Genomic DNA, 144,179 nt, shown 5'->3' on the forward strand with positions numbered 1-144,179 from the left:
ACTGAAATATGACGCGAGAATTATTTTACCTTAGGATCAGCGATTTTATAATTTAACTGAAACTAAATTGTCTTCTATATATATATATATATATATATATATATATATATATATATATATATATATATATATATATATATATATATATATATATATATATATATATATATATATATATATATATATATATATATATATATATGTATATAGAATCGATTGCTTCAACAAATATTCCATGAGATGCTCAAATGACTCACGTGTCTTCCCCACTAGTTAGTGTCATGTTGCCCTCAGGCTAAACTCCAGATCTACAGATATAATCTACGGTACGGCGTTCAAACTAATGTAATATGAAGTAGACGACGACATTTATACCTTTGCTGTGTATTTACTTCTCTACCTACAAGTATACGAATATTTAATAATAAATAATTAAAATCAGATAATTTAAACTTGAAAATAAAAACTCGGTGAAACGAAAGAATTTACAAGTCAATAAAATGGTGCAAATTCCTTGCTTGAGGAATTTATGACAGTTTTTATGCGTCAACGAAACTCGGGACTAACGTTACAGGCAAAAGTGACTTTTGAAATATATGCTTCTGTGTGCTGTAGTTAGCTTAGCTTCAGCTACCTAACATAACGACAACTATACATAACTCAACTACCATACAGCTTCACAGAGCACAGTCTGACTTAACTCTCGAGAAGAGTGAGACCGTAAATTTATTAATATCACCTGAGAGAGCGAGAACGAGACTTTCTGAGAGAAATTTGTACCAAAACCCTGACGTCATCTTCTGACGCAGGATCAAGAGTTTATACCACCACATAGACTGGGTTGTTATCCAACGAGCAAAATCCATGAGCCATATATTCTTCACTGCTTATATATTTTACTTTCTGCTTGTTTTGCTCTTGATGTATATTTATATATATATATATATATAAATTATTCCGGACCATTTGATGATACTTAAAATAATATTCAAATTATTATAACTATTTATGTAAAAGTCATTTTTAAATATTTTATTTTTTTTAAACTTACCTTTCTTTAAGTTACATCTTGATTTTTTATTATAAATATTTTGTTAATTATTGAAATTCTTTTTCAGGATCTGAAAAATTAAATACTTAAGATTATTTAAATACTGAAAATTCTCAAGTCAAGTCAAAAAAAAAAAAAAAAAAAAAAAAAAAAAACAGGTTGGATCTTTCAAAGTGATAAACAGATGCTAAAAAGGAGCCAAGAAAGTGCTGCCACCTAGGAACTTAATGCTGTTGATAGAAGAGAAAACTGCATTGGTTTATTAGCATCATAAAATGAAGATTTAAATGCACATATATATGCTCTGAATCTGGTGATGTGAATTGGGCTCCGAGAACTCAAATGTACGCCACAGGAAAATCAACAGATACTTTGATGCAAACGTCTCTGCTCACATAAATGGATCGTTGTAACAGGTGTTTTTAGCTAACAAAGAGGGGGTTTTCACAGGTGGCCCTCGACTCACTGAGCGCTTCACTTTATATTACTCTCATCTGTTGTATATATAAAGTATTAAATATTAATGTAAACAAGCTAATATGTAAGTATATGGAATTAAATTTAAAGCAATTAACACAAGTAATAATAACTCTATATTTTATATAAATAATCTTTAGGTTATTCACATGAAAATTTTTAAAATAAAAAAGAAACAAAGAAAGAGAATTGAATTCTCTTAGGATCATTAGCGTGAACCATCAAGCATGGAATTCCCGACCACGAAAAACCGTCCGGTTGACTATGAGCCTACTCAACCGATCTCAGCATTCGGTTTACCCGCAATCTCCAACCACTGGTTTTCCCAATCTTCGTGTTAAATTGCATTAGCATTTCAAGCTTTAGTACTGGTAATATCAGTTGCTAAATATTATTTTATATAAATAATTATAATTAACAATAAAATAATAGTATATACAATTTGCCAGAGAGACAATTAAAAAGTAAAATATGCCTTGACATCTGATAAATGACTAAATTTATTGGGTCTCGTCGGATACCAGTCAATCGGATTGACTGACCAGGGACCAGTCGAAAATAATTTCAACACAATACTATTTAATAAGAATGACGTATTGGTTGATATATACTATATACGTGGATATTTTTGATTCATTACATAGGTATGAACCCATGCATCGTTATATCGAGTATATAATATGTAAATGTATGTGAGGATACATTTAGACTGGAAACATTGTAAATGTTTGAGTATTATTGACGTGCAATTGAAGCAAGGAAAGGCAATTAGTAACAGCAATGATTAATTAATCAAGTACATTTCCATGTCCCATCACGTCCATGTGTCCATTCACCACCTATTTCTCATATGTATATATTTACCCTGTCGGGCGTTAAATATTGCTGGACTGCTCAACGTTTTATACATATATTTTAATTATTATTTCAATATATTTGTGTTATTAATAATTTATATATCCATTTTCAGGTTTAATATTTTATAAATGAAATAATTAATAGTTACAAGGTACAAGGGATATTTGTATACTGATAAAAATATAGAGACTGACAAATAGGTGGAAAGGTTTCATTTGGACTCTGCTCGTTTTGATAATAAATTTAGGTCCATTCTGCAACTCATCTTAAATAATGTTTTAAATAAATAGATTTACACATTTATATTATACAATTTCAAGAGTGAGTTTATAAAGACATATTATACATACATAAAGACATATATAGGTGAAGAACACCGTACCGTTTATCCACTGGCAGATCCCGCTATTTCATGGGAATCGAGAGGGGATGAGAAACGTTGTTGTCGCGGACTACTCGACCCATATAACCGATACCAACAGAACAGTGAACGAACCACGCGTGGCTGATGCGACATACATATACTTGCAAATATATATAAACACACAAGAGAGAAAGACAAGAGTAATCTCTCCACTTACTACTATCTGTTGGCAAACGGGAGTAGCACGTGCGCGGATAAATGTATCTTGTACTCTTATCCATGGGCATGGCTATACTAGCCGGTGGTTGGTGGTAGGTGATACGTGGTAAGTGCTAAGTGCCAAGTGGTAGGTGTTTTTAATTTAATTCAACCGCGACAATATATCATCCAATTACAACTAAAGACAGCTGTCGAGCTGTCGAGCTGTCTCTCCTGCTTCTCACAAAAGTGTAAAGTGACAATACATCTCTATCCCTACTTTACTTTCAATTCTTTGTCTCCCTCTTTTATTATTTTATTTCTCTGATGATCGCTACTAACTATACAATTATAATAATAAACACGACGTACTCGCTTACACACTAATTCTCTCTTTTTCCAGGTTTGGTGGTATGGTATCAATGATGATTCGCTAACCAGTATCGGTACCGTCTACCACAACTAAACAGCCATGAGGAGGCCATTAATTTAATGTCTCACGGCCATTCACCTAGAATTATTATTATACTACACACCACCATCACCGATCAAGGTATATATATATATATATATATATATATATATATATATATATATATATATATATATATATATATACATATTACTACTATTATTAGTATTGATATTCTTACTGCTGTTGTTGTTATTATCATTATTATATTCATTCATAAATTGTTATCTTACAAGCAAAATGTATAAATGTAAACTAAACGGTCGATAGAAAAATAACGTGCGATCGTGGGCGAGTCATTGTTTTGCGCTTATGTATATTATTAGGTAGCATAAATCCACATGTATATATATATATATATATATATATATATATATATATATATATATATATATATATATATATATATATATATATATATATATATATATATATATATATATATCGTTATGCATGCAGTTTTATCCAAGTGTGGGTTACTGATGTTTAATACACTAATAATATATGTATATAGATGTACCACCAAGTAAATGCGAGTAGCTCGAGTGATCCGAAACGTCACGTGCTCTCTTATGTTTACACTGAGCCAAGTGGTGTTACTGACCTGGGTCAAGGTTATCCCAATGCCTGTCGTAATCTTTGATTTAGATAACATGCTCTTTACAGTTATTGTAACTAAACTCTTGCGTATTAATATTATTAATACACGTATTATATATTTACAGACACGTCAATATCATCATCATAATCATAATCATCATCATCCGAGAGTTATTGTTATTATTAATTAATACACTCAACCTGGACAGTCATTGACCACAAATTCCAATTAGTGTTAATCAATTAACATTTCAAAATTAAATACAAGTATTATTGGGGATTGATCTAATTAACTGGCGAAGATAATTAAGGTAGAGCATTTAATTAGCAGTATCAATACCCGATACCATTTGATTGAGAATTTATGATTTAATAATGGATTATTTATTACAGATAACAGTGTCTAGTAGGAGAATTAATTAATCAAAGGGATATTGTCATATGTAGCAGATCTTTATAATTTTCTTCCGGTAATACTGAGTTAAGTATAATAAATCTGACCGGTACCAGAAAACCAGTACCAGTAGCGGCATATTACACCATTCCTGTTTGTATATATATAATACAAATACTATCGAATCGACAGTACGATACCACCACGACGACGACTACTACTACTACGACGACGACGACGACGACGACGACGACGACGACGACGACGACGACGACGACGACGACGACGACGACAAGTGTACTCCACTTTCATTCATTCAGTAATTCTAAAAATAAGCTGCTGCCGATTCACAACGCATGAATGACAATCGAGTTGTAGGGAATGGAAGGACGTAGTGCGGATACGGGGAATTGAATTCTTCGTCCTCTATACTATATACTTGATATATATATATATATGTGTATACATCTCTTCTATCTCTCTTATTGCTCTAGCTTTCTCCTTTCGTCGTTGGTTGACCCTGAAATTTTGCGAAAATCGATTAACATAGACTTCACTACTGTTACTGTTACTGTTACATAAATGTGTGTTACACAGAAGAGAATTCATCAGCTAAACACGTTCTTAATCTCTGGTTCGAGAGATATCAACCAACAACCCGGTAATTTTGGAGCTTTGATTTTAAAATATGTTAATTAAGCTGTGATAAGTGTAATACATACATAGGTGAGTATATATTTAGTTTAATTTTGGATATCCAGGAGAATGAGAAAATGTGTTAGTTTAAGCTTGAGAAAACGTAGATATCAATCTGATCGGATTCCCCTGGTATAAACATGCCGGTTTAACGTGACTATGACAGCAGGGGCGGATCATCCGATAAAAAACATTTCCCGGATAGGATGTACCATGCTACGCTTACAATATCAGCTTCTACTTTGGTCCTTCTATCTTTATATAATCGATACACACATACACAATCTCCTATACTTTTATTTATTGTGTATAATAAGCTATAAAATATGTTACTGCTTAATACATATTTTTAGTTGTTCTCTAATGTATATATACATCCTTATATACCGATATATATATATATATATATATATATATATATATATATATATATATATATATATATATATATATATAAAATACATAAATCCAATAACTTTACTCTTTCTCTTTTACTTTACAATATATTTTAGTTGTTACTCGTGAAAGAATTTTTAATAAACGCATATTTTAACCTTTATTAGACGGGTAGAAAAAATTTGCATAATAAAAGACATACCAAGTCACAAATTTAAAAAGAAATATTGATAGTCGTTGAAAAATTTTACATTTTCATTTTAAATTATTATTCTTTCATTTAAAGTATTGCTATAAAATTATTTGCTCCGTTTTCGAATAACTAGATTTATTGAAACGCCAAATATTTCCGTAAACCAAGAATGGATAACTACTTTAACATCATAAATTTTTTTTTTGCATCAATATTGAGCTTAAAAATATCGGAGCCCTTATTTTTTTATTGGTAATATTTATCTCACGGTAGATAACAGTCCTGAAAAGAAATTAATAGAAGGATAAGTCTAATTGATTGCTGTAACTGGAAGGACATTGAAAAAGCCCCAACTTTATAAGTGTCTATAATCTAATATAATAATAATAATAATAATAATAATAATAATAATAATTGGACCACTCCGCACAACAAGGCGGTTAGTGATCACAGCAGGCCAAAGTCATTTCCCTTAAGAGACGGAGAGAACCAAGTAAAACAGCCTTCTGCATCCTAACTGCCAAGAACTCAGCTTTTGATGAGCAAGCTGGAACTTTGGCAAGTGAGGATACAAAAGACTGCTTCATCCCTCCTAGGACGCCAACAATCAGGACGACAAGCTTGACACGGTAACCTGGGTAAAGTTTACCAATTTCAAACAGGAGATCCTGATATATTTGTCTTTTGTGCTCTTCTTTGGCTGAGATGTTGTATTCAGCCGGGGCCGAGAACTCAATGACATAAATGTCATGAGTGGCCTTGTCGAAGAGCACAATATCAGGTTTGTTGTGATCTATCCGCCGGGTTTTATTATTATTATTATTATTATTATTATTATTATTATTATTATTATTATTATTATTATTATTATTATTATTATTATTATTATTATTATTATTATTATTATTATTATTATTATTATTATTATTATTATTATTATTATTATTATTATTATTATTATTATTAAGACATCAAATAAAATATAAATGTAGACATATAGTCGAGGATATACACTTGACACGAGGAGTTTCTTTTATTATCAAGATCATCGTATCCCTTGTGACAAACAAGTAAAATAATAACAATAAAATAAAATAAAACAGTATCACATACAACTGGATTTCATAGAATAATAGAGACGCAAAGCGAATGACCTGTTGCTGAGACAATAAACCATTCAACGATCAATAGCTTTATTTTTTAATTTTATTAGATTACATCCTCGTACTCTGCCGCAAACCAATAAAATACTAATTTTCCATTTACTTCTTCAACTATTCGCTTAAATAACTTAAAAACTCATCGATTTAATTACTTTTATAAATATAACTAGATATGTAGTCCATATAACACTGAAGTTGACAGACATAAATTTTTTTAAAATTTTATAGCAATTAAATTATCAAAAAACAATTTAATTAAAAAGTTTCACATGTGAAAATTAATAAAAATTACAAGTGAAAATTTTTAAAAGCATTTTTTTATTGTAATTGGTTTGTTAAAAAAATTTTTTAAATTGACAGCTGACCGCTAACTTCAGTATTATGTGGTCCATATGTAAAATTTCTAAACACTAGAATTCAAATTTGCGCGCGCCTTACTATAGCGTTTACATATATTTTCATGCTCATGATATATTCGACCAATCACGTTACGAATAGTTTGATGCCACATACATTTCATCTCAATTTTATATAAAAGGATATAATTTCTTTTAAATTATTTAAAAGCATTTACATTGGAGCTTTGCGCTCAACACTCTGCATAGAAGAGCAAGTTGAAAATCACTGGCGTATTTTATCAAATCCAGCTGCAGCGATATTATTCATATTTAGAGATATAATTCACATACTCCAAACAACTTTATTAATAATATAAACAAATATTTCAACTCCGAATAATATATATATATATCTATTTCTATACAGTTAGAGTTATAAAAAAAAAAATAATTGATAAAATAAAATTTAATTTTAGAAAATAAATAATTAAGTGAATAATTAGTGAATACGGTTAAATAGTGAGGTTGTTTTGATCTGATGACCAGTGATTCTTATGATAATTAAAAAATACAAATATATATTTTAATTTATAGGATAACATGGAATAAACATGCTGGAATGAAGTCTGGCAACTCTGTACAGAGTTGAAGTTGCGGGGTTGAATTTCAAACGTTTGCAGCAGCGATACGAGGGGCTTACAGAGAACCAGCAGCAGCAGCAGCAGCAGCAGCAGCAGCAGCAGCAGCAGCAGCAGCAGCAGCAGCAGCAGCAGCAGCAGCAGCAACAGCAACAGCAACAGCAGCAGCAGCAGCAGCAGCAGCAGCAGCAGCAGCAACAGCAACAGCAACAGCAGCAGCAGCAGCAGCAGCAGCAGCAGCAGCAGCAGCAGCAGCAGCAGCAGCAGTAGACCTCTCTACACATACAATATTTAGTTGTATAAAGTAAAACCGTGTACAGCTTAGTAGAGGGGACCAATACCAACTCAAACACGAATACTGCTACAAATAGCAAGCAAAGGCTTCTGTTGGTATAGTATCGGTGCTGGCTGATATACAACCACACATTTATATTACTTGAGCTTATATTATTCTTGCTCACTTGCTTACTAACAATAATTATATCTGTATGTCGTAAGTGTTCGCCGTAGCTGCTTGGTTCTATACTTATACATCAGTGGTATTATATCGCATCGGTATATGTATATATATATTTATTATAACGGTGCGTTGTAAAACGCTGACGGTATTTATACGTATATGTGTATGTAGATAGAGAACAGAGAGGAGACGACGGCCATGCTGCCATGCGGGTTTATGGACGCCTGGTAGGCGGACAAACAGAGTGGAAAAGTGACGGCCCCTTCCTTTACTTATATTACTTGCCAGGTTGGGTTCAAGTTCCGTCACCGGTTCGACGATTTTACCGTCGCACGAATATCCATAACATAACCAGCAGCAAGAGCCTAAAAATATTCAACTCCATTCAAATACAACACAGTAGTTTTTTTTATTTTTATATATTATATCCGTATTTATATACGTAGGCTTTAAAAGATATGATACATAATTAACTAGGGCTGACCTGTGGTCTTTAACCCTTAGTTATCTACTATCTATTATCTCTATCAATTTATCCTTAAATATTTCAATGGATACTCATAAAATCCATAGAGTACGACCTGGGTGTGTATAAATGCTTATACCTGAGAATTATTATAAAAGAAACGAGCACGTTTATAGTTGTACGTTAAACAGAAATACCAAAAATACCGAGTAAGTCGAGGGCTCGGATTTAAATTTAAAACCACTTAAAATAATTACTGGGAAAAAAAAAAAAGTCACATTTTTTTTTTCTATTTTATTCTTTCTGCTGGAGATGGAGAGTTATTTAAAAATTTACTAATTGCTTAAGTAATAAAATAAAATAAAATTAGTAATTATTGTCATAGATATATTTATTATTATTATTATTATTATTATTACGTATTTGTATTCTATAAACGTAAAGTTAAAGTTGTAGTTTATAGTTGGGTGTAGAGCATGACTCGCTCAGCACTTTCCATCATATTAGTATGCCTGGCTCAAGTTAACCGATGAAGGATAGAGTAGATGCTTCGATGTTGGTGTCTTGGTGCAAATACGGTGGATGTATTAGTCGCATCGGAGTCCTGGGCTAGTGTGTGTAGCTGTCAGTCCAAGAAATAAGAGGAGAGAGCCACTAGACAAGGACAGGATGTAAGATAGAGGAGATAAGAAAGACTATATATACAGTACACGTGAAGCAGTACGTCCGGGTGAGCGAGTGAGTACATTGTAGGTCGATTTTATATGCATATGTATATATCCATATAATGTGTTTGCAGAGATAAAGGACTGGGACTGGGGCTTGGTTGAATGTGTGTGTGTGTGTGTGTGTGTGTGTGTGTGTGTGTGTGTGTGTGTGTGTGTGTGTGTGTGTGTGTGTGTGTGTGTGTGTGTGTGTGTGTATCTAGTGCTTGGTGCGCTTGGTGGGATTATCGCCGTACTGCCGGTAACATATACAGCATAGCACTAACACTAAAAACCGAGGACGAGCCGCCCCTGGCTCCACATCCCACGGACTACGGACTACCGACAACTGCCTAGCCGATGAAACTGGATGTACCGATGTACCGATGTGCCAATGTAATGCCAACTACTTTCCACACTTGTAAACTTTGTCTATATATATAATATGCGTGCGCATAAATTCACTATCTGTGTCTTTTCTTAATAGATCTACATACACTATTTTATTCTGGATGTGTATGTATGTATAATTTTTGTTTATATGTTGTAGCTAGACTACACCAGGTGAAGAAAAATAAGAAGTAGTAGTAGTAGTAGTAGTAGTAGTAGTAATGCCATGTGAATCAGAAGGGAAAGGATTGTCAAGCATTGCGATGTTGTACCACCTAACGTCTCATCCAGATTCGATACTCTACTCTATTTGTGTCATCCTTGCTATCCTTATATCTACGTCTCAAATGATAACATACGTCAAGATAAATGTATATACAGATATATATGTAGAGTAGTTTAAGCTGGAGAGCAGATTTAGATGATGTAGAAATAGGATCTGGTGTTGGGTATAGCATTATATATACCATTGGTGAGCTGGTGAGCTGGTGAGCTGGCAGTACAGGGTAAGCTGGATATATGTATAAATTTAATTTACGAGTTAGTATTGGTGGACATTTCCACGTAATCATTTGATAGTATTTGAAATTTAACAGGACAGCGCTGAGCGATAGGAGCAGAAGCAACCCTTGTTGTGCTGATGGAGATTGTATTCGGTTTAGTTGGAGTACCCAGCAGCTTAATGTTCAACAGAACATAATGTTGAATTCCCTGCTAGTCCCAGAATACAGACTGCTGCTGGCGACTGAGAACTACCAGCGAATGAGGCTACAAACGAAAGCTCTCTCACGTGTTATTCTATCTACTGTTTGTCTCTCTTTCAACATACATGCTGGCTGACTATACATTTCTATGTATTCATCAACATCATCATCATCATCGGCGTCGTCGTCGGCGGTGTCATGATCGTATAAATACAAAAGCAGTAACGTGCATTCGCGCGAACATCCTTTGCGATTAAATTTAATGTCGATGATACTGGTACTGGTATTGGTGGGACATGTATATGATATGATCCATTGTTGGTGTAGAAGGATCAAGTCTCGACACAGCGTAACGAGTAACGACCATCATATATATCAGAGTTTAGTTTGTTGAGTTAGCAGAGTGAGTTGAAGCGAGTACTGTTGGGTACGGGATACGGCACTGGCGCGTACCTCCCAGGCAGCCTCAACATCGATTTCTAGTCGCTTACCCAGCAACACGATCGAGCGAGAGAACAGAAACAGAACAGAACAGAACATCAAATATAATACTACCTCTATATTCTACGACGACGACGACGGCGACGACGACGACAGTGATGATGATCAAGCCTTGTCGTGGCAACATAATTTTACTTCTGGTAGATATAGATATTCTATTTTATTTTATTATAATTTTATGCTTGACAAATATAAAATCTGATTTATATTTTTCATAGGATCTATATAAAAAGTATTATTGATTAAAAAAAAAAAAAAAAAAAAAAAAAAGCGTATACTCGTGTATACTCAAACAGGGTTTGAGTGAAAAATTTTCAATTGGACCCGAAGGCTTCTTCAACAAGGGTGCAAAACATTAAAAACAGTTTTTTTTAAGACCATAGTGGTATAAGCAGCAGTACAGAAGCAACGCAGCTACGCCAGTAGAAGTAGAATGTATGGAAGTAGTAGGGATTGTTGGAGGAGAGTTGAGTCGGACTTTGCTGGCGTGGCTTCCAAGGGGAGCTGGGGAACCAGAGACGAGGGACAGTTGGCGTGGAAGGTCGGTTGCGCGAGCAACGTGATACACTGATACAATCAGAAATGTATGTGCATGTACACACATGCATACTGTGTAGATGTAGAGTGTAGACTGGCTCTTGGCTCAGTTGGCTCTCGGGGAATTATTTAAAATGATGATGATGATGATGATGATGCAGGAACAGTGGGGAGACCCAGTTGGTAGCGATGGCGCTGCCCTCGTTCGGGCGTTGGTATTACTATAGTTAACGCACGAGCAAAAACTAAAAGCAAATCGACTTTACTGGTGGTTTATACTCGTAGCCTTCGTAGGCACTGTACCCGTACTCGTACCCGTACCCGTACCCGTACCGAGCAGTTAAGCGATTCGATACCTACGTACACTGGTATAGTATACAAGTATACGAACAACCAACCAACCCGATACGAGCATTGAGAATTTAGAGTTACATTATCCAAGTTGAAACTCTCTCTTCGTAGCTCGTAGCTCCTCATTGGAACTTTGTCTGAGCTACTCCAACTCAAAAATCCAACGCTGACGATCTCTATACTGTGTGGTGTTATACTGTTCTCGATCTCGATTTGAATAAATCGTCATTAAATACAGTACATAATAGTATATAATAGTACATCCTCAGCTCAGCTCTAACCGCACCAAATACAAAACGTGGGAGCGTGTGAGTAGAGTGAGTGTGTGAATATTATCATCATTGGCGTATGCGCGTGTCTTCAAACGACACCCTACCGTACGTGACCGTCTCCTGATTATTACTGTATGTACCAACTTTAGTGTCCGAGTCTGAGCCTCTACTGAGCCCGAAAGAATAAGAAATAATAAAAAAAAGAAAACAGAAAATAAAAACTATACATTGACGCACCAAAATGCATCGTGGCTCCAACTCTAGCAACTACTGGTGAGCAATCGGTACCTACTTGAATATTTTTATAAAAATAACAACACTCTGTTATACTCTTTATTTTATTTATTATTATTAAATTAAAATTATAAATACTGTTTGTAAGTTTTGGAGCAAATATTTATTTATTTATTATAATAATTTAAATATTTTTTGCTCACTCACTGACAACTTGTAGCCTCGTTGACTTGGTCATTATCCACACACACGCATACACCTCGTTGTTGTTGTTATTGTCATCGTCGTCATCGTCATGGTCGTTGTTGCTGTTCTGTGTGGTGTGTGGTGATGACGGGAATGTGAGAAACAGTATACTTTAAATTACAAATAAATAAATAAATCTAGTTATCAGTTTAATTTTATTATTGATTATAACACTGGATGTTATTATTTATATTTATTTAGTAATTTATAATTTTTATGATTTATTATTTTTTTTTTTTTTATTTTTCAAAAAAGTAACCACCAGCCGTGGGAATGCTGCTGACATACGTTCAAGTGAAGCGTAAATGGAACGAGTGACATCGCACTGAGAGACAAGGATAACAACGACGGCGACGGCGACTTGTATTACGTCTACCAGTGGAGAAAAGTATACTGGCTCTTGTGGTGATAAGCACTGACTTTAAAAACCTCACCTTGTGTTTATTTTTTTATTTATTTTATTTTATTTTATTTTTATTTCTCTTTCTCTCTTTTTTTTTTTTTTTTTTTTTTTTTGGTATTCGGTTGCTTTAAAAACTCCGATACGAGTCATCGTTGGTAGAATATCTGGGAGCGCTGGTTCTCAGAGTTACAAAAAAGATAATTGTCTGAAGCCGGTGGAAGAGCGGACAGTACTGCTGCAGAGACGAGTATCTGCATTTAATAATTTTTAAATTTTCCCGGACGTACGGCCGAACGATTGTCGTTTACAGTTGAGGTCGGTGGCTGTTGCGACGAGTGACACAGTCAAAAATTTAACATACGTATAAACACATATATAAAGATAAAAAAAAAAAAAGAGAGAGAAAATAGTCTTGCGTGTGTAGAATAGCGACGCGCTGAGAACATTTAAAAGAGAGAGGGAGAAAATACACCGAGGAGGCGGTATTTACTTCTCCGTAAAGTGGTGCCCCCTATTGGCTGAGCATTTCCCTTCCACCAACAAGAAACAAGGACGGCGAGGGGACTGAGTGTGGGGTTTGATCGCACGATTTTCTCCCACTACCAGAACATAAAATTTCGCAAGCACTGAGTATCGCGCCCTATGAAGTCGTAGTGAGATTATATTTGAGTCCGTAGTGAACGGTACAGCACCGGACTTACGACTACTCGTAGGTTCTTTAAAAAGTTTTAATTATTTAAAAGAAAAACTGTGACTGGATTTTTATTTTTTTTTTTTTCTTGATTATTTTTTTTTTCCAACTAAAATTACCGTGAGTCTGACAAAGAAACACTGTCGAGTTTCTGATTGGTCATAGTCGAGGGAATAGTGGGTTTCAACAGTGGAAGAGAAACCAGTCGTGTCGTGAACGGCTTGGTGTTAATATCGTTGGTGTGTTTAAATAATAAAATAAATTTTAACTTGTTAAATAATAAATAACTGTCCCAAATCGTATTATCGTTAACCGCGTGGATAGTACGCATTGTATGTCCATGCTGTTTGGTTGTTCCGTCACCGGCAAATACAAGAATACGAGTTTATGTTGTCAAGTAGTAGTGTGAGTAACAGTAACAGAAGCAGAAGCAGAAGCAAAACCAGCATACAGAGATAGAGAGAATCAAGCTACGAGACAGGGTGAAATAGAATACTATATCTCACCCACGCTGCGGTTTTCACTGGCAAATTAAGAGAGGGGAGATTTTATATATTTTATTTTAGTTAAAAACCACCAGAGTAACAAGGACCGAAAAGTTAAAAGATAAAAAGAGATAGCAGACAGATTGTATTCTACATACTGCTCTGTCGGAGACGTTCCTGTCGCCCTCTATACGTCTAATCACAAATTACAGTTTTCACAATGGCTTCCGTAAGAGATACGGCGACTTTCTTTCTCGAGGGTACAGCAAGCCAATTCGAACACGTTATTAAATTGTATCCCCAGGCATTGAGACTCAAGGCCGATAGGAAAAACAAGAAACCCGAGGAACTTATCAAATTGGACAATTGGTAAGCTGCTATTATTATTATTATTATTATTAATAATAATAATAATAATAATAATAATAATAATAATAATAATAATACAGTAACGTCACCATAATTATTTATACTACTTATACTTGTATCTCTATATTTCTATACATTATATTATCTATTATCTACATAGTATATTTGTTCTTTTTGTATATTTTTATTACACACATGGTTTTTCAAGTCCTCTATATAAACTAAGTTGATTAATTTTATGAATATATTGAGGATATCCACCAGCTAAAAGCCAATATTATTTAGCTGTTTTCAGTATACAGAACATACGTGTAAAAGTACTACCAGCAGAAGTATACAATATATAAGCAGTAGCAGCAGTGACGGGTTTAGCTTTTACAATACACAGTACACACCACGGGACAATGAACCCGTACCATGCCTACTCGTCAGTTTGCCAGCACGTAGCACACTGTACCCGTGTATTTGAGCGCACAACTTCCAATCTCAATCTGTTTCCCCTCGTTTATCCGATACTACCCCCCGCAATTCGCCGACACATCTATTCTCTATTAACAGACACTCATATACCTTATAGACATTGACAATTAGGCAGTCTTTAAATATCCACACACTCACACAAGTTAACAACGTTATCATTAATAATTGTTTTCCTTTTCTCATGATCGTCATCGTTACCACGAGTTTTATCCAATATACACAATTGTCATGTGCTCTGGTTCCTTTCTTTTTATTAATACATACATCTTAACCTTTTGTCTTTCTTTATCGCTTTTTTTTTTTTTTCCCCTTCCCTCTCCAATTGGAGTAAAAAATTTAATAAATCACTTTGTCGCTATAAAAAATTTATGTCAGCTTGACATTTAATAGAAGAGCTAAAAATAATTTTAAATTCTCTGTCTAAAAAAATTTAATCAATTAAATTATTTATTCAAAAGATAACTCATTTAAAGGTTTAATTACTAATTGATCTAATTAACTTGAACTTAATAAAATTCAATTTTATGTAATTATTGATTTTTACAGTGACAATAATAACCCACTAGACTTTTATATAATGTCGTTTATTAATAACTTGAAATTCAATGACAAATGTTATTCGACAATTGCTAATAAAAGTACAAACTTTTTTTACTTTTTAATATTATTTTTAACAGAGTTCATCAGAAAAAATTAATATCGTAGCGACGGTTATTGATCGTCAGCTTTTTTTTTTTTTTTTTTTTTTTTTTCTTCCCTTTCCTTTTCAATCTCACTCTATTGATTCCGAGTCTATTTAAAATTTATAATTTTTTTTTAAGTAAATAACGATAATGAAAAATATAAAAGTTAATTGTCAATAAAATTCCAAGTAATGAAAAAGTTTTGTTTGTTACTAAGCATTTATTTAATCGATAAGCAATACTATTGAATTTCAATTTCAATTACAGGTATTACTTTTAATTTCTGTAATACAAATTCATTGAATCACATTAATTAATTAAATACTCAATTTACTGTTTAAATATTTATTAAACAGCAGCATTGAGGAAACCCCGATTAAACTTTAAAGTTAAATGTTGCAAAGTTTAATAAGTTTTGGTGTTGGAGTTTAAGTTTAGTGCATAGCTGTTAGTGTCAGACATATGTCACTATAATCACAAAAACCCCATTAAACTTTTTATCTGCCAATCAATCCACTTTTTTTTTGTTTATTTCAAATTATATTTACGCACCTGGCAGCTTACGTAATTACTTGAAAAATTTTTAATTGTGCTCTGATTATTTATTTATTTTTTTTAATTAAAAATGATTCTTGTATTACATTGTATTATTTATTTATGAGTAATGAGTTTTATAGAGAATTATAGAAATAATAAATCAAGTATATAAAGAAGCGTAGAGCGAGTGATTGTGTCAAGGCTGTTTTTGTTGGAGCGCGTTGCGTGCTAAGAGCGCCTCTCAAAATGGACGCAAGCATGCTGACGCAGCATGCTCAAATGTAACTCTTTCCTCATCGTTGTACATCCTATACCAATTACCAAATTTATATTTTATTTTAAAATAACAAATTTAAGCTCTAAAATTTATTTATTTTTTTTCTCAATTGTTTAATTTCAGGTATCAAAATGAACTACCAAAAAAGATAAAATCCCGTGGCAAAGATGCTCATCTTAATCACGAAGAATTAGTTCAGACAATGAAATGGAAACAGACAGTAAGTGTCATGATTAGTTTAAAAAGATGAGAAAAAAAAATTGAGTAATTAATGTATGGTTGTTTTAAAATTTTAGCGAGGCAAGTTTTACCCACAGCTCTCATACTTGGTAAAAGTAAACACTCCCCGAGCAGTGATGGCTGAGACAAAAAAAGCTTTCAAAAAACTTCCAAACTTGGAGCTAGCCATTACAGCACTATCGAATCTTAAAGGAGTCGGGACGACGATGGCGTCAGCACTACTCGCAGCCGCATCACCCGAGCACGCTCCCTTCATGGCTGATGAGTGTCTCATGGCGATACCTGAAATCGAGGGCATTGATTACACGACCAAGGAGTACCTCAATTTTGTTCAACACATCCAGACCACCGTCGAGAGGCTTAACCAACAGAGTAAGTGTCTACTTTTAATTTTAATTGAGGGAATTAAAAATTCAAACATTCTTTCTTTTTTTAATTTTTTATTTTTATTTCAATGTCTCGTTTAATTATTTTAAAACTATTGATTTTTCAACATCAAATAATTGACAAATAAAATTTATTTATAATTATCTGATGTATTAAATCAATAATATTGATTGTTGAGATGAGAAAGAGAAAACTGTAGTCCATCTTAGATAAAATAGAAAATTAAAAAAACAATAAAAATAAAAAATAAAAAGCTGGCGTTTAAAAAAAAAAAAATGGAGGGCCGACCATGACTGTGGATTAATAAAATTACAGCGACGAATGGAAAGACCTGGAGCCCTCATCGAGTAGAATTGGCACTGTGGACTCATTACATAGCATCTGAAATGAAGCCAGAATTGCTTGATGGAATCCCCGGAGTCACGGAAAATGGAAAAACTCACTCATCGAGCAATGGAGACGCGACTGAGCCCTCAGACGACAGCAATCAAGATGCAGCTGTTGTTAATGGGAAAGAACCAGCAACGATTGATCCAGCTGCCATTGACGAAAACAGCACGACCACCTCCTTCACCGAGGACTCTATGGACAAACCAGCGACTCCAATCACTGCTGCTGTCGCCAGTGAAGACACAAACGATTCGTTAACAACAAACGAAAATGAAGATTGCAGCAACACATCAAGGCCAACTGACAGTGAGGATACTGAAGATTCACAGGACGCTCAGGAACCACCCATTAAAAAAATTAAAAAGTGACCTCAAAGCCTTAATTCATCATTAACACAACAACACAACCACCCTATCCATCATAGCCTTGTGTCGGCCAACATGACTCCGATCACGGCGAGACGTTTTTAATCGCGGGAGTTACCACCATCACCACCATCTATTAATAAAATAAAATAATTTAATAAAAACAAAAAAAAAAAAAAAAAAAACAACAACAACAACATATATTATTACAATGATTATTATCACCATCACCTCAGGGTCGCGAAAGTAATATCCAAACAAACTTTCCCAATTTTACATTATTAACAATTAAAAAAAAAAAAAAAAAAAAAAAAAAAAAAAATCACAAAAAAAAAGTTATTCGTTTTCTCATCCTAGCTTTAGGATCTCGTATATAATTACTATTATTAACTATAAAATAAATCTAAAAAAGGCCGATGTTCTTTTGTTTAATAATTGTAATAAAAAATGGCTTGTGCTCCTTCGTGTTTTCATCACGTTTTATTGTAAATTATAAATATCAATTGAGAGATTAACATCACTCCAATCATCATTCGATTTATTACGAAAAACTAATTTTTGTTTTCTCGATATGTATTTTTTTTTTTTTTTTTTTTTTTTTTTTTTTTTACAAAGTTTGTGTTTGAATAAATGTCGCGTGATCGGAGGCTGACTTACACACTGATTACGCGGGTACGATTCAAACATGAACAAAAATAATAACGCGTAATTTTATGTAACAATATAGTTTATTTATGGTATATATATATATATATATATATATATATATATTACTTTCTTTACTATTTTGCTGTTTGTTTAAAATAATTTAATATTTCACTACTTATGTCGTCGATTAAATAATTTGTATCATTTGTAATGAAATAATAATTGACCCAACGTGATCATTTTTATAAACATTTTGACATAATGGAAAAACAATTATTAATTATTTAATTAATCTATTATAATTATAATTACTATTAATTATCGAATCATTACCATAATTTATAGCTGAAATAAAATATGAGTAAAAAACTGCATGAGTGATGCATAAAGCAAACCAAATACCTTGTAAGTACATTAAGGGAAAATAAAAAGAATTAGCTTTTAGTCCACTTGACTAGAAAAATATGAATAATAAATAAAAGCAACAACAACAAGAACAACATTTATTAATAATAATAAAAAATTAAATAAGTGAATAGAGGAGAGAGATAATTGCAGATTAAATACAAAACACACTGCACTGAGATTTTTTTTGTACAGGAATATTGAAATAAACTAGTATTTTTGCATAATAATACAACGTCGAAATAATAGTAATAATAATAATAATAATAATAATAATAATAATAATAATAATAATGATAATGATAATTATGACAACAACCCAATCATTTAATTAAAATGACATGAGTATACATTGAGATCGAGACACAAGAAGCAACAAGCAAATAATAATAATTATTAAAAAAAAAAAAGAAAAAGAAATTTCTTGACTTGTGAGAATGGGGTAAAATGGCTGGGTATCGCGAGTGCGTGAATTTTATGTGTACGTGTATGTATTGTTATTGTATTTTTTGCTTTTGTGTGATTATTACTGGAAAAAAAAAAAAAAAAAAAAAAAAAAAAAAAAGGTATACGAAAGGATAATGTGAAAAATTATTAATCAATAAGCTTTGCCATTACTGATGATAATAAATTTTGTTACTACTCAATTCTTATTATTATTGTTACTATTGCTATTGAAACAGAAAATACACACACTATTCCCGTGTTATATAGATAACATATTGTAATAATAAAATTTTGAATGCTACGAACTACAGCTAAAGTCGACATTTAATGCAGTTTTATTATTAATTATTTAAATAAATAAATATAAAAACTCAAAAGAGTTAATAAAAGTAGACAAAAAATAAGTAAATATTGGATTCTTTTTTATTTCCAATCTATTTTGTATTGTAGTGATAAAATTTTTTTCTCTTTTGAATTGTACAATTAATGAATTTGTGGCCGTTTTTATTATAAAGTAGTTGATATATATATATATATATATATAGTTAATAAAGTGTATTTATTTAGGAATAACTAATCCCGAGACAGTCGATCGTTATTTCGTCGCTCGTGGCTTGTGATTTTTTTTTTTTTTTTTTTTTCTCATTATTAATGAATAATTTTATTAATCAACTAATTTTTGATTATATTACATAGTCGGTATCGATTATTATGATTATGAGAATTTATTATCTGTATGATTTGCGCTGACATTCCATAAATTTAATAGACATCAAGACAAGTCATTAATTTATCCATTTTATTCATCTATTATGTCATTAAATAATTAATTAACACTAGATTATATGAAAGACTCTTATAATTATTATTATTTCGTATAAAAAATATATGTAATAATAATAATAATAATAAAGATAAATTTGTGAATGAATGCGCGGTATTATTTTTAAGTCCATTATCATTATCGACTTATTCGCACGTCATTCATTTAATTAAATTTTATATCTATAGATTAATTTAAAATAAAGATACACTAATGTTTAATTGAATTTGTTTTAGCAAAAAAAAAAAAAAAAATTTAAAAGTGAAAAAAAAAAAAAAAAATTGTATAATTAATTTTAGATCCTCATTTAATTGTTAAGTGTCCATTTTTTTTTGTATAAACAATTTATAAATAAAAACTAGCCAATAAATGAAACATTATTAATTAATACTAATTAAGTAAATCATGTTATTGTCATTACCGATGTTTCATGTTTTAAAAAATCAGCAAGTAAAAATAAAAAAAATAATAAAATATTAAAAAAGCGTAAATTTATTATTAATCATTTTTTTTAACATTTAAATTTTATAAACTCGCGAACGCTACTAATAACAACAGCCTTTTAAAATTATTATCATTAAAAATAGAATAAAAATGTTTAAAAAAAAAAACGTGCGGAGCACTGCCATGGAGCGACTCGCCGACGAAATTTAGATCTATTATATTAATTATTATCGTAATATACATTTTAGAGCACTTATTAAATATAAATTGCATGTAATTGTAAGTCCAGGATTATTGATAAAAAATCGAGCGGAAAAGCTTTTGGATTGGTAGTTTATAAGAATAAAAATAATAATTAAAAAATAAATAAATAAAAGACTTCTCTTATTGTACCTCGTGTAGGACCCTGGAACAATTTATATTATAAAATAAATTAATATATATATAAAAAAAAAAAAAAAAAACAAAACATCCTAGCGCTGGATACGATAGATTTAGATACTTCACTTATGGCCTTAACATGCAGTTAACAAACAACAAACTAAATAATATACCAATTCACTATTGTTTATTAACATTTATAATAAAATAATTGAGTAATTATTTTTTAAGTAGCTTACAGTGAGACGAGGAGGATGAGAAAGCGATCCTAGCTTTTTAATAATATTAAATTAAAAATAAAAAAAAAATTATTTTCGTGCTCTGGTGGTGTCCGGTCCTGATAACTTATTAAACAATGATTCCGAGCACTCTTATATAAATAACGCTATTTATATGTATTTAATAGTACTCGTAAGACAAAGGTAACTGCGATTCAATAAATAAATAAAATAATAAATGATTGTAATTATCGGAGTGAATATATTATGTACTGTAGTGAATGATTATTTAAAAAATAAATAATAATAAAAATAAATCAGATTTATTATTATTTAAATAGATAATAATTTGAATGATGAGAACCTTTGGATATATAATAATTAAAATAAATAGGGAAGAAGGAAATAAATAGCTAGCGGATGATACGGGTGACCTAATAATCTATATAGAGTGACATATAATTTAAGTTGTAGTAATAGTGGGAGGTAGGAGTGTCTAGACCTGCAGACGTATCTCAGACTCATATATATATATATATATTTTATTATAAAGGAATACTTGGTGGTATTCCCCGAGACGTGTTGGGGTGCAGGCGATTGGTTACACTCAATACACACATTTTTATATAAATAAGAGAGTAACAGTACTGACATACATACACATTGAGACAAGCGGATTATTCAACTTCTCTATACTTGTCAAGTTGAGACTCTCTGTATCACATAATATAATATAATATAATTTAATAGCTTTAAAAGACAGAACCAGTCAACAACACCTATATAATAATATATAATAATAATAATAATAATAATAATAATAAAAGTGTTGTGGATAAGAGAAGAAAGAAGAAAGAGGGTGTGATTGGCCCGACAGGTCGTTGTTATGTGTGTGCTCATGCTGATGGTGATACTCTTTGGATTACGTCACAGACAGTAGAAACAACTGGTTGCTGCTGGTGCTGTTGGTGCTGCTGGTACTGGTACTCGGCTGGTACTCGGCTGGTCGTCAAAAGGGTGGGGTGTGGGGGGAATCGAGAATCTTCCAAAGGGGTTTCCCGGGGCTCGCGGGATGGAATACGAGGTTCTCTGATACTCTACTGGATGTAAAACAGAGAAAGAAGAATAGAGGAGCAGAGACCATCACTGAGAATGGTGATCTGTGGTGAAGTGCGGGTGAAATACTGCTGCTGCTGCTGCTGTGTACCAGACGGATGATATATAAAATACAAGGTCACGAGTAAGGCTTTTACTTGTATTTGTAGATATATAGAGTAGTATGTGGTATCTGTAAACATTGAGTGACGTAACACGTGCGACTTTCCTCTACATACCAACAAATACCAGCACGCACACAATCACATGTTGTTACTCTACATTCATATCAACATTATACTTTTACTCTAACCGGGTAGTTTTATATTCACCAATTACCAATATATATATATATATATATATATATATATATATATATATATATATATTGGGGTAATCAGACCATCTACATCCTACTGCCCTTAATTTCTCTGTCAATATTTAGTTAACAAATTATTACTGAAAAAATATTTTATTAAAATTTTAGACAGTTATATTTTTAAAAGCTAAATATCCAGCTCCAAAAAGTGAATGTCACTTTAAAGACTTAATGAGGGTTTTAAAAGCTTCAATCTGCCTTTAAGAAAAATTTTTAAGTACGGAGAAAAAGAATAAATTAAGTTTTTCACAAAATTCAAGGACGTAAATTTTTCAGAGGACTGCCCGAGTCGGCTAATACATTCCATTTACCAAGGTAAAGTCCAAACTTTACTCAAAAGATATCTATAGGTATATAATGGTGTGAGCTGTCTGTAAATATACTTTGTAGTCTTCTCCATTTGAAGGTATATCTTTTAGCTTATACCTGAGTTAGGTGGAACAGTACAATATGCTGTGAAATACCCAAACCAGTCTCAGTCTACTGGATCCTTTGTACAATCGAGGATTTATATCCTGGTTCGGAATACAAATATATTGTACCGATGGTCTTCTCTACTGTTAAAGTAAGTAGCAGGCACCCTGTAATAGGATATAAACTGTAAACGTTCCTCGAGGGTCAAAGTTTCTCTTTGTCCCTTCTTTCATTCTATAACACTGAGCTGTGCTATCGGTGTATATTTATTTTTATATTTATAGTAGGCTTTGGGCCAGAGCGAGAGTTTCTGAGAGCTGTACTTTGAACATTCTCTCCCTATATGTACTATTGCTTCCAAAATCCTTATCCCTATGCTCATTATATAGCCTCAAGCTCACCAAAGTTAGTAGTGGTGCTTTTACTTTTTGCTTTTGTTGCTTTTACTGATGATGATGGTGCACTCGTTTAAAACGTATGGGTATAGCAGCTGGCTTATTCACAGCCGGCATTTTCTACTCTCTATATTATATACAGAATATATATATATATATATATATATATATTAAATAGTAGGGTTGCTGGCTGTGGTGGTTCTCTTTTTCAAAATTTTTTTCTCTTCCTCCCCTGGCATATAACGACACTGCGGGCTTTTAGAGCCAAAGCCAGGGGCGTAACAGGGCGTAGTTATTTTGTGGCGTACGTTCAACTAATACTTCTATCCAGCTTGTTATTTATTTCAACAAATATATATTCGTTAAATGTTTAAATAATTGTGAGCTTTCCTGAGATCATCTTCAATGTTGCTGATGTTGCTCAATTTTTTTTTTTTTTTTTTTTTTTTTTAATTATTTTCTCTAAAACATTTGTCGAGCTTTTAAATAATTTAAAACTATGAACCGATATTGAAATTACTAGGTGTTTATTTTTATAAAAAAATATGTCGCATTGAAAAATTAAATTATTATTGCACCGGGTTGTATAAAAATAAAAAACGAGGTATAAACTGGTATCGGCCGCAGAGCCAGCAAGCTAAACCGACCGGACAATAAGATTGTTATTTCCCTGAATATAAAGTTAAAATAGTTCCTATCAATTTATGTTTGCACAGTCTATACATACACATGTATATTTCTATTATCAGTTTTGCGATAATTTTATCAATATTTTATTTTTAAATTTCATCAGCTCTTTCTTCTTTAATTAAATAATAACCAATAATCTTCTTACTTTACTTTTTAAGTACAACAATAATAAAATTTTATTCGATTGTTTTACAGTATTTAATTATAGCATCCAGTATTTATTGTCAGTGTATAATTGAATCGGTATGACCATGACAATAACAGTTCAATAACATTATTGATATCTATGTACATCACACAGGTTATTGTATTGAGAGGTATTAATATACTAGAAGAGGAAGGTAACGAACGAATAAAGTTAAGTTGTGCTTACAACATATACATATATTGTGAGCTGATGATCGTACTGATATACCCCCACTAATAACATACGAGTGAGTATAAAATACATCAGCAACAGCACCAGCAGTAACGTTGCACGTACCAAATGTATATGTATACAATACGAACCATTGACCACACCAGGGATATCGTCTGTCTCGGGATGAATGAACCGTTACGTCACGCACTTGCACTCTCAATGTCCCCGCGGCGTTTCCTCTTCATCCTCTTTATCCTCCTCTTGAAACCACCGCATCCTCTTCCTCTTCCTCATCCTCATCCTCTCATTCTTTATATTATACTGTCGTTTCTTCTCTTGTTCTCTTGGAAGGATAGTATATCTATAACTATTTTTCTATAAATTCTCTGCTCTGCTTTTAATCAACGCTTGATATCAGCACATTTTGTCCTTCAACTCTGTTCTCTATTATGCCAGGATTTAAGTCTGTATTGTCATGCAGACAGCTACTAGACTCACGCGATTATTTCACTTTCATAAAATATTTTTAAAGTCACGTTAAATATTTTTTTATATTTTTAAATTTTATAATATCCATTTGTTTTTAATCCAGGGTCAAATTAAATTGTTAGGATAATTTTTTATAATTTAATTTCAATTTAAATTAAACTGAAACAGAAAGAAAGAAAAAAAATTAGTAATTAAATAAAGTGAAAATTATTTTTTAAAAAATATTCTGTATTTACAAGATAAATCATTGTGATAAATGATTAATGTTATAAGACTGGCGATAATTTAGATAAAGTGTATATATGCGTATTAAAAAAAAAAAAAAAAAAAAATATTAAACAAACTAAGTCTCGACAATGGTCTCACGGGGCTCTCGGCCAACTTCCTTTAAATTTGGGTATAATTTAGCACGTGGTCCGTCACTATTAACCCGACCATGGAACTCAGGTCGTCGATCTTTCGGCATACTTCGATACAGCCAAATATCCAACAGACTCTTTGATACGCTAATTTTTCGCTCTTTTTTTACAGCTGGAGTAGCTGTACAAGCAGGCGGTGACATTGGTGAGTCTGTTGTTGCCCGAATTACACTTGCACGTCCACTCGTTTCCTCTTTTCCAATTCTAATAACAAAAAAATTTATTATTTAATATTTAATAGTAAAAAATAATAATTGTTATAGAAGAAAAAAAAAAAAAAAAAATACCCGTCTAATTTTCTAGTGGCGGCATCAAGCTCAACTTTATCTTTATCATTCTTGTTTCTAATTTCAAGAAGACAGATAAGAACTTCCATATGCATCTGAGAATTATCAGCATGTGCTTTTACAAATGTCTCAAGCTCTTCCCATAACAAACGATAATGCTCTTCTCGACGAATGGTACTTTTTCCGCCACGTCCGCCTCCAAGATTCGGTAGCGCCAAGCTCTCATGTTTCGATTCCAATTGCAATAAATTGAACATCAATTTCTTGCATTTTATCAGATCGTCTTTCGTCATTTCCTCTTTTATCATCAGCTCTGGAAGTGAATCAATTATTTGTTTTAAATTAAACATCAGCGTACTTGAAATTGACATTGGCCAGTACCGCGTATGACGATCAAATCTCGCTTTCATTTTTGGAACCAATTCATCTTCTTGATTGGTGTTTGTGCGTTTCAACGGAGCCAACACATTGGCTCGCATCAGAGCACCAAAATCAGTGATACGATAATCAGTGACACGTCCTCCGCAACCCTCACTGATTGACGGTGGATCTTCGAGGACACTGCGCGCAGTCGACAGAGTATGAATAAATATTTCTCCACCGTGAGACGCCAGCAAGTGTGATATTGTTTTGCCGCCGCTTTTGCGAACCATTTCCAGCATAACTGATCTGCCGTTCAATAAAAAGTTTATTAAACACGAAGAGGGACGACTATTTACGTCTACCGGAGTTATTCGGTGCATTGCTGTACAGTTTTGCATCTCTGATGCGCTGCAACCGCGAGGTGTACACCATTTTAATGTCACAGTTTCGTATTCTGATCCTTCTTCGAATCTACGAAATGTTTTTAATAATACCGAATCCTGAGGATTACCTAAAAAAATATTTTTATTTATCTCTCTAATTATTAAACAAATAAATTTATAAAATTTATTATAATTACCATTTAAAATAGAAGAATGAGCATTAACTGAATGAAAAATTTCAACATCGTAATTAGCTGAAGAACTTGCATTCTGCTCCTCTTTCATTGGGATCCCCGTTACTGTTGTACTCGATAAATCATAATGTGACAAAATTAAATGAGATAATTTTGAGTGGAGAGCTGTTGCTTTCATAGAATGAACTTCCATGGTAAGTAGAGGTGACAACTGTCAAAAATTATTTAATTTATTTAAATTATAAATAATTAATTGAGTTTGTCGTTAAAAATAATTACCTCTCTGGGGCTTTGGTTAGTCACTTGAGATTCTATAGTCGTGGGAAATATATTCAATATAACTAAATGACAATGATGTATCGGCATCAAACTGAAATATAAATCAATCAATTAATTAATTATAAATAATTAAAATTATTATAAATTAAATTTAACTTACTGATCAGAACCCATTGCAATTTTATTTTGCTGAGTTAGTTGATTTAAAAAAATATTTTCCAAGCTCTTCATATTGATATCATCTCTCGCGCTGGTTATACATATAATGCGCCCACGATTTAATAATTTATTATCATTTTCATTTAAAGATGTTCTTATGGAGTTCTGAGTTTCCGAGCACTCAGTCAAAGCTTCTATCGCAACTCTTAAACCATGAATAACTGAATAATCAACACCAGGCTGGTGATTTCGCGGTGGTATTCCAATTATCGCCATTCCATTCATTATCTACGTTTAAAAAAATTGAATTAAATCCTTTTATTTATTAGCAATAAAATAAATTCTTACATGAGCTAAATTCTGTTGGGTAGGACTCCAAGTATTGAGAATGTGTGCTGCATGATCGCTCACCACAAATCTCACCTGCAATTCAGTGATTTTTATTAATTTATTAATTTTTATAATAAATAAATTTAATAATTTATATATTATTTCAACATACCAACTTTCCTGAAGGAAATAAATCCCAAATGATTCGACAATACTCCATAGAAGACTCGACACTTGTAGTCCATAGTGATTTACAAATAGGAGCCAAAGGTATATGATTGGGACCACGACTTTTTAAACACTCAAATTCTAGAGGACTGTCTGTTGAAATTCCAAAATATGGAGTATGATCCAATACAAATATTGTTTTGTGATTTGCTGGGAACATTGTTTAATAATTTATTATCTGTAAAATAATAACAAAATTAATATTATTGACAGGCTTAACCTCAAAATAAAAAATAAATAAATATATTACTTACTGATATTTATTACATAAATTAATAATCAAACTGTTATTTTTTAATAAAATTTATAAAAATTTTCAACTGAAGCATTATTTATTAATGCAATAATTGATTTAATATTTAAAATAAACAGCCGGTGTATTTATATATTACTTTAAAAATCATCATGCACACTAAACTTTTTTTAATCAATAATGATAAACAGAAACTTTCAAGCGGTAAGTTAAATATCTGTAATAACACTCAACAGTAACAAAAATTTTTATACGTCAGTACTTGAAGATTTCCGGTCAAATTATTATAAATATTTTCATTAAATAAATTATTTTATTATATTAAAAAAATAATATCTTAACAATTTTTAATTTATTTTACTTTATTATTTTATAGGCTAGAAAATTATAAGAAGTAAAATTATATTGAAAAAGTATTTTAAAAATGAATCGCCATTTTGACTATATTAGTCTCAAATGGACGTACATACAATATAATCATCTCTTTTCGTTCAAGGATCTCTTGTAGCTTAACTCGAAGCAGGTTAGATTTTCTGAATAATTTTCGTAATTATAACTTTATTAATGATTTATTGGATAAATTATATTTATTTAAATTCAAATTACCCATTTAAATAATATTGATTAGTTTTAGTTGGTTATTTTTCATAGGAAACTATTAAAAATTCAATCTAAAAAGTTACCATGATGGAAGCACATGGTTATAATTCATTATATTAATTATTAATTAATTTAATAAATTAATAGTGTTTATTTTCTTGAAAATTTTTTTTATCATTAATAAAAATTATTTTGATTTTTTTAATTGAGTGAAAAGCTTATTAACATGCCGGTTTATTAAATTTTATTTGTTTTAAGTTAAGTGTTAAGATCCAGCGTCACGATGTCGGGTGGCTACGACGTTTTGGGCCTCAAAGAGGATGATATTACTAAGCTTATAGCTGCTGGAGCTCATCTTGGCAGTGAAAATGTCAATTATCAAATGGAGCAGTACATTTACAAGCGCCGTGTTGACAGTAATTACCTTTTTTTTTTTTTTTTTTTTTTTTTTTTTCCTCTTATTTATTTATTTATTTTTATTTTTTTACCATTAATATTTTGTTTATCATCAATCAATCAATAATTGTTACTCTTGATTGATTTTAGGGATCTCTGTGATCAACATGCGTCGCACCTGGGAGAAGATTTGCTTGGCCGCTCGGGCTATTGTCGCAATTGAACACCCAGCGGAGGTATTCGTTATCAGCTCACGTTCTCAGGGTCAGCGTGCTGTGTTGAAATTTGCAGCCCACACCGGGGCAACCCCAATTGCTGGACGTTTCACTCCTGGTGCCTTCACCAATCAGATCCAAGTAATTATCATCCGCCATTGATATTTATCAATCAAAAAAATAATTAATCTGATTTATTTAATAAAAATTATAATTATTTTTCAGGCGGCTTTCCGTGAGCCAAGATTGCTGATTGTTACTGACCCCCAAGCTGACCATCAACCAATCACAGAAGCCAGCTATGTTAACATTCCTGTAATTGCCTTCTGTAACACCGATTCTCCTTTGAGATTCGTTGACATTGCAATCCCTTGCAACAACAAGGGACCCAACAGTATTGGTCTGATGTGGTGGTTGTTGGCCCGTGAAGTTCTTCGTCTTCGTGGATCAATTCCCCGTGACACCAAGTGGGACGTAGTTGTTGATCTTTTTTTCTTCCGAGAACCTGAAGAGGTATACCTTTCTTATACTACTATTTATTTATTTATTTATTTATTTTAAAAAATAATTAATTTGTTTTTATTTTATGATGAAAGATCTTTAACATAATTAAAATATGTTGATATGTTTAATGGCTTAATCTTTTCTGATAAATTTAATTATCGTTAATTTATTATTTTCTGATAATAACTTGTAATAATAATAATAATAATAATAATAATAATAATAATAATAATAATAATAATAATAATTGGGGGGAAAAAAAAAAAAAAAATTGTAATTCAAGGTTGAAAAGGAGGAACAGGCAGCGAAAGAAATCGCTCCACCACCAGTGAAAGAGTTTGTACCAGCTGAGTCAACCACCGACCAAGGTTGGGGAAATGAAGTTGATTCAGTTGCTCCAGCTACAGAAAATTGGGCTGATGATGTCGCTGTAGTTTCTGCTTCCAGCCAAATGGCAGCAGCACCTCCAGCTTCTGGCTTTGTATCATCTGGAGATTGGGCAACTCAGCCCTCAAACGAGTGGTCAGCTTCAGCACCTATTACACAGCCTGAGACCTGGGGTGGCAGTGCTCCTGAGAAATGGGCATAAACAAAGCCTGTGTTGACAAAAATATTTATAAAAAAATAAAACTTTGTATTTCGTATTGTACAATAAATTGTCCGAGTACAATATATTCTCAAAATGTGTTGAAATTTTTTTTTATTAACTAACTACTTTAATTAAAATTAAAGAATAATCGTTAATTGTTATAAATTAATTTTTTCTTTGGCAAAAGTATTGAATCGTCTGTACTGTCGTAAAGTTTTCCATGAACTCGAAACCGATAAATGCAGGTATATTCTGGATTACCCCAATTCGAAAGAATTTGCAGCATAATTAAATTCAATGGAATTTTTGTCCTGTCACTTTTCTGTAAATAATTACATTATAATTACTTTAAATTATTTTTTATATTTAAAATTTGAAACTTACAGTGATTTGAAATATTTGAGACGATGGTCCATTATAATTATATTGAAATGATCCCAGTATTAAATATTTGTCCCGGAACTTGCCCTGCAGCAAATACGTTAAAAAAAATTGTGTAATTTGAATTAAATTTAATTTAAAAAAAAAATACTTACGAGAACGCGAAATTCTTTAGGAGCAGAATTTATAGTTCCAGTCAACGAGGCAGTTACTGGAATGTGCTCAATCGTTATACTGCTCACCAAAGCTGTCCGTGCCAGTTCTATCTCTACATTTCCATGAGATCCTCGAAATGCCCAACATTCTCCCGGTTGTGTCCATGGCTAAATTTTATTATTTAATTTAATTTAATTTAATTTAATTTTATGATAAATTTACGTACCTGAATAATTTTACGCGGTGTAAAGTAATTTGGTTTCCAAATTGGAATACCAAAAATCGAAAACTCAGCAGCATGAGGCTGATAAAAAGACTCGGTGTTTGGTATTGAAATAATTGTACCACCGGCAGCTTCTGATGCAAAGTCTGGCATCAAGTCACCTAAATTTTTGTGATATTTGTTGAAATTCTTCAGTTCTAAATGCTAAAAATCAATCAATTTACCTGAATTCGTAATTAAAATATTTAAATAAAAGAAAATAAGTACCATTCGCTTGATGGTCATCTCAAGACTGAAAGCTTTACTCTTGAGATGAGTCAACTCGTCATGTATCAGAGCTTTGTAAGACTCTGAAGCATCAGAGATTGCCATTAACTCTTCTTTGGGAAAATTTTGTGGTTTTCTGGTGAAAAAATCATTCAAATTTGGAGTATAGACAATACTGTAGGCTACCAACAGTCCAGCTCCAATAGTCATGATAAAAAATGATTCTATAATTGGTTTTATCAGCCTAAAAGATTTCTTGGTGACATAGCCTACATTTTTCAACATCCAAATATCGATATTCATCAGCGTCAATATAATCATTTCAAGTCCTGGAATTTTTTTTTTTTTTTTTTTTAAATTAAAATAGGATAAATAAATAATTTGGTGCGGGAGTATTTACCACGACTTTCGTATTTTGATGCTCTAGAAGCTGATAATACTTTTATTGAATTACTGAACATTTTTTTTTTTTTTTAATTATCAATATTATTATAATTAATTCAGGATTATCAGATCATTATAAAATAATTATTTGTCGATAACAATGTGCTCGACAATTCCGATGTTTACATCAGAAATTGATGATGACATATATATATATATATATATATATATATATATATATATATATATATATATATATAAAATAAAATAAAATAAAATGGAGTTGCGCTGTCGATGAATAAAGTGAATAAAGTGAATAAAGTGACGCAATCCTGAGCATTAAGCCTAAATGTGGAGTATTTATATTACTTAGCTTTATGAATAGTTGTGTATTATTATATCTGTATAGTGGTAATAACTGAATAATTAATCAACTAAGATGTCTTGCTGCGCTTGTCAGGCTAAATTTTCATTATTTTCACGTGAAGTAAGTATCAACCTTCAACTGTCATTAGGTTATATTTACATATATTGTATATTATTATTTATTTTTAATAATGCGATAATTTAATAAAATTTTAGCATGGATGTCCTAGCTGTGGATTTTCTTATTGCACTAAATGCCTCAAGTACAAATATAAACTGCCTGATGACAAAATAAAAAGTGTTTGCGGTCCTTGCTACCACCGATTAGTAGTTACTGCTAAAAATTACTACACCAGTAATGAATCTGATGTCCCGTCAGTTAATTCCAACAATTCTTTACTACCTGTGGATATTGAACAAAAGTATTTCTTTTTTTTTTTTTTTTTTTTTTAATTATAATGGTTTCCAACATTTACGTAATAATATCTATTAACAGATTGAATTCACTGGATAATCCTGAGAAACCACCAATAGTGATGTACAAACAAGGCCGCTGGGATCAGTTCAAAGCTGGTTTAGATCCAGCAGATCAAGCTCTAGTTGACAGATTGTCCAAGTTAAAGGGTATGGATAAACAGCAGCTACCTCCGACCACTGAAGAAATCCAGAGACGTCTTGCTATCTTAAAAGACCAAAATCCAGGCTATAAACCACCGATTAATGTATTTCATACTTGTGGTTATTTTTTTTAATTTTATTAATGTTTTTTTTTTTTTTTTTTTTTTTTTTTTTTTTTAAATTGAAACAGATTTACCAGATGGATACTCGGACAAACGATCAGAAGACTGATGATTTGATTCAACAATACTTTGTTGAGCTGAATTTATCCAAAAGTACTTCGTCAAAGGACATTGAGGAGAGACTGAATAAATTAAAAGACATTGACCCGTCGTTGCCTTCAGCTTCTTCGTCGTACGTCAACGCTCCTGATCCAGACGAGTCGCAAATAGTAAAGAATATGATCAGCAGAGCTATAGCTGAAGCCGCTTTGGAGAAAAAATATGGCGAAACAAGTGAAGAGCAGATGGATTTAGAGATTAATGTGTGTATTTTATATTTTATTAATTAATTATTATATATATATATATATATATATATATATATATATATATATATTGATGATAAATATTATTATTCGCTTTCTATTTAAATAGAGTTCTGAAGAATCCTTAGACCCTGAAGTATCCTGTGTTATGTGCAACAAAACGAGTGAACTGATAAGATGTCGAGGTTGTCATGGAGATTTGTACTGCATGCCATGCTTCAATGAAAACCACGATGAATTTGAATTTAAGGAGCACAAAATAATTAAAACAAACTTTTAATACGTACCTCTCTACACACGGTACTTTATTATTTTTATATCTCTATACTCTCTTACTGATTATGATCGATGCTTTTACACTTATGTAATTAAAATAATCTAAAATCATGTGCTTCAATTCTTCTATTATTATTATTATTATTATTATTATTATTATTATTATTATTATTTATTTTTTTTTTTTTTTCACGCTCAATTTTTAATTGTATTTACCAATAAAACCCTAATAACTTAATAGTAATGAGGGATTGTATTTATATAATAATTAATGAATAAATTAATTTGTTTTTTAAAATAATAGTAATTAATTATAAAAATATATAAAGCAACAGTAATAAAACGTTAGATTTAAATAAAATGTGTCTCTTAAATATTTTACCTTGGGAATAAAAGTAAACAAAATTTGTATCGCAATTCATGTAGGTAGTTTCTGTACTTTTTTTTATCTTGATACATCTTCTGGAGAACGTGATGATATGTGATGATTTATATGCTAATTATTATCATTAAAAGAAAAAAATTAAATAACAGTGGGAGGAAAGAATTAAAAAATACCGGTTGATAACTTTTTTATTTTTATTTTATTTTATTTAATTACCAGTGAATAAAAATAATAGAGAAATATTTATTATCGTTCTTATTTTTTTATTTATTTTGAATAACTGAACGCAATATATATTGATAAACGTATAATAAATTAAATTAAATTAACGTTAATAAAAATTTAATGGCTTTGTATTTTAATTATTCTATTAAAACTTTTAACAGATGGCTTTTTTTATTTTATTTTTTTATTTATAAATATAAATAATTAATATTAAAAATTTTAATCTAATTACAAGTTAAAAATTTAACGTTGTATTTTATTATATTCACTACTACTACTATTATTATTATTATTATTATTATTATTATTATTATTATAATATAAGAGCACAAAGATAATTTATGAAAAATAATTAATTGCAATTAAAAGATAAATATAATCATCACAAGTTACGCTGAAGTAAGGAGAAACAAAATCAGTCTTCTGCTGATTATTTTATCTATTAAGTTAATAAAGTCTGTAAATTAATTCTTTTTAATTGTCAAATAAAATTAAATCATTTTTATTATAATTTTTGATTTTGTATACATTACTTAAAATTTATTTTTACGACAAATATAAATAATAGTAATAATAAAAAAAAAATAATTTTATTGAGCAAGTCGATTTTGCTCTTCGGAAGCTGGTAGTGGGATCGGTTCGATCGAAACGGGCGTTTGTTTTTTAGCTTTTTTTAATTTTTTCGGTGACTTTATTGGGTTCGTTTCATTGGCCTCTTTTTTAGTACTAGCCTCGTTCTCTTTTTTTAATTCTGCAGTATCTTGTGTTGTTTGAATCTCTACTGGCTGGACCTCCATTACGCTATCATCACCAGATTTTTTTTCTTCAGAAGCTGTTTCCATAGGAATACCAGGAGCAGTTGTCTCAGCAGTTGTTAATGCATCATTAACAGATTTATCGGTGTCCTTTGGTTGAGAATCGTCAACAACAGGCTCCATTTTGGTAGGCGATGGCAGAGGAATAGCCCCTTGTTGTTCCTCTTTAACTGGAGTCTCACTCTCCATCGGTTCGACAGAATCTGCAGACTCTGTAGACTCTGGTGGGTTCTGTTCCTCCTGTTGCTTGATTTCGGTTATCTGAAGAGGCACCTTCGACTCCAACAAACTTATCGAGTCTTGGATACTCTTAATCGCATTCTTTCTTGCCTGTCTGACATTTTCTTTTCCCTCAGTCTCAATGTCATCCAATTTGATAAGCTCCCTCGTCAACATTTCATCGAGATAAATGTACTGTTTGTCTTTTCTGGAAGTACCGTTCCACTGTTTAACCTGTTCCGTCAACGAATCAACTTCATTTTGAACCAAAGCAACTTTTTCAAGGGGATCTGTTGGTATCACTTGTTTACGAGGTTTTGGAGATTCCTGACGCTTTGGTTGTTCTTGTTGATGTTTCATATGAACAGGGCTTTGATCCCGTTTTCTGTCGTCGTGTTTGAATGGGGAATGACAAGATTTATTGTTATGGGTGGTGGTCTTTCTTATTGTCGGGTGATCGAATGTGTCTTTAAAGGGATCTTGAAAGTGTTCTTTAAATTGTGAAGGCCAGTCTCTGTTCCTTCCACCAAAGTGTTGATTAAATTGGCTAGATGGCCTTTGATAATTTGATGAATTGAATTCTGGGTGTGACGAATCAAATGCCGGCTGATAAAACCTTGACGGTGATTGTTGTCTGACGTACGGTGTCGCCTTACCTTTTGAAATTACTGGCTCATCGCGACCTTCTACAAAAATTGGAATATGCCTGACATTGCTTTGTGGTTGGTGTTGGTGGTGGTGCTGCTGTTGATGCTGCTGTTGAGGTGGAGACTTACTTTGAGGTGACTGTTGATGAGGATTTGGTATTGTATTCGGATTCTGATTTTGATTAGTGTACTGTGGAGTAATGTCTACCCTGGAAACGAACCGTGGATTATGATTCTGATTCTGAAAATGATTTTGTTTAAAATTATTTTGGTTTGGTTCTTGAAATTGGTCCTCCGGTCGATTTTCCGGAGGCGCAGACATCGATCTCTGTCCTCGGTCGGCCTTCTCAAGATTTTCCATATTGTGACGATGCTGACCAATGTCTACGGTGTTACGCAAACCGTACTGAGGAATTTTATTATTTCCAGTGACTTCCTGGTGCTGTTGATAAATTAAATCTAATTCCCCGTGAGAACTAACACCACTGGCACCGCTGGCTGCACTCGCAGCACTGGATCCACTGGCTTGACTACGGGCGTCCTCGTCTTGATGAACCTGTTGAGAATGACTTCCTGAGCCGCGTCGTCGGTTACGGAGTGTCCCGTGAAAGGGTATTTCGCCCCAAGGTGGTCCAAGCAGATGCTCCGCAAACTCTGGATGACGGGCCGCCAAATCGTCCAAGTGGGATCTTATGTCCCGTCTATTGAAACTGTCGTCGTCGAACGGAAAACCCTTAAATGATCAAATAAATTATTTGTCATTTATAAATATATAAATATATTAAATATTTGCGGTAAGTATTAAGCAATGTAGTGTTATTTTAAATAAAAAAAAAAAAAAAATTGGTTATTTGATAAAAGAAATACCAAAGATATGTTGGTGATGTCGTTTATTTATTTGTATAGTTTGCGTAGGCGACACGCTTCACTGTCGTCACGACCTCGAACGCGTAATTCAGGCAACGTCACGGAAATCACACGCCTATAGTTAGATTATTATTATCTTACAGCATGACTTTCACTCTACTTCATTTTTTATTTGTTTTTCTTGTTATAATATTTTTCCATCATAATCATAATCATAATCATAATTATAATCAGTGTTACCTCGTTCGTTGTGGATCATTTTTTATTTTTTAAGGATAATATTTATATAAAAGTACGAAAATAACAAGTTTAAATAAAAAATACGGGTTTTTGTATCATATCCATTTAAAGAGCTCTAAAGTTGTTCTTCGGGTTCTCCTCATATCTGTGTGGAGGTTTAACTATATATGAATCAGACGGTTGTTACTTATGCTACACGGAAAATATAATATATAATATTTTTTATTTATCTCTTTCTATTACTTTCTATGTATTACATATTGTCATTTTATCTTTTCGATAATAACAAAAAAACTAAACATGTCAGTATATATTTTTTAAAAGAAAATTTTTTTTTCTTTAAAATTTATCAAGGATAAAAAAATACCAATAATTTATTATTTGAATAACATCCGTTATTTAAAATAGCTTGGCAATTACTTAAAGCTATGGAATTCGTCACAGATGTAACGACAATGCCTCTGTATTATTATTATTATTATTATTATTATTATTACAATGATTAGTATCTGAAGAATAAAAAAATGTTAAAATTGAAAACAGCTGCGGTGAGACTGAGACGACAAGTTAATGTTAATCACCTTATATGGAATACTTGCTGACAAACTCGGAAAACAAAGCGATAACCCTAAGAAAGTAAATACAAGTTTATACTTGGCAATTTTTTTTTTTTTTTTTTTTCTTTTAATATTTAATAACACACCACATATACTTTTATTGTGGCAATAAAATATTTTATTTAATTATTCAGAGTTTAAATAAAACTAATTGCGGTAAAAAATAAAATAGGAATTATCGCTTGGAGTAATTCATTAATTTTTTTTTTTTTTTTTTTTTTGATAAATTTGGTAAAAAAATAATCACAAGTATGAATCATCTTCTTGGATTAAATATCTAATCGGAATTAAGAGCACGTACATTGGAGAATTGAGTGACCTTCTGTCAATTATTTTGAGTAAATTATAACAGCAATTAACCGCATGTAGTATCTAGAGCAGAAATTTTGAAAAGATTATTTGATGTAGAGAAGTTGTTAGTGCTCTTATTCGCATAGTTACATAGTTATAAATAATTCGCAAATTCTTTTCGCCAGAAGAGTATAATAATAACACGTGGTGTCTGGCGTGTACGGTGATATTACACTGATTCAGAATTGCATATATTTATATTATACATTATACATATATATAAAATGAATCGACAAGATTGAAGACTGCACAGAAGAATAAGAAGGCAAATATCACGAGCTTAAAGCAAGAGCAGCATTCCTCACCACAATCTCTAACCTTTTATGATCTATCCTTTCGATTTCTCTCTTTTATTATTATTATTATTTTTATTGTTGTATTATTAAATATACTAATCGAATTTTTGTATCATTATTATATTATTATATATTATGTCGGCTGTTGGTAGTTGGTTATGGGTGATGGTGACGTCAAACCAAGTCCCAAAGAACATATGTGTGGGATAAATAATTATAATAATAATAATAATAATAATAATAAATAATTATACGTTGTGTTGCGGGTATAGAGCTACTATATGAGTTATTGCGATTATTCATACGTTTAATTACTCAATTCTTGATATATTATTAATTATTCGTTAGTTTATTTTTATTTATATTTTTTATTAGCGGTTTTAATTATTCCCTGCTCTCAGAGTTTTTTTATTACTATTTTTATCGTTTAATCATTAGTTTAAACAATAATAATAATAATAATAATAATAATAATAATAATAATAATAATAATGTTTTTGTATTTCTAAATATAAAAATGAGGTTTCTATTTAAAATAAAAAATAAAGTTATGAAATAAAACTGTTTTAAACCGGTTTTATTAAATATGATGATAGAACAAATAACAGTTTGAGCGAGTATTCGTGCAAATAGAATAAGTCAATCCGAAAACTGTTGGCTCATCAACTCAAATACTATAAACATTAAGCACAACTAAATTTAATTTAATCGCATATCGATAAATTTAATAGTTTGATACTTGTTGAGTACTTGAAACCATTTTAATTGAATTTTATTGAGTAACAACTATAATATAAAATAATCAAAGGGTCTTTTTGTCTTTTTTTTTTTTTTTTTTCTTTGTTCAAGATTCTGCAAGTATTTGGTTAAGTTTTTCGAGAGCAACATTTCATTTTTATTTTTTATTTAGATTTAAATGGTATAAGACGATGACGACTAAACTTTAATATATATCGTGAATAGAGTATGTATTATTAGAATACAACGGCTCTCAGTAGTTTCTAAGGTTTTACTCAACATGCAAAATTTTTTAAAACAATAATTCGAGCTTTTTTTAAGAAATTTTAATTTAAATGATCAAGGAAGTGAAAATTTTTAATCGTTTTTAAAGATCAATAAATTGGCTAGTAAAATTTCAATTGAAGATCTTTTGGTGGGTAATGCTAATAATGTTATTTGGTGGATATTAAAGCGTCTAGCGGTGGTAGACAACAAACGACCTTTCTTTATACGAAAATTCTGGAATAATCTCGTTTTCTCAACCTTGATAACCAAAGAACGAACCAACGAACTTAGTTGATCGATGAAGGCGCCTGCGCCGAGGTCACAATCTTCGAAACACCGTCGTCGTCGTCGTCGTCGTCGTCGTTGTCGTCGTCGTCGTCAATAACAAGGACGTCCGGTTTATGGTTTGCATCGTATTAAATTAACAAAACAAAATATTTGTAACGAGTCACCAGTACTTTATTTAGGTTCGATTTCCATCTACCGATTTTACTTAATTATTTTTTAAAAATAAAATTCAATTAAATGTTATTTATGCTCCCAAGAGTCCAATAAAATTTTTGTGTACATGTCTGATGTTTGTATAATTGTATGTTGTTTTTTTTTTTTTTTTTCTGTTTTATCTTAAAGAAAGTTTAGTTGTTAAAGATTAAAAATAGTTGTTTACAGAGTAGGCAGGATAGAGGGGATTAAAAACAACACTTACAGGGTCCAGATCTCGGCCAAATTTGGATGCAGTGTCCACGATGACAGGCGAATCCATTTTATTTTTTTTTTTTTAATAAAATTACAGATACTGGAGTTTTTTATCCTCTCTTTTCTGCCGTTATTTATTTTTTAAACTATTAATTTTCTAATTCAACTATTTATTTGATTTGTTAATAGTCTGGGATGAATGCAATAACACACTGGTTTATTTTTAACAAAAATCTCATGAGATGTGATGAGATTGTTTTACCGGCAAGGATGGCTCTTCAATCAGCCTCTGGTACAGCCTGAGCCTCACTCTTCTCTCTTCTCGACTCCAGTGACTACTCTATTTAATTTACCGTTTGTTATTATGCAATCCACCTGATGATATAAATATTTTTTTATAAACTTCACCGCTCTTTTAATTAAAACAACCACTCAATAGTTTAAACAAATCTATACTCTTTATTAATTATTCACCTTTAAGACAATATAATTAATTAATTCAATTAAACTTTGCACAAAGTTTTTTTTTTAATACTAATAGTATGAGTTACGTTTGTATAAGATACTGACAGTTGGTCCAAGACACCAGTATTTTTATAAACTCGCGCGGCGCCAGTGCCTCCGTGAAAGAACTTGGAACTAAAATTCGTTGCGCGGTAGTTTCTGCGCATACGCAGTCAGCCAATACCGCTGAAACCCACACGCGGGAAACCTCTAGAAATTTCCACAAATTTCTGTCACCTTCTGGACACTACTACATTCCGGATAATAATTATTCAAAGTTTACATTTTTTTACATCTTTTGCTTGGTTTTTTTTTCTTTTACAATTTTACATTTTAATAATTCAATCTTTTGTAACAAATAATGATGACTTTTTTTTATTTTTAAGAAACTTTGCCCGAGTATTATCTAGTCACCTTTGGCTAGATCGAATGATTCACCCGTGTAATTTTTCCAATAGCCTAATTGTTTGAGCAATCACGTCGATGAATAATAAATGAATAAATATCAATTATTATTTAAAATAAGTCATGACAGTTTTAATTTGACCATAAATTAATTTTAGATCGATGATTAATTTGGATTTGACAATTTGTAACATTAAAACGGCGCATTGTACTTATACTTGCGGGAATAAGTAGCACAATTGGAATCCATCCAAAATTTATATTAAGTATTCCAAGAGAATATTTTATCAGAGTTAAGGGCACACGTTCATTACTTGACCTTGCTTTTTTTTTTTTTTTTTTTTTTTTTTTTTTTTTAAATAAATAAATTAATTGATTAATAGAATAAAAAGGTGTGACAAGACTCTATTTTTATTATACGGGTGTGTTATTTTCTTATTTTCGAATTCTACTATTTTTGAAACAACTTTCTGTCGAGTTTTAAAAGTGATTTAATTAAAAAGCGGTAATCCTTTTAGAGATAAAATAAAATTATCATATTGATGAATAGAGTTGTAATTTTTAGTAAAAATTGCCAATAAAATATTCAATTTGACAGGAAGGCGTTATTAAATTTATTATTTAAAATATTACTTTCTAAACGAGTGAATTTAATACCTCTGTTTTAATAATAGATTTTAAAAGTAGAAGAGGAATTTAAAATAAAACAACAACTCTGAAAATGAGGTTAAAGTCTGTGACTATTAATTTGAATTTGAATATTTACTTGGTACTTTTTAAAGCTCTATTATTTTGTTATTTTGTAAAATTTAAATTTTTATTAAATAGCTTGGCAGATTTTCGTTCTCATTTACTAGAACTATCGATTCGCCTAACCGATATAATAACATTGCAGTACACAAATACCAAAGAAAAGTAATAATGATGATAATGCATATGTGTATACAATATCTGATCTCGTGTCAAGATTACGTGAGACTGACCTTCGTTAATCTCACTTACGATAAACAAAAAAAATTCACTCTACGTAATAAAATTAACACAATAATTCCTGTTATATAATTTTTATCTGATAACTCAAGCTAATTTTGGTAATTTATATTTTATTTTATTTTTTTTGTTAATTAATTTAGATCCTTCCATCAATTAATTGTTTAATCCATTTATCGAGGATCGAGGACAGAGCGGTCAAATTAATTTAAACTTTTATTAAGATTATCTTTCGAGCAACTATATACTTATTAGTTAAAATTTTTAATTGTAAATTGTACAAATTAAATATAATAGTATAAATAAAAATGGGTTGTTACATTGATTTAAATAGAAAACAGGTTCTCATGATCTGAGCAACCGTGAATGATCGATAATGACGATCGATGATCTACGGAGATCGATAGAACTATCAGGCGCTTATGAGATACCAAGAGTTGTTCTTCACCACTCTCTGTGTGTAATATAATGTAAACGTGTAGACATGCACACACACACACACACACACACACACACACACACACACACACACACACACACACACTATTTAGCTTGATATAAATTAACAAGCTAAACGTTGAACCTGCTTGCCTGCCTGCCAGTTACTTTTCTGTATACATATTTACAAACTTTACTCACACATTTAAGGATAGGTCTGTTATATTTGGTATGACGTCATATTTTTCTACCTATTGCCAAGTTATGTATCTCGATCTGGTGTACAGAGAGTAGAGAGATAGAAAAACTAAACGGACATACAGGTTTCTTTATGTAGTATATGATTGTACATACTTGATATATATGCTATATGTTTAGAGCTTCGTTATTTGTTTATTGTAATATATTCATATAGATGAATACGAAATATGCGTTTAAGATGTTCGATTAGCTGTTGTCCTATTTTTCCGGTTCTTACTTTCTATTTACATTATTATATACATCAATCACATATCACTACTATCATTACTATGTTAACTTATTTATTATTATATATGTCAACAAATTATTATTTAAATTAACGTTGTTTAAATATAAATCCTTAAGTTAATTTTTATAAATAATAATTTGAAGGCAAAGGTGTGTCTTAACAAAGAATCGATTCAATAAATACCTGACCTGATTATTATTCCTTTTTATCGAAAGGTTCTCTATTCTATGATTTACTTAAAATTTATTGAATAATTTTTTATAACTTTCTTGCAACTACAATAACAATTATAATAAATAAATAAATAATTGGTTGATTGATTTCTATATAGTTTAAAGTTATGAATATTTAACGACACGTGCGATTATAATTGAACGGTCGAGTGAATGCCAGTGCTCATACTTTAATGATCAGGTGATTATGATTACAATAAAAAAAAAAAAAAAAAAAAAAAAAAAAAAAAGTTTAAGCAACATTTGTATTTTTTACCCGTCAGCTTAAAACCTTTTAAGAATATATGTTGCTGTTGGAACGTGTGTATAATTAACAATGAATTACTAGTGAGGAGCTGACGAGAGACAACTTGCTGATAATTCTATACGATTGTCCAAGGTGATTAAACAATTTTTACTCCAAATAAAATAAAATAGTTAATAGACTTTTTATTGGATATATATTTCTGGAAATACACATACTATTAAATTATCTAATTATTTATAATGAATTCTGTTGTAGTACACTCAATATATATAATAAATTAATAGCGATTGACGGCCGTGTGATCGTTCAATTCACTAAATCACACCACACCCATTATTTTTAATACATATATTTGTAATGGGAGTGGATTTTTTCCTCTAACTAATTTTTTTTTCCTTAGAAAATCAAAATAAAAAAAAAAAAAAAAAAAAATCTAGTTTTTTCATTTTATTTTTATTGCAAAGAATTCGAAACATTGGTGTCGTAAGGTTCTTGAACTCATGTCATAGTCTCTCTCGGAGTATCTGTGAAGTGAATAAGAAAAAGTGGTGAAGAGACTATAATGGAGAGAAAAAATAATAAAAAATAATAAGAGAGAGTAATAGTAAATGAAGGCATTCCACACAACATGGATATTACTTTTTAGCTTATATTACTATCTTACTGTTTACTCTTTTTATATAAATTTAGTCTCTCTCATCTTTTTATTTTACTCTCTTTTTATTTTTTACAGCACTTGTCAAGAGTCTTTGGTCTGACTGGCGCCAATTATCACTAAAAGAAGGTATATCATGCGCTTTTTACTTTTATTTATTTTTTCCTAGCCCTTTTTCAAACGTATAACGTAACATCTCTTGTCTCATTTCCCCTTAAGTATTAAGTATTGTATCATCCTAACTCCAATATTTTCCTTTTTATTTTATTCTACGCACACACACTATTAGACAAAGAAGAGCCTACTTTTAATAGTTAAGTGATAAATAACTCTAAATTAAAATGTTTGATAACAGTTAAAGAATAAAAGAATCTTATAATCGATGATAAGGTTGAAAAATAATAATTCAAGTTATATATGAAAGTTGAAAAAGAAAAAAATGGCAATTTATACGTGAGAAAGTCAATATCAATAAGTGGGATGAGTAAATACCACACCAGAAATAAAATTGCTTTTCCCTTTCAAAACATACTTTTTTATTTGACTAACTCTACCGTGATATTTTTTTTTTTTTTTTTTTTTTTTTTTTTTTTTTTCACTTTTAAGACGAGTGTCAAAAAAATACTCGATTGCTGAAAGTCTGTCTCTAGGATTAAATTTCAATATGAAAGATATTTATTATTAAAAAGGTGGACTGGATACTTTTATTCATATTATTATTTTTGTCTAGCGAATAAATAGTATTTGAAATAAACGAGCGATATAATTTATAAATGAAATTATTTGCAGTGTGTACTGAAATGAAAGAGGATCAATGGCGGTTATTTTGAGAGTGGATCGGATCTTTTCTCTGCAGAGAGTCTCGGGTTAGTTTGTCGAGAACATTCTGTGTAATTTTTATTCTGGTTGGCCAACCAAACCAAACACATAACATACCTACAACACTCTAAGAACTAATAACTGGGAATTATTCGCACTGAGAGTGAGAGTATATATACTCTATGCTAGTAGATACCTAGAGTTTTTTAAACAACCCCCGCTATCTGTTTGGTTGTTTAAGTGAGCGTCAAATATCTACTCACTTAGTAATAAAATTAGATCATTGTCTTTCTCTTTTTCTCTCGCAGTATCTTACCAGCAACGCTCTCAAATATTTGTTACCAATTAACTCGCATCAATTACACAATATATAATACTCATTTACACTTGTTATTCATCTTTGCGGACTTTGTAACCTACTAACTCAAAACTCAAATACAAAGATATATATTTATTTATTTTATTTTATTTTATTTTTTTTTTTTTTAATCCAATCAAATAAATAATTTAAGATTTATTTGTAACAGTAGCATGTGCTTGATTAAAATCAAATCGAGTATTGTTCATTATCCCTACACATCTTCTTCTTAATATTTGGTATATCCCTTTTCCCTTCTATGTTTCTATGTAGAGTACCCCGATATTGTATTTAACTCGCCCCTCGCATTAGGGATAACTTTAATCTAGTTGGGAGAATAACATGAAATTGCAATATTATATATCGACTCATATCCATCATGCTTTATAATCGACTTTATCACTATTAAAATTTTTCAGAGCCAAAAATAAATTCTTTTTTTATTATGATGGGATAACAATAGTAAGAATAATAATAATAATAATAATAATAATAATAATAATAATAGTACGTGAGAAAGACGGAAATTTAAGTGGAAGTTTGGCGATATAAAAATTTTTATTATGTAATCGATGACGGGGAAAAATAAAGCAATCACAGAGCAAGAGTGGACTATGGTTAAGCAGGAAATAAAATGTTTTTTTTAATAGGATAATATATATATATATATATATATATAAAATCTTTTGGCAGCGACTGAATAATAATAATAATAATAATAATAATAATAATAATAATAATAATAATGATCCGGAAAGATACTATTGTAGATGAGCATTAGATTTTGTTAATGGCTGCCAACAACTTTAAGGAATGTGTCATGTACCGATAATGTTATCTAAATGACTTTTCATCGAACTGGGAAAATCAAATGACAGTTAAGGAGAGACAAGAGCCCTTGAAATAAATTTTTCTCTGATGATTCATCTTTAGTTTTCTCTTTGTCTTTGTTGTCGAAAATTTTCCTCAACTAAATAGTAAATCTATATTACTTATACATATATGTAATAGTTGAACATTCAGAGATAAAATCAATGTCGTTGTTTTTAATTTAAAAATAATTTTTTTAAGTTAATGACACAATCATCTAGGCATTTAATTATTATCAGTGATAAGTAATAAAATAAATAAGGTTCTTGTTTTTTTTGTTATACTCTATTGGTTTTGTGTGCTACAGAATTTTTAATTAATAACTAAAGCATATAAAAGTTATATTATTAATATTTTATTTATCTGAGGAAGAGTAATCGGCTGTTAGAGAATTTTTTGTTTGGTAATTTATTGAGTAAAGACATTTCCTTGGAATTATTTTATCAAAGATCGATATACTCACTATTTTAATTATTTTAATTAATTTATGGCTTATATCTGATCTTTATTGAAACGTTTTAATTTTCAGAATAAATATACATACATGTGAAGCAATAATGTACGGTCTAATTGTTATTATATATATTTTAATCACGTGATTGATACACGTATGCAATAAAATTATTTTTACAGCCAAACGACTGAAAAAAAAATTTATAATTATCATTCTTAGATAATTATTATACAAGACTTGTCATTGAAGGTAAATATATATATATATATATATATAATGTATGTATGTATGTATGCAAATATTTTTATTGCAACAGCGTAATGATAAATAAATAAAAAATTACCCGTGAAAAAGCGTGTCGATCAAATGGATCCCTGGTGTTTCTCGAACTTGGTTCAAAATTTTTGTCTTCATCATCAAAATGCTGTTTCAATTTTTGAAATAATTCGTCTCCAGATTTACCGCGGAGTCTTTCACCGAATTTCGGTCTGTCGCGAAAAAATACGACATGTTATCTACAATATGTGTTTTTTTTTTTTTTTTTTTTTCTTTTTTATCTTACTATTAATACAATAGAAATAATAATAATTATTAATGATTTACTACATCGGCACCCACTCACAACTCACACACAACACCTTTGTACAGCGTTTGTATTTTTCTTATCACTCGGATTTTATTTAGTTTTCGAATTAATAAAAATATTATTTTTAAAGATAGTCATTAATTAAGACTTGCGGTGGTTTAACGTTATTGCGACACTCAATTAAACATTTAAAAATACCAGTCGTTATTTTTAGTATAAAAATGTTTAACGAAATTATTATTGGTGATTAAATATAAAACATTATCATCATTATTATAATATTTAATAAACTCCACAATTTTAATATGCCAATAATATATTTATAAAATAATCACTAATTTTATATTAATAATATTTCACTGTTTACGTGAGCGATAAATTGAATTAATAACTAAAAAAACTCACAGCTCGTGCCAATTTATTACAACAAATGTAACTTTATATAAATAAATTTATTATAAAATGAAATTGAATGATGAAAATTTTGAAGAAACCAATGTTGGTGTGAGTTTTTCTATGATTTTTCTATTCACCAAGATATCCTCTACAAGTAAACAAGTAGATACTCAAGACTCAAGACTTGTTACGATCCAAAATCCAACTCGATCTCTTCATTTACAAGTCTCGGGTAGTTTTAAAGGCCCCTCTTTATTACACGCAAAACCTTACTCTTGTTATTATATATATATATATATATATATATATATATATATATATATATATATATATATTTATAACTCTTAAATGTCACGCATGCGCACAATTTCCACGTGATCTATTGGCTCTTTTTTTTTTTCTCTCCTATTTTTTATTTTTTAAAGGTTATTTTTCGATATACATCACCTATATCTAATGCTAAAAGTGAAACCTTTAATTAATACTATTTAAATTAATTAGTCCGTATGTAGTAAATAAACTTTTATTGTTATTATTATAAAAATTTAACACATGTTTATTTGTTTTTCCAACGCTAATGATTAAAAATAAATTTCTGTATGTATGTATGTATGTATGATAAAAAATATTTTGATTTGTTTTATTTAATTTTTGTTAAGTAATACTTTTATAAACAATATTTATTTATTTTTTTAATTATTCAATAGCAGTCCATTGAAATGGTATCTGTTTGTGCGTAAACTGTTAAAATGTCATCTAGAATGGAATTATAGGAAACGGTGTAGGTATTTAACCAATTGCGTCTTTCATTAATATAAGCATCAATATCTGTGTTGAGAATGTGAGACAAAAATTGTTCTCTTGTAATTTTTGATATACGATCTAGGGCCTCGCGTTTTTCGTTAACACAATCATCGTTCATTTTCAGAGAATTTTTGTACATTATCGCCAATAAACTTGAGTCATTTGAATCAATAATGTCATCGATTATACGTGATAAATCTTTTTCATTATTTTTAGTGCTTGATTCTGAAGATTTTAATAAACAGCTCGAGTTTGATTTACTGTTACACGGATTACTGTACAAACAAGTATTATTTTGAGTTGGTTGATCAAATTTGTATTTCAATAACAAACATTTTAGTTCATTTATTATATCTGCTGCGGATTTTGATACTTGAAAATCACTCTCATCTTCCAATGTCACTAATAATACCTGTAATTAATTATTGGATATATTAATATTTAGTTGATTATATTATAGCTATTAATATGATTAATAATTCTTACTCCAAGACAATTTTCCTTGGCCATATACTGAATAACTTTGTTTAATCGATTTTTTATTTCTTTATCATCGAGTTGGACGATTTTTTTGTGTTCTTTAGAAAATGTGACCGTTGGAAATTCACCATCTAGCATTCCTTGTTCAGTTAATTGAAACTTAATAAAATCATGCCAGTAACTTAAGGCATTTATTTTAACTTCCCAATGGAGATCTAAAATTGCGGCTACCACCATTGTATGATTTATTGTATCGAATACAGTATTTCTGTAATAAAAAAATAAATAATTTAAAAATTAATTTGTCGTTTTACATGCAATGCAATGTAATCCGTTACTTACGGCCACTGTCTATAAACATATAATTCTCTTATTAATATCACGACTTCTTTTCTAACAATAGCTTCACTTTCTTCACTGAATAATTTTATTGATCTTTCCTGAAATAATTGTAACAATTAAAGAGATAAAATAATTTATATAAGTTAATAAAAGTACTTACAATTAAATGTAATGAAGATAATTCTTTGTTCCATAGATTATTTATTCGTACAGCAATAGCTATGAATTTAAGAGCAGATGCTCGCACATAACTCTCTCCATCCTTCATTGCGATGTCGGTAACCAATGATAGAAGTTTATTTGTAAGAATAAGTTCTTGAAATGCTGGATATGCTGTTATTAAATAATACTGATTAGTAAGTAATTTAATTAATTTAAATTTAAAGATAAAAAAAAAAAAAATTTAACTTACTGGTCTCTGAAATATTGGCAATAACCATTAATACTTCCAAAACACTATCACGAACTTCCCAATTGCTGTCGTGTAATCTTTTATATAAAGTAGGCCCGATATTGTTCATGTGGCTCTCACTGTTGACCAACAATGCCAAATTTGGGGGCATAAAATTTTCTATTGCCAATTTACATATTTTTAATGCTCGTACACAAAGCTAAATCAATATTTGTACTACATCAATGTAAATATTGTAAATTGATAAATTAAAAATAAATAATTATTATTAAGTCTTACATTAGCTGAAATTCCTGAGTGATTTAAAACTTCTTGAGCTAAAGATAAAACACAAATGGTTTCAACGCAATCAGACCATTTGAATTGAAATTTTTCTGTCATAACCGCAACTCCATGTAACAAAGTTGATAATAAAATAGGAGTATCGACAATGGGATCTCCATCGAGTATCGACTTTCTTACAACATTTTTCAGGTTATTTGGAGGCTTCATACATTGAATTTGATTGTAACCATTACTATACTGAGCTTGGTGGCAGTTGTCATTGTTTTGACGTAATGCAGACAGCAAAATAGGACTGGTATCATGTGAATTTTTATTTGACATATATGGTATTTCGCCTCTACAATCACCACCATTATCTTGGATTTCATTGCTGTCGGTTTCGGATGTTACATAATTTTTTAATACATGACACATACTTTGAAATGGTATCACTGCAGTATCCTACGAAAAAAAAAAAAAAATTATTTATTATATTAATGGTATTTTATATATATGAAAAAAAAATATAAAATACTTACTCTGTCCATTAAATCGACAACTTCAAGCACCATCTCAATACAAGATTTACAGATTAATTCCAGCGGTAAATCTTCCTTTAGCATAACATCTCTTGCTTCGTATGCCAATCTCTGGATTGGTTGGCAAGTTATACTAAATACTTTATAAATAAACATTTCAAAAATATCATATTTTTTATAATTTTTTTCAAACATACAAACAATGGAGTAATCTGTAATTCCGATTAAATAATCCGAGTTTAAAATTGGTATTTTATATGAATTTATAAATTAAAATAATTACCATAGATACGACGACTTGATGATCAAATTTATGTTTAGTCTCTGGCGTACGAAAAGCCTGAACAGTTTGTAATTTTTTCCAGTAAATCAATGAAAATTTATTCGTCTTTACTAACTCGGTGATATAATTTTTAGATATAAATAAAGTCTGTAAATAACAATAACCCACATGAAATTTATTCCAAGCCTCTTGACTAACGACTGTTTCATTGTTTTCATTAGTTTTAAATCCAAATTTTAATTTACTAATAAACATCAAAACCCACAGCTTGTGAATATTCGTAAGAAATTTGGTACTGATACAAGCCTCAAGCAGTGCTTTAATCCGAACTTCGAGATTGGCAATGTCATAAAGTAAATTAGGAATGGTATTGTCCAAATTATTGAACAATATATTTTCTAGAATACTCGTTATTAAATTAAGTGTCGTTGACAGAACTCGCGTTTGATCTAAATATAAATCCTCAAGTGCTGTATGTACTTGAATACCATGGGTATCATTAATAAGTGGCTCGGATACTTTTTTAATAATTTCTGTACATAAATCAATATTTTGAGATTCATTTATAAGTAATTGATAAATAAATTTTTGACTTTCTCGAGTCACATACATTGTGTGATTGAATTGAGCAAATTTTATTACGTCTTTCCAGATGCCTGCAAAAATAATAATTTTTTTTTTTTTTTTTTTTATTTTCCAATACTTAGTTACATGATTATAATAATTAAAGAAAAATATATTTACCTGAATCAATAACCCATTTTCTACCACTATTATGACCAATAATGTCAATTAACATTGTAGTATAAGCCATTTTGACAGATGCTGATAAATCATCTCGCCTCAAATTAAATATATCGAGTATTTTATAATAAATATTTAATTCATTAAAATAATCAAAATAGTTTTGATTTTTTCCGATTGCTCCAATCAATTTTATAGTAAATACAGTCACTGGTTGACATGGTTTATTATCAATCCAAATTTGACATGCCTTTTCGATGTAATCTTTTATTATTTGACACTGATCATCGGCTAAAATAACGAGATTATTAATAACAGGTGTTATTCAATTTTTTAAGGTTATATCCATTAAAAGTTGAATAATTCAATGATTTCATAATAAAAATTTATTTACATTTGGTTAGTGAATTGGCAATATGAGTCAATAATAAATCCAAATATGTTGTTGAAGCGACATTATAATTTGGTAGTAAAAATAATTTTAAAACTTCTGACAATTTTTCATTAATACTTGATGTTTCCATTTTTTAATTATACTAAAAAAAAAAAAATAATAATGTGCGCGCGCGCCCGCCCACCATGGAAAATATATATATATATATATATATATATATATATATATATATATATATATATATATAGAAAATACGACGATAAATATTTGTGTTATTTATTAAAATTATTAAAAAAGCTGCAGGTGGCTCTACAGTTCAGTTGAATTGCTGACGACGAGTTGCTCTTTGGCTGATTAGAGAACCAGTTGGATTTTTACTGTCCCAAGGTAATAAGAGTAAGAAAGATTTTAGTATTTAACAACAGATGGTACTGAGTGGAGTGAAACATGTTTGATCTTTTGATACAGAAGGACAGAATGACATTATTATTAGAACGGTTTAAATGATTTAAAATGTTTAAAATTTCTTCAGGCCTAGGTGAGTAAAAAAACAGCTAATTGAAGTAATTAATTTTTATATTATCATTAAATAAGCAATCTTTCATGAACGATTGTATTGATGATGAAGCACTTCAAAAATTCCGAAAAGATCTAAAGGTGTAGAATAAAATTTTTAAATTTAATTAGCTTATTCGCGTTTCCGTGCTGTAGCGTACTGGGGCGGGCTAGGCTTCAAATTAAGTGTCAATAAATTTATTTCCAATGATTGTTATATATGAATCGATTCGTTTTTGCATTCCCTACAAGGTTATTAGGCCGAACAGTCGATTAGTATCTCTATATCTAAAAAATGTTTATGACATTTAGATCTGTAAGAAAAGTTAATAAAATTTGAAAAATTACGTCGATTTGAATACTTTCCGATCGATACTTTTATCGGGAAAATTTTAACCGTATTCGGGATCTGGTTCTAATAATATTTAGGCCAAATGTCCTCATTTTCGGATTTACTTGACATTATTAATTTAGACTTACTTTTGAAACTGTCTAAATAAGTTGTGTTGAAACTGTCAACAGTTAAAAAAATCATCAAAAATTTATTTAATATACGAAAATTATCTAAAAACAACGCAGAAACTGTTTAAAATTCCCACGTTTACGTTTTTTCGCATTACTGAATGCTTTCGTTCTGATGCTTCAAAATAAATCATAATTAGTGATTATTTTTCAGCCTTGGACCGTTCCTTTTCATTTCATATATTTTTTTTTTTTTTTTTTTTTTTTTTTACATTTAATTTGTTCTTTTCTAAAATAAATTTAAGTTTAATGAACGTTGTTTTGGCGCGATTTTTATAGTTAATCTCTTTGGTTTTTTTTTTTTTTTTTTTAATTTCATGATTTCTATTTGTTTGCTATAAAATAATGGTTAATTCGTTATCATTAAAGTTATTCTATTGTTATTCTTATCCATATTTGTGAGTATTATTAATAACACTATATTTATTTGGACGACATGCGCTATGACCTAAACGAGAACAGTTGCGCGGTGTTAAGGATCGCGCAGTCTTAGGGAAGCAGGCGCACTAGTCCGTTCGGCACAGTACACAGTATTACAGTAAACCAGCCAGACAGTTGCTTGTGGTTATATCCTCTATTTGGTCGCATTTTTTATTTAACAAATATTGTACTTTTTATTTTTATTTTCGTGAAAAAATAACTGACCTTTCTACTATATACTAATAAATGTTAATATTCTGGTTTTTTTTTTTTTTTTTTTTTTTTTTTTTTTTTTTTTTCATTGATTACTAACATTTGAACCTAGCGACTGGTGATAGGAGGAAGGGTAGAATAAAGTTTATTAATTTTTTCGATTTTTATGTTTACTTTAAATTGTTGTCGAATCCTAATGTTTGTACTTAAAATTGAAAATGTTTTCAATACTCATTCAAATATTTTATTTTATTTTGTGGTAAAACAGTTATTCATTCTATCTTGTTTTGTTAAAGACATGTTATATCTTTTATTGTTGAGAACCCAGTAGGTTGTTCACTAGTTATTGTTTTTTTTTTTTTTTTTTTTTTTCCTTAATTTGTGCGAAAATGTGTTGATAGTGATTTAATTTTAAGTACTATTATCTTATACAACTGCCACAATATGAATAAAAAAGTTTTGCAGTGTAAATTTTTATTAATCTATTAATAATGGGTGTTTTAATATAAAACTAATATTATTCTGTTTAAAGCTGATAAATTGAAACTGAAAAACATGTATTGCTGTTTAAATTCATAAACTATTAAAAATAACTGTCAAACATAGACTCTTTGTATAATCGGTCTTAAAAAAATGACACCACTTGGTACTTACACGATAGTGTTTATGGTTAATATTTTTTTTCAGACGATTGTCGAGGGTGAGTGTTTAACAACTATTAATTATTTTATTTACCATTAATTTTAACTATTAATCTCAAGGGTATTCATTTTAATATCCAAATAAAACATAATTTTAAGTATTTCGACAATATGTTTACATAATACTATTAATCTAAGTGCCCAATAAATTACATCATAAATAACAGTTTTAAAATCTCTAAAATATCAATGATGAGAGTCGATGATCTGACACTATTTATAATTATAAACTTTATAAATTTTAAAGTTTTACAAGCTGACCGGTGTACCGATCTGTTACTAACTGAATGGTATATAGCTAATTAAGCGCGTATAATTACAAAGTCATGTAGAATAATGAAATTTATAATGACGGAACAATTGTCTTTGATGCCTTAAATTAATGCTGTCGATAACACTTAATTTTTTTTTTTTTTTTTTGATAGCTTAATTCAAGTTGATTAACCATTCGGTAAAATTCAAAGCTTAAATATTTTGTGTAATTTCAAAATACTTAAACAAATATATGATAATAAGTTGTTTTGTTTATTAATTTTTTGACTTTTAATAAAAATTTAAAACAACATGAATATGCTTCTTAGTAACAAAATTTTTATTAATATAATTGATGCATCAAGTATGGGATTAATATGTCAACAAAAATCTTATATTAATCCTTAGCCTATTATGAATTTTTTTTTTCTTATTATCAGATTAACTAGTGCACTTACCTAACTATAAGGTTTATTTGAATTTTAAAGAATTAAAGAAAAAACAATTGTATCTATTGCCAATATCGTTATTAATCAGAATAAATAAGTATAAATGAATTCTATTAAGAATTAATAATTAAGATACATGCTCATCAAAATTAAAGTCGTTGAGCAGTTAACACTATTTTTGTATTTTAAAGAAATGACTGCTATTGCATAAATGCTCCGTATATCCTGTTGAGGATATATTTACCACAGACGGAAATAATTACCTCGTGTATTCACACGGTAATAATAATAATAATAATAATAATAATAATAATAATAATAATAATAATAATAATAATAGCGATCAAACGTGGAATTTTCACACTATATAACATTAATATGAAGTGAATGAGCGCAAAACATTAAGAGACTAAAGTGGAATAGGGAAAATATTGCGGGTGCAAAAGAGTTGAAGATTATATTAAAGTCTATGTAAACTATGCTTACATACTCTCTATTCTATGTATATATACAGAAAAGAGATCATTCCTGTGGTAACATTATCCAAACAGACATTTTTTTTTATACGCATGTGAATATTATTATTATTCATGATTTTTCATTATATTTTTACTGATTCGATATCATTATTTCGTCATATATCAATGCTTCTTAATAAAAGTAACAAGTTTAATTATTAATTACCAATCATTCTTAAAATAGAAAAAAATGAGGCTCAAAGAAAGAAGTGTTTGTTAGGTGAAAAAAAAAAAAAATATATATATATATATATATATATATATATATATATATATATATATATATATATATATATATATATATATATATATATATATATTGAAACATTTTTAGGTATGTAATTTGTAAAAGTATTGATTCATTTTTGGTTATGACTTGGTTACAATGTTGGAAAGTTATCATCTAAAAGTTGTTGGAAAAATAAAAAAAATATTTGGAAAACGTAATACGGGGTTGGTTGGTATATGTGTATCTTTTATACTAAGGTTATTCTCACGACAAGTTTCAAACTCAAAGCACGAACTCAATTCTTGGAAAGCTAGAGGAGTTAAAGGTACTTCACCTATCCTGGATAACAGAAACTATATAGAGAAGGAGAACTATATCCCACCTGTACTTAGTAACTATATCGTCACTTTCTACAACCAGTACAGCTTAACGTACCGAGTAGGATTAACTCCCTCCGTAGACAACTCGTTATATTGCTACCGACTAATAACTATAACAACACCAAACTCAGACTGATCATAATTATTAGTATAATGATAGACAATATAGTTATTTATAAAATATTTTAAATATTTTTCAACAAAAAATTATCCAATTTCATATCTATTTATATTTTTATATTTAATTCTCAAATGTATTATAATATTATAATATTATAATATTAATTACTTGTCATCATCGACAATGAGTGATACGATACAACTATGCATGGTTAGAGTTTAAAGCTTCAAGTTAGCCAGACACCCCGTGGGTAAAACCGACCTCAATTCAAGTGAATGCAAATTACCAGTGTAGTAGTGATACGTCTACTATAACTATTACTACTACTACTGCTAGTACTTTTACTTCAGTACCAGCAACAGCACACCATTCTATTCTGTTTCATTTTACGCCAATTCGATACATGCATTCCCTCTTGGCCACTACGTGGATTCGTTCAGTAGTCGACTTTTCGCGCGATAATTTTATTAAATATTTGCTCATTTTTTTATTTTTTTATTTTTTTATCCAACTACCTCTCTCTCTCTCTCTCTCTCTCTCTCTCTCTCTCTCTATCTCTATCTGGATAAGCGATCGTTTCTTTATTTTTTTATTTTTTTTTATTTTTCTACTCAATATACAGTTTTGCGCCCTCCATGATAGAATTCAATACAATACTTTGTTCAACCTTTTTTAAGATTTTTCAAGAAATAAATTCTGTAGAGTAAAGTTACATAGTTATCTTTATTTTTTCTCTAATAAATTCAAGTATACGTCTTTTTATAATAGCATTATTATTATTATTATTATTATTATCATCATCATCTGTTCCACTGTTCTACTTTAATGACTTGTTATGCCTAATTAATTTCATTAAATTTTTCAAGAGTTGTTATAATAATAATAATAATAATAATAATAATAATAATCATCTAATGAATTAAACACAAGTGCATAGTGATATATTTTTTTATGCATGACAATGTAATTGTAGTTGATAGAATATTAATTGCACTATATGAAATTTAATAAGCTAAGGTTATCAAAAATAACTTAATGTATGTAAATACATTAAAGTATATTTAAATTTCACCTAATAAGTAAATTTTTTTTTTTTTAATATTTTAATTATTATATAACCAATATTTACGAGTAAAACAAATAAAAATTGTAAGAAATAGAGTGAAAAAGCAATACGATTTCCTGCGGAAGTGTCACCGTGGGAGTAAAGTCGTCGTGTTGCTTCTGTTGTTGATCGTGTCGGTGTTGTCTACCCCACGGTGTCTGCGGTTTTCGTCAAGGTCTTTGTAACCAGTCTAAAAGTTTTCCCTTATATGCCTTTAATGCAACCAGAGGTCTTCTTTTCATTTTTCAATTTTATTAAATTTTTCATTCTACTTATCATTCCATTATCATAGACAATGAAATTTTTTTTTATTATCTAATTAGTAATACTTTTTATTATATATTAATATCTTTTTTATATTGAGAAATTTAATTTTCTGTATTTTTATTTTCGTTTTGAAAATATTTTATAAAGTTATACTGGATATATCATAAAAAAGTTTGATAAAGTGTGACCTGTATCCATTAACTGTTTGCCCCATTGAACGTATATACAGGAAACTTTGTATATGAGTAGTCTACATTCTCATCTTTAACTTTTGAAATTGAAATTTTGTTGATATCAAATATAACATCAGCTAGCAATCTATACGAAAAAACATATATAAATAAAAATTTAGATTAATTATTCTAAATAAAGTTTAACTAAAGCTGTGTTAAATTCTTCAAGTAATGAATAATTTTTAATGTGAATATAAATAAAAAATATTAACCATATAAACATTCTTTATTGACATAACAAAAAATAATTAGTTAACAAGTTTAAGATCATTTTTATAATTTAGGTTCAATAATTATATAGGTCAATTGCTTTTATTCAATTGTGGATGTACATATATATATATATATATATATATATATATATATATATATATATATATATATATATATATATATATATATATATATATATATATATATATATATATATATATATATCTATCTATATATAGAGACAGAATTGAAGTGATGAAGCTCGCAGCATGCTGCAGCGTTCTGTACCTTGGCGCCTCTCGAAATTCACCCGGATAAAAAGAAAAAGAATAAAAGATAAAGTATAGAAAAAATATAAAAAGATAAAATAATAATAATATTAATAATAAATCCGAGGTCATTGCACTGTCCAAACGAATCTCAAAGTAATAGCAAGTATGAATGAATATAATCATCTAAAAGTTCCTCTATTAGCTACTCCTATTTTTACAATATTTATTTTTTAACTTTTATCAAATAAAAAAATAATTTTTTAAATTTCAAATTATATACAAATTTATATTATTGTTGTAAGCAATCAACGCTCTATATTTAATTATTAATAATTATACTTATAGAGCTCAAAAATTTATTCAATTAGCAGTATATTTTCTCAATTTAATCACACTTTTACTGACGACGCACTTTTGTACTGAAATTCTCGTTCTTATTACTATACCTTGAGAAGACAAAATAAGCAAAAACGATAACTACCCGGTCGTTTAGTATTTTCAAGTAGTTTTGAAGAATAAGAAAAGAAAAAAAAAAAAAAAAAAAAAAGAAAAGGAAAAGAGGAAGAAGAATATGTCTCACGACAGGACGGTAAAATAAAACCAGTGAATGATGAGAGTAGAAAATTTTAACTACTAAAACTTGAACGGCTAAATAGTCGAGTTAAGTAACGATGAATTATTATTCCATTTAAAATATTTATTGCTTAATCAATGGCATTGATAAAATTTTATTTTTAAAGAGCTTTAAATTATTATCATTCTTTAGAATATGATTAAATCATTATTATTCTAGAGTAATTATAATATATTATTAATTGCTTTAAATTAAAATATTGTTTTTATTTTTGATGTTATCATTTACGGTTTAACCGGTATTTCTGTTTTTTTTTTTTTTTTTTTTTTTTTTTTTTTATAATTCTAGCTCGTTTTCTCGAAATACTTTTTCCTTGATAAAAAAAGAAAATGCTGTGACGCTCAGTATCAGTGACCCAGTTTAAGAAAAGAATCCCTTAGGGGAAATAAGAAGAATCCTGGGTGATGCTTTTCGAAGTGATCTTTAGACAATTTAATGTCACATGGAATTTATAGTTAACGAGTTTGTGCTTGCTTTATTATTTTTTCTTTTTCTTAATCTTTCAACTATACTTTTTTAACAGTATGCAGTAAAAAATTTTGCCTCATTTTTTATACAAATCGTGTGTATTGATACCGGACGGATAACATTTTTTTTATAGTTTTTAGGTAAACGCTTAATGTATAGTTTACAGATTTTTTACTTAGTAGAGTATAAAAAAATTTACTAATAAATAAACTTTTAACGATTCAAATTAATAATTTTTTTTTTTTTTTTTTTTTTTTTTTTTAAATATAATGTGTTATAGTTAAAGTATGAATTTGGCTAATTTTGCTAGAGTATACATATAAATTATTTACATACAATACACAATAGCTTCGCAATGAGATAAATTTTCAATTAATCTCAAGTTGTAAACATTGGCCGTTAATTAATGAATAAAACTACTCTTACTCACGCGATTTTCTAGCATGAGCTATATTTGTTTATGTATATATAAGGTTAACTTTATTTACGCGAGTGGGCATCGTATAGATAACTATTTTAGCTGTATTTAAAAAAAGATTTATTGTTTTTCTGGAAAAAATGTAGTATTTTGAAATTATATAGGAACGTCTTTAATCTGAGAAAATCCATATTTAATAAATAAACAAGGAGTAGTATATACATATACATATAATGGAATAAAAATTTATATATAATGTGTGGGAAACATTCTCATGAGTAAATTCCATGCTTCTTATATTTGGCTGACGTCACATTTAGTTTCAGTTGGGGTCAGCCCGGTGTTTCCTCATGCGTAATTCCTCCTTCTTAAGATTCCCACCCGTTTTTGAGGAACTAATCCAACGTTAAGACTGACAGATGTATGGGAAAGAATTCAGCACAACCACATAACACGTGAATATTCATTTTTACCTTTAGTTTTCATTTATTATTCTCATTTTACTATAAAAATAAATAAAATAAATTATAAAAGATTTTAGATTTAATTAATAACTAATAATGTTTGATCGGTAAATAAATCGGAGTATACTTATAACGTTCAATTTAAAGTGGTGGGAATTTAGATTGATAAGAATAGAAGATAACAGACCGGGCATTGGAAATGAAAGTTAAAAAAAAACAGAAAAACTGTATTTGGAAAAGACAACCCGCCATTGAAACCGCATTCGAGTGGAAAGATATTTTAACCACTATGCGCTATGGACTACGGTATGAGTAAGAATCGATCCATTCTCCTGGTTCATACTCAAATTTACTCCCACCAAAGTCTAGTCCTTATTATTCCGTCTCTTATTCGTCTTATTCGTTTTACCGCTGCCGTGCGAAAATTTATATCAATATATATATATATATATATATACTCTCACTAATTTTCTCCCAGATTGTCATGTGTTCCAGCCTCAACCTATTTTCGTATTACTGCTTGAGAGAAATTGGCAAGGCGCCATGTAATGGCCAACGCACTGAGTACAGTAGTAGTATATATAGTATGTACTGCCGTCATAAGTATATTTGGTATTGTGATATTTTCCATCAGCAATACCGTTTAGACGAATTTCTTATTTATTATTTAGTACAACTATTTGTACCATCCCTCCTACTTAATAGCAATATGCCGTCATACCTCAAAATAAAAAGATTACTCTGCATATAATTTTAATTTTAACACTGACCGGCCATATTTATTAAGCTCTAAATTTGCCATGGTGAATCGGCTAGCAATCAATTTTTTATTTAACTAAACTAAATATAACTGGCTAACTTTAAAAATTTTTTAATTAATTAAATTTAGAAACTCTAAATAAAATACATAAATGCCAATGATTGTGTGTTATTATATCAGGTGTATCGCATTTCATATTGAGCGCATTTCATATTGAGTGTATAATATGTAAAGCTCATAGTAACGTAACGTGAATTTGATATAATTAAAAAAAATTTTAATTATTATTCAATTAAAAAAATATCAAATATTTTATTTAATAATAAATGAATAGTAAAGAAATAAATAGATAATTTTGTTTGCATCCCTTTAAAACCAGAAAAAGTTACTAGTGGTGAAGCGTTATTTCCGCGTCGGTAGAGAATGCAAATCAAATGCGGCGTTCTGTGATTTGGCACAGCTCCTAAAATGAGTTTCGCACGCGTTCGAAAGCAAAAGATAGATGAAAGAGATAAAATAATACAGATGGTAAGAATAGATAACATTAACCGTTCTACATGACAGACAGTGTACATATACGTTAGTGGGGTAGATTCTATTGATATGTAATGGTTCATATTATAGATGATAAACATCAAATTTTTCAATAAAATCATTCTTTACTTTTTTTTTTTTTTTTTTTTTTTTTTTTTATCATAATCAGAGTAAATAATTAATAAATTTTTGTTACAATTCAGCTGAATGAGTAATTCCTATTCGAAGATTCTATGAAATATATTAAATAAAGTAAAGCTAACTCAATTAGCTATGAAACCAGTTCACTGAAAGTTTATAATTGGAGAACAGTAAACGTTAAACTGTAAGTAGAAATGGAGTAGACAGCGAAAACCAACTTTGTATGTTCAATAAATTCAATCTAATGTGTAAGCTTATTATTTTGTCAAAATATTTATTATACTAGCATATATTTTTTATTTATTTGTTGACACTCTAAAAATAATTTATTATCTTACAATTAAAAAATAAATTAACTACATATAATAATATCTATAACTATATCCTCTTTAATACACAAAATAAGAGATAAAGTAAAATAAATGCAAGATTATAAGAGAGTTAAACTGAGAAGATAAAGGCTCACTGGTGTCCCTTATTCCGCAATAGGTCTTTCCGTGTATAATGAATGTCGAGTGCTCTCCACTCAAAGGTTAACTTTGTTATCATAATCTTATTAATAATAGTCTCTTTCTTTTTACTCATTAATACTATCACTCTATTGTTAAAATATTATATTATATATATATAGTAATTAATTAATTATCAAGAAAGAAAATAACAATAATGATTATTATAATTTTTTTCGACAATATCATTTAATAATCGACTATCATCGAGTAGGGTAAAAAATTTTTCATAATTATTTAAGTGCACTACTAAGCCGTTTAAGACGCAAAAATTTTTTAAACCATTTATGATCATGTTTTTATATTGATGTTCGGATAGAAAATAGTTTATTTATTTATAACTAGACTAATTTAATTTGTTTTTTTGATCGTACTGAATTATTGTCGCTTTACTTTCTAGTTTGATTTTTTATTGGAGCACATCAACTTCTTGAAATAGAAGACTCTTTAGTTAAAATAGTACTTCTTTGGTATCTCAATAGAGAAAAAAAAAAAAAAAAAATTTTTTTTTCTTCAGATTTTTCCTCTCAGTATCGTCCCTATCAGTACCGTCGTCTTAGTCGTCGCCGAGAACATCGACGACGTGACTTGTATAGTATACTGCGACTTGTCTAAAACGATAGTAAAAAAAATAAAAATTATCAAAAAATAAAAAAGAAAGAAAAGTTTCCTTTAAACTCAATAGAGCTAAACGATGTATATAGTTTATTGCCATTTAGATGTATAGGTTGATTCAACTTTATTAACAAAGAAAATATCTGTATAGTTGTATTAATTATTATCAATATAAAATATAGAAAATATATTACGTACATAGATACACTATATAAGTCTCGAACGATTTGTAATAACTAATAGTATCCCCCATATAGCGACTAACCAAACTTACTTTGGTAATACATGGTTATCTATTGGATAATATTTTAGATCAACACTATAGACTATAACTGTTTTGCCAAATTGCCAAAACAGTTTGAATAACTTAAAAATAAGTGATTGAAACATATAACATGTAACACACTTGTATATGCATTGAAATTTTTCGGTTTTTCATGAGATTAAATATTATTATAACTTACTTATACAATAAAAAGTTTTTTATTGTAAAAAAAACTAAAAAATTATTTCAATAGAAATAGATAAAATTTTCTTATATATGTTTAACAGTTATAAATATTTTATATGCAAAGTTACACGATCTTTAAGACGCATGAGACCGAGAAATCCTACTCGGATGTGCTTGCTCACTTGTAACTGTAAAGAAGCATATTTCAAGCTATCATAAATCTTACCCTTTCTCTATCTCTTTCTCTTTCTCTTTCCCTTTTTCGTAGTAACTTTAGAAGCTACCCTTGAGTAAACGTAAATTCTAGGACGATTCAAAGGAAATAATATCACATTTATTTGGATGCGTGAGATAGATAAATGTATAGCCGGTATCATTTGCTCTAGTACTTTTTTGACCGTAACAGTTAAATTTTCTTGATATAAACAAAATGAAAACTATAAATATATATTCTCAATATTTTAAGACTTTTCTTTTTAGAGAGGCTTATATAAAAGCAAAATTTTAAACAAGAAATGGTATGTGACAATTTCACTTTGCTTTACTATGAGAACTTGTAAATTTTGTACCAGTTTTCTTATAGTCCGGTGTTATTATGCACACTATGGACATATAGTAAAATTCATTGGAAATTTTTTGCAGTGTATATATCTAAACAAGTAAAGAGACAAGCAATAAATGGTGTCGATAAGCAATTGATGAAAAAACGAACACCCGAAGCGTATAGAGCAAAACAAATAATTCGTCAAACTGGATCGGTTTCCAATGTATTTATTTTTTTTTTTTTTTTTTTTTTCCTCAAATTTATCAGATATACGTTTTATTTGTCGATAGTTGTAATATGAAAATGACTGAAAGAGAATTACAGTAATATAAAACTCATAGATCCCTCATACACGGAAGATTTTAAGTATAGTATAATGAATAAAAACCCATGATACATATTGCTATAGATATAGACGAATAATTAATTGCGTTTCCAATTTTAACAGCCATGACCCATGTATTTGCAAATTTTTCTTTCTTCCTTCCTTCCTTCCTTCCTGCCTACTTTTCTTTTTTTAACTTCCCGCTATGAAAATCAATGATTTTCAAAAATTATAAAGTTGTGTATTGATTTTATCCTCATTTTCTAGGAAGCTATTTTGATTATTCTTACGTGGATGCCCTGAAAAAGTGAGTGTTGGAATTGGAGTGTTATTAGATCATTTTGCAGGGTGTAAAAAATTTTTTAGCGCTTAAAAAATTGTATCGAATGCTGCAAACCGCGAATAAAAATTACAGCAAAGAATTTTCTTATATAGTTTAGTAAACATTTTTCTATTGACAATTGTTGTTGTTTTTGAGTGTTTTTTTTTTTTTTTTTTTTTTTTTTTTTTTTTTTAATTGTCATTATTGATTTTTTATTTGAATGGATTTAATTTTGAGTTTTCTATTGATGAGACAAAATGGTACAAAATGTGGTACCATTTCATGTTGGTCACGCTCGCCAAGCAAAGTTTGTCGAAAAAGTAATTAAGGGATGGATCGTCTAGTATTAAACTTAAATATACCCTAAATTGGTCGCCATTGTGAATACCAAATGTAACTTAACTGTTCACTTATTCCTTTCTTATTGAAGATTTTAATGAAAATTGGCATCAATATTTTTATATCAGGTGTATAATAGAAGTAATATTTACAAACGGCTATCCAAATGTTTCTATAATAAAATTATAAGATGTGCTATCTATCCACATATCAATTGTTACCTATCGTTATGTAATAATAATAGTAATGAAAATGTTTGCCTGACTATAACAAGAGTTCAATATATACTTATTGTACAATTTACATGAGCGGTAATTAAAAATACTTTAACAATATTATACTATTTTATTTTTAAATAACTAAAATATATTTCAAAAGATATCGATCAAAACACGGATGCTGGATAAATATTCCGGAAAAATTTTTAAATGGCGATAAAAGAAATAGAAAACGGCAACTAATCTAGCTTTAAATATATGTATATATACATACATGTTATCATACTGTATGATTTTTGGATAATGCATTTAATATATTTATTTAATGTGACATATCGTTATTGCCTATAACCTAGTAAGTGGGTTAATAACAAGAGATTTTGAATTTGGCTGTAAGCCAAATGTTGACACTGGGCTCTATATATAGATTATTTTTTTTTTTTTTTTGATTTTGTTTTGATAACAAAAATTATTAAAAAATTCAAGTATTAATACCTCACTGATGGTTATTAAATTTTTTAAGCCTAAAAATGAATGAATAAATAGTTAATTTATAATACTACATATGCAAAATAATTTTTTAAATGATGACGAAGATTTTTAAATGCATTAATTGATTAAATAAAAAAAATTTTAAATAGATGAATAATTTATGTAGAACAAAAGTAGCTTTGATAAATCAATTTTGTATTAATGTACATATAAATATTAAAGTATGTAACAAAATCAACAAAAACCACTACAACAATACAGAGATAGAGAAACACATGGCAAGTATTATATAGAACATACAACTTAATCTAACTTGCTTGGAGTATAGAATCGTATACGATCAATTTCTGACCAAGTAAACGGAACGAAACAAAGGGAGCAAGAGAACATCACTCTGCTTCAATTCAACCAGTACACAAAGACTTTGTAAATTTAATATAAGCATTAGGGCTTACTATCATTTCAACTAAAATGTATTTTCGTCAAAATAAATAATGTTTGTGCTTTTAAATTATACATTTGATATTCTTTAATTCTATAAATTTATATGATATAATAATAAATCTATATTTTTAAAAAATGTATTATGAATTAAACAAACTTTATGATATATATATATATATATATATATATTTTTTTTTTTTTTTTTTTGTGATGTTTATCTTAGGAATGGAACCATGGAAAAAAAGCGAAAAAAATGGAGAACAAGGATCAGAAATACAATTACCATGTATTTTAAAAAGTCCAAAATGTGGTGGGCTTCACAGTATCAAATGGTACAGAGGTAGCCAGAGAATACTCATATTCAGTGAAAGTGCTGGAATAACACGTGGAAATAATGATATTGCAGCAAGGTAAACATTATATTGATTAAATTGATTTTTTATTTATTGATATTTTAATGACATTTATTGTACTATTGTATTATTGACATAGTTAAATTTTATATATAATTTCATGCTAGTATCTGTAATAATAAATCTTACACACGAGATATATGTAATAATTTTTATTTTATAATTATATTTTTAAAATAATAAATAATTAACTACAATAGATCAACAATGAATTACAATCAAAATGCTACCAAAACATATCTCAAAATATCTGATTTAAAACTAGAAGATGAAGGTTTATACAAATGTGAAGCTACGTATTTAGCTGTTAATAGGGAGTGTAATAATGTACAACATATAACTCTCAATACCACTGGTGAGTAATTTAATTATATTAATAATTAATAGATAAATTGTATAATTTTTTTTTTTTTTCATTGTTTACATTTCTTTCATCATCTTATTTATTGATTTAAAAAGTCATTAAATTTATCTATTTATTTATTAATATTATCGTTTTTCCTTAAACTAAAAAGTTACATTTATTATTATTATTATCATCATCATCAAATAAAACTTTTGATCGTTTAAAATATTAATTTGAATAAATATTTACCAACATATAATTTCCACGGCAAGTGTTATAAAATAAAATAGAAAAATAGAATAAATAAAAGAATAACTTGAAGTATAGTATAAAACCGTAAAGAAGCTTTACTAGCCTGAAACTTGTTTTACCGAACATTGGAAAGTATTTTATATGGCTGAGTTTCTTCTTGAAAATTAATGTTCTTTCTCAGTTTAAAGTTTTTAATACGAAAAGTAACTTGATATTCTTTTTGAAAAATTGTCATATAGGACATTGGAAAATCTAGACGGTGAATTTTTAATACAAAAAAATATGATAAATTTTAATTTCGAATCTTAATTTTTTTTTTTTTTTTTTTCATTTTATTTAAATTATTACAATTTTTAAAAACATAATAATAATAAATGAAATAGATTTATGCAACTGACGTAAAGTTGATGGAAAAATGTTAAAAGTATATACCAATAACATGTATTACTACTACATTATGTATATGTAGCTTAAAAAATAAATCAAGAAATGAATGAATGAATGACGTCTATAATATAATATAGTGGGTGCTCTTATAGCTTTCCAGCTGTGAAGCTGGCAAGAAAGTCGTGCTTATTGAAAAGTTTATTCATATTCAAAAGTTGAATTTATAATTTCAACAAACTCAATCCTCTACTCTTATCCAGCATTTGCTACTAGCTGTTTTTTTTTTTTTTTTTAATAATTTTTTTATTTGCTCTCTCTCTTTTTACCCTATTCTTGATGTTAAATTTATTAAAGTAAAAAATTTAAAAGCTAATAATATAGGATTTTTCATAGATAAATTTAAATTAAATTATTTTTATAATATTTCAGTACGTCCTAAATTTTTACGGATTACAGAAGAAGATGATAATACAAATTTAACTTCAGGGACTATTTTAGGGCCAATTAATGAAGGTACATTAATGACTTTAAATTGTGAAAGTGATCAAGGAAAACCCGTACCAACTGTAGAATGGTATAAGGGCGATAAGAGACTTAAAGGTATATATATATATATATATATATCTATTTATTTTATTTCTTAAAACTTTTAGTCTAAGTTGAAAAGTATTATTCAATATAATGTAAAATCAATGTAAGTAATCGTAAAAAACATTGACAGCAGAAAAAACCTACCTCAGTAGAATAACTAGCATAAAATTGTACTAAATCCATTCCAGCAGACTCTAATTAAAATACTCACAATATTAAGAGACAATATTATAATATACTATAATTTTCTACTGAAAATGAGATACATATACTTGCTACTATTGTTGTTAGTTGTCTCTCATTGTTGAATAAACCGGTAGTAGCTTACACAAAACCGTACGACGATAATTTCATTTTATCACGAGACATTGTTAACAACGAATAATTAGCTTAAACTTTTTAAAGAAACGAATTTTTCAATTTACTATTATAAATTTATAATATAAATTATATAAAATTTTTTTTTTCATTGAAAATATTAAAAGAAAAAAAAAGTTATTATGATTTTAAAAAATGTAAAATTATTATCATTTTAAATATACAAATATCAGGAGTAAAATATTAATAATATGGGCTCTATAAAATTATTGATAGCCATTGGTTCAACAAAGGTCAGAGAAAATGGGGTTGGAATAGGAAGTAGTGTGCTACAGTTGCAAGTTGGCCGCAGCGAATTAGGTGCTACCTTTACTTGCAAAATCAGCAGTTTGGCACTTGCTGAGCCTCTAACTGTCGACATCAAACTTGACGTTCACGGTGAGTACGTGAGAAATCTGACATAGTACTTAAATATGATATGATTTAATTAAAGTATATGACTGATTGAAAAGAAGGAGTCTTGATAAAAAATAAAAAATAAAATTATAGATCGGATAAAAATTTTTATTTTATAAAAAAAATAAATATTAAAGTAAATGATTTTATATATGTATATACATTTGTGTAAAAATATATTATGAATTAAATTAAGTGTCAGTAAATAGATCGGTCAAGGCAAAACTTTTATACTCGTTAAGCGATATAATATGAAATATATGAAACATTTCGTTCGTGGGTGGAATATTTAAGTACTTAGTAAAAATTCTGAAGTAAAATTTGTTGAAGAAGCAAAATAATCCCAGTCTGTTAAACTCGGATTATTTACTGGTAAACATATTTATCCATATAAATATAAATTTTGTTACGATGCTTTAATATTTTTCTTTATTTTTTCAATAAACCATCATATCCAATAATAAATATCTTATTGATAATATGAGTAAATTAAAAAAAAAAGCATACAAAAGTTTTAATGAGGTCTTTAATAAGTAACAAAGTAAATCGATGGAATGGCAGAGCAATCTGTATCTAGTATCTAGTATTGCGTATGCGCTCAATCGTCTATCTCCATCAGGACATTCACCCTTTCCGTTCCGGTCGTCTAATTTATCCCGGGAAATATGAAACAGTTAAAATCCACGTGTCGCAACATTGTGTCACTTTAACAGAATAATAAAATCTTGATAAATTCAAAATATAATTTATATTTATATTTTATTAACAGTAAGACCACTTAAAATGGATGTAAAAGGTGTGGTAGGACACGTAGTGAGTGGTACTAAAATTTTACTAGAATGTAAAGTCAGTGCAGCAAGACCACCAGCAAATGTTACCTGGTACAACGGAACTGATTTTTTAACCAATGATAATGACAGATTCGAAATGTTTGAAACTAAAATAGATGACAATGTAAGTACTTAAATTTATTTAAACACCAAATAATATTTTTTATTATTATTGATTATGTAGAGAAATATCAAGTTTTGTTGACTGTTTCTATTAACCTGATATTATTATTTGTCATGAGTCATGACTTACCACAATTAAACTATACTAACGGTCTCTACTCATTCATCGCTCCCGATAATTAGCTTTGTTTGTCAATTGTCTAATTAAACTACGATTAAGTAAATTGGAAAGCGAAAGTTTACTAGCCAATCAACCAGCTCCCTCATCTCTCTCTCTCTCTCTCTCTCTCTCTCTCTCTCTCTCTCTCTCTGTAACATATTTTTATTTTTCTTAATCTTTTTATTCTATTCTTTCTATTATTTTAATCTATTAGTTACATAAATTTTTATCTCTTTCAATTAGATTTTTTTTTTATTTTTATACATTGAGTATAATATAACTTTCCTATAATCGAAATATTCCAAATTATTACATATTATTATTATTATTAGAGATTCAATGCATATACTTGACCACAACTAGTAATGTTGTATCACAGAAAGAAGATTAAAATATAGTACCACAGGACCAAACACTAGTCTAGTTATTCTATCGATATTGCAGCAAATTTATTCTGTATTTGATTATAATTATTGTGGTTTTATACTGATCATGTGAATACATATTCAATATACTCATAAAGAATCTATGTGTGTTTAATCATTTTGTGTTAATTCAAGTTTATATAGTAAGCTCAATGGTAAATCATGAAATTGATACTTCAATACAGTAAACGTTTATTTTACATACATGTATAATCATTTTATTGATTTAAAATTGGATCATATAAGCTATTGTTTTTTTTTTTTTTTTTTTTTTTTTTTTAATAAAAATAATAATAATCATAACTCATAAAAATTCATCAATTTACTATTCAATTTGATTAATTTAGAGTGATGGTACATCTGAAACAAGCAGTTATCTTGCATTCACAGCATCAGAATACGATAATGGTCAGACATTTAGTTGTTTTGCTGAAAATTCAGTCACAAGAATTGAAGGAATCAAACCAATGAAAGAAGCTACAACAATTGAAGTTTTGTGTAAGTAATAATAATAATAATAATAATAATAATAAAAGTATAAAATTTAAAACACGTATATAAAAAATAAATCTTATAAAGCAATACGCTCGTATTGAGATCAAGATCAAGAAGCAGACGTTGAACGTTTTTCACATGCGAATTATGTCGCATTCGCCAGTATAGTTTTACTATACTACAGTACTACTACTTATTATGCACAAACCCATAGTCTAATATCGACACTGGTTTTGCATATAACTTGCTAAGAAACATCAGAAAATTGACAAAGTTTCTTTGCGTGTTAAGCATATATATTTATATAGATATATAAATATCCAACACCTAAAATTTCAGTACATGTTTTAATAAACTAATTACTATCATATTACTATTATTAACATATAAAGTAGTATATGGGCAAACATATATGTATATGTAGAAATATTTAACTAAAAAATTTATTTAATATATATATATATATATATATATTTTTTTTTTTTTTTTTTTTTTTTTTTTTAAGATGCTCCAATTATTACTATGCGGCCAGCCAACATTACCGTCAACGAGACTGAAGACTTTGTCATAATTTGCAACTACGAAGCCAACCCTGCGGGCTTAACATCCGTCAAGTGGTATGTCTCGTATTTTAAATTCAATATTAAATATACTTCGGAATTTTATTTTATATATTTTTTTCGTATAAAATTTTTATATAGATAAAATAATATTATACAAAAATTTTTTTAATTATTTTATACTATTAAAAAAAAAATAGGTTACAAAATGATCAAGAACTGGAATTAAATGAAGACCACTATGAGGGTGGTGTAACAGAACAGACATCTCTTACGGTTAAAAATGCAAGTGCTTCCGACATGGGCACATACAAATGTGTACTTAGTAATAGCGTTGGAGAGTCAACACCTGAAAATACTGTTGATGTCTCTGTTCTTTGTAAGATATTGATAAATATATATATTTAGTTTTATTATATTGAAAACTTATTATGTATTAATTTATTATACAGATAAACCTATTGTTAAAGTAATAGTAGAACCAGAAGTACCGATAAATGAGGCAGATCGTTTAAATGTATCTCTCACGTGTTATGTAATAAATGGTAATCCAATAAATTTGAACGCGGTAAGATGGTATTTAGATGGAGATTTATTAAAAGAATTACCCGACTGTAATATAAAAAATAATTCAACAATAACATTAAATATGGACGATACTTTAACATTTTGTGACATTGATCCAAGCAAATTATTATTGGAGGCAGTCGGCCGTTCGTTTCATGGAAATTATTCATGTGAGGGTCGAAACGACGCTGGATGGGGTTTAATTTCACCAAGTACTCCAGTAATTGTATACTGTACGGACTTAATTATTATAATGATATTATAAATGATAATAAAAAAAATATTATAAATGATGATAATATTTATAGATAAACCTGGTCCAGCTATGATAAGCTATAAACCAAAACGAGTTATAAAAGGTAGTTCATTGAATATAACTTGTACTGTAACTGATCCTGGTCGACCAGCGGTGACTGGTTACAAGTGGATACGTGGGATGCATCGTCTTGCTGATCAAGAAAAATCAATTCTTACTATTGATTCAGTTAATCTCAGGACCAAAGCCAATTTTACGTGCATCGCATATAATCAAGCTGGAGACGGTGATTCAGCTACCACTTTTATAGACGTTGCCGGTTTGTTTGTATAAAAAAAATTTTTTTTTTTTTTTCTCTTATAAATATAGATATATTATTGTATAAAAAATTAATTATTTATATGTTTTTATATAGCACCACCTGCATTTATAAATCCACTTGCACCATATCATGGTTATGTATACAACGCAGTGAATGTTAGTATCGGATGTCGAGTTGAATGCTCACCCATCTGCAACGTATCGTGGATCAAGAACAACGAGCCAATTAATTTCACAGTAACAGATAGGTATTATGTGACCAATGTATATCATCCAGCTGACCAAAGTACCAGCGATTTTGAGAGTATTCAGTCTAATCTCACCTGGAATTTGGATAAATGGCCAAATAAACAACTTGATCGATTTCAAGACAATGATAATTATACATGTATTAGTAGTGATAATGATGTTGGTCAAGGAGTACACAGTACAACTCATTTTCAAGTTGAATGTAAGATAATTTTTTTTTTTTTTTTTTTCCCCCATTTAAATTTATATTTTTAAACATATATTTCAATTAATTGCAGTTCCGCCAGAAAATATGACAATATCAAAAAAAATAATAGAGGTTATTGTTGATTTTATACCAGATAGTGTTAAATGTGGAGCTGTTGCTCACCCTGAACCAACTTTTCGATGGTACCGTCAAGGATCTACTGAAACAATATCCCAAAGTTCAGTTCTTATTTTTGAAACAAAAGTACCTAAACGTAGTAATGGAACATATTTTTGTGAAGCTACTAATCGACATGGTACTCTTAATATTTCAACATATCTCAATGTCCTTTGTAAGAATAATAATAATAATAATAATAATTACTATTTATTTTTTATTGTATTTTTTTTAATATTATTAATAATAATAAAATAATTTAGATAAGCCAGAGTGCCAAATAAATAAAGAGCGTATTAATGGCGAAGATTATCTGGTGTGTACAGCAGTGGGTAATCCAAAGGAATCAAATTTTAGTTGGTCATTGAAGAGTGACAATGATTCTCTTGGGCAACTTGCTGAGATTCGCCATGGCCAAAGTTATCTTCTATTGGACACTGCGGTTACAAACTTTCGTACTTATATCTGTATTGCCAATAATTCTATAGGATCATCACTTCCGTGTGAACGTGGAGTACCCGGTAAGAAAATAAAATATTTATTATTGTTATTATTATTATTATTATTATTATTATTATTATCATCATTGTTTTTATTTTTATTTTTTTTAAGTTATTTAAGCACGTTTGTTATAGCACTCACAGGACGTGCAAGTAAGTGTTATTAGTTGTAAGATTTATCAATTATTAATTATTGTTAAATTTTAAATATTAATTTTCTTTTTATATACAAAATGTAGTAATAACAATAATAATTATATTATTCAATTAAATAGAAAAAAATTTTTCTGAAATATATGTTGTAGGCAATCTTCCATGGTGGATTCAATTGGAGGGTGATCTTCTAATAATCGTCATTATAATAATCATCACTGTTGTTATTGCCATTGTCGTTTGCTGCGTCATTGTTTATTTGATATGTCGTCGTAAACAAATGCACGCGAAATGTAAGTTATCTATAAATATTATTTTTATAATCATTATATTATGAATCATAAATTGCATGAAAGATAATACAATTTAGGACCAATAGATTTACATTCGCTGTAATAATGCATATATTTATATTTTTTATTCATCAAAAATTTTAAATTTATTTATTAACAAAATCGTTTGAGTTATTTTTTTTTTTTTTTTTTAATCATATAAATTTAATATTATAAATAAAATATTTTGTTTCAAAATTTAAATTATTTATTTTAAATAATTAAAAAAATTTTTTATTTATATACATTTGTTTTTATAAAATTAATTTTAAATTATTATAAAATAAGCATGTTGCTTGACATATTATAATTTTTTATCCATATTATATGCACGCCTACAGACAAAATAGTGAGCAGTTAATTAACGCTTATAATATAAGTATTATCGAAATTTAATTCTATTCATTCCAAATGTTTCATATTTAAACATTGAAGTGATATTATTTATTAATATAAATCATAGATATGTTGTTATTATTATTAGTATATAAATTAAAAAATTGACATAATTCATCATAATACTAATTTAGCTTGGAAAAAAAAAAAAAAAAAAAAACTAACATTTTGATTTATTTCTGTTTTGCTTTGTAATTTGGACATACTAAATGATATACAGACAGTAATCGCATGGTCACATTGGAGGAACGTCAACAGTAAGTATATCAGCTTTTTTGTTTAATTAATTATAATTTTCTCAAACTTTTCTTATTATTGTTTTTGTTATTTTTATTTTCAAATTAATCTTTGCTTTTTTTTTTTTTTTTATCTTTTTTTCTTCATTAAACTCTATATTTTATCTTAAGTTTTTGTATATCTAATAATTATATTAAAGGTATGTGTATCATAAATCATCATAATATTAATGATATGTTTTGGAAGCATGCGTAATAAAAAAGTTTTTTAGGTCTCAAATTAATAAATATATACGTAAATATAATAATTGATTTGCTTGGTTGCACATGTTTGGATGTAATTACTTTTCAAGTGAAATTCATTAAACGCACCCTGTATATGATGTAATTCACTCACATTGATAATCATCATTTATATTAATGATCAGTATATTAACTAATAATATCTCAGTCACTGTACAAAAGTAAGAGTTTTTTTTTTTTTTTTTTTCTTTTTTTTTTTTTTTTTTTTTTTTTTTCTTTCAATTTTCGACTACTATTGTAATTATTATGAAAAAATTGTTTGATTTGTTTTTTAGAATAGTAAATTTCACTATTTTTTTCTTGTAATGTTTCTCTAACATTCTCTGCCAATACTTTTTCAATATTAAAAAATATAAATTGCAAAATTAAAGTCTTAATGGGCATAATCGGGAATAACTGGTGATTGAATTTATTTATTTGTTATTTAGTTTTAATATATTTATTTATTCAATGATTTTTAATAACTATTTTTTTTATATTTAATTGGTATTTATAAAATACTCGTAGTATTATAATTTTTTATTTTTAAAACAACGTATAAAAATAATTGATTTAAATTATCGGTTTAAAATAACAATTAAATTTACTTTTACCCTACAACAGTGTAGAGTTTAGAAAGCATATAAGTGTGCTTTTACGTTGCGTGTTTACAAACACGAGACGCAATAATTACAGAAACTTTGAAGAGGGTTATTATTAGGTAGGTGAGGAAATTACTTTTTGAAGGATGTTGAGGGAGATCAAATCAAAATAAAATTTTATATTTATAATTTGAATTATTTATTTTAAATATCAATTAAATATTTTCGTAATAGTAATTTGTTTAATAATTTGTCAAATGACATAATAATATTTTTTAAATAAAAATAAAATAAATTCGATTGTTAGTCCGGACGGTGGTCCACCGAGCCCAACAGAGTCGATACGTTCACATGGACAATGTCCATCCCTTCACTCAAATCCAGTTCCACGATGGCCTTTAAAACCAGGAGTTTTAGTGCACATTAATCGCACGCATAGCCTCAGTTCAGGATTAAATCCAGTTCCGCTTTCAACTTTAAATCATCATATACACACAATACCACCAACACAACCATCGATAAAAATAACATCAACAGTAGCAGCAGCAGCAGCAGCAGCAGCAGCAGCAACAACAACAACAACAACAACAACAACAACTAAAATAACAACAACAAAAACAGAAACAATTTCTGCAACAACAGCAGAAATAACGTCGTCACCAACCACAAATATAAATACGATGATGATCACTAAAAACTATAAAGTCGATGGATATCGTATGCGAGGAGATGAAATAATAGTCACTAGACGACCGATTAGACCATTTAGACGCGGAAAAACTACGTCTATTACGCAAATGGGTATTCCTATACATAATATTGTTCATGATGAAGGCATGATTGCACGAGCTAATAGATTAAAAGCAATATTTAGTTCACAACTAAAGGAACCTAATTTATTTCCCGGTATATCCAGAGAAAAAACAGGTAAGTCACTTATCATCTCATCATTAAATTGTTTAAAATAAAAATAATTAATAACTTTTATTCGATTACAAAACATTTAAAGTATATTAATCAAATTCAACAAATTGATTTATTGCATGGCTAACACTATACTTATTACAATTTATACTTTGTTTAAGTATTAATAATTATTTTTTCAACTTTTAAATTCAAAAGCCACAAAATTATAAGAATTAAAGTCTCAAGAATTGCCAGAGGCTAAGTAAAGTATAAATAAAAAAATAAACTGAAGAGTGAAATTTAAGTAAAAGATATATATATATATATATATAAAATAGAGTAAATGACAAAAGTCAAAAGACGGAATATACTTAAATGTATGTAAAAGCACGAAAAAGCAAAGCTTCAGGCGTCGTATTAATAATAATAATAATAATAATAATAATAATAGTATCGTTGATATTGATATTGTTGTGTATGCATGGTAATACACAGCAATAGCCGAGACTGCTCGGGTATTTTTATTACTGTCTAACAAGCTTTATGTGTATTTGTGAGATTGCTCGATGTTGTATGTATATTTCCCTCAGCTGTGACTTATAAAAAAATAGTACCTCGGCAACGGATGTCGTACAACACCCCAACGCTTCCTGCATCAAATTGCGACACCTTCGCCAATGGCACTGACTGCGGTGCTGTTGATGTTAACATAAACGCAAATTACAATGTATCTCGTAAGCGCAAAAAGCCGGGAGCAGGTATGTTTATAGTTTATACTATATTATTTAATGGAATGCACGCTATATTATCATATTTTAAATTCATTTATCCAATAAAACATTTTCTTTCAAAATTACTCTATTCTACGACATTTTTTTTTTTTTTCAATTTTTTTACTTTTATGTTATTTATCTATTAATGCAATTTATGACTCAATTTGATTAATATTATTTTTTATAATCTAAAAAATAAAATCATTTAAGACCAATGAAAACGATTTAATCATAACAAGTGAAGAAAAAATATATTTTTTATATTTTATATTGACGTGCAAATAAAATTTATTGTTAAAGATCCTGGTCATCAAGGGAATAAAAATAGTCATATTGATAGTGTTTCCGAAGCATTGCAACCAGAATCGGATGCCAAAACTTTCTATGAAAATCTTCCATTTCACGGAATCCAAACCCCACCAAATAAGGTAATTTATTTTATTTTATTATTTTATTAAATGTTATGTCATTGTAATTAATAACACAACATATTTATATGCAATGTTAGCATGTTTATAAACGATTAAAAATTTTATTTCCCTGATAACTTTAGTAATATATCCATATTTATATTTAAAATTTCGACAATTCGTATTATAATTATTTTCATAATAATTAATAAAATAAAGCTTTAAACGAAAAAAAAAATAATAATATATATATATATATATATATATATATATATATATATATATATAGTTGCTCGCATAATTTTTTAAGTAGCGTAACGAGAGTTTTTAAGTATGTCTGTAACAAGTGAATTTCGCGAAGCGTGATAAATGAGCACCAGATGTTTGAATAATATCGTACGACTATATTTAAACTGTTAGTCTTAGTACCATTAGTAAAGCCAGCGAAAAATATTGCATTTCATAAGGGCTTTAAATTAATTAAAAGCACAAGAAATAATTTTTTTTTTTTAATCATAATTACAATAATATTAAAAAGAAAATCATATTGATGAAATTTTATTCGATAATAATTTACTATTGACTGACTTACACTTCTTAATAATAATTTTTAATAAGACTATAAGAATGGTTAATTATATAATTTTTTAAATAAGAGCAAAAATAAAATAAAAAAAAAATGTGAGTTGATATTTGCGACTTTTTCTCTTTAATACTTTATTCCATCAAAATACTCAATGGCATTAGAATATATATTCATTATACTTTCGAGTGCAGTATAGTTTGTAAAAACTTTGCTAGAGTGTCATATCCTCAGACTGCTTAGACTCGTGAGAACATTTTTATTACTCAACTACTGAGAGTACAAACCTAATCCAATTTTATCTTATCCAATGTTGTTGTTTTTTTTTTTTTTTTTTTTTTTTTCCCAATATCACTAACATAAATTAAAAAAACATTTAATCTCATCTGAATCTAAATTTATAACAATATAAATTGTTTAGTTGGTATAATAGAATAAATTCATCTATAAATTTTTTGAATTTATCGACTCTTTGAGATATTCTAAATCGGTTGTCACGGATATTGAATTAATCTCAGATTCAGAGCATACAAATAGCACATGAATCAAAGAATTGAAAGAATTTTTTTACTATTGATTACAGTAAATGTAACATATATTTTTATTCGTTGATATATTTATGGAATAAGTATGAAAGAAAAATGAATAAAATAAGATTAATATATCTATCATTTAAAGTTTAATCACGCAAAATGATTAAAACTGATAGTTATTAAAACTATACTCGTACGTGCGTCGTGTGTTATGTATTAAATCTATTAAAAAGTCTATTTGATTTAAAAGTTAACCACGTCCAAGTTAATATAAAATCGCTCAATAGTTGAGTAGCTTGGTGTATCGCTGTATCGCGCGGTACCTCAGTAATTTAATCGATAATCAAGTTAAACCAAAGATTTACACTCGTTTGCGATATAAAATTCAGCTTGTGTTACACTTGTAATTATATATTTTTATTTCGTTATTAATAATTGTCTTTGAGTAGTAAATAATTTATATATTCGTAAAATAGTTGAAACATTTTAATTTTTATATGATACATATAATTAGTTGCACGTTATTAGTATATTATAATGATTTAGTAGAATTGAAAAAAATAAAATGAAATCCAATAATTCAACCAAGGTAGGTTGTATGAAAAATAAATATTAAGTATAATAATAATAATAATAATAATAATAATACAATAGTAGTGTCTGGCGTCTTTGGACGCGCAACGCCTTGTGTTTTAGTGTGTGGCTTCTCCTAAGTTTGCTCGAGTTTCGGCTTTGCATGTCACAACGCTAACATCATTGTCACCAACGTGTAGCAATTCAAGTTCATTGAGTCGAGCGACTAGTATCTGTGCTGGTAATAGTACTGGTAGTGCTGCTGGTAGTGCTGGCAGTTCCGGTTACGAATCAACACCAAGTCACTTGGGTCCTCACTACAGTTACCATAATATGCCGAGAAACAACTCTCCAGAGCTCAAATACAACACATTTAAACCAAGACGACGTAAACAACTTAACCATTCACACAAATTTTATTCACTGAGATTATGTCGCAAACATAAAAATAATGATGATGATGATAATAATAATAATAATCATCAACAAAAACAACTTGTAAAATTAGAACAACAACAACAACAACAACAACGTTGTAATTTTCAACTGTACGCTGTACCAATTATAAAATCATGTCCACATAAAAGCCAAAATATTAAGAATAATATTAACAGCATGAGCACCACTGCTGAATCAACAACAAATATTATAACAATACCTAAAAAAGATAGTATATTATTGAAAAAAAAATCTTTTCTCTCTTCTTGTTTATACTCACCTATAAAATCTAATGAGCTATTATCATCTTCATCATCTATGAATTATAAATCAATAATACATAACAGTCAAGTACCTTCAGTACCTACACCAAGACGAAGAAAAACTGATATATCTCAGCATATTTATCAAAATATTCCTCGTCCAATATTCCCAACGGACTCTGCTAAGGTTTGTCGTTTAATTAATTACTCATGGAATTTGGGAAAATTTTAAGTGATATGGCCATTAATCTATATTAATATTAATATATTATTTAATTACTAAATTGATAATAATATTAAGTAAATTATTCAAAGACTGTTTAAAGTTTAATAATAATAAATAATATTATGTATTTATTTACTCAAATAATAATGGCCATCTCAATGAAAATTCCCTTATGCCTCAGTTGTATCTCGTCAAACATCAGATATAAGTTTGTTTACATAGCGACATTAATTAGTAAACGTAAATTTGCTTTGGGAATACGCTTAACCTTAAGCCAGTTACATCAGCTATAAGTTTATTACACAATCCAATTATACTAATATATATAAAATAATAAATATCGTTATAAAGTAATATTTAAAAAAAAAAAAAAAAAATATTACGTTGCTCTTATTGTTAATCGACATCAGTTTTAATGATTAAATATAAAATGAGTAAAAAAAAATTCATTTTTTTATTACATTATTTAGACTTAAAGCTGATTAATGTTAATCACTCAAACACCTACAATCCTAAAGTATTAAATATACATCTGTACGTAGATGAAAAATTAAAAGAAAAGAAAATGAGAGAAGTTTAAAAAATCAAAGAGATAGCAAGAGATATCAAAATCTAACACCAAGAAATGAATAAAAGTGAATAGAAGTGAATAGAATGAGGAAAATATATGGCAAGTTTTAAGCGGATATATTGTATTTTATTTTTCGCTAAGCTGGATCGCGAGACATCTTTATATTCACCGCTTTTGTGCATGTTCATTATTATTAAGTAAGTTTTAATATTAATTTAAATTAGCTTTGATAAATAATAATTGCATTTTATTATTTTTAAAAATTAATTTTTTTCAATTTAATAATAATTTTGTTATTATTCGATAAATGTATTATAAAAGTTTTAAAATAATATATAATTTAGAATTAATCCCAGCTTATTAATAATTTTTGCAGCAGCAAATGAACAAGTATGATTATAGAGATCATTATCAAAAGTATCAACAGCAGAAACAACAAGAAATGCAACAATATAAATATAATCAAAGCAGCAGTAGTTGCAGTAATAGCAGTTATAATAATAATAATCATCAACTAAAATTGCCATTAACAAGGAGTTTATATAATTCTTCGGCAGTTAATCCTTTGCTAGCTTCATTAATTCAAACTAATCTTACTAATAATTTAAATAGTAGTAATATAATAACTAAAAAAACATCATCAGCATTGGGACTATCATCATCAGGATTAACCGTGTCAGCGGGAATAAAACCAAAACCACTTGGTCAAGAAAATAATAAAAAAAATAATTATGGTAATCGTTATAAAAATAATGATAATAATTCAATAAGTGAAAATGATTATATTAATATAAATAGTAACAGTAATAGTTATAGTTATAGCAATAGTAACACAATAAGTGATAATAATCTGTCATTGTCGCTATCGTTATTCCACGATAAAAAAATTGATTTTGATAATTGCGATGGTAATTTTGATAATTATCAAATACAAAATCAACGACAATCATCAATAGGACAACGACGTAGTGATAGAAAAAAACATCGTAAATACGAGCGTGGTAATGATCGTAGAATAAAACACAGATGTTCATCAAATGGCCGTAATAATTTAAGTAATAGATCCTCAACTAATGATATAACATTATCAAGTTTATCAGCGTCTTGTGAAACTAGTTTTGCTCGAATTCAGGAACTCGGTATACCTGAAAATTTTAAAATATCATATTTAAACTCTTTTCAAGGAGATAATAATACTCATGATATAGACTTGCAACAAAATAAAAATAAAAAATTTAAACAAAATTCATCAAATTACTATTCTGATCAAATTATAAAAGATAATAATAAATCAATAAATTTTGAAAGCTCTAAGGAGCAAATAAATATATCAACAACAATAGCGAATACGATGACGACAACAACAACGACGACGACGACGATGACGACGACGATGACGATGACGATGACGACGACGACGACAACGAAAACGCCAACGAAAACGCCAACGATAACAACAACAGCAGCAACATCAACATCAACAACAACAACAACAACACTATTAGATTCCGAAGCAGTAAATTCAACAATCACTGTCAATCAACATACTCAATTTGTTAATAATTTTCGTGATATTGGTCAAGAAATTGATGTTTAAAAGGTATGATTATTTTTCAACAAATCACATCTATTTTTTTTTTTTACTATATTCATTATTATTTATAATTTAAGTATTTACAAAAAAATAAACTCGATGCCTAGGTGTATAGATTAATTTTTATAAAATTTTAATAAAACTCGGTAGTTTTTAATTTTTCTTATATACACTGTATAGGTAAAAGATTTATTTGAAAAGCCGGAAATTCGTACTCACGTGTTGTTGATTTAAGATAAAGTAGAAATAAAAAAAGCCCCGAGGAACGAGTTCCGATATAAGTTGTCTGTTTCTAAAATCCATTCCTAATCCAAGTTATGCGGAACAAAAGCTCGGCCATTGTTTTAATACAATGTAACTTTGTGTGTATGTATTATAAAGATAATATATACCAGAGATTAATTAATTAATTAATATAAATTAAAATCGTTTAATCGATAGTAAAACGAAAATTAGAATAAAAAATTGTAAAATAAAAATAAAAATAAGTGAAAAGTTTAAATCGGTTATATAATTCTATAAAGTGATATATAACTTTGGCATATCCGGTGCAAACTTTAGAGACCATTGACCAATTATTATTAATCGGGTGAAACAGTTCACAGCTCGACAATTGTATATTGCACAAATGTTTGTTGTTCATAGGACACCCAGCGAGCGAAGAGCGATACGTATATTTACTAAAGAATGTTACCGGTTGGAGAATATCTATATTGTGTAGGATCTACGTATAACAGCATCCCAGCAGCAGCAGCAACCGGACGCTGCAGGTACTAAATTTTTCGATCATCACCTTTATGCTACAGAGGTCAATACTTAGACAACAATTTTCATTTTATTACTTTTTTTATTATCGTATATATTTATAATTTGGTGGCCAAGCTGTCTCGCGCTCTTGATTATTAATTTTTTTTTTTATACATATATATATATATATATATATATATATATATATATATATATATATATATAGGTAATAATGTATATTATAGAATTTTACAGTTTTTTATTTATTTAATTATGCACACTGACGTTTACTTTTGTATACGAGTTTTTGATTGCCGACAATTTCTTTTAAATAAAAACTTATCATTTTATATATGGTAAACAATGTTAATATTTTTTTTAAGTTAGGTTGTTATTATTAATTTATTTTATAATAATAATTTAAAAAATTATTAGGTATTTAATATTATCCCAAAATCATAGCACGTAATTATTATCGTTCTAACATTGAAAATTCATTAACAGTATTCGCAATAATAACATTATCATTATCAATGTTTAAGTAAAATATAGAAAACAATATTTTAAATTTGTTAACATTACATCAGTAGACAGATAAAAAATTGATAAAAAAAAACATATGATATTTAACACAATATTTAATTTTAAATGTAATATTAATTGCATTTTTCACAGCCTTTTAAGCCAGAATTCTCTGACTTGGATTACGCAGATGTTGACTATAGATCTTATGGACCTATTAATTACAAGGCTGCCAGTATTGTGCTGTTACAGACTCGAAAACAACCATTGCAACATTATCAGCATCAAAAAGAAAATAAACCACAAATGTACGGAATACAAGATGACAATGAAGAGTTGCTTTAACGATCTACCGATCTAGCAATCTAACGCTCTAACGCTCTGACGTATACATATACGTAATTTATAAATAATGACGCATTATTTTTTTTTTTTTTTTTTTTTTTATCTATACTGAGGCTCGTGTAACAAAACCCTGATATCGATAAATAGAATGCCTAATACTGTCTTTTTCGCAAGTACATCAAGTATAATAACTCGATAATTGACTATAGTATACCACATATAACATTTCAAATTAACGAATAGATATAAAATATAAACGTATTCTGTCCTGTTAAGACTATTACTATAATCCTACTACTACTACTACTACTACTACTACTACTATTATACTACTATTAAATGATAATATTATCACTGCCGCCACTAATACTACATGTTATAACTAATACTGCTATACTATAGTATTCATATGATTTTTAGTCTTCCCATTAATAAGTAATAAAATAATGATAGTCATTAGTAAAATTATTTATTCTTTTATTATTATTATTATTATTATTATTATTATTATTATTATTATTTTAATTTTTAGATAAAAAAAAATTAACAGAAAATAATTTAATGTAACTTATCCATGAATTTTATTATAGATATATATTTCCAAGTAGAAATAACAAAGGATCGTACTCCGTCCGGAAAATAAAAAAATTTTCTAGTTTCAAAAGTAAATTTCATCTGTGTTTTATTTTTATCTTTTATAAATCCAATTGTGTAAATAATATCGTAATAATAATAATAATAATAATAATAATAAAAATTATGATTTTTTTTTTTTTTTTTTAACAAGATGTTTATTGAATCACATTAGCCATCATATATAAATATTCTATGTAATTACTTCATGTCACCGCTTAAGAGGCATATGTTTTGTGATATATGTACATAACCCAATGTATATAAATATAAATATAAATATAAATAAAGTAATATAAAAAATACATAGGAGCATATCATAACCCATTAATTATAATTTTTACCAAAGATTAAAGTTAAAATCAAATCGTTTATTTAAATATTAATTTTAGGTGATTATATTGTATAAAATATATTAACTTTAACACACTCAATATACTCATTAATTTTATTTCTACCCATATGAACAATTTATACCAATTGTTTTTCATAGAGAAACAAGCTCCAGAATGTATAGACCATTGATTAATTAATTATACGAATAAATTAGAAAAAAAAAAAAAAAAAAAAAAAAAAAACTATTAAGCAATTGAAAGTATGTAAATGTACACGTATAATAATATGTTATTGATGTCGGAACATAATAAAAATATTATCACTGAATATTTTTCTATTTGATTTACTAGTATTAGAAAAAATGGACCCTGATTTCTTTACTCATTCAAGAGTACAACTAGCGCTCAATTTAAATTTATAGTATTCCGTTTTAATCAAATCAAATCAAATCAAATCAAATCGAATCGAAGGGGAATAGTAGGATTATTGATGCCGTTTACAGTATGATAACACGTAGACTATTTCCTCTAAGCATGTAGTAGACACAATTTATGTTAATGAATCTATAAATAATGTCGAATTTATATTGATAATATTGTTAAATCGAAATTTACTAAGTGTGAATCAGCAAATATAACATTATTAAATAAATAAAGTGGATGTTACTTAATTTTTAACTAACACAATCGTAATTTTTTAAAATTTCAGGTGGATTAAGTTGATATAAGAGGTAAGAGGAATATCATGTAAGAAAAAATAAAAATCCTCTTCTTAGGATGATAAAACAAAAGGATTTATATGAGTATAGTTTATACGACTTAGTTAATACTAATAAAAAGCTTTTTAAACTTTAGAACAGAAAACGATTAAAATAAAATAATAATAATAATAAAGTATTATTCTTTTTGAATAAATAATTACTAAATTGGATGATTATTCATAGGTATATTATATCTCTGTCGGTAGATAACACATGAATATAAACTTTTTTTTGAGCATCTTGTCTTTTCTTTTCATCTTTTGTTAAAACAGTGATAATAAATCCAAAAAGAAGAGAAACGCATAAACAAATATGAACAGCCAAATCTCCATTAGTTTCCATAAGTTTTCCAGAAATAATAACAAGTATTATACCGTATATATTATTAGCTATATTTAAAATTCCCGTAGCAATTGATTCCGATTCTGGATAAGTATACTCGGCAGACATTTTGTATCCAAGAGCTAAATATCCAGATAAAAAAAATCTGTAAATAATTAAATTACTTTTATCGAATAGATTATATAAATTTGTCTGAATATATTATTTACAATTTAAATTGAATAAAGCTCACCCTAAAAAAGTTGCCGCTAAATATACTGTCCACATAATCTCTATCCACATGGCAATTGCAAATAAGATTTGCCCCAAAAAAAGTTAAAAAATAAATCGTAACTGTTGTTTCTCTAAAATAATAATTAAAAAAGAATAAATTTATTTATTTATTTATTTTTTTTTTTTTTTTCATACATACTTAAATTTATGAGTTTTATCAAGAATAAATCCAAATATAACGGACCGAAACATTCCCATTATAATTATCAATAATCCAAGACGGCAGGGCATCTTCTTCACCATTCTAAAATATATATATATATATATATATATATATATATATATATATATATATATAAAATATTTAATTATAATTACTTTAAAGTGTATAAGAAATATTTGATTTAATAATATTCCAACAGCATTGAAAACACCAACACCCAATCCATACGAATTACATAGTATTAAATAACTTTTATTTGTCATTAATCTTTTTATTGGTTCAATAAAGCCTGATTTATTTTCTGAATTATTAATTTTCTGTAATTTACGTGTTTCACGTGGTGGTAATTTTGGTTCGTCTTGAAAAACTATAAAAATATTATTATTATTATTATTATTAATTAAGTAATATATAAATTTAAATATAAATAAATAAATAACTAACATATAACAACGAGAATAAAATTTGCTGTTGACAGAGCTGCTACTGTCCAAAATAATTTAAGTAAATCTGTTCCAATATCTTCAAATCATTTTTCATGATTTTTAACTAAAATATGTGTTAACCAAAATTCAAAAGCTACTCCTAATTGATTACCAAAAATTCCTAATGACGTAGCAGTTGAAATTTGCCGTGAAGGAAACCATAGTGCAGCTAACCGCCCAGGAACAGTTAGAATAACAACCTTTTTTATTATTTTTTTCCAATTATAGTCTATATATTTATATATCGTATCTATATCTATATAATTATAAATATGTATATTATTACAACAATTCTGAGTAATAGTTAAAAATGATTGACCGATAAATGTTGTTATAAATCCATTTGGAGAAACTGAAAATATTTTTTATCCAAGAACCAATGCATATTAAAGAACTACCTAAAATAGCGGTCCATCTTAATCCTATTATTTCAGCCATATATGATCCTGGTACTACAAATATTACATAATAAAACATATATGTCATTGATGTCATGTCTACAGCTAATGATGATGATACGTTATAATATCTATTTAAATAAATCTAATAAATAATTATTAATAAATTTAAAAAAAAAAAAAAAAAACATATATTATACTTTAAGGGAAAGAAAAAAATTTTATTTGTGAGAAGAAATATTACAATCAAATGAATGTATATAATTATAATGAAAGTTGTTAACATTTAATAAACATTTAATCACTTTCACTTTGTTATCTTGATACAAAAATCTTCTATAGTAATTATAAAATCATCCAGGATTTATTAAAACTGATAACTTAAATAATTGCATGTAAAAATAATATCATATTGCGTTTACTCTAATTTTTTAATTCTACTTTACAATATAGCTGAAATCATTTTTTAATCCTCAAGTAAACATTACAACCACAAATATGAATAAATATTTTAAACTTAATTGCTTCTTAATCTAATATTGTGTTTTTATCATTTATTATTATTATTATTATTATTATTATTATTATTAAAAATAAATTTAAAATATATAAAAGAGATAGTAAGTATATATTTTGACTATAATGATTATATGATAAAATTAGGTGTATCTATAACATTCTTTAATCAATAATCGCCTATAATATTCTGATTACCGTCTTTGGTCTATCATTTAATTTATAATCATGGATTCTAATTATACTCTCGCCACATTTCAATCAAATCTAATTGACGCATTAAACGACATTATTCAACCAAAATTCATTGTTCGATAAATTATTCCATCATATCCTATCGAATTATTAATAATTTTCAAGTTATTGCCATTTAGTTACATATTCAAAATTAATTATTATTTTTAACACTAGTACTAAAATATATTTCTATACGTTTCGTTTTTTTTTTTTTTTTTTTTTTTTTTTAATCTTGTTGTTAATACGGCTGTTTTGTTTTTCTGGAAGCTTTCCAATAAAATTTAATAAACCTAAGTACTGATACGACAAAAAGAAAAAAATTTAATTTTTTAGACAAAAATATAAACAGCATAAATTTAATAGTGTTGTTTAAGAGTTGGAAAAAAAAAAAAAAAAAAAAAAATATACATATTATAGTTGAAATCTTGTAGAAGAATAATGTCTCTTTTATCTAATAATTTTTGTTATTCTTTCTTTATGTTCCCGTTTTCTTCGTATATATATATATATATATATATATATATATATATATATATATATATATATATATATATATATATATATATATATATATATATATATACAAATAGGTAGAACATTTTCAAGTAGACAAATGGCACTAGACTCCCTCTTTGGTAGTCTCTCGATTCGAGCCAGTTGTCATTAATAAATCTAAGTGAGACAATGAGCAGCAGCAGCAGCAGCAGCAGCAGCAGAATAACAGGAACAGCACACTGTTTTGCGACATATATAGACTTATATACTCAGCTCAATCTATAATCTACATTTATCCTAAAAGCCTTGTTATTTTCGATTTAATTAAATATTCAATGTCTACTTTAGAGATATATACTAGACATTTAAATCAAATAATATTAGCTTGATAATTATTAAACTTTTTATAAAATATTTATATTAAATTTAAATAATTTATTATTTTTATTCAAACAGAATAATTAAAAAAATTATCGTCGTAATAATGAAATTAGTGCAACAACTCCTAGTATCATTGATCCACAACAAACTACTGCGAGGGTGTCACGATTATAATTTAAACATGATTCTTTATCTAAGCATCGCCTGAAATAAAAAATTTTTAAAATACATGTTTGTTGTTATAAAAAAATAAAACTCTTGTAAAAAGATAATTAAAAAATTTTTTACCATTTTTCTATAAAAACTACTACTAATCCCGTTATTATTTTATCCAAAAAGGTCACAATAGAATAAATAAGGGCACTATTTTCTGTTTTAATTCCAATAAAATCTGCTGTAATACTTAATGCAGTAACCATTGTTATAGAACTTGCAATTCCAATAAAAATTGCTATTAAATATATTATTATTTCATAATTTCCACCAAATTTTGTAACAGCTGCTCCAATTATTCCAATAAGTGAACCTAATAAATAACAAATCTAAAAAGAAAAAATATTATTTCAATATAAATTAAAATAAATTAATAATAATGATAATTACCTTAGTACCAAATGATTTGTTTATATATTTTAGCGTCAATGCTGATACAAAGGATGCAATGTATGATACTAAAGGTACAGTTGCTAATGCTTGTTTACCACCAACATCTGTTTCTTCAATATAAAGTGGCAAATAAACTGTCGCTAAAGTGATAAATAAACGACTAGCAACGTACAATAAAGCCACTCGTATTAAAACTTTTATGCCAATATTACTTTTTTTCGTTGCAGTTGTACTTGAAATTATTGTTGATGAATTGTTGTTATCATACAAATCATTTTTTGATAATTTTTTATCATTAGTTGGAGAATCAATAATATTATTCCCTTGATTATATTCTAATAAATGAGACTTTAATGATATATGGAATAGTATTGTTGCAGTAACACCGCACGTTGTTACAATTATTACGATATTCTAGAAAAAAAAAAAAAAAAAAAAACAAATTAATAATTTAATTATTTCAATGTATATAAAAATAATATAGATGATTTAACTCGAAATTTAATGTCGTCTTGGTCACTTAATTTTATTATAGAATTTTCATTGGTAGGTAAAACAATCCAGGTGACTATAAAAAGGAAAACAGCCGCAGTTACTTGTGCTGAATAACTGAATTATAGAATAAAATATTTAAATTTTATTATTATTTTGATAATTAATATTAAATAATTATGATAATAAATTTTAGTTTACCGAATAGCTGTTAACTCTGCTCGTACTAATGGTAAATTAGTCAATATAGGTATCATTGATAAATGAGAAATTTGAACCGCTGCCCACCCAGTTTGAAAAATAATAATACTAACAATGTAAAAAATCATTGAAATATTATTATTTTTAATATTTTGTAAAAAATTTCCAAAAATCACTGGAAACGACAATGCAACAAGGATTGATCCAATAATGTGCCAAAATTTTTTTTTATTATATTTATCTACAAGTATTCCAAAAATTGGTGTCATTAATGCATCAACCAATTGACCTAAAACATAAAAAAATTATTAATTATCTACCTATATATATTATTATATTATTATATTATTTACCTAATAGCAATAGAGCACCAGCAGTTAATGGTTCCAACTTTGTTATTCTTTGTAAATATAATAGTGTGTATGAAAACCACATTGCTGCTGCAAGATCATTAAAGACATGTCCTAATGAATATGACAATTTCGTAAAAAATGATATTTTTTTAATAATCAATAGAGGGGAACTTTCTTCACTGACAATATTCTCCATCGATGTTAATATTATCACAGATTTCATTGTTTTTAATAAATAATTTCTTACCAATTTTAATTTTGTTTTAATTTTTATTATTTTAAATAATTTTTTTGTAATAAAAAACATTAAAAAAATCAGAACTTACAATTTATATAAACATATAAATAGGAGTAAAGGCACATGCTATAAAATACACTCAAATTCAAATTATTATTTGTTAATAATCACCGTTTTAATAACTTTAAAAACAAAATTTCTTTCTGTCCTATTAATATTATTCTCCTATGAAATAGCAATATTAATAATAATAATAATAATAATAATAATAATAGTAATAATAGAAAATAATAAAAAAAAAAAAAAAAATTAAACTACTTGATCGTAAATCGCAATAAATTGTCGTCTGTTATCGATGCTGATGCAATGTCTACTGATATACAATATAATACTAAAGAGTGTTCATACTCTGAAAGATTTCTGCTCGGTGTAGTACGTTGTAATCTGAAACCATCTCACCGTTGTTGAATATACTACAGTTACCATACAATAAAAAGAATTCCGAGTAACCACCATAGTCCTCATTAAAGAATCGATATGTTGCTCTGTACTTTTATGGTCTCTTACTATTATTATTATTATTATTATTATTATTATTATTATTATTATTATTATTATTATCATCGTTGACATATAGATATTTATGTCGACTCAAGTTCATTAACCTTCTTGTCTAACATATCATACGTTATTATTATTAAAAACATTTAAATAGTTTCTTTTTATACCAATCTCATCGAAAAAAAAAAAAAAAAAAAAAAAAAAATATATATATATATATATATATATATATATATATATATATATATTTTATTAATAAAAATTTAAACGTTAATATAGACATACAAAAATAACTATAATTTATCAATTATTCGTATAATAATTATATTAAAAGTGTCGCGATGAAAATTCTGTTCCTTCAAATTGTCGTAAATGAATCTATGTTAAAGGATAATAATATTAAAAATATGTCATATAGTGTCAATAAATAATATATAGGTAATAACAATTGATAAATTAAATACCTGTAAATGTAAATTAACTTCAGCTGAGCGACTCAAGTATGGAAAATTTCCACCATTTTTTAAATGTCCTAATTTAGCATTTGGATAACATTTATACATTTCTTCTCTAACAAAAGGTGACAATGCATAATCGTCAAAAACATCAATTAATGTTATAGGTAAATCACCCATTTTATGGGGTTGAACATACGAATTAACACAATTTATTGTTAATCGTGATGCTAATTCTGATTGACTTAAACTCTCTAACTAAAATAGAAATGTAAATACTGATTGATATATCTATATAAATATTCTAAAATCATAGTTATTATTATTATTATTATTATTTATCATACTTACTCGTTCAACCATAAAATCAATAGCTTCAATCATTTCATCATCGATCGATACATTTTCTGTAGAATAATTTCCCATAACCATTTTTTTCAAAATTAAAGATGGAAAAATCCAAAATCTAATAAATACAAAAATATTTATTTGAAACGTTATTATGTGTTGATAAATAAGAAAAAAATAAATAAATAAATAAATAACTTGCAATGAAGCTGAATCGTGATAGTTGAATATTGATGTATCAATAAATGTATTACATAAAATCAAGGAAGCCACTCTTGGACAGTGTGAATTTATTTCGGCAAATTTTTGTGCTAAAAATCCACCTATAGTTTTTTTTTTTTTTTTTTTTTAATACAATAAATAATACTATATTTAGATATAAAATAGATAATTATTAATAAATTAATAAATTAAAAATATACCCAAAGAGGCACCGAAAATGTGAACTTTGTTCAATTCTAAATAATCTAATAGTTTTTTAAATCCACAGCACCAATCATTAATATTCCAGTAGACTGGAGATTCAGCCTAATTGAATAATTAATTTCAATTAATTAATAATCGTAAAATTTATTGGATAAAATTTATTTACCGATATTACACGATAACCCTTTGCTGATAAACTTAAAATTTGTTTAAAAAAAATATCTGCCGTTCCGCTGACAGGTGGTAAACATATTAGTGGTGACTTAATATTTTTCGGACCTGAATCGTATATTCTCCAACCCTAAAATAATATAATTATATTAAATAAATAACTAGATAAAAAAAAATTAAAATGAATTATTTTTACCTTTGTTCCATCACTGTCAACAATTATTTTTTTTAGTGGTATAGAACTCCGAAAACTTTCATATTCATTATGATACGACATAATACTCTGTTTTCATTCACCAAAAATATACTTAATAACTATCAATAAATTTTTATTATTTATTAGTTTTATTAAAATAATAATATTATTATTTAAAAGATGATGATAATAATAAGAAATAATGGAGAATAATATATATAGTTCGGATTAAACAAGTGTCAAAGATGAAGAAAACAGAAAATATATAAACAACATTAAATAATAATAACAATAAGTTATATCTTAGAGTACATGCGTATATATATATATATATATATATATATATATATATATATATATATATATATATATATATATATATATATATATATATATTGGATATCGCTACTTGGACGTTCTAATATTATTACGTATGTCATGTATATACTTCACATAGTAAGTAAGTATTTTACAGTACCAACTGAAAATAAGAAAATAAAAATCCGCACCGACATCGATTTGCTCAGTTGTTGGAATGTTAAGTTTTTAAATTGTTGGTCGTTATTCTTGGGATATTTTAAAATTACTATATTTTCAATTGTTGCTATGTTGTTATTCCCGTTTATATATATATATATATGAGCACCATTTTTAAATTTAAATAAAGTTCAACTTTTATAAATAGATGGCGCTGTAAAACTTTTAACTATAAATTAAATTAAAAATATTATTGTTTGATATTGAAAAATTTATAATAATTTTAAAAAGCGTTGTTTTAGATATTTTAGGGTATTAATATTTTTATTATTGTCTTAAAATCAGTCTTATAAAATAAACTGTTATATTGTTATAACATTATTATGTTCTTAATAGAACTAATACATTAATACATCAGTAAAAATTATGCTTGGTAAACCAAGAGGAACGCGACGTTATAACTCCATTATTATATTATTTTAGTATTTTATTAAAGCTAAAAATGACGATAAATCATATGAATTAATAAATGCTATAGTGATAATTGATTGTAATTACCAAAAATATTACCAGATATTATTATATTTATATAAATGATAAATATATTTTACATTTAAACTAGTTTATTATCTACTAATATGGAGAATAAAAAGAGGGGATGAAAGGAACCAGAACTACCTACTATCACAATGTGTATAAACCCCCACAATTTTTTTATTCTACATATACATGTACATAATAATCCAGACGTATAAACATGGTATAAGTATGATGGTTGAGGTAGTAACAGTGTTAGTGAATTTTGTGTACTTACACTAACGAGTAGTTCTACGAGTAAATATACTGAGAAAAGTGGTGTGGTGGTGTGGATGGGATGTATTATAGGATTTTTAAGTAAGTGAGTGAGTGAGGGTCGTACTGTTCAGTTCTGTTCAGTTTTTACTCTATAATATCACGTGTTTTAACTTTTAACTTGTCGTCAAAAATTTTTTGTATATAACAACAATAAATATATTTAAAAATAAAAAGTGATTTTAACAGTATTATCTTTAAATATAATAAAAATATTAAGTTATTAAAAAGGTTTTTATTTTAACCACATGTTTATTATATTTTACTTGACACTAATTTCCCGCTGTTTACAATAAACGGCAATAAATAAGCTATTAATTAGTATGAACAAATATCATATTATATATGATTATTTTATAAGGACATTTATTTTAACATCATTTCTACTGATTACTCAATTACAAGGTTTGCTTGATTTTTATTATTATTTATATTACATTTATTAATTTAATAAATATTTAATAATTAAAAGTATTGGTGAATCGTTCTGCTATTTTAAATGCAGTTACCTCTTTTGATGTCATGATTATTCTCAGAATGGACCTCAGTGCTATTTTCGGGTGATTCTAAGCCGCCAGAGTAATATAAAGCCCGATGTAATATTATAATGAATATTCCACTACAGATAGTACAGATAGTTATGTTATATTATAATTCTAAAATTTTATTTCATTCGATCTATTTTTATTTTATATAAAAAAAATAATAAAGAGCGATATAAATGTTACCTATTACAATTGTTTATTTTCACGGACGTATAAAAATTGTCGTGTGTAATGTTGATTAATATATAGAGTAGTATGTCATCGCACCAATTTGACCATAATGCGAGTATATAATAATGACCATCAACCACAATAATAAACCCTAATGGATCCTCACACTTGATCTCATATTACGTCCCTAAGATCATACAATAAATTAAATAATATTTTTTTCTTGTTGTTTTTTATTTATTTAAAATAATTACTATTACAACTCCAAAAAAATTATTATTTATGCTATAGTGTTAGTTGATATCTTTTATAATGAAGCCATCGTTCGCTTCAAGTAGTTATTTTTTTTTTTTTTTTTTTTTTTTTTTTTTTTTTTTTATTAAATCTGATGGCACGTGTTCTTATTTTTTTTCAATAATTTTAATTAAAAACTCCAACAGTTTTCTCAAAAATGATATTAAATATAATATTATTGTACACCAGGATTTAGTATCATTTATCATCAATTTCCTGTTATACTTATGTTACATAAATTAAAAATATTATTTACATGTGGTTTTTATCAATTTATATGTATTAAATAGTGTGTTTGTTTGACATTTAATCAATTCACATTGGAAGTTTAATTATCCTATTAACCAATTAGATTGTGTGTCCAGAGAAATAGGCCAATCAATATTCGTGCCGTTTTAGTTTTACTATATTTTTTATTTTTTTTATTTTTTTTTTTTTTTATTTCGTTATTCAATTAGAATTAAGTAATAATTCAATTAAGTATTGAAGAAAAAAATGATAATTTTGATTTTCTTTCTCTCGACTGAATAAAAATTGATCGAATAATTTATAAATAAATAAATAAATAAATAAAATGGTGATTCCTTTACTTTTGAATCAGAGAATGACGTTACTTATAGCAATGCCACCATATGGCGTTTATCCCGGTTTTTGCGGTTTCCGGAGAACCTTCAAACTGTGTGAGTACTGATGCTTATTTTTTTTAAGTCCTCCAACGCCAGTAGAATAATTCCCATGGTTATATTTTTTAAATTTCAACTATCAAAAAAAATTATTATATTTAAATAATAATTTTGTACAATTATATATAAAATTTTTAATATATATTTGAAAAAGTTTGAAAAGAAAATTTCACCTGTATTTAGATGCACTGAGTCGTATTAAACCATGTTTAGTTGTATTATGTACAGCCATACGGAATGAAATGGTAAAGCTTTGCTCTAGTGAACAGAAAATGCGTGTACCTCAATCATATGCTAACCGTCTTATTTCACAATTTTATTATTCAAGCTTATTTATAAATATTTTCATTTTTATCTATATAGATAATAACTTAATAATTATCTGGTTGATTTTAAAATCAATAACTTGATAAAAATAAATCATTTAATTGAAGAAAAAGAAAAAAAATTTTAAATAATAATAATAATAATAATAGTAATAATGACAGTGGAAAAAAAAAAAAAAAAAAAAACAGCAGGAGCTATATAGTAAGTCGTGCATATCATTGTTATATATATGTATATGTATATATTATTATATTTACGGCTACGGCACGTGCGATTATCGTCTCCGGAACCGGAAATACAGTTGGATGCTCTTCCACCTGGGTTTTCATAAGTTTTACTACAGCAGGGGGCATATACTGCACATACTTTCAGAGTGACCGGCAGTAACCGGTCACTCTCCTGTCTACCTGTTTATAATATTATAAATATCAATAGTACAATATAAGACAGTAATATATATTATAAAAACGCAAATTTATATACTGAATTTGAAAATAAATTGAAATAACAATTATTGATTTTAATTATTAAATTTTTATTTTCTCGGGATAAAATTTAAAAACCCGCTGTCAAGTAAATTTACTTGTTTCATTATAAAAGCTGAACGCGTGGCGACAAAGGAACGTGTTCGCATGACTCGCGATCAACTTTACGACGCATACGTGACTTAAGGGCGTGTTAAAAACTAGTCAAGCTAAAACAAAAGAAAATTCCCAACGAGACTCAATGGAAATTAGATTCTATAAAAAGTGTTTTTTTTTTTTTTTTTATTTTTTCCAAAAGAGATAAAGTAAAAAAGTTTATTGCTAATTTTAATAGGATATCAATAAAAATAATCCAGTAATAACAATGACACATGTAGAGTAACACAAGCAAATAGAGATATATTTTCAAATTAAACGATTATTATTATTATTATTATTATTATTATTATTATTATTATTATTATTATTATTATTATTATTCTATATATTCTGATACTAAATTATGAGAATGAAAAATTATATAAAAACGTAAAACAAAATGTTAATGACATTATCCACGCAAAGTAGTACTCGATCAGTAGTAAATCTCAAGTCTGTGACATTTTTGTTGATTTTACATTCACCACATATAATCATGTATTAGATATTTTTATTATTATTTTATATTTCCATTAAAATTAATGACATACTATAAATTGTTATTTGACAGCTAAGTATTTATATAGTCATCAGATTATTTTACATAAAAGCTTGTTTAAAGTTTATATGATAAATGATGAATAATGATAGATAACACTTTATTATTGTTCCATCTATAGATTTTTAATAAAAAATTTTAATATTTTATTGATCGAATTTAAACAATTATTATTTTTGTTTAATTTCAATAATAATAAAAATTAAAAAAAAAAAAAAAATTCTACTGAAAGACATATAGAAACTAAAAACACATGACGAATGTTAAACCAGAAAATAACGCAACTCAATTACTGAATGGATTATAGGGTGAATGTCTTATGGGTCTGGTGCATGATTAAAATTAACTTACCGAACAGATAAAGACATATAGATCACTATCAACATGCAATCACATCAAGTACACTGCAAAATTTGACCTACCATCATCATCATCATCATTATTATTATTATTGTTATTATTTAAATTATTATTTGTATTAGAGTATTCTTCTCATATGTGTGGCAGAAACGCACAGAGTAACAAGAGTAACGTCATTTTCTCATGCCATGTGAATTATTGCCATAACAACAAGGTTCTTGTAATTTAAACTGATTTAAACCCTTAAATCTGCCTCACCTTAAACGGTAAAAACGTAAAACTTGTTAAAGAAAAAAATATTACAAGGTAGAAAAGTAATTACTATACCTATTACCTAAATATCTTTATTATAATTATTATTTAATATTGTATAAAAAGATATATATATATATATATATATATATATATATATATATATATATATATATATATATTTATATGCGCAGTAGAAAGGCGCCGCAGTGTCTACAGGTCGGACGACAGCAGAATCCTATTCCTATATCTATCTGTCTTATATACTTTATAAGTTATATATCTACTCGCTCTCTAAGGTGTCGAGTAATGTTGAATTTATGCATTACCAACCCATTTCTTCTTATGCATCTTCCGACTTTGAATTACTGCTGAATCCTTCTATATATACTATATACTATACTATGGAGTCTTTTACTTTTTACTTAAAATAACAAATAATTCAACTTTTATTATTAATGTAATAAGTAATTTTTTAAATATGTAATCGCTTTATAAAAAATAGCCGGTTTATTTGTTTAGTTGATGGAAAAATAAATAAATTAAAAGAGATGGTTATAAAGTAATTGAGAAATAGGCGGAGGGAAGCCGAGAAGAAAACAAGAAAAGGGAAAGAAAAATTAACATACGACCAACTTAATCAGTGCCAACACCTCGTGCGGAACATTGTTAAATAATTTAGATATATTTAATATAGCTTAGTTTACTTAAAAGAGTAAACAAATAAAATGAATATAAATTTATTAAAATTTTGATGTGTTACAGAAAGCAATCAATTAGTTATAAAATCAATAAGTGTACCGGAATTATTGAGGGAAGGAGAAACGGATTATGTTATATTAGATTGTGATTATGATCTTGAAAATATATCAAGTGATGGATTAGTTGTTAAATGGTATTTTAATGACGATAATGTTGAATACCAGTGGATATATGGACACGAGCCTCAGGCTGATCCAAGTGCTAGTCATATCGATGTTGGATATAAAGCCAGTGATAATCCTTATACTATGTATCGGGCTATGAAATTAAATAATCCAACAATTAATTTAACGGGAGACTACAGGTGTGCGGTATTTACCTATCAAGATGAAGAAATAGCTGACGCTAGTATGATTGTATATTGTAAGTATATTTAACAATACTATTAAATATTAAATAATATTTAAATTTATTTTATATATTTTTTAGCAATAGAAGAAAAATTCGATTTTAAGTATAGAAAAAAAATAATTGATGGTAAAGAAGGAGTCGAATTAACATGTTTTGCTGAGGGATTGTATCCACAACCAACAATGGATATTTTTGTCAAGTAACATACCTATAATCTCACTTTTAATTGTTTATTAATAATTAATAATTAATAATAAATATATCATTTTACAGCGATATTATTGTTAATGAAACAATTAATTCCGATTTAACGATGCGTAATGACAGCAAGTATGACATTATGATGCAAGTTGTTGCTAAAAATGAGGACTTACCAAATGAAGCTCTTGTTAAATGTAGTTTATCGATTCCTAAAGCAAATTACACTATTCCACGTGAATTAATCTACATACCTGGTAAGATACATTTTTTAGATTTACATATAATACCTCCTATTAATAAATAATTAATTTGCTTAATAATTAATAATTAATTTTTTGCTTATCACTTTTAATATATATTAATGCTTATATAACCTGATCTTGATAGACGTGGTATGTGGTGTTTTGTTGTTTAGGAACGCCAACCAGTACGCCTTCTGTAACAACCAATCTACTACGAAAAATGGAGATCCAGGCAATAAACAGCTCTGAACCAGACAATACTGACAATGGTGGTAAGATTATTCCCAATTTTTTTTTTTTTTTTTTTTTTTTTTTAAATTTCTTCTCGTTCTTTCTTTCTTTATTTATTTTTTAATTTTATTGTTTATTATTTATTTAAATCACGATTAAAAAATTATCCTTCTCAAAATTTTTTATATTTATAAAAGTAAAAAAATTATATGAATATAATTCAATGTATACACCACCATTGTTATTTATAAATAACTTTATTTTTTTTATTATTTTTGGGGTGCTATTTACTGTTTAATTTATTCTTGCATGACGCTAAAATGTGTTTCACTAGTCAAGTACATAAAAATGATTAGTTTAATAACAAAGTTAAGTGTTTAATTAATTTAATTAAGTACCTCCAGAAAGAATAAGGTATTAAAAATTTAGGGTCTTTGTAAGTTTCGAGTTTACACATATAATATAATATACAAATAAAAAGATAAATTCGGGAAAATAAGGTACTATCTGCAGTGTCACAACTGTTAAGAAGTTTGCTTCAGAAATAATACACCAGCAATACCCATCAACAAACTAGTAATTTAAGGGGACATATTAACACACGCCCAACTTTAGCTGTTATTTATCAGTAAACTAGAATTCAAATTTGCGCGCGCCTTACTATAGCGTTTACATATATTTTCATGCTCATGATATATTCGACCAATTACGTTACGAATAGTTTGATGCCACATACATTTCATCTCAATTTTATATAAGGATCATGCTAATGCCATTAAATAAGATTGAGTGAGTTTTCTTTCTTTCTCTTTTTCTCTCTTATTTTCTATATAACAGAAATTTAACCCTCAGGTTATATTTGGTTTTGACTTAATAGTTCATACAGTTACTTTATATGATATTCAACGTTAATATCAAGTGTATAAATATAGTGTATATGATGGAGATATGATAGACAGGGTGTTTTTGGTAGTAACTATTACTACTACTACTACTACTACTACTACTACTACTACTACTACTACTACTACTACTACTACTACTACTACTACTACTACTACTACTACTACTACTATTACTACGATTACTACTACTACTGAATTACTGATACTACTGGTAAAATAGCAAACTGCGTGGATGAGAGTAAAGTGACTTTACCAAAATTGTGGTGAAAACTTGTTGGGGTGTAGGGTGCATTATTTCAAGTACTAAAGCAAACTGTAATGCAGTGGTTTTGCTGAGGCTTTCTCGCGGTTTAACTATATTGTTTATTTATTTATTTTTTACTTTTAATATTTCAAATATTAAATATTATCGATAACATAAATATCAAAAATTTACAACCATTTGTGTTATTATTCTTAATTTAATAAAGTTTAATCAAAATTATAGCAGTCAATATTTTTGTTCAATATTGATAAAAAATCTATAGATATAGATATATTATAAACAATATTAGTATTGGTCGAAGAAGAAAAAGATAAAGTAAAAATAAGTTTCTCTTATAGAGTTTTTGGGTTTTCCCTTGGGTAGATGACTCGTGAGTAAATTGCCGTGCCGTATTTTTTCACCCTCTCTTTTGCCTCTTCTGCTTGAACATCAGAGGAAGGATGCCTTGTTTCTTTTTGCGATTTTCTCTTACTATTCTCACTCTACATTTTCCACTTTTTCACTTTTCCTTCCGTTTTCTTCACTCTCATTTTCCTTCATTTTCACAACCATTTTTTATTTTATTATTATTATTATTATTATTATTATTTTTTTTTTTTTCAAAGCACGTTTGCCAATTTCTAACTAATCTTTTTATTTACTTTTAATGCATCTTTTCAGCTAAACTATAAAAACTCAATGAATATAAATTATTTATTTATTTATTTTTTTTTGTTTTTTTTTATTTTAATTCTTATTAACTCGTGTAATAAAGTTAATAATATTTTCGTTTGATATTAATGAATATACAAATTTAATTTAGAATGATGAACAAAAGAAAATGATAAAAAATAATATAAAGTAAGAGTGCTTTGAGGATTAATTTGGGATGAACGTGACTGAATATAATTGCGGTCAAAGCTTTTCAAACGGGAACTCACCTCTTCCCCTTTTAAATTTTACAAATTCTCTTTGTTCCTTCGTTTAGTAGTATAGCTGTCTGATTTGTATTATATATATCATCATATATTATGTAACTATTCTATAACTATAAAGTGGTACGACGTATATTTTTTTGGTAACTTTTATGATAAGTTATCCGTTTAAATTGTTATACCTACATTGGTGATACTAATTGTGTATTTAAACTTGGATTAGTTGTACCAATACTTTATTTAGTGATATTTAATGCTCTTGAAGCTTTCAGCAATTGGATAAATCAACGGTGGAATTCTGTTAGTTTCTATATAGTGGAATGCCTTTTGACTGTATAAACAATGTGCGCATGGATATTTTTATTATAAATTAACATCAAATATTCATTTTATTCTAAATAAAAATATTTAATAAATATAAATGACGATGTATAACTAAATTAATTTTATCAAAACATTGATATTGGGGTAAAAGAAAAAAAAAGCTTAGTTTGTTCTTATACTCATAAATATAAAACAGCCATGATTTATGATTTATTGTTTTCCACCGTTTAAATTTTTATACTACAGACTGTAAAATTTAAAATGACAATTAATTATAAATTATAAAAAATATAATAAAGTTTTAGTTTTATTGATAGCGTATTAGTATAGTATTAACTGTAAATCGATACTATATGATATATATGATACAGTCTCATCACTATCATCATCGTCATAATCATTCTGATATATACTTATGTATACACATAGATACGACGTAAAGCATAGTATAGTAGTTTGACTATTGGCGGCCCCATTAATTAAAACTATATACCGATGTAGTATGTATGCAGAATATACGGGCCGTTAAATTTTATCTGGTGGTTTAGTTACCATTCTATCCGGCAGGCCTGCTCTCTAGATCCTGTTGGCTATTCTGACTATTAGGTGTATCCTCTGACTGTATCAAGCTTCCTACTTTTATATATATATATATATATATATATATATATATATATATATATATATATATATATATATATATATATATACATATACACACACTTACATACATGTAAAAGCTTTATCTCAACGTGACTTTTGTGATGGTTGAATGTATTCGTACATGCTAAATCGTCAGCGAAAACCTAACTACTTTCCGTTCGTGCCTCTCTATACTCTTTATACTCCCTAGATATATTTTTAATTCAGATTTATATTCTTTATTTATATTCTATGCTGTCTAGTTTTATTGACTAATCAACATCTATTTATATATCACCATAAATTAATCCTCTTAATTATTATTTGTTTATTTGTTTCAGGAACAGCTTCAAAACCCTTTTACAGCTTAACTTTCGTATTTATTATTACTATATTGACGAACTTTTGTCATCACTGATGATAAATATCATTATTATCATTATGTAGTTCAAGTGAGTTATTAACTATTTTCATTTAAAATAATTAATTTTGTTTTTGTAAAATATTTATTGCAATACTTGAAAATTTCTCTAATCAAAGTAAAAAATAAAAAATACATATATTTATATATTTATTGGAGAGTGTGTAATATTGATACTACCGAAAAGTATGATCTCTACAATTGTCGTTAATCTTCATTATATTCGACAACATATACCGATTATAACCGGTATGATAATACTTTGCTGTATATATATATATATATATATATATATATATATATATATATATATATATATATATATATAAAAAATATTCAGTATACTGTAAATTGGATAAAAACATCGAGTTATTGTCATTAGATTTATTTGTTGTTATACTTGATTTAATTAATATATAGATATAGGTATTTTTATTTAGTAAATAGCTTACTTTTTTTCAACAACAAATTTTATTTTTATAACAATATATTGTTTTTTGATTCCAGAATAATGGGAATGGATTAATCACAATGATGATTCCTTACTATCGAAATGACAGACTTCAACTGATACTACTGTAATATACTGTTTAGTATAAAAAAAAAAAAAATATATATATATAGAAATAAAAAATTCCAATGACCAAAACATAAAATCAAAAACAAAAATAATTAAAAAATATTTTTGCCAAAGAAATTTTAGCTTGATTGTTATAACTTATCTACTATTAATTGATTATGCTTATATAAATAAATTAACTATCTAATGTAAATATAAATTAATAACAATTGTGAAAAATAACATAAATACTATATTATATATTGAATAAATGTCATAATATTGAAGAATACCGATATTTAGAAATTTTAATTAGTAAAATGTATATAATAATATTTAATAAATTGACAACAAAATTATTTCCTTTGGAAATAAAAAATAACATTGATAAAATTAATATTAAAGAAAAGAATAATCAAATTAATTATTTTTCTTTATTATAACTATAAATAGTGACTTAATACTTATTAATGTAAGCATTGTAAAAAAAATCTGAGAAACATAAATAAAGTAAAAATTTGAGAATTAAAGTCTACTGATATGTATAGAGACTTATTTTTTTAATAACCAATTTAACCAAAAATTAATTAATAATTATAAGGATCTACTAGTTAATAATCGAAGCATCTAAATAAAGAGTAAAAATATTAAAAAGTAGTCTACAAGGTTCGCGCAAGCTCGAAATTATATTTCGCGCACACTCCTAGATTCCCGATTTGTTTGGCCAACTGGCACTACTCTTCCTGATTCCTATTAGTTGTACCAGTAGTAGATGCTCGCGTCTCGTCCTAACAGCACGTACTGTATGACACGTGTTTCAATCCTACTGAAATTTTTAAACTTTTACTTGACTTTATTTATAAATATATTATATGTATATTTTTTTATTTAATCCAATTAACTTAAAAATTTAAAAAGTGTTGTTATTAATGACAGTGATAATAAATTTATTAATCATTCACTAAAATAGTGTTTAATAAAATTTATATAAAATCGGATGTTGAGTTAATTAAAAGGCTGTTTGATGCAATAGTTAAATAAATAATTAAAAAAGTGTTTTATTGTTTAAATTAAAATAAATCATGCATATAATGTAGTTTAATTAATTAATAGATTATGAAATTTTTAAATTTGTTTTTAAAGTGTTTTATAGTTTTTAAATAATAAATAAATAAATAAAAAAAAATTAGTGAGTGGATATGGATAACCAATTATCATTAGATCTTTTTATTATTCTTATTGCTAGTTTTTTTATTAAAAGTAAGTGAAAATTTTACTAAAATTCTATTTTCTTTATGATTGCGTCTGAATTATAATACTTTCAATTGATAACATTAATAGGGTATTTATTATTCCATTTAAAATCTGTTTTAATAATAGCAGTAGCAGTAAATAATAATAGACTAATAGATATAGGTAGTATAGGGAGTATATAAGTAGTAGTATAGGATCAATTTGAATGTTCATCCATTCGAATAAGGTCGGTTATTGGACGCCGGCAGATTTTAGCTTGTGATTGAGTATTTGATCCTATTGACCGTTAGGTGCATAGCTACGGGTACGGGTAACTTAACGACTATCGGGTAATATAGGGAACCAAAGCTACTTTTCCATTCTCATTTTTTTTAAATTATAGTTTATTATTACCAAAATCTCCATAAGTAAAATCTTGACTCTTAAATCTACGGTATTTTTCTAATAGAATATTATAAAAAGAGACCTTATACATTTATACATTTAATCTTTCTCATATTACCCTTTGTTAAATAGATAGGGGAATAGAGTAATCCTGATACCTTTGTCATTTTTTTTTTTTTTTTTTTTTTTTTTGGTCGCTAGTCTTTCACCTCTATCATCAAATCACTGTTCTCATGTTTTAGTGGCTTCACATTTTTTTTTATTTAATCCTTTATATATAAATTTAAAACTTTTTATATAAAATAATAGTAAATACAATTCCAACTATATATAATATTATTCAGTTTTTGAATTGAGTTGAAAAGTTTAAAAAAAAAAAAAAAATACATATTTTAGGGTGTGAAATAATAGCAGTATCTTGATGAATATATGATGTATACAGTCCTTCACCTGTTAGTACATTAATATGTAAAATATCTTTAACTTTGGCTCCTCTAATGAGTAATAAGTTTTATTAAAAGTAGTCGCTAAACAACTTTTAAAAAGGGCTTGAGGAGATTGCAGTAGCGCTTTCACATGCAATGCTACCACTAACTACTAATGTCGACTCTTTTATAATAAAAATATTTATCTATAATTTAATATTTTTTATTTTTTTGTTTTATAACTTTAACCCGTCACTTAGTTTTTTTACAACCCCTTTCGCACTTGAGGCACCGTGTAGAAAACTCACACATCATACGAATACCGCGTGCGATTCACCAACCCATAATTTTTATTCCTTTACAAAAAGGCGCTGCTCTAGTGGTTTTTATTAAAACAAAAATAAAAAAAAGGACCGAGTGAATAAAATAAGAAAAAGTAAATGATAAAAAAAAAAAAAAAAAAAAAAAAAAAAAAAAGCCTAAAAGTTTTTATACCACTCGTTCTAGTATACTTTCACCCTTACTTTAAAACATATGAATGTATGTATATTGAATACCGACGGGCTGCAGTCTACTTGAGATTGTCAAGGGTCGGCAACAACTGGAGACGCGATAAGCTTTTGGTTGTACATGTGTACCTTCAAAGTTCTTTTACTTTTTTACCTTTGATGTCATATATTTCACGTACGTACAAAGAATTTTATAAAATCAAATAAAAGAAGAAGAGAAAAAATTAAAAACTTAAAAATTTATTTAATTGTTAACAATATATTAAATTAATGATTCTTATTTTTTTTTTTTTTTTTTATCTCGTACAATACCGCATTAAATAGTGCTGTTATAATTATTATTATATATAAATACGTATGCAAATTATATTAAAGAAAATGTATGCAATAATGACACGTCAACATGTTATGGGGGTCACGACATCCCTCTAAGTGGAAGAAAAAAAAAAAATATATATATAATAGCTTAATTCCGTATTGATCCAAGCATTCAAGCAGTACTAAAAGTTGCATACTCACAATGACGACGATCATGTAACCAACTGGTACACTGATATACACATTAATCATATTTAATAATACTATTAATACATTTAATTAAAATTTTTTATTTTTCAAACTGGATAGATAATATTAAATGTTAAAGTGGTCTGACTATTATTCAATCCATTCACTTCCCCGTAGATAAATATATACATATATATATATATATATAGGTTTAAAAATATTATTACAGAAGCAGAACCTATAAATATAACGTCAGTTGAAATTCCTCGAGTAGTAAGAGCTGGTAGTGAAGAACCAACAATACTTGATTGCAAATACGATATGGGATCATCAACAAATAATGCACTTGTCGTTAAGTGGTCAGTTAATGATTCACCTTTATACCAATGGATCCACAACTCATTGCCTAAAGGATCTGATGAACTTAGTCATTACGTTGATGCGACTTATAAAGCTAGCAACGATTCAAACGCAATGTACAGAGCAGTTAAACTTGTTAGACCAGGGCATGAACTTTCTGGAAAAATAAGATGTAGCATATCATCTCAAGATGATGAAACTGAAGCTACCAGAGAGATGTTAGTTTATTGTGAGTAACTTTTCATCTATTAATACTTGGATTTTTTCCACAACTTGACTAATAATGAGTAATCAGATACTTTGTATTTCTCTAGTATTTCAGTACTGTGTATTAATGTAAATGTACCAGTAGGCGCTCTTTATAAGTAGTAAAAATCGAATTTAGTCTGACGAGAATATTCATGCACTCTTTCTCTCGCATTCTGTCATTTTTTTATTACACATTATTGTCAATCGATTCTTCTTTATGTCGTTCGACTCTCAATAGAAAAAAAAAAAACCCACTGTTTAAAATACATTACTTTTATTTTTAATCTAAATTATCTAAGGTTTTAGGCAGGATTTATTTTTATACTACTGTAATTGTTTCTTTTTGATAAAATTATTCCAACAAAAAATATCAAATCCGTTTTATTATTAAAAATATTATATATTTATAATTTTCATTATTTATGTTATTGTTTTTTTAGCTCCAGAGAAGGTTTTTAAAATACTAGATCCAACGATAAACGATGATTCCACACAACTAACCACAAGGTGCTTAGCTGAAGACCTTTATCCACTTCCTACGATAAAGCTTTTTCAAGACAAGTAAGCTTTACTGTATTTTTTCTCTCCTTATTCTTCTTCTCATATTTTATTCTTTTATTCTTTTTATTGGTATAATTGAATTTATGTAATTTTTAAAATCAATATAGAATAAGAATAAAAAGTAGCTTTATCATTTTGAATATCTATATTATATTTTTATAGTCAGCCAATAAAAAAACAAAGGCAATATTACAAAAATAAAACTGATGGTCGACATAATGTTGAGGCTAATGCTACTTTGGAGATGGACCAAATTAAATTACCAACAGTATTCAAATGTGAATTATTTATTAAAGAAGCTAATTATACTTCAGTAATAAAATATGTATACAATGGTAAGTAATTAAATATAATAATAAATTTTGAAAAAGTTTATAAAATATTAATTATTATTATTATTATCATAAATATACCGGGAAATAGTATAAAAGAATCGTATAATTAGAGGGCCAAAAATGACCTTGTTATAAGAGTTTTCATGCGTAATTAAATGAAAATATTTATTAAATAGAATGAAAGGTTTAAAAAAAGGGAGTAAATTTTTTAGTATAAAACATTGACAGCAGATTTAATAATTTTTTTATTTCATTTAAACAACTTTTCTCTAAGTTGTCAACCACTCAATGTCGTAAATTTAACCCCATCTGGGCATCCGGAGGTTGAAAACAGAGAATGTCCCAGGTGAAAATAGCCAGGAAAGTAATAAATCTTCGTTGCTGACTAAAAAGGCAGACGGTCGTCATCTGGACAGTATTTTCCCGCTATTTTATCTCTTAGTCTTTAATATTTTTTTTTTTTTTTTTTTTTTTTTTTATATTTTACATTTTATCAAGTCTAGTAATAGCACTAGTATTAATATTATTTTCTTCATTTATTTTATAATAATTTGATAAAATTAAAATTTTACCGATTGGATGTTGATGAAATAATTTAGTCCGGTCAGATAGTAATTATCCAAGAGAAGAAAGAAAAGAGTAGAGAGTAAAGAGAAAAGAAATGAGAAAAGAGAATAGAGTGAGAAAGGTGGTACTACAATCGGAGAGTAGAAAACAGTGAAAGATATTTCCCACAGGAGAAAAAAATAAAAAAGTATTGTTACAGTCTTATTGCCAAGCGTAAAACCTTCAATGTGTAATAGGTTAAAGTAGAATGAGTTTATTCGGTTCACTTGGTTACACTCAATGTCTCTTCTTTTTCTTTTCATTCCAACATCAACGTCCGAGTTCGATTTTTTATTTTTTACTTTTTTAATTTTTTTCGGATTTTACGATCAATATTATACTCTGAAAACAACAATGAGCATTTTAATTATACACAAATAAAATATTGTTATTATTGTTCTAATTATTAATTAATTAAACTATTATATTTGTTGTAATTATTCTAGGAGGATCTCTCAAATCGGATATTTCATTACTTTTGTTCTTTTTAATTATTGGAATTTTTGTTATCAACAATTTAACCACCCCAATTATCAGCTTCACCAGCATTATCATTCAAATGACAACTAATGGTTTATGTTAACTCGAAATTTTATTATTAATTATAATAAATATCCTGAAAAAAATTATTAGTAATATTTCAATTTCATTGAATAAAAATAAAATAACATAATAATAATAATTATTATTATTATTATTATTGTTATCATCGCCGTGTATACATTTTTATATAAGGTAAGTGTATTTTGCACTTTAATGTATTTATTTTGACGTTATTGAGATAATAATATTTTTATTTTAGAGTATAGTCAGTAAATAACTGAAACTATCAGAAAAATTATAAATAAATGTAGAGTTCCTTAATTATCTTATCATATATTGATTCAGAAAAAACAATGTAATTCGATTTTATCATCAACAACAATAGCTTAAAGATAAAATGTAATAAATTAAAACATTTTTAGCGACTTTCTTATACCTCAAAACGAAAGTACAACAGATAATAATTTATTTAAAATATAACACAGACATAAGTTTTTGTTGTACGTATGTGCATCACAGTTTATTAAATACAGGGTAATTATTAATAAACTTATAGTATATTATTTCTCAGTATTGCAAATTGCCGATTAATTATATTATTTATAAGACAAAGATTATGAATAAAAATATTATGAAACATTAAATTAAATTGGACAAATCTTAAAAATAATTGAGCTTTTTTTTCTTCCTGGTCCTCTGTACTTATAAACTAATAGGTTATTAAAGTGTGAAAATATGCCCTTAAAAGTTTAAAATTATGTTTTTAAAATGATGACGACTTTTACGAAGCTTGCAACTTAAAAACTCTAGTAAATTTTTTTTTTTTTAATTAATTTAATACGTACTGAATGTCGGCCTTGTTATTAAATATATTAGTATCGTAAAGAATATTTTATACCCATTGAAGCCCATGTTGGAGACAGTGAAAAGGATTTAAATAAATATGTATATTAAGTAAAGTAAAAATATTAAAAGGATCATGGGGAAAAAAAAAAAAAAAAATAGATATATATATATATATATATAAGCAAGTAAAAAGAAAGATTATCTTTTGTGATACTGTGATACAATTTCACTTGTGAGCCAGTTTAATAAAAAGAAAGGATAATAAAGATAAAGAAAAAAGCTTGAATATTATACTTTGATTTTCTTTTTTAAATAATATTAATTCAATGGTTTAATTAATTCAGTTGGTAGTCTACTGAAAGAGAACTAAGAGAATATTCATTAAAATCATTAAAACTGACTTTTAATGATGTTATCAAAAGTTAAATAGCGACATCTGATAATAAAAAATCGTTAAAAGACTATACTACTTTATAATAAATACTCTATTAAAGTACTTTTTAATATTTTTAATGTATTTGCAAACACGCTGTATATTGCTCTTTATAATATAAATATAATAATGATTTAATGACTATAAAATATAACGACGATGTGAAAAAATAAAATAAAAATTTATAGTTGTATCTATAACCTATTGAATATTGTTATATAAAACTTTAACGTAAATAAAAATCACAATGTATCGTGTTCTATTATTGTTATTTAATGAAATTTAATAATAATGAACATCAATTATATATGTCAACTATTTGGAGATACCAGTAAGTTAATAAAATTTTTTTGTTACTTTGTTTGTAATATTAGTTTGATTCAAATTTTTTTTAAATTTAATTGTTAGATATGTATCTATTAAATTAGATAAATACTTATATAAATATATTTATTTTTATTGTTCTTACATTTATATATTATAAATATATACAATTGATTATTTTGAATTAAAATAGTTATTTATAATAGAAACAAATAAACGTTTTAAATACTATTAAAAATTTTGTCACTTTATTATTTATTATTAAACTAATTAAAAAGCTAACTAATTCCTTATTATTAATACCCACGGTGTAATTTAGTTTAATCCATAGCTTTTAGTATTTTATAAAAAAAAAAAAAAAAAACTAAGTAAATAATAAAATAAAAGCTTTAATTGCAACGAAGGCGAACAAACAATATTTAACTGCTTGGGGAACAGTTATCAAGTGGAAATTTAATTCTCATTCATATTAAAAGAGCAGAGTAAGCCACTTTTTTATTTATTTTATTTTCTTTGTCGATACAAATAAGCTTAAAAATATTTAAAACCAGTCGTTCCTACGAATAATAATAATATTAACTGAGTAAGTAATAAGAAGATTTTAAGGTAATTGATGTTTACATATTAATACAGTTATTCGGTATACGAGACGTAAATATACGTATAGTGGTTAAAATATTTAGCCGCGTCTGACAGAATACTTTAAAGGAGAAGAAAGAGAAGAGAGAAAAAGTGAGAGATGAAATATTTTCAATTATTCTCTTTTTCTCTTGTACACTTTATATAAAATTACAGTGTTGTTATACTCTAAAATATACAAAGCAACTTTACCAGAGACTTTTTAAGATACTTAACTTTATTGTACAGTGTAATATACATTGGACACTTAGAATTTCATGCTTTTTTTTATTTTTTCTTTTTTATCGTTTCAATTCAATTTCGATTATTTTACAAAAAAAAAAAATTTATCTTATTAAAAATCAGATAATTAAATTTTATCTTATCAACAATTAAAATAACTGCCTGAATGCTGCTTTTAACTGAAAATAGAATACCTTGATAATAATATTCGCTGTGTAATTATCAATTTAGTATGATTTCAAGACCAAAATAAGGTATGTAAATTAATATATTTTTCATGGATAAATATTTGTTTACGAATAAATTACATATTAATAAAAATTTATAATTTTTTTTTACACAGGGTTACTTAATTCAATATTTTTAATAAATGAATAAAACATATATGTAATATGTTATTACTTTCACTCTATCGTATAGATGATACTAATAACAATAACCATTATAATTTAAATAGTTAAATTTATCAAGTATAAAAAATATAATGAAATAAAGTTATTTAAGGAGAGATGGACTGGAATTTATTTTTTTTTTCCTTTTCCCTCTTACCGTACAGTCAGTGTGTATACATCATGTACAGAACATCTTAAATTATATTATTATAAGTTACCTGTAGTAAGCAGTAAGATTAACTGAGCGCTCAGAAGACCAATTATTTCCGACTTTCTCACAAGAGAAAACGCTACTTACTACTGAGTAATGTTAATTTGTAAGATATATATATATATATATATATATATATATATATATATATATATATTTATTTTTTAATTTTCCCCTTTATTTTAGATTACCATAATAGGTAATAATAGCAATGCAGCATAAATTATTTCCGTGTATAATAAAAAAAAAAAAAAAAAAAAAAAAAAAAAACAATTATTACATAGGAATAGATAATTTTTATAATTTAAACAGCTGATGACATTTGTTATATTATTTAATTACTAAACATTCAATCATTAAATCAATTTTATTTTCAACAACTTCATTTGATTAATCAATATTGTATTAATAAATAAAATTGTTTGATATGATTGAAATTTATTATCGGTTAAATATTTGGATGAATTTTGATTAAAGTTTCAATATAATATTAAAATATAAATATACACTCAATATGATGAGTTTATTTACTATAATAATATTTATTTCTGTTATTTTTTAAATAAATCAATAAGCATTATTGTTTATATTTATTTAGTTTAATCGATAAATTTATTTGTATGAAATAATTAAAATTGGTAGGAGTAGAGAACAATAGCAACAAAAAAATTGTTCCTCTCACTAAGCTCTTGTTAATCGAATTTTTAATCAATCGAATGAAGAGAAGAATATATGTATGTATAATTCAATATCAAGAGCACATGCACAAGAACACATCCGCAAAGTTAAATATATGTGTATATAGAATGACAGGTTAGGCCACTTTGTTAGTAATAGATCGCATAGTTGCTGCTATATATATAAATATATATATATAAACATATACTGAGGATTGCTGACTCTGATGGCTCTGGTTTAAACTCTCGCATCTTGGCTCTTGGCTCTCAACTCTCGATAAATCCATACCATGTAAAAATCAATGGTACCGATGGAAGCGAATGTCTTTTTACCCTACGGCTAAAATATTTATAGATAAATCTGGATCAATGATCATTATATATATATATATATATATATATATATATATATATATATATATATATATATATATATATATATATATATATATATATATATACCTAGATCAAATCTCACCTATCAATTCGAGTATAATTTTACAACAACATTTTTTTTCACAACTTTGTTTAACTTTTCTATTAAGAAAAATTACTTTGTTATTATATGAGAGATATAAAATATTTTTTTCGGATTATTTTCATCACTTTCTCGTTTGAATTTTCCATAAGTTGTTACCTCCCTTTCTCCTTATTTACTGATTTACTGATTTACTCTTTTTTAGCCTTTCTCTCCTTCACCTGCAGGTAAATAACAATAAAACCAACATCAACCCGGATAAACTGGTATATACAATATGTTAGCGTTGGCGTTGGTCTTTTCTCAGGTTTTTATATATATATATATATATATATATATATATATATATATATATATATATATATATATATATATATATATATATATATATATATATATATAAGTAAGTATATAGAGATGAAAGGTGGACTTTCCGCTGGTCGCAAATTTATGTTGTTATATTCCAGTGTATGTGTTAGTGGGGATATCTGGAGCTTCGAGTCAAGTCAACTGAATCTCATACCCCATACGTTCAATGTACTGTTACATTGAAGGTTCTGTGCGTACAATATCATTTTATAATATAAAGTGTTTATTTATTTTTTTTATTGTTGTTTAGTGTTTTTATAAATAAAATTTGGTTTTTATCGAAATGTTAATGTTAATATATTCTGTAAGTTTATAAATTTTATTTAATATATTTATTTTTTTTCTAAGTAAAACTCTAAATGATATTTGTATTATAGAATGAATGAAAAAAAAATTATTGCAAGCTGTAAAATGTATTATTGAATTTTTTTTTTGTTAAATTTTGACATTATAGACACTTTATATATGTTATATATATATATATATATATATATATATATATATATATATATATATATATATAGATGCATGAAAATAAAATAATAGATGCCGGTGGTAGTAAGCTCAGTTAAGTTGCCGGGAAAATGTAGATATGTATAACATCAGGGAATGCCAGAGAAAGACAAAGGGAAACAAGAACAGCACAATACATGACAGTGTAGAACAGTACAAGGCAAGCTAACTTAACTTAAGATATATATCTATAGATTTAAGGGTGTAATGGTATTGGTATGTATGTTTGTACGCTTGGATATCTGTAGACCTATATTTGTATCTGTAGATCGACTAGACTAGACCCTGCATAAAGCTAAAGGCGACGACGGGATTATGGCTTTAAACGCGGTGAAGCTATGCAAATCACGATGTGCTCCGCCAAATTCACAGGGAATCTCATTTCCCTTGTTGCTCGCTGCTACAGAAATCCCCAATCTTCTTTATTTTTATTTTTATTTCTTTTCTTCTTTTCTCTTTATACTTATTATATTATTTAACTTTCTCACTCTTTTACTCTAAACTGCTTTTACATTTCTTTGAGATGTATAATAATAAGACCAAGGATAAAAAAAATGAGCATGAATAAATAAAATAACGAGAATTGAGCTAAAGGTAAATCTCAAAAAAATCTATATTATTATTAGTAACTTTATTAACTTTCAAATGCTCACTAAAACAATCGCATTCCCTACACAGCTTTTTGTTTCATCTTTTCACTTTTTCCCGTTTTCCTCTTTTTCATTGTCAATTTAACTTAAATATTTTATATAACATCGTAATAAAAAAATAAAAATATATACACATATAAGTTACAAAAAAATATTTATCTAATTAATATTGCTATATTTATAATTACAGATTATTATTATTTTATCAAGTTTTATGCCATGTTTGATCACTTCATTACCGGCTGAATACAATAATTATAATAATATTAACAACAACAACAATACGGTGAGTTATTGATTATAGAATATAAATATTAAAAAAATATTTACTAATTACTAATAACATACGACAGATATAAAATGTCAATCAGAGTTCAAAAGATTAAAGATCTAATCTACTTTGAGTGTACCAAATTGTGTAAACTATTAGTAGTAGTAATACTATTATAAATGTATGTATGTAATCTGTAAATTGTAAATGTATTGAATGAAGAGGCTATAGTGAATAAAATGTGACAAGAGACTAGTAGTACGGGTTACACTCTTACATTCACTCAGTGAATGTTGGTGATGGTGAAATGCGAAATGAGAATCATTTACTGTCTCCCTTCTTTGCATGGTATTCTTGTTTACCTGTTTGCTCGCATCAACTGATAAAGGCTGATTCAATTAACACACCAATCAGAATTGAGTGAGTGACTGACTGACTGACTGACTGAGTAAAAAAGACAATAAAAATGAATGTAAATCTTTATGTTTATGTCATCCAATAATATGTGTATGTTAAAAATACATAATTTATTATTACAAATGATAAAGAAGTGTTATTGAGTTGTTATTAGAATCTCGGGATCAGCTACTAGTGGCTACTAACTTATATTACTATACTACATTCCTCTTTCTCCGTGATTTATATTATGATCAGTATTATTTTATTATTATATATACTGGTGCTAATAGTTTAACAGATATTATTATATCAATACAAGTAGATCTAGGTTAATAGATTTCTCTGCCTGAAGGTCGCGGGTATCGATACCTGATCCTAAATCATCATATATATATATATATATATATATATATATATATATATATATATATATATATATTAAAACTTTTTTTTTGTTTCCCGAAGAATTTATTAAAATAGCATTTGTTTAAATTTTAGTTTTAATTAGTATGAAATTTCTGTCAGAAAACTTGTTTTATAGTTAATTTAGGTGATATATAAAGTCTTGTGGTCTCGATAAAATAGTCTTCAGAATCGTCTTTGGTTAACCGCAAATTTTCAATTAAAACCATTTGGCACTCTAAAAACCTTAACAGTCAATTAATTAATTGGAATAGATATAAAAATTAATATATTTAACTAAATATTTTAAATTGATTAAAAATACTCAATATAATGTAAAAAAAAAACATCTTTCACCCCCAGCGAGAGAATATAATTACATGCTTCAGTAAAATTTAATCAACGTTTCTTACAACAACTTTTATACTTTTATTTTAATTAATGTTATTTCATACATTAAATATTCTAAAGTATTCCAACAGTGCTGAAAATTAAATTCTACATTCTTTTCATTAAAATTCTAATTTGTTTATTTTTTTTTTTATGTTTGGATTCACTTACTTTTTAAAATAATAAAAAATGGGTTGCTATTTCACTTAGGTCTATCAACATTGACAACGTTTTATTTTATATATATAATATATATATTTTTTTTTTTTTTTTTTTATAACGTTCGGACAACAATTCACTCACGAACGCAAGAGCCATTAAGAGAAGTCGAAAGTTGTCCTACTTTTTCATTTTTGTGACTCTACATCTGTTGTATTATTTCGTACATTTATTTATATTTCTTGTAAAATTTATAAACTTTTTGAAAAATTTTAAATAACTAGATACAACTTATGGAAAACAATAAAATCTTGAATTTTTTAAAATTTATAAGTTTATTTAATCTTTCTTTTTCTTTTTTATATATAAAAAATAAATTTAAACAAACAACTCAATGTTGTATAGCGATAATATTGGATTATAGTAAAAAATATAAAGCTATTGAAGGAGAGTCAACTTTCTCAAACTCCACTCGTCTTCTCCATTTCTTTAAAGAACAAGTAATCGTTAGTCGTTAACTTTCGTAATAGCAAACTTTACTCATTGCTCTCCTTTCCATTACAGATAAAAAAACAATAAATATAAAAACATCAAAAGGTAAAATAGTAAAAATAGTTGTTTTATAAGTAAATAAATTTATTGTAAAATTCATCCTCTAGTAATTTTAATTATTTTTCATGTTAATTAAAAAGTGGTTCATTATTTAATTGTAAACTAATACACCACTGTAACCTCCACCTAAAATTTTAAATTTAACAACCAATATAAATAATAAATAATAATTAATAGTTTATTTTTATATTTATTTTCAGAACAAAGTTGGAATTTTAATTGAATCCCAGGAACATTTGATAGATAAAAAAATTTTATCAGTTGACAATAATTGGCACAACAACAACAACAATAATAACACATACGGGATAAATTTAGATAATGATGATAATGATAATAATAACAATAATGGAATACGATATCAACATCAGTGGTTAAATTACGAGGGTAATCAATATCAAACAGAAGCAGCAGCAGCAGCAGCAGCAGCAGCAGCAGTCAATTTCCCATTAGCAGTGCACAAACAAGGAAATCTAAAGACGTCAACTGATTCAAATTATCAAGATAGTGTACATGTTACTGACATAATAACCCCGTCTATTCCAATAGATGAAGCTTTATTATTATTTGAAAATTTTGGAGATAAAATAATTAAAAATGATGATCATTTAAATTATTATGAAAATGACACGAGAAAGGTAAAAGAATCACAAAATTATTATTTTTCAACGGAATTACCGATTAAAAACAATAAAGATAAAACAATACGAGTATCGTCTGAAAATTACAAAAATGCTTTAGCTAATTTTAAAAGCCAATTAATTGAAAATTCACGAGTGTCTTTAAATAATAGAAAACATGTTACGACATTAACAACAACAACAACAACAACAACAACAACAACATCAGCAGCAAATAAAAATAATGGATTACCGGAATTATCACGTTTAACCTTTCAAAATTTTAATGATTCATTAACAGATATTATTTCGGAAAATGAACAAACAAAAGTTACCTCAAATCAAAAAGTTTTAACAAAATTTAATACCGAAGAGCCTATTGTTGTTTTTGAAACAGGAATAATAATAGATAAAAATTATGAATACGATACAGCAAAGCCTCCGTGCAATATTGAAAATGAAAATACAGAGGTGGTTGAATCAAAACTGCTATCATTAACAACAATACCCCCATCTTTCGAAAAAGAAGAACAAGAAGAAAAACAACTAACAAAAAGTTCAACAGATGAAGGTACAACGGATTACAATACTCCTGTCCATTCTATTTATTCTGTTCATTCTGTTAATTCTCCGTTGTTTACCCGAGAACTTTCCAATAGAGATCAGGATACCACATCACCCGTAGTGTTAAATTCAATCCAAGCAGGGTTGGCTTTAGTTAACGCTGACAGGACTCATTTTATTGTAAATAAAGTTGAACCTCTAAATCAGTTTAAATTAAATGGCTATTCTGACAATTACCCATTTGAAAATATCAACACCACCAACAAAAATAATAAAAATGTTAAATCGATTGAATCACTAGCAACGAAAAATGTCACATTAGCGTCAATCAATCACGATAACGATAATAATAACTACAACGACAACGACAACGGTAAACTTGTAGAAATTCAAAAGTCAGTGGAACTGTATAATAGTGCACCGATCCATGAAATTCATTATCCACCTGAATTATCGATCAATCACCCAGCTTCACCAATCTCATCAGTTTCATCAGCTTCATCAGATTCATCAGATTTTGTTTATATTACTTCACACCAAGATAATAATCATCAAAAGAATCAAATGTCATATAGAGATACTGATATCAGTGACAGTAATACTGATTTTAGCCTTAAATTCTTATCTATTATCAATCAGACAACCCCTTCAACATCAAAACAACAACAACAGCCAGTTAATTTAAATAACAACATTGTGTTTGATATTGAAAAACAAAAAATAATTGAAATTAATAATAAAAATAATATTGGAGGTGAAATATATGAGACTCAAGATCAAATGTCATCTTCATCTGAATTTTTAGAATATAAAAATAAACAAGTAGTACAAGATATTAATGGAAAAAATTTATTAATTAATAGAGAATCAGATAACGTATCAAGATACATCAATAGTAATAACAGCACAATCAAAAGTCACATGTATTATAATAATAACAACAACAATGTAAATGATTTTAAACAAAAAGGATACTCTAATTTAATAGAAAAGGATAAAATAGCCAACGCGACAGATAATTCCAAGCAAACTGTTTACATTTACTCGCCACCTGTAGTAAGTGGTGGTTACGGATCAATAGATATATCAAATTACAATATAAATTTGCCAATAAATAGTGAAATTGTTGAACAATCAAACTATCCAGTTGACAAATTAGTTGATGGTGTACTTGATATCACCACCGATTCCCGATATTCTCAGCCTTATTTTATTAACAAAGATGATTATGATAATAATAATAATAATAATAATAATAATAATAATAATAGTAATAGAGTTGTTGAAAAGTACCAGAAGTTAAAGCTAAAGCCAAAGCCGAAGCAAAAGCACGTGCCAGTTATACAAGCTTATCCAGTTACAGTTGAGAAGATGTCCAAGAATAAGGTACCGTCGTCATCTCACCAACCAACTAAAATTATTACTAGTACCAGTAATACTGGAAGTTATATTCAAAAATTTGTATCTCAATCCTATCCTATTCACATACTTGAACAGTTGCCGTATCAAGTAGATAAGGTCATTGAAATGCCAATCCAAATTCCAAGTTACCATCCACTTGGAGAAATTCCACCAAGATTATTATCATCATCATTGTCATTATCATCAATAAGATTTGATAAATTAAATACTAATAATAACCCAAATTATTATCACCAAATAACTAATCCATCTATTCAGTCTAATGGATTATTGTACCCAACAAGATTACAAAAAATAAAATCTGAACAAGGTCAAAGTTTTATCAACAGTTCAACCCTAAATTTAAAAGGTTACACAATTGGTAAGCAAGGAGTTATGCCATTGGTGGTGGCTATGCGATCTCCTTTGAGCAAACGACACAGTTTGTTAAGTCAATTTGGGCTTGTCAAACATCAACAACAACAACAACAACAACAACAACAACAACAACAACAACAACAACAACAACAACAACAACAACAACAACAACAACAACAACAACAACAACAACAACAACAACAACAACAACAACAACAACAACAACAACAACAACAACAACAACAACAACAACAACAACAACAACAACAACAACAACAACATATTTTTAATTATTATCCATCTGGTAATTTTAAAAAACAATTATATAATAATAATAATTATTATTATAATAACAACAACGATTTATTGAAACAATTACCAATTTTAATGCATCATCCAAAGTCTGTTGTCGATCAAACGAGTTTTCAATGGCACGTAATTCATCCCAGTGAGAAACAAAAAATAACAAAGATTGAGTACGTGGAGCCGGTACCATCGCTAACGCCGCATCATGTCTTGAATCTTCATCAGAATCAAGTACCGCATCCGGCTCATCAGGAATCACTCCACTATTTGGGCGCTACTGATACATCTTCTTCTTCTTCTTCTTCTTCAATATTACCAGCTAGTTCTTTTTTCGAAAAACTAACACTACCGGAAATCCATTACTACGGTAAAGTCGGCAATTTCAGACAGTCAAAAATGGAATATGGATTCAAACCACCAATGGTACCGTCTATTCAATACGTCGAAGAAACTGCTACTAAAGTCGATAATCATTGAAATTTACTATTTATTACTTTCATATAGCTACTATTTATTTTCGTTAATAACTTATGTTGTTTTATTTGTTGACCAGTATTTTTATTTTTAATCAATAAATCTTTATTTAATATATAATTGTTTTAATTTCTGATTAATAAATATATTTATTCAATTTTATTCTGACATGAGACAAAAAAAAAATAATTGGCTAGTGATATGTAACTTTTTAAATCACTTGCATTCAGATAAATTAAAAGTATAGCTAATCCTCTCCGTCGAGTTTTAAAATGTACCACGCACCAAAGAAGATTACAATTCTAGTCAGGATAAATTTTTTTTCTCCATCTTTCGAAGCTACGAAAACGATAAAATAAATAAATCAAATAAAATAGACCAACTCTTGGATAAATTTATATAAGAGGAAAAAATAATAATTGTAAATAAGTATATATTATAGCTTATTTTTATTAACTTTCAGTCTCTGGGGCGTTAAAATACAACCAAGTGTCAATTATTATAAAATCGATAAAATGTAAGCGGAAAAAAGTAAACCTCCTCGATAATTTAAATCTGTTGAAAAGTAATTTTTAAAACGTCGTTTCAATCTCGATAATGTGCTTACTCGAGCAACCTCTCCTCTAATTTCTTTACTTTATTTGTTTTTTTATTAATTCAGATTCTCCCATCATATACCTCGGCTATTCAAATTACATTTCATTTATATTTTTTAAATAAAAATTTTATAAAGTTAATGTGTTATTTTTCATTTCCAGTCGAATATGCTAAATAAAGAAAAAAAATATCAACACATAAATTATAATCAGATTTAAAGTCGTTAATTCGAATAACTCAATACCAAAAATTTTTATTTATATTTTTTTATAATATATATATATATATATATATATATATATATATATATATATATATAATTTAATAAAACTTTACCGGTTAATCATTAGGGTATGTCAATAAATAAATAAATAAATAAAATAATTTTAATTTAGTTGGTGGTAATTTATCAATTGTCTGACATGACAAATGTTCTTACTACTGACTACTGTACCTCCAATTCAGAGCCCTAACTTATCGATTGGTATATGTGCGTTTAGTTATATATACGTGTAACATAATTATATTAAACTATTTTAACAAAGTTATGACTGGAAAATCTCTTAAATCCACCAGTATATTTTAATTAAAAAAGAATATTTAACAATTGTTGATGATGATGTTGTTGTTATTACTGTTTAATTTTCTTTTCGCTGTGAACAGAGCTCGGTCTATCGTTTAATTTATTTATTATTCACTCAAGTTGTTTCCTCGTTTTGTGTTAATTTCAAACTTAATTACCAACAAAAGTTTTAAACTCCAGTTATTTATTAATTTAAACATCAATTGTTGTATAAATCATATATTTTATTAATTTACAAAATATTTATTGAATGTTCAAGTTTTTAACAATAAACTATAACTCTCAATAATTGAATAATAAATATCCAAGAATTAAAGGCACTGAAGTACATCAAATATCTCAGTAATAACTCGAGTAATATTTTAGGTTTCTCTCTCTCTCTCTCTCTCTCTCTCTCTCTCTCTCTCTCTCTCTCTCTCTCTCTCTCTCTCTCTCTCTCTCTCTCTCTCTTGTTGGTTTTATACATCCACAAATAAACCACACATGTGATGTGATGTATATTGTATATTGTATAAGTAGATTCCCTCTACCTCATTTCATATATGTGTACTAATGATTAGTCTGGAATTTCACAAATAACGAAATGAGTTCTATAATTACGACTGACACAGATTCTAAATATAAATAAATAAAATAATTGTAAAAAAAAAAATTCAGTAAATCTTACTTTTTTTACCCTTCTGAGCCACTAGAAATTTTTTCATCGTGTGCAAACTTGCGTGTCCGCGCGTTTACGTCTCGATGAATTAAGTCCAGCAAGTCCAACATACGCGCGCTGACCTCAGAAAAATATTAAAAATGAATTGGTTATTTTATTATTTTTTTTTTTTTAATTTTTAATGGTAACTAAGTAATTTGTTTGTACGGTAAAAGAGTAAAATATTCATGGTGGCAAATGAAGCGGGGTGCGAAAAACAATGTCTAAAAACTTACATAGTATTATTTACATATATACAAAATGAATTTTAACGGATGCATTCATATTCATTTCGTTTATAAATTAGCAATGCAAATAAAATAAATATTTAAAGATATGCATATCTCATAAATTAATATATAACACAAATTTATATTTCATCAAGTACATCATACATACAGTTTTAAACTTTAACTCTTTTTAAATTTAAATGAACAAATTTTTATTAATAACTAAATTTATATTCAACCAAGAGCTGAAATAAAAACAATTTTATTTATATTTTGTTTTTACATTTACCACATATATATATATATATATATATATATATATATATATATATATATATATATATATATATATATATATATATATATTTTTTAGCTGTCAATCGAAACGTCAATTTAGTTTCGATGTATACATACCACATTAAAGTTAACATAAAATATACGGATTCAGATAAATTAAATAAACTAACAACAGTTTATCAAATAATAATAATAATAATGATAAAAATTTTTAATTCACTAAGTGCAAAGATTACTCAGCAATTTCATAAAATAATAATTCATCCGTGAATTTCTCTGATTTAGCTTATTATACGAACGTCCATTTTACCATAAACCGTGTCTTATTTAATTTTTTTACATCAATCATTATTATTATTATTTATTAATTGCTCAGGGGGGTTTTCCCCGGAGTCCGACTCTCCGAGGGCCCAGCCTGAGCGCCATCCATTACTGCTGCATCACTCCGCACAACAAGGCGGTTAGTGAGTGCAGCAGGCCAAATTCATTTGCCTAAGTAGACGCAGGGATCCCAAAATGACAGCCTTTTGCATCCGCACTGCTAGAGACACGGCTGCTGAACTGCAAGCCGGTATCTTCGCAAGTGAAGACACAAAAGACTGTTTCATCCCTCCAAGGACGCCGACAATCAAAACGACGAGCTTGACACGGTAACTTGGGTAGAGTTTGCCAATTTCAAACAGGAGATCCTGATATATCTGGTGTTTGTGCTCTTCTTTGGCCGAGATATTGTATTCGGCTGGGGCCGAAAACTCAATGACATAAATGTCACGAGTAGCCTTGTCAAAGAGCACAATATCAGGTTTGTTGTGGTCAATCCGCCGGGTTGTTGCGAATGGTATGTTCCAATAAATTTTGGAACTGTCATTCTCAACAACCTGCGGAATATCTCCTGGCAGATAAGGCAACACTGGTGTCTCATCGATACCGCAGCTATATCTGAGATGATAATAGAGTACTCGCAGGGCAGCATTGTGACGCTGTATGTAGGCACCTCTTGCCAGCACAGGACATGCCGACAAAAGGTGCATCAGCGTCTCCGGATGTTGTTTACACGTCCGACAGGACGTGTCCGGAAGCTGCGCCTGGAGCACCTTGCTACGGTATTCGAGAGTGTTGATAACACCATCTTGGCAGGCAAATATAAACCCTTCGGTCTCGGACATCAGGCCAGCTGACTTCAAGAAGGAGAATGTCAGCTGGGTGGACAAGCCATGGTCACGGACGTGTTTGAAATACACGCTGTGCATGGACTTGTCCATGTGTTCACCGAGGAGTTTTTTTTTCCTCGGCTATCCTGACGACGCTCTTGAACTCCTTTTTCGGGAGTTCAATGAGAGCGTTTATTTCTCCGAGACCTAAGGTATTTGCCGCGTAGATTGCTGCCTTATACAAGAACGACCCCTTCCGCGCATTTTCATGACTATGAACAAATTGCATCAGGAAGTCGTCCTCGTCTGCTGTGAAATTGGCAACCTCGTATGTTATTATTATTATTATTATTATTATTATTATTATTATTATCATTTCGTCAAACGCAATATCGAAATATAGTGTACTATTAATTAATGGTCAGTGATATTATTATTAAGAATATTGTTAAATAAAGTTACAAAATAATTGATGTGGATCCATAATCCATGATCTATGATTTACCAATTTAAAAAAAAATTGACGAATTTACTAATAATGATCAGTATTGACTACCTTGGGAATAGTTTTACTGTAAAACTCCCCAACTAAACTGTCTAATCAATTGCATCACTAACGAACGCTTTCTTTTTTTTTTTGTACACGAGAACGCATTTTGAATACGCAAACGATTTATAAAAATTTATACAAATAGCGAGAAAAAGAGAAAGAAAATAATTATTCGTTTTAATATTGTAACAAAGAAAATGAATGAAAAAAAAAAAAATTGAAAGATAATTATAATTAGTCAACCAAATAATTTAATTTAATTATATTATCGATTTAACCAACAGAAATATATATATATATATATATATATATATATATATATATATATATATATATATATATATATATATATATATATATATATATATATATATATATATATTCGTACTCGTTAATTAAAATGACCAAGAGAGAAAACTTTGACTGATTCTGATTAAAATCTCAAAGTACGGTTGAAATAATAAAAATAATAAAAATTGAAAAAGTTGAGTAAAAGAGTAGTTGTTTTTATTTTATTTTATTTTATTTTTTCTAAGGATTATTGGGCCACGAGTGTGCGCATTAATGTTGCTTTAAAACCCTTACCTCGGTAACTCGAGAAAGGCCAAAAGAGAAAATAGATTTTTTACACAAAACGACCCGTGGGAAATATGCATTGAAAAGTATAAAGCGAAAAAGACGTTACCGTATCGTGTCATCCATCTCACTTTTAATATTTTTGTACAGCCTCTTTACGATGATCTAGGCCAAAATAAAAAATAAAAAATAAAAAAGTTTGGTTTAGTTGAATGATAATAATAATAATAATAATAATTATTATTATTATAACAAGTAGAATGTCACCTATAGAATATGACTAACAAGTATAGGGTATGTATAAGTCACAAAGTGGACCTAGTGAGGTCAAGTATCATTATATTCATCACATGCATCATCAATACTTTTATTTCCTCAAATAAATCAACTAGTTTAACACACAACAGACTCATGACGAGGATATAGAGAATAAAGGTAAAGATCCCTTGGCCTTTCTCAACAAATACTCAAACTGATAATCAAGTATACCAACTATGTATGACGTACAACAGCAACAACAAAAACAACAAAAAACAACAACAACAACAACAACAACAACAACAACAACAACAACAACAACAACAACAACAACAACAACAACAACAACAACAACAACAACAACAACAACAACAACAACAACAACAACAGCAACAGCAACAACGTACTTAAGGGATAGGATAGTACGAGAGTAATAGATAGAAATATTTATTAATGTTATAGGTAAATTTAACCAAATCTAAACAACTTTACAAGGGCTAAAGAGATGGGAATGGCTACGGAAATTGAATAACTTTAACCACTTAAAACTATATGGAAATACTCATTTAATCAATATGTATAAGTATTTCATTATTTTACGTTAAAATGCCACTCAAATTATGTACAATCATTTCAAATAAGCTAAATCACTCAAATTTAATTGATATTTAAATCAGTAAAGGTACAACGAATGATAATTAGTTGCTACACTATATTAATGCGACAGAAAAGATAAAATATCTCTCATAGCTTTTTATAACTTGATAGTAATAGTAGAAAGCTCCTTCATCAACCACAAAGAATACCTCGAAGCTTATTCTTTCTTCTACTCTTAAAACAAGAAGCCGAATTTATTCTATTGAATGTAACAGACATTGTTGTTATTATTATTATTATTATTATTATTATTATTATTATTATTATTATTATTATTATTATTTAAACGAGCGTTATTTTATAAATTTTAAACCTTTTTTATTATTATTACTGTTTTTTTTTTTTTTTTTTTTTGTTTAAAATATTTTGCCATCATTCACTGAGATATTTACTGAATAAAAATAATAATAAATAGTAAAGAAATGTATGGATATAAAATATACTAGTGTGTATTTTATTTTTATTTTCTGTTAAGTATTTTATATTCATATAAAAATATAAAAATTTATATATAAAGATGGTGTTGTATTTGTGGAAGGTGATTTAAATTGTTGATTTGTATTGAAAGAAAAATTCAGTTGAATAATCGATCAAGCGCAAGGACGCATGCTCGGAAAACGTTTAACTTACAACTATAACCAAAAGCAGACCAAGAAGGAAGAAAGAGAGAAAGAGAGAGAGAGAGAGAGAATGAGAAAGCTTTCGTGTCTGAAGACGTGAAGAGAGTGCATATAACCTCCGGTCTCTACGAATCCTACACAGGGTGTACGGGTTTACGGGTGTACGGGTGTACGAGTCTGGTTTGGCCACCCGTTGCAACATCGTCGACCCACTTAACGTTATTCAACTTTGATGATCCGACAAGAACATATGCGCGCCGGATTTGGCACGAAACTCAGCTAGGAATTATTCAATGGATCGCACTTTGTGCCACTCGACCCTCATCACCGAGACTACCCGTTACCCGTTACCCGTTACCAATTTCCATGTGTCTTTATAACTTGTATTGCTCCTTCTATACCTTTGTTGTTATTATTGTTTATGTTCCTTGTTATGGTAATTAAAAATACTTTTTGTTGCTCAATAACAGTATTTTTTTTTTTTTTCTTTTTCTTTTTACATTTTTTCAACTTGTTGCTGTTATCGACATCGAGAAAAAATAAATTTATACCGACGTGTCTTATCATTTTTTCACTAAAGTGTGGTCACGTCTGAAATTGCTGTCAATGGGAAATAATGAAAAAAAAAAAAAAAAAAAAATTGAACAATAAATAAATGCTACGTTGCAAGTATAAAAACTCTTAATAAATGTAGATTTAAAAGAATAATAAATAAAATAAAAATATAAGAAATAGTTGAAGAGGTTTATTATATTAGCTTTCGTAACTTACAGACAGTGTGAGAAAAGCGTATATTAATAATGTACCAGTACTCTACTGAGGTAAAATTATTTCGCAAAATTTTCCACCACTCATTCCCTGTTTTCATTAATAATAATATTGAAATATTATTTTAAAATAGTTTCATCCGCATTCCCATACTCACATATATTAGATATATATTTACGAGCCGCAACTATACTCTTGGTAAAATATATCAAAAATTCAATACACTTGTTGTTGTTGTTGTTGTTGTTGTTGTTATTATTATTATTATATTAACTAACTAACTAACTAAGAAGAATGATCTGGCAAAACTCTCTTACACATTTAATATTATAATTCTAATTATAATATTATAATCAGTTAAAAATATATAAGAAATACTTTCGTTTACCGAGGGTATAAAATTTAATAATTTAGTTAATATACTTTCTTTTATTTACTTTTATTATTACTTATTATTATGGATGTAATATTTTTAATTAAAAATAAAATGATGATCAACAGTGATGTTAATCTCCCATATTACATTATAAACAACAGCAATATAATAGTAATAGTAATAATAATAATAATAATAATAATTTTAATTTTAATTATAATCATAAGCAGAAGCAAGAGCAAGAGCAAGAGCAAGAAGAATAACAGAGGAACGGATACTTAACCGAGCAATAGTGGTTATGAAACGTCGCTTACTCCGTACACAGTACACAGTACACAGTACACAGTACACAGTACACGCTATTCCACGGTAACTGCGAGAAATCAGTTAACAGATGCATCGCGTGCTAAGTCTTTCAAGTGGTAGGAGATCACCATGCCAAATAGTTTGCTAACCTTCTCATTTTCCACAACAACTATAATAATAATAATAATAATAATAATAATAATAATAATAATAATAATAATAATAATAATAATAATAATAATAATAAGCGATGCTTGCTACGTGGCCTCCAAGCGGCGCATCGCGGGAAACGCAGACCATAACATCAGGTCTGTAGGCGAACGACGTAGCCCGTGCAGTGGGCCAACTACCCACTGCATGGAAATAACTGAGTTACCACAAGATATCAACTCAGAAGTGCTCCCCACAACCGGTCCTTTTCGGATGAGGACCATTCATCAGGTGGGAGGAGCACGCCGGACCCGATGAATGATGACGACCCTGGCGCCTTAAGGACTTACTTTAAGTGGACGGAGGAACTGAGAGTCGATCTCTTGGTGTGCTACCAACGTAGCGAGCCGGGGGTGAGCGGCTATATGGCCCGGATGCACACTCTTTGGAGTGATATGCATCCGGAGCTAGCGCATTTTACGCCCAAACACCTGCGTAATTATGCCGCTCATCTTCGGCGAAATAGAAGATCGCTTGTGCCGGATAGAAGGCAGTCTAATAGACTTTCCTTTCCGGCGCAACTACACCAAGAGCGACGCCGTTCCTCCTTGGACAACAACAATCCCTTTGTAGGACGGCAAGTAAGTATATCTAAAAAGATAACTTACTCCCAACAACAGCTTGACGCGGTAAACGAAGATCTCCGTGCAAACATCCTGGAGGATTCCACCCTGCTCACTGTGAGCCAGGTTGTGTATGGTGCAGCAGTTTCGGCTTTTCCGAGAGAGAGACAATGTCTCTCGATCGAGGCAAGGTTGAAACAGCGCATCTCACAACTTGGCTTGAAAATTGACATGTCCCGGAAACAGGTCTCCCGCATTCAGTGTGTGATTGAGTACGACACAACTCAAACACCATACACGCCCCGAATTCGGCGCATTGCTGCTGAACTTCGGTGGCGTCATCACACACTGAACAAGAGTACTCTTCATGTCATCAAGGAAGAGTGTCTTAATAAATTGCGGGCTCTAGTGGCTGCTAAAAAGTCATTAGAGAAAAGGCTGAAGCGGTTGGTCGACAACTCGTTGTTTCGATCCAGCCCTTCACGGTTTCTGACACCAAAGACCGATGTTACCGGGAATTATCCAACACCTGAGCGGGTGGAAGCTTTTGGACTGAGTTGTATGGAGATCAACCAAACGTGAACGCCAACACTCCAGCTCTGCACGACTTCAAAGTATTCTGTCGGGAACACCGTCGACAGAATGCTGATGAAGAGAGCCCTGCAGTCAGTGTGGATGAAGTTCGTTCAGCTCTAAATGGCAGCAAAAATTGGGCTGCCCCGGGACCAGACGGCATTAATGTCTTTTGGTGGAAGAAGTTTACTTCTACCCACCTCCATCTGGCCCGCATATTTACATCATACATTAGAGCTGACGATCCGATTCCGGACTGGCTTGTAGAAGGGCGAACCGTACTGATACCTAAAAAAGGTGACTTGTCTGACCCTAAGAATTTCAGGCCTATCACCTGCTTGAATGCGGTTTATAAAATTTTTACAAAAATTTTAAATAACCGTATCTTGCAGCAGATAGAGCCTGTATGGCAACAGATATATGAACAACGTGGCAGTAAAGAGGCCTGTCAGGTTGCAAGGAGAACCTGATAGTGGATCGATGCGTCTTACAAGATGCGATCTACTATCAACGCAACCTGTCAATGGCTTGGATTGACTATCGCAAGGCATTTGACTCAACTCCACATGAGTTGATTTTATATCTACTCAAATGCCTGGGAGTCAATCCCGAAATAGTGGAATGTATTCGGCGTACAATGCAGCTCTGGCGAACGCGATTTCACATTGGAAGTGGAAACGCATTGCACGTAACCGGAGTTGTAGAGTACAAACGAGGGGTCTTCCAAGGCGATTCCTTGAGCCCTCTGCTGTTTTGCATTTCACTGCTGCCTATATCTGTTGTTCTCCGTAAAACTCATGGGTACTCTGTGGGGCCTCCGGGTAATCGAAACTATTCGATTACCCATCTGCTTTACATGGATGATCTGAAGTTGTATAGCGCTGATAAAGATCATCTACAAGCGGCCCTCAACATCGTAACAGAGTACACACGAGATGTCGGAATGTCTTTTGGGTTGGACAAGTGTGCGGTCGTACATCTGGCGAGGGGTAAGTGCTCTGATACTGGTGATGATGTCGAATTAGTGGATGGGAGCGTCTTAAGCCAATTAGACGCCGGGGAGTTGTATAGATATCTAGGAATGGAAGAGCACCGCATGCATGCGGTCTCTGAAGTCCGAACAACTCTCCAGAGCGAGTATGTTAGGAGACTCCGGAAAATTTGGTCCTCCGAACTTTCCGGCAAAAACAAAGTCTCAGCTACTAACATGCTCGCTGTCCCAGTCTTACTATACTCTTTCGGTGTCCTGAAATGGACCCGAAAGGATTTACGAGATCTCGACATCAAAACCCGTAAGATCATTAATATGAATCGGAGCATGCACCCCAATTCATCAGTCGCCAGATTATACCTCTCCCGGTCCATCGGTGGGAGAGGTTTGCAGAGTTTGGAGCGGCTTCACGACCGTTTGGTCCTGGGTTTAACTCACGAAGTTGTCAATTTCACTGCAGACGAGGATGACTTTCTTATGCAAATTGTACATAAACATGAAAATGCGCATAAGGGGTCATTCTTGTATAAGGCAGCAATATATGCGGCAAGAACCCTTGGTCTTGGAGAAATAAACGCTCTTATGGAACTCCGAAAGGAGGAATTTAAGAGCGTCATCAGGAACGCCGAGGAAAAACTACTCCTTGGCGAACTGATGGACAAGTCCATGCACAGCGTGTTCTTTAAACACGTGCGTGATCATGGCTTGTCCATCCAGCTGACGTTTTCCTTCTTAAAGTCAGCGGGCCTGATGTCCGAGACTGAAGGGTTCATATTTGCCTGCCAAGATGGTGTCATTAACACTCTTGAGTACCGTAGCAAGGTGCTCCAGGTGCAGCTTCCGGACACGTCCTGTAGGAGGTGTAGACAACATCCGGAGACGCTTATGCACCTTTTGTCGGCATGTCCAGTGCTGGCGAGAGGTGCATATATCCAGCGTCACAATGCTGCCCTGAGAGTACTGTACTACTATCTTCGTCATTGCTACGGTATTGACGTGACACCAGTGCTGCCTTATTTGCCAGGAGATATTCCCCAGGTTGTTGAGAATGACAGTTGCAAAATTTATTGGAACATGCCATTTGCAACAACCCGGCGGATAGATCACAACAAACCTGATATTGTGCTCTTCGACAAGGCCACTCGTGACATTTATGTCATTGAGTTCTCGGCCCCGGCTGAATACAACATCTCAGCCAAAGAAGAGCACAAAAGACAAATATATCAGGATCTCCTGTTTGAAATTGGCAAACTTTACCCAGGTTACCGTGTCAAGCTTGTCGTCCTGATTGTTGGCGTCCTAGGAGGGATGAAACAGTCTTTTGTATCCTCACTTGCCAAAGTTCCAGCTTGCTCATCAAAAGCTGAGTTCTTGGCAGTTAGGATGCAGAAGGCTGTTTTACTTGGTTCTCTCCGTCTCTTAAGGGAAATGACTTTGGCCTGCTGTGATCACTAACCGCCTTGTTGTGCGGAGTGGTCCAGCAGTAACGGATGGAGCTCAGGCTGGGCCCTCGGAGAATCGGACTCCGGGGATAACCCCCTGAGCATTTAATAACAAAATAATAATAATAATAATAATAATAATAATAATAATAATAATAATAATAATAATAATAATAAAACCCGGCGGATAGATCACAACAAACCTGATATTGTGCTCTTCGACAAGGCCACTCATGACATTTATGTCATTGAGTTCTCGGCCCCGGCTGAATACAACATCTCAGCCAAAGAAGAGCACAAAAGACAAATATATCAGGATCTCCTGTTTGAAATTGGTAAACTTTACCCAGGTTACCGTGTCAAGCTTGTCGTCCTGATTGTTGGCGTCCTAGGAGGGATGAAGCAGTCTTTTGTATCCTCACTTGCCAAAGTTCCAGCTTGCTCATCAAAAGCTGAGTTCTTGGCAGTTAGGATGCAGAAGGCTGTTTTACTTGGTTCTCTCCGTCTCTTAAGGGAAATGACTTTGGCCTGCTGTGATCACTAACCGCCTTGTTGTGCGGAGTGGTCCAGCAGTAACGGACGGAGCTCAGGCTGGGCCCTCGGAGAATCGGACTCCGGGGATAACCCCCCTGAGCATTTAATAACAAAATAATAATAATAATAATAATAATAATAATAATAATAATAATAAACACAACAACATTGATTGTAATTATTAATCTCAGTACAAATAGTTGACAATTTACAACTGACCAACTATTATCGGTATTATTTAATTTAATAATAAAAATAATTATGACATAGATTACTAGGTATATTGCAGTATAATTACGAAAATTAATTAGTCCGTGACCACCAACTCACCAGGGTATAAACATCACTAAAGTAGTTGAGTAGATAAATCAGGTAACAACATTTATGTTGTAAATAATACTATGTTTTGCAGATTATTTCATCAATATTTTAATATCCATTATATATCTATATGATGATAAATAATGATAATTAAATATATGACGTTTGTCGATTTAGTGACTTTTAATTAATATCAGCCAAATGTAACCACCATAATTAAATGTGATTTATAATAATTACACTCTACTATTGTTTACTCTTTATAATATAAATCGTATTATATATGTATATGATTCTCATCTTTAATCTAATGCAAGAGAATTCGCGTGAGAATTTATATCTATACTCTTTTTATATACTTAATGCGTATTACAAGATCACAAGACCCTTTTTTTTCCTACACATTACGAATTAAGACTCTTTGTTTAAATTAATCCAAATTGTGAAAAATTTTTAATTTTATTTTACATTTACAAAGCTAATTAAAAAATACTTATGCAATATACAAACAACATAGATTTATAGAAAAACCTTGATTATAATTTAAAAACAGATATAAAATAATTTTAATTCAATGGTGGTAAATAAGTATATAGGTGACTGAGTTATTTGACCCTCGAGAAGCATTGAAAGGTCAACTCTGTCGTTGTCTAGCTCGTTTTGTTACTCGTGACGATTATGGTAGTTTTACGGAATAGTAGTAAAAGAAGAGAACTCAAGGAACGAAGAAAAAAAAAAAAACTAATAGTACGGTGAAACGTTTAAGGGGAAAAGTTGTCGGTAAAGAACGAATAGAAAAGAGGAAGGAAACTATAGAGGGTAACTCGTAGGGTATAATCGTAGACTGTGAGATCTCAGAGCATATCCGGAAAGTAGTACAGAGAAAACTGAGTGTGCCAAGGGAAAAAGAGAGTTCAAGTTAACTTGGATAGATGAGAGAATGAGTAAAAGTAAGAAGATGAAAAGAATAAAAAATAAAATAAAAAAAATGGCAATGAAATTGCGATAGCGATAACACTTACAACTTACGTATATAAAACGAGCAAACGAGATTCCATCTAGATCACCGCTATCACACTTTTACTTGAGATATTTAGTGTATATATATTTAACCTGGAGGTATTATATATACATAATATATATATGGTTTATTATCACGACTTTCGACAACAGTTTATTTAGTTATTATTATTATTATTATTATTATTATTATTATTATTATTATTTTTAATAATTAATTTGAAGGTTATTTAAAAACATAAGCTTAAATAAACTGCATAAGTGTAGGATAGAAACAAACTCTGATTAACTTTCTATTATATTCTATTATATTCTATTATATTCTATTCAAGTCTATTCTAGTCTGTCCACTGAGAATTAACGGTTTAATTGGGTGGTTGCAACTTGGTAACCGTACAAAGACAAAAAAAAAAAAAATAATAAAAATAAAAATAAAAAGAAAAAGAAAAAGAGAGTAAACCGATTAACTTTGAATCACCGCGGTATACCATTTGATATTATCTGGTTGCTTAAATTTGACGCTTCTCTGTGTTTCTTATACCTTACACTCATTAGTATTACTTTTTATTATCTCTTAAAGGATTCATTGCTCAACCATCAGAGTATAATTTAATTTTCATTTCGTAATGAATAACAGAAACATCAGTAACAAACGTAACATCAGAAATAACAAAAACAACTGGTAATACAAGGGTCCTGTTTAATTTTGATATCAGAAACCGAGTACCGAATAAACATTACAAGAGCCAGCCATCCACCGCATAATTAAATAACGTAATACTCACCAAATGTATTAACCGAAGCATAACCACCATTTATTTAACATTTACTCTTTATTCCTATTATCTCTTTTTACCTCACATTTATCTTTAACTCTATCTGTATTCTGTTTACAATAAAAGAAAAAAACAAATTTATTTTTATATTTTATAGATATCTTAAATTAATCTCTCAAAAAAATTATAATAAAAGTCAAAGAATATTTATAACAATTATTTATATGGATAGATGAGAGTAATCATCCAGAGATTATTTGATTAAGTACTATATATATGAGGTACAAGGTATGAGGAAGAGCAATCACACGCAATCAAATACCAGTTAATAAGATAAATATACATACATTCATGTATTAAATGTATAGAGTGGCTACGGGTGGTAGTTTCAGTACAAGACTCGTTTAATTAACTTTCAATTACCCAATTAGTTTTTAGTTTATAAAGAAATAAAACAAAGTTATTACTGTTATTGTTATTATTATTATTATTATTATTATTATTATAAAAAAAATAAAAACATGAGATAAAGATTCCATGCAGAGACTCATATCAGAGTCGCAGAGGAATAATAAAAATGAAAATAAAAATGAAGATAAAGATAAAGAATGAAAATAAAAATCAGAATCAGAACAAGAAAAAGAAGAAGAAGAAGAAGAAGAAGAAGCAAGCGCATTATTTTATTGCACGAGTATTGTGGGTTCTCCCACGCTGTGAGGTAACAAGCTTTCTCCATGTGAGTGAGACACTAATGTGTAACATAACTTTGTTAGTTGGTTGGTCGATCGTCTCAATCTTTTATAGTTTTACTTTATTATACTGCTTCCGAAATCATCAAGTCATGAAATCATGAAATCATAACAATAGACTGAGAAGTAAGAGGACAAGTATTTTAATTCACACTGATCTCGTGATCTCTTTAATTTTAATTCGTACTTTTTACGTGCACATATTTATATGTAAAACTCCTCCTACTTTAGTGTGTCATCTGAATTCTGGGAGCCTCTTTTACTCTCAATTTCTAGTAATCTAAACTGTTATTATGTATTTTTTTTTTTTTTTTTTTTTTTCAAGTGGTGGATTGTGTTTAAAACGAGTGTATATTTATATATACATTGAGATGTCTGAATGGTTGATTCCTCCACGGTATAACATATAGGATATAAGAGATCTTACACATAATACTAAACAAAACTACTACAGTGAAGTGAGGTGAGGTGAGGTGAGCTCATTTTACTTTACCTCACCTCACCTCACCTGATCTCATCCACCAATTCACCCGCACGTGTGTGTATGCAGCACAACAGTAGAACAGTACAACTCGCGTGTAATCCAGACAGGAAGCGAGTTACAGTGCAAGTTAAGCCGCTTGTATAAAAGCCCCGTTGAGATCTCACAAATCTCCACAATTCAACTTTGATCCGGTGCTGATATGTGCATCAAAAATATGAACACTGTGGTGCGACAGGTAACTACCAAGTCGCTTTATTTTTATCATATTTTTATTATTCATTCATTTTTTTTTATTTTGTATTAATTATTTTATCGATATTTTAAAATCTCGGTAGCATTAGTATTTCAAGTGGTAATATATTATTTAATATTATTATTATTATTTTTTTTTTTTTCTACGCGAATATGTGAAATTAAGATTGGCTCAGTGAATTTGTGATTTACATTATATTTTTTATTGATTGTTATTTAATTTTCAATCTCATTAATTATATTTTTTTATTCCGAATTATTACATTTAAATAAAATTTTTATTAATAAGATTTATGTGAAGTAATATTAAAATATAAACGAATCTCGTGGGTTTCTCATATAATGTGATATAATTATTATTTAGATTTATGTGAAATTATTGATTTGATACACATATATAAGAGTTAAAATTTATTTTTGAGATTATAATTTCACGGTGGTGATGAGTATATAAATTTTAATTAATATTTAAATTTTGTTAATGCTTTTGGATCTCGAAATTTAGAGTAATAATGTGGCCAAGATAAAAAAATAATAAATAAAAATTTGTGTATTATTATTATTATTATTATTATTATTATTATTATTATTATTATTATTATTATTATTATTATTAAATTGAATGATAATAAAATAAGTTATTGGGGGTAGCAAATTTGAATAAAGCTGTGTTTATCAGTTTAATATCAGAACATACATGTCGTTGTATAACGATGAGCTAAAATGTTACAGTCGTATTCTATATTTATTGAGAATATCAAGTGAATAATGTTTACTCTGTGTAATAGATAACGGTGACGTTGACATTGGTGAGCAGTCTAGGGATAGTTTACTGTGAGCCAGAGCCACCATTGAGTAACCAGTATGGTGTTCCTGGAAATTTCCCAGTAACTAACAATCACCAATCTCAGGGAGGCATAATAAATAGCTACGGCGCTCCACTGGGACAATCATCTCCTGATGGCAATACTCATCACGATGACCATCAGGATTACATCGACAGTCAGGTACATATTTATACATACATATCTATATATATATATATATATATATATATATATATATATATATATATATATATATATATATATATATATATATATGCTGAACAATAAACCTCTAACTCGATCGCTGAAACAATAATTGCTTCATACACCCCTTGTTCATTCACTAATTAATCACTTAAACGCTTGATGAATTATTAATATATTTAAATATATTTAAGTATACTGCTCATGTATTTATATTATTAATTAGTGATAATAAATATTTTTAGCCAAAATCATACGAGTTTGGATATGCAGTTAAAGATTCCGCAACAGGGAATGATTTTGGACGACAAGAGACCAGTGACGGTGAAACGGTACGCGGAGAGTATCGGGTACAACTTCCGGACGGAAGAACTCAGATAGTCACGTATACGGCTGATTGGCGAACTGGATTCCATGCGGATGTTAGATACGAGGGTGAAGCTACTTATCCAGATCAATACAATACTGGTTATAACAATAATAATAATAATAATTTTAATAATTACAATAATAATCCTGGATACAATAATAATTACAATAATCAAAATAACTATCAAAGAGGTAATTATAAAATCCAACTATTAATTATTTAAAATATTAAAAATGATATTAATTTAGGTTACGATTACAATCCTGGTAATCAACAAGGAGCATTCAACAACAACAACAACAACAACAACTATCAATTTGGCTCCCAGGGAAATCAATACAATAATAATGGTTACTCTGGAAGTAGTAATACCTTTGGATCTGCTCAAGTACCACCACGACCAATCTACGGTACACCCCAGTATCACTAAATAAAACACTCAATAACTCTTGATCGATACTTAATCTACTGGTATCGGTTAATACTTTTAAAGGGAGCTCAAATTTCATGGTGACAGAGGACAACCACTACGACGTTTATTGATTTATTTCTCGTGGTAATGGCAAATTTATTTTGAGATACCAAGGGGAAAAACTACAAGTGACAAACCATATATATGTTTTTTTTTGCTCTCAACTGTATATAACATGATAAAATGAGCTAGTTTATTTTTTTTTTTTTTTTTCATTGTAATACTATTTTATTATTATTATTATTATTATTGTCCTAATATCATGTACAGACTTATTATTATATATTATAATATAAATTTATTATTTTTTAAATCATGTTATTATTATTATTATATTTATTGATAAAATCGAAATAATTTATAAGTGAAATAAATAATAATTAAAGTTTTGATAAAAGTAAAAATAGAGAAGGAATAAAGGGATAATGGGTTTTTATAAAATAAAGTAAAGTAAAGTAATAGTAATTTATAGCAAGAAAAATAGGTAGTCTCGAAAGACAGTACCCTGTTTTGTATCTTGATTATGTTATAAAAAATAAAAGTACCTCAGTATATATAGGTATACGCGAGTAAAGATAATAGAAAGGGGAAGAGAGAAAAATAATAATAATAAAAATAAAATAGCAGTGAAAAAGGTGAAAAAGATGAGAAAAAAAAAAAGTAGAATAATAAAAACTAAAAGAGTATACTTTCGTCATGGTATCTCATAAATGCCTTTATGTCTTATACGTCCATTTAAAAGTTTTCCTCAGCACAAGTCTTGTAATTTATTACTAAGAAAATCACCAGCAGTAGCCATAGAAACTACAGTATAACCCCATACTGTACCGGTAATGCAAGTGACCATCACGTCTTGTTTTGTTGTCATACCAACATATCAACATAACAAAATGTATCCCCACATATCGTTCCTAGTTTGATGATAAAATAAAATATATACTAGATAGATATTAGATAATACCAGAGACTTTTGAATGACAACAATTTAAAAAGTTATCAAGCAAGTATGCTGTCAACCGATAAGATCGTAATTTTATATTCATGAGAAAACCATGACAATGACTTAATTATTTTGTTAGGGCATCATATTATAGACTAAAGAATAACATATAATAATAATAATAATAATAATAATAATAATAATAATAATAATAATAATAATAATAATAATAATAATAATAATAATAATTAATTGGACAATTAAGTCAGCATCATTATGATAATGATTAGATAGAGGATAATTTTACACATTGATATAATTATATTTTATATAGAACGTAAATGTATATAAACGGATGAAAACTAATCTCCTGACATGTAATCCTTTGAAGCACTTGCATAATTTCGGGATTGGTACCACCTATTAAAGCAAAATTAGCTAATACATTTGCGTTAACTCATTGCAGCCGTGAATGGTAATATAGCGGCCCACTATCGAGGAAAATTTATTTAGTTTGTGTGTTGTTGTTGTGGTGGTGGTAATAGTAGCTGCTAATCTCGATTATAGAATGATATTGTTATGGTATTATTTTTTTATATTTAGTCCTATACTAGATACTATGGACATAACTGAGCAATAGAATATTATATATAGTTAATCCGGAGTTAAGGCACAACTACAAACACGAAATTTATGATGATTATAATAGATTGATCAGATCCACCGGTTTCTACGATAATAATATCTCATAAATTTACGATTCCATCGCTTTAATTTACAACTACCAATAACCTAAACGATAAACTATATTTACAGTAAAACGCTTCTACCTTTTATATATCCACTCTATTATTATTTCAAAGATTATTTGATCCGGTTACTTCAAGCTCATTTATACGTTTACATCATCAATTGTATATCAAGATATACTGCTGCTTTGGATTATACTTCTGCTTTAATTGTTATTAATGTAATTTATATTTATCTTTTATATTCTTTTCTCTTTTCAATTTCATTTATTTTCATCTATTTTAAACTACTTAAGCCAGATTATTATTATTATTATTAGTTATTAGTTATTTCTATTATACTAAATTATTATTACCATCTGTTCAATTAAAATATCAAATAAATTTAATTTTTCCATCACTTTTATTTAATTATTAATTTAATGAATAAACCAAGTTAATTATATTTAAAAAATCACAAAGTTGAATTTTAACTTTGATCTAGTTATACATAAAAAAAGTCACACATTTTAGTTAGTTAGAGTATTAGTTTATTCGTTTGATTTGTATCAAGTGTTAAACTTTTTTATTTATTTTATTTATTTAAATATCAAAGTTAAAATTATACGTTATATTTGTTAAACACTCAAGTTAAAATAACGTAGAAATTTTTTTTTTTTTTTTAAATAATATTTATATTATTTATAATGTTTAAAGTTAATTATACCGAAAGGGAAATTACGACCCTTTAAAAACAAAGTTTAAAACTCGCCATTTTGAGGGTTGATAAATCATCTCTATCTAAAGTTTAATGTTTATTAAGAGCCTTTCATAATACATTTTTTTATATTATTATCTAATGATTTAATTTTTCAATTCACTGATTTATTATGTAAAAAATACTATTTTTGTATGATAAAGATAATTGTTTAGTTAAATGAAAAAACAATAGTTAACAAATAACTATAAAACTATATAAATATTAAAATATGTGCCTATATATTATAATTAAAAAAATATATTGTATATATATATATATATATATATATATATATATATATAAATAAAAAACTTAAACTTTGGCATGTACCTTTTTGGTCTCTAATTATTCTCGACTTTGTATTAAACTTACTTTAATTATAACTTATAAACATTTAGTACGTGTAAAGGAAATTAATATTCATAATATTCCCTTTGCTAAATTTTAATTACCATGCACAAAGTTAATTTTATCTCGTTGTTCTCTTTGTAATCATAAGAATAATAATAACAACATCAAATATAATTGTATAAATACCTAAACTTTGTTAAATTTTATATATTAAATATATATAAATCAAATTAAAAGGATCTTTATGTCTTTACCACTTGACATGTTGACTCAAATTAAATATCAACTATCCTTACTTACAACATCTCCCATTCTGTTTTAATAAAAATAAAACTTTTTCGTAATAATAATAATAATAATAATAATAATAATAATAATAATAATAATAATATGAAAAAAACAAAGTTTAAACTTTAATAAATTCTAAACTCCTTGAGAGTCACTGTAAATATAATCCATTTACATGCACTTAAACTTTTTTTCATATCATTTAAATATTGTTAATACACTTGAAAATTTTTAGATAAAAATATATTTTTATACAAAAATACTTGTAAAATGAAAATAGTTTAATAATATATATAAGAATTTATTGTGCTCGCAGTCATATATATGTATAAGTATTTTGATCGACAATTATTTAATAACTTGTCGAGTGTTTAAATGAAATTTTTTATAGCCTGTTAAATACAAGCTTTTAAACAATTCAAACTATTTTCATCCAGATTATCTTTATCATTTTTTTACAACACTTATATAAGCTAGTATACTTGTATAAAAAGTAATTGTTTTATTTTTATAAGCTCATGCTAAATTTTACTTGTTATAAAAATCAATACTAGTAATACTAATAACAAACCAGCGTACTGTAGAATAAATACATAAACAATTATAAATAAAAGTTTTAGTTAAAAATAATAAAAAAACATACTCGTTTTGTTAAATTTTTTTATCAAATCTCAAACTTTAATACAGTTTACTATTAACTAAATGAATTTTAATTTGTTAAAAAAATATAAAAGTCCATTTATATTGTAAGTTAATAAAGTTTTACATTCTATGAATATTGCTTTATTAAAAAGTCGTGATAAAATTTTTACAATATAATAGAATAAAAATTCATAAAAATAATAAATAAATTAGTGTCTGTTTCGTGTCCTCTAATAATAATAATAATAATAATAATAATAATAATAATTTAAAAACTATAGTGATGGTTTGATAGTTAATCGGTTGATTTCACGTGATGTTGGCATAACTATAGGTATAAGTAGGTGCAGTTTTGTTTGTGCCTGATAAATATATATTTGCGTGATAGGTGGGAGCACGCACGCGCTATCAATTAAAAACCTTTAACCGTCTGTGTAAACGTCAAATCGACGGAGACTGGGTATCATCATCCTATAATAATAATTATGATAATCATATGAGTATTGGTTAGTGAAGGGAAAATCACTATTTTATATTTTTTTCCTTACATATACATACACACATACACATTTACTATTATTTACTAAGATTTATTAAGATTTATATTATCCCTGTTAAAATAATAATTATTGTATCTGTTGTAAATTTGCCTCATCTTCATCCTCTTCATCATAATAATAGTTTTTGCACAATACACACAATATTCTGATAAATTGTAACGCGATACTTTTGCTCTCGAGAGTAGTGAGTATATATAAGCATCGCTATTTATTATTTTCTTAGTTCTTAAAAGGTTTTCTTCAACAATATGACTTACTTACTCCAGGTTTGTTTTATTTAATAATAAACTTTTTTATTTATTTTTTTAATTATTAATTTGATAAAATTACGATCAATTTATAGTGGTGATTAGAAATACTGAAATAAAAAATATAAAAATTTGTGGAGTAGATTATTTCGCGTTTGATCCAAAAAAGCGCAGAAATTTATCGAAATCGCGTAGATACAGAGAAAAGTAACAAAAGTAGTAGCTAGGAACCTGGTAGAGATACGAACCAATCGTTTGTCATTCACTTCGTGAAACGAATACCGTTTACTAAAGCGTTAGAATCTTTTAGAGATTCGTGCTGCTACAGAACTCATCCACGAACAACCGAAACTGCTGGGCTTTTTTTTTTTTTTCCATCTCTCTATCTTTTTCCTTTTTTCTCCATCGGGAGAAATTGATGAAACACGTGACTACTCTTTTTCACTCGTTTTAAGTAGATAGCTGCAATTTATTCGTTCAGAAAAAAAAAAAAAAAAAGGATTTGAAAAAGAAACAATCTAAAAAATATTCTTAACCTGTCTATTGGGATTTAAAAGTTTAATCTACAGTAGAGCTTTTATTTAAGATATATATGTAATAAATATGCAAACTAAAAGTGTATAAGTTGTTATTTTTTATCATTTACCTTTGGCAGCTTACTGGTAGGATCCTACTGGCGCTTTGTTGCGTTAGAACAGCAACTGTTTACGCGGGATTATTGCCAGAGGCTGTTAGCAACGGTTACCAATACAACAGACCAACAGCACCAGGAACAACAACATTTGATGAAGGAATTTTTACAGGTCCAACTGGAGTCGGTGATTATTCTAATAGAAAAAACTATGGATATCCCAGAGACAGCCCATC

The 144,179-nt window shown here is 28.1% G+C and overlaps 15 protein-coding genes, 3 long non-coding RNA genes and 1 pseudogene across 34 annotated transcripts in view; 10 read left to right on the forward strand and 9 right to left on the reverse strand.

Moving 5' to 3' along the window:
• The first annotated feature begins 263 nt into the window (after positions 1 to 263).
• Positions 264 to 5,403, forward strand: LOC141527775 (uncharacterized). 2 transcript variants are annotated; one of them, XR_012479247.1, is made up of 9 exons: positions 264 to 1,010; positions 1,119 to 1,592; positions 1,669 to 1,899; positions 1,978 to 2,707; positions 2,786 to 3,075; positions 3,352 to 3,501; positions 3,935 to 4,052; positions 4,146 to 4,331; positions 4,414 to 5,403. It is a non-coding gene; the product is annotated as an uncharacterized LOC141527775 (long non-coding RNA). The 2 variants fall into 2 exon arrangements; XR_012479246.1 differs by lacking the exon at positions 3,935 to 4,052.
• Positions 5,404 to 8,092: 2,689 nt separating this feature from the next.
• Positions 8,093 to 11,276, forward strand: LOC141527774 (uncharacterized). Its single transcript, XR_012479245.1, has 3 exons — positions 8,093 to 9,864; positions 10,019 to 10,364; positions 10,438 to 11,276. It is a non-coding gene; the product is annotated as an uncharacterized LOC141527774 (long non-coding RNA).
• Positions 11,277 to 11,577: 301 nt separating this feature from the next.
• Positions 11,578 to 18,332, forward strand: Amun (protein amun). The gene is made up of 5 exons (XM_074243417.1): positions 11,578 to 12,496; positions 12,959 to 14,651; positions 16,752 to 16,848; positions 16,925 to 17,240; positions 17,571 to 18,332. Exons 2-5 carry the CDS (start codon positions 14,503 to 14,505, stop codon positions 18,011 to 18,013), a joined length of 1,005 nt encoding a protein of 334 aa, XP_074099518.1. The 5' UTR covers positions 11,578 to 12,496; positions 12,959 to 14,502; the 3' UTR covers positions 18,014 to 18,332.
• Positions 18,333 to 24,188: 5,856 nt separating this feature from the next.
• On the reverse strand, positions 24,189 to 28,242 carry Asun (integrator complex subunit 13 asun). The gene is made up of 9 exons (XM_074243412.1): positions 28,096 to 28,242; positions 27,786 to 28,019; positions 27,632 to 27,706; positions 27,285 to 27,571; positions 27,125 to 27,215; positions 26,849 to 27,056; positions 25,906 to 26,779; positions 25,544 to 25,822; positions 24,189 to 25,358 (listed from the first exon to the last, which is right to left on the reverse strand). The coding sequence occupies exons 2-9, from the start codon at positions 27,999 to 28,001 to the stop codon at positions 25,349 to 25,351; spliced, it is 2,040 nt and encodes a 679-aa protein (XP_074099513.1). The 5' UTR covers positions 28,002 to 28,019; positions 28,096 to 28,242; the 3' UTR covers positions 24,189 to 25,348.
• Positions 28,243 to 28,481: 239 nt separating this feature from the next.
• Sta (stubarista 40S ribosomal protein SA) lies at positions 28,482 to 30,492 on the forward strand. Its single transcript, XM_074243419.1, has 5 exons — positions 28,482 to 28,617; positions 28,953 to 29,110; positions 29,241 to 29,446; positions 29,531 to 29,818; positions 30,093 to 30,492. The coding sequence occupies exons 2-5, from the start codon at positions 28,978 to 28,980 to the stop codon at positions 30,396 to 30,398; spliced, it is 933 nt and encodes a 310-aa protein (XP_074099520.1). The 5' UTR covers positions 28,482 to 28,617; positions 28,953 to 28,977; the 3' UTR covers positions 30,399 to 30,492.
• Positions 30,353 to 47,666, reverse strand: LOC141527767 (SUN domain-containing protein 1-like). 2 transcript variants are annotated; one of them, XM_074243416.1, is made up of 6 exons: positions 46,726 to 47,666; positions 31,426 to 31,754; positions 31,162 to 31,362; positions 30,935 to 31,102; positions 30,783 to 30,866; positions 30,353 to 30,720 (listed from the first exon to the last, which is right to left on the reverse strand). In XM_074243416.1, the coding sequence occupies exons 2-6, from the start codon at positions 31,744 to 31,746 to the stop codon at positions 30,550 to 30,552; spliced, it is 945 nt and encodes a 314-aa protein (XP_074099517.1). In that variant the 5' UTR covers positions 31,747 to 31,754; positions 46,726 to 47,666; the 3' UTR covers positions 30,353 to 30,549. The 2 variants fall into 2 exon arrangements, with proteins under 2 accessions (XP_074099517.1, XP_074099516.1); XM_074243415.1 differs by lacking the exon at positions 46,726 to 47,666 and adding an exon at positions 31,826 to 32,023.
• Positions 32,107 to 34,195, forward strand: LOC141527770 (abscission/NoCut checkpoint regulator). Its single transcript, XM_074243418.1, has 5 exons — positions 32,107 to 32,296; positions 32,392 to 32,597; positions 32,672 to 32,897; positions 32,984 to 33,277; positions 33,390 to 34,195. The coding sequence occupies exons 1-5, from the start codon at positions 32,249 to 32,251 to the stop codon at positions 33,558 to 33,560; spliced, it is 945 nt and encodes a 314-aa protein (XP_074099519.1). The 5' UTR covers positions 32,107 to 32,248; the 3' UTR covers positions 33,561 to 34,195.
• Positions 34,629 to 42,035, reverse strand: Stv (BAG domain-containing protein starvin). 2 transcript variants are annotated; one of them, XM_074243414.1, is made up of 3 exons: positions 40,394 to 42,035; positions 39,930 to 40,294; positions 34,629 to 36,580 (listed from the first exon to the last, which is right to left on the reverse strand). In XM_074243414.1, the coding sequence occupies exons 2-3, from the start codon at positions 39,984 to 39,986 to the stop codon at positions 34,757 to 34,759; spliced, it is 1,881 nt and encodes a 626-aa protein (XP_074099515.1). In that variant the 5' UTR covers positions 39,987 to 40,294; positions 40,394 to 42,035; the 3' UTR covers positions 34,629 to 34,756. The 2 variants fall into 2 exon arrangements, with proteins under 2 accessions (XP_074099515.1, XP_074099514.1); XM_074243413.1 differs by having other exon boundaries at positions 39,930 to 42,035.
• A 207-nt stretch (positions 47,667 to 47,873) lies between the features above and the next one.
• Positions 47,874 to 51,779, reverse strand: LOC141526934 (integrator complex assembly factor Brat1). The gene is given in 11 exon segments (XM_074242092.1): positions 47,874 to 48,580; positions 48,655 to 48,916; positions 48,991 to 49,088; positions 49,151 to 49,323; positions 49,403 to 49,601; positions 49,682 to 50,128; positions 50,206 to 50,387; positions 50,390 to 50,417; positions 50,489 to 51,144; positions 51,233 to 51,523; positions 51,627 to 51,779. Coding segments are annotated over 11 exon segments (2,982 nt in total). The 5' UTR covers positions 51,757 to 51,779; the 3' UTR covers positions 47,874 to 48,064.
• A 183-nt stretch (positions 51,780 to 51,962) lies between these two features.
• Positions 51,963 to 85,661, forward strand: Nrm (neuromusculin). 11 transcript variants are annotated; one of them, XM_074242408.1, is made up of 23 exons: positions 53,198 to 53,310; positions 53,869 to 54,036; positions 65,978 to 66,164; positions 66,368 to 66,522; positions 67,582 to 67,752; positions 68,338 to 68,499; positions 69,287 to 69,471; positions 70,403 to 70,553; positions 71,056 to 71,167; positions 71,311 to 71,489; positions 71,563 to 71,910; positions 71,986 to 72,252; positions 72,349 to 72,705; positions 72,782 to 73,042; positions 73,131 to 73,388; positions 73,673 to 73,813; positions 74,469 to 74,505; positions 75,676 to 76,295; positions 76,865 to 77,032; positions 77,348 to 77,475; positions 81,024 to 82,244; positions 82,884 to 83,008; positions 83,661 to 83,673. In XM_074242408.1, exons 2-21 carry the CDS (start codon positions 53,970 to 53,972, stop codon positions 82,239 to 82,241), a joined length of 5,172 nt encoding a protein of 1,723 aa, XP_074098509.1. In that variant the 5' UTR covers positions 53,198 to 53,310; positions 53,869 to 53,969; the 3' UTR covers positions 82,242 to 82,244; positions 82,884 to 83,008; positions 83,661 to 83,673. The 11 variants fall into 11 exon arrangements, with proteins under 11 accessions (XP_074098512.1, XP_074098514.1, XP_074098518.1 ...); XM_074242410.1 differs by having other exon boundaries at positions 53,214 to 53,241; XM_074242409.1 differs by lacking the exon at positions 53,198 to 53,310 and adding an exon at positions 53,427 to 53,469.
• On the reverse strand, positions 59,768 to 60,978 carry LOC141527438 (uncharacterized). The gene is made up of 2 exons (XR_012479197.1): positions 60,188 to 60,978; positions 59,768 to 60,099 (listed from the first exon to the last, which is right to left on the reverse strand). It is a non-coding gene; the product is annotated as an uncharacterized LOC141527438 (long non-coding RNA).
• A 62-nt stretch (positions 85,662 to 85,723) lies between the features above and the next one.
• On the reverse strand, positions 85,724 to 86,932 carry LOC141527111 (choline/ethanolamine transporter flvcr2a-like). The gene is given in 4 exon segments (XM_074242420.1): positions 85,724 to 86,068; positions 86,156 to 86,235; positions 86,237 to 86,267; positions 86,336 to 86,932. Coding segments are annotated over 4 exon segments (891 nt in total). The 5' UTR covers positions 86,806 to 86,932; the 3' UTR covers positions 85,724 to 85,758.
• On the reverse strand, positions 86,826 to 88,594 carry LOC141527651 (putative MFS-type transporter C09D4.1; annotated as a pseudogene).
• Positions 88,595 to 88,904: 310 nt separating this feature from the next.
• Positions 88,905 to 91,487, reverse strand: LOC141526966 (major facilitator superfamily domain-containing protein 12). 3 transcript variants are annotated; one of them, XM_074242146.1, is made up of 7 exons: positions 90,850 to 91,487; positions 90,524 to 90,607; positions 90,171 to 90,459; positions 89,972 to 90,086; positions 89,475 to 89,891; positions 89,160 to 89,413; positions 88,905 to 89,075 (listed from the first exon to the last, which is right to left on the reverse strand). In XM_074242146.1, the coding sequence occupies exons 1-7, from the start codon at positions 90,884 to 90,886 to the stop codon at positions 88,961 to 88,963; spliced, it is 1,311 nt and encodes a 436-aa protein (XP_074098247.1). In that variant the 5' UTR covers positions 90,887 to 91,487; the 3' UTR covers positions 88,905 to 88,960. The 3 variants fall into 3 exon arrangements, with proteins under 3 accessions (XP_074098247.1, XP_074098245.1, XP_074098244.1); XM_074242144.1 differs by having other exon boundaries at positions 90,524 to 90,610; XM_074242143.1 differs by having other exon boundaries at positions 90,524 to 91,487.
• A 78-nt stretch (positions 91,488 to 91,565) lies between these two features.
• On the reverse strand, positions 91,566 to 93,170 carry LOC141526967 (maspardin). Its single transcript, XM_074242147.1, has 7 exons — positions 92,919 to 93,170; positions 92,718 to 92,852; positions 92,548 to 92,653; positions 92,328 to 92,448; positions 92,129 to 92,243; positions 91,787 to 92,035; positions 91,566 to 91,700 (listed from the first exon to the last, which is right to left on the reverse strand). The coding sequence occupies exons 1-7, from the start codon at positions 92,997 to 92,999 to the stop codon at positions 91,650 to 91,652; spliced, it is 858 nt and encodes a 285-aa protein (XP_074098248.1). The 5' UTR covers positions 93,000 to 93,170; the 3' UTR covers positions 91,566 to 91,649.
• A 1,104-nt stretch (positions 93,171 to 94,274) lies between these two features.
• Positions 94,275 to 104,247, forward strand: LOC141527052 (uncharacterized). 2 transcript variants are annotated; one of them, XM_074242306.1, is made up of 7 exons: positions 94,281 to 94,652; positions 98,827 to 99,186; positions 99,253 to 99,373; positions 99,448 to 99,629; positions 99,791 to 99,889; positions 103,240 to 103,350; positions 103,827 to 104,244. In XM_074242306.1, exons 1-6 carry the CDS (start codon positions 94,571 to 94,573, stop codon positions 103,314 to 103,316), a joined length of 921 nt encoding a protein of 306 aa, XP_074098407.1. In that variant the 5' UTR covers positions 94,281 to 94,570; the 3' UTR covers positions 103,317 to 103,350; positions 103,827 to 104,244. The 2 variants fall into 2 exon arrangements, with proteins under 2 accessions (XP_074098408.1, XP_074098407.1); XM_074242307.1 differs by lacking the exon at positions 99,791 to 99,889 and having other exon boundaries at positions 94,275 to 94,652; positions 103,827 to 104,247.
• A 414-nt stretch (positions 104,248 to 104,661) lies between these two features.
• Positions 104,662 to 111,190, forward strand: LOC141527130 (uncharacterized). The gene is made up of 5 exons (XM_074242447.1): positions 104,662 to 105,138; positions 107,187 to 107,546; positions 108,007 to 108,127; positions 108,290 to 108,462; positions 109,515 to 111,190. The coding sequence occupies exons 1-5, from the start codon at positions 105,078 to 105,080 to the stop codon at positions 109,649 to 109,651; spliced, it is 852 nt and encodes a 283-aa protein (XP_074098548.1). The 5' UTR covers positions 104,662 to 105,077; the 3' UTR covers positions 109,652 to 111,190.
• Positions 111,191 to 136,643: 25,453 nt separating this feature from the next.
• LOC141527447 (uncharacterized) lies at positions 136,644 to 139,019 on the forward strand. Its single transcript, XM_074242935.1, has 4 exons — positions 136,644 to 136,905; positions 137,711 to 137,929; positions 138,199 to 138,514; positions 138,572 to 139,019. The coding sequence occupies exons 1-4, from the start codon at positions 136,870 to 136,872 to the stop codon at positions 138,751 to 138,753; spliced, it is 753 nt and encodes a 250-aa protein (XP_074099036.1). The 5' UTR covers positions 136,644 to 136,869; the 3' UTR covers positions 138,754 to 139,019.
• A 4,293-nt stretch (positions 139,020 to 143,312) lies between these two features.
• LOC141527652 (uncharacterized) overlaps positions 143,313 to 144,179 on the forward strand; it is a 4,045-nt gene continuing 3,178 nt past the window's right edge. The window contains exons 1-2 of the mRNA XM_074243221.1: positions 143,313 to 143,330; positions 143,938 to 144,179. The exon at positions 143,938 to 144,179 is cut by the window's right edge and continues 391 nt beyond it. Coding sequence (XP_074099322.1) covers positions 143,313 to 143,330; positions 143,938 to 144,179 — 260 coding nt within the window. The remainder of the gene's footprint in view (positions 143,331 to 143,937) is intronic.

Source organism: Cotesia typhae, unplaced genomic scaffold, assembly GCF_013202065.1.
Source record: "Cotesia typhae breed Kobodo isofemale line unplaced genomic scaffold, CoteBio_Ctyphae contig_4, whole genome shotgun sequence".
In the NCBI taxonomy this organism is placed as follows: domain Eukaryota; kingdom Metazoa; phylum Arthropoda; class Insecta; order Hymenoptera; family Braconidae; genus Cotesia; species Cotesia typhae.

What these genes read in the sequence shown, in the direction of transcription:
- LOC141526966 (XM_074242143.1), bottom strand. Translation starts at nt 90,830, where the DNA reads ATGTTTTTTATTACAAAAAAATTATTTAAAATAATAAAAATTAAAACA. An exon ending in GCAGAGTTAACAGCTATTCG is followed by an intron (nt 90,087 to 90,170) that starts GTAAACTAAAAT and finishes TCTATAATTCAG; the next exon opens with TTATTCAGCACAAGTAACTG. An exon ending in ACAAATCATTTGGTACTAAG is followed by an intron (nt 89,414 to 89,474) that starts GTAATTATCATT and finishes TTTTCTTTTTAG; the next exon opens with ATTTGTTATTTATTAGGTTC.
- LOC141527767 (XM_074243415.1), bottom strand. Translation starts at nt 31,886, where the DNA reads ATGTTCAGTAATTCAATAAAAGTATTATCAGCTTCTAGAGCATCAAAA. An exon ending in ATCAAAATACGAAAGTCGTG is followed by an intron (nt 31,755 to 31,825) that starts GTAAATACTCCC and finishes AAAAAATTCCAG; the next exon opens with GACTTGAAATGATTATATTG. An exon ending in CACCGCGTAAAATTATTCAG is followed by an intron (nt 31,103 to 31,161) that starts GTACGTAAATTT and finishes AATAAAATTTAG; the next exon opens with CCATGGACACAACCGGGAGA.
- Stv (XM_074243414.1), bottom strand. Translation starts at nt 39,986, where the DNA reads ATGGATTCGCCTGTCATCGTGGACACTGCATCCAAATTTGGCCGAGAT. An exon ending in TTGGCCGAGATCTGGACCCT is followed by an intron (nt 36,581 to 39,929) that starts GTAAGTGTTGTT and finishes TGATCATTTAAG; the next exon opens with GGTTTTCCGTTCGACGACGA.
- LOC141527770 (XM_074243418.1), top strand. Translation starts at nt 32,249, where the DNA reads ATGTCTTGCTGCGCTTGTCAGGCTAAATTTTCATTATTTTCACGTGAA. An exon ending in TTTCATTATTTTCACGTGAA is followed by an intron (nt 32,297 to 32,391) that starts GTAAGTATCAAC and finishes ATAAAATTTTAG; the next exon opens with CATGGATGTCCTAGCTGTGG. An exon ending in GCTATAAACCACCGATTAAT is followed by an intron (nt 32,898 to 32,983) that starts GTATTTCATACT and finishes AAATTGAAACAG; the next exon opens with ATTTACCAGATGGATACTCG.
- Amun (XM_074243417.1), top strand. Translation starts at nt 14,503, where the DNA reads ATGGCTTCCGTAAGAGATACGGCGACTTTCTTTCTCGAGGGTACAGCA. An exon ending in CAATGAAATGGAAACAGACA is followed by an intron (nt 16,849 to 16,924) that starts GTAAGTGTCATG and finishes TTAAAATTTTAG; the next exon opens with CGAGGCAAGTTTTACCCACA. An exon ending in CGAGAGGCTTAACCAACAGA is followed by an intron (nt 17,241 to 17,570) that starts GTAAGTGTCTAC and finishes ATAAAATTACAG; the next exon opens with CGACGAATGGAAAGACCTGG.
- Nrm (XM_074242408.1), top strand. Translation starts at nt 53,970, where the DNA reads ATGACACCACTTGGTACTTACACGATAGTGTTTATGGTTAATATTTTT. An exon ending in CACTTTTATAGACGTTGCCG is followed by an intron (nt 72,253 to 72,348) that starts GTTTGTTTGTAT and finishes GTTTTTATATAG; the next exon opens with CACCACCTGCATTTATAAAT. An exon ending in TAAACAAATGCACGCGAAAT is followed by an intron (nt 73,814 to 74,468) that starts GTAAGTTATCTA and finishes AATGATATACAG; the next exon opens with ACAGTAATCGCATGGTCACA.
- Sta (XM_074243419.1), top strand. Translation starts at nt 28,978, where the DNA reads ATGTCGGGTGGCTACGACGTTTTGGGCCTCAAAGAGGATGATATTACT. An exon ending in TTACAAGCGCCGTGTTGACA is followed by an intron (nt 29,111 to 29,240) that starts GTAATTACCTTT and finishes GATTGATTTTAG; the next exon opens with GGATCTCTGTGATCAACATG. An exon ending in TCTTCCGAGAACCTGAAGAG is followed by an intron (nt 29,819 to 30,092) that starts GTATACCTTTCT and finishes TTGTAATTCAAG; the next exon opens with GTTGAAAAGGAGGAACAGGC.
- LOC141527447 (XM_074242935.1), top strand. Translation starts at nt 136,870, where the DNA reads ATGTGCATCAAAAATATGAACACTGTGGTGCGACAG. An exon ending in AGGATTACATCGACAGTCAG is followed by an intron (nt 137,930 to 138,198) that starts GTACATATTTAT and finishes AAATATTTTTAG; the next exon opens with CCAAAATCATACGAGTTTGG. An exon ending in TCAAAATAACTATCAAAGAG is followed by an intron (nt 138,515 to 138,571) that starts GTAATTATAAAA and finishes ATATTAATTTAG; the next exon opens with GTTACGATTACAATCCTGGT.
- Asun (XM_074243412.1), bottom strand. Translation starts at nt 28,001, where the DNA reads ATGTTCCCAGCAAATCACAAAACAATATTTGTATTGGATCATACTCCA. An exon ending in TATTTCCTTCAGGAAAGTTG is followed by an intron (nt 27,707 to 27,785) that starts GTATGTTGAAAT and finishes ACTGAATTGCAG; the next exon opens with GTGAGATTTGTGGTGAGCGA. An exon ending in ATTGCAATGGGTTCTGATCA is followed by an intron (nt 27,216 to 27,284) that starts GTAAGTTAAATT and finishes TTTATATTTCAG; the next exon opens with TTTGATGCCGATACATCATT.
- LOC141527130 (XM_074242447.1), top strand. Translation starts at nt 105,078, where the DNA reads ATGGATAACCAATTATCATTAGATCTTTTTATTATTCTTATTGCTAGT. An exon ending in CAGAGAGATGTTAGTTTATT is followed by an intron (nt 107,547 to 108,006) that starts GTGAGTAACTTT and finishes TTGTTTTTTTAG; the next exon opens with CTCCAGAGAAGGTTTTTAAA. An exon ending in AATAAAATATGTATACAATG is followed by an intron (nt 108,463 to 109,514) that starts GTAAGTAATTAA and finishes TAATTATTCTAG; the next exon opens with GAGGATCTCTCAAATCGGAT.
- LOC141526967 (XM_074242147.1), bottom strand. Translation starts at nt 92,999, where the DNA reads ATGTCGTATCATAATGAATATGAAAGTTTTCGGAGTTCTATACCACTA. An exon ending in TTGACAGTGATGGAACAAAG is followed by an intron (nt 92,853 to 92,918) that starts GTAAAAATAATT and finishes ATATTATTTTAG; the next exon opens with GGTTGGAGAATATACGATTC. An exon ending in AGGGTTATCGTGTAATATCG is followed by an intron (nt 92,654 to 92,717) that starts GTAAATAAATTT and finishes TTATTCAATTAG; the next exon opens with GCTGAATCTCCAGTCTACTG.
- LOC141527052 (XM_074242306.1), top strand. Translation starts at nt 94,571, where the DNA reads ATGAACAAATATCATATTATATATGATTATTTTATAAGGACATTTATT. An exon ending in TGAATTAATCTACATACCTG is followed by an intron (nt 99,630 to 99,790) that starts GTAAGATACATT and finishes TTTGTTGTTTAG; the next exon opens with GAACGCCAACCAGTACGCCT. An exon ending in AGACAATACTGACAATGGTG is followed by an intron (nt 99,890 to 103,239) that starts GTAAGATTATTC and finishes TATTTGTTTCAG; the next exon opens with GAACAGCTTCAAAACCCTTT.